At 36.1% G+C, this 110,061-nt stretch overlaps 2 protein-coding genes, 2 long non-coding RNA genes and 1 pseudogene across 11 annotated transcripts; 2 read left to right on the top strand and 3 right to left on the bottom strand.

Annotated features, from left to right (window-relative positions):
• Positions 1 to 13,507: 13,507 nt before the first annotated feature.
• LOC117402226 (cell division cycle 7-related protein kinase-like) lies at positions 13,508 to 30,848 on the bottom strand (annotated as a pseudogene).
• A 1,066-nt stretch (positions 30,849 to 31,914) lies between these two features.
• On the bottom strand, positions 31,915 to 34,872 carry LOC117411297 (probable ATP-dependent DNA helicase HFM1). Its single transcript, XM_059031565.1, has 5 exons — positions 33,932 to 34,872; positions 33,636 to 33,679; positions 33,452 to 33,552; positions 32,290 to 32,396; positions 31,915 to 32,189 (listed from the first exon to the last, which is right to left on the bottom strand). Exons 1-5 carry the CDS (start codon positions 33,997 to 33,999, stop codon positions 32,096 to 32,098), a joined length of 414 nt encoding a protein of 137 aa, XP_058887548.1. The 5' UTR covers positions 34,000 to 34,872; the 3' UTR covers positions 31,915 to 32,095.
• A 127-nt stretch (positions 34,873 to 34,999) lies between these two features.
• LOC131738122 (uncharacterized) lies at positions 35,000 to 41,537 on the bottom strand. Its single transcript, XR_009329646.1, has 7 exons — positions 41,211 to 41,537; positions 39,469 to 39,547; positions 38,690 to 38,960; positions 37,432 to 37,462; positions 35,585 to 37,278; positions 35,328 to 35,403; positions 35,000 to 35,194 (listed from the first exon to the last, which is right to left on the bottom strand). It is a non-coding gene; the product is annotated as an uncharacterized LOC131738122 (long non-coding RNA).
• Positions 41,538 to 44,998: 3,461 nt separating this feature from the next.
• Positions 44,999 to 69,627, top strand: LOC117412369 (zinc finger protein 644-like). Of its 7 annotated transcripts, XM_059031564.1 has the most exons (10): positions 44,999 to 45,161; positions 50,958 to 51,008; positions 53,180 to 53,297; positions 55,967 to 56,051; positions 56,526 to 56,572; positions 60,697 to 63,717; positions 64,187 to 64,765; positions 66,239 to 66,364; positions 66,956 to 67,058; positions 67,943 to 69,627. In XM_059031564.1, exons 6-10 carry the CDS (start codon positions 60,711 to 60,713, stop codon positions 68,130 to 68,132), a joined length of 4,005 nt encoding a protein of 1,334 aa, XP_058887547.1. In that variant the 5' UTR covers positions 44,999 to 45,161; positions 50,958 to 51,008; positions 53,180 to 53,297; positions 55,967 to 56,051; positions 56,526 to 56,572; positions 60,697 to 60,710; the 3' UTR covers positions 68,133 to 69,627. The 7 variants fall into 7 exon arrangements, with proteins under 7 accessions (XP_058887547.1, XP_033876606.2, XP_058887546.1 ...); XM_034020715.3 differs by lacking the exon at positions 53,180 to 53,297; XM_059031563.1 differs by lacking the exon at positions 56,526 to 56,572.
• Positions 69,628 to 75,081: 5,454 nt separating this feature from the next.
• LOC131738121 (uncharacterized) lies at positions 75,082 to 105,589 on the top strand. Of its 2 annotated transcripts, none has more exons than XR_009329644.1 (3): positions 75,082 to 75,160; positions 87,224 to 87,366; positions 100,937 to 105,589. It is a non-coding gene; the product is annotated as an uncharacterized LOC131738121 (long non-coding RNA). The 2 variants fall into 2 exon arrangements; XR_009329645.1 differs by lacking the exon at positions 75,082 to 75,160 and adding an exon at positions 76,799 to 76,910.
• Positions 105,590 to 110,061: the final 4,472 nt, after the last annotated feature.

Raw genomic sequence — 110,061 nt, 5'->3', positions numbered from 1 at the left:
TTGAAGAAGAGAAGCTCATATACAAGTTGGTGGGTTGCAAGACCTTTTTAGAGGCCCCCTCCATTTCCAGATGTGACTATTTACTTCTGCCCTTATGTATCTAATACAGTCGCCCAACCACCCTTGTTTAAGAAATATGAGGCTTCTCTGTATCCAGTCCATTCTAAACTTCCTAATCTGGAATATTAAACGTACAATATATACACACATTCTAAACCATTTAAAAAGACGGAGGGAATTTTAACATGAATCTAAACTGGACTAACTTTGCGAGCATGCAAACTGAACCGACAGTTATCTAAAGTGTTAAGTGATGGTTCACTGCAATAAATTCTATTCTTGGTCAAGTTCCCACAAAATGACTTTGCCAACAACGTCAATGCTGTCTTCCTCCCTTACTAGCAGCGATTTACTCAGGATGATAAAGAGAAAATACACCCTTAGACTGACTAATAGAAAGATCGACCCACTCAAAGATTTCCACAGCTTAAAATAAAAAAAATAAAAAAATAAACACAGATAAAGGATGAAACTATATTGTCGTATTAGATTTGCTTTTTATTCCAAGACATCAAATTATACAATTGCAGTGTTCAGCGTGGTTCTTTGAACCCTTTCAAAGGGCCCCATTTGAGTTCTGTTTGGTGCACGACATAAAACTGGATACAGCAGCGTTTCATTTTTCTGCTGGAATTATAACCCCTCTCACCAATAAATTGCTAATACAGCTGGTAATGTAACAGTGCAGGAGGACAGTCTGTACACAACATTCAAGACAGGACTTTGCACAAACAAGCCTGATCATTGACTCTTTTTTCTTTCAGAAATGACACCCACACTTCCTCATAAAATAAAGGAAGTCATGCTAGTCAAATTTTCTGAAAGTGTCAGAGCAAACTAATTAGTGTTTGATTTCCATTAACTGAATCAACAGTGCATAATAGAACAATCTGGTGATGGATTAGCTCACAGATTTGAACTGAGACAAGGCCTTGGAATGCCAAGAAAAACAAAGCTGTGTCAGAAATCAACAGCAGGGACAACAACAACATCAATACAGCAGATGCTTTTTAATGTGTTGCTGTTCGGAGAATATTTTAGCACCAGACGAATTGAAAACCTGCAGATAGAAATCACTTAAATAAATACACCCTGAGCTGTTTAATGCTGGTTTTGAAACATTAAGTACTTTTATTCCACTTGTGAAAAAAGTGAGGAAAACAACCCAAGGAAAAAAGTACTACAGTATTAAGAATATCCTTATAGATTCTTTCATAGCAAACAGGACTTTTATTTAAAAACCCCATTGCATTATAGGTCAAAGAAAATAAGGACGTTTAAAGAACCCAGAGGATCCTCAAATGATCCATATTCTCAAAGGTCTGTGGATGCTGAACAGTTTAGGGTCCCTTAACAAAAAAAAATTAAGAGGAAGGAAATCAATTGCTTTAGAAGCCCAGATAAAGTAGCTGGAATGGGCTTCTCAGACTTAAAAACTTAAGTTCTCTTCAACACGGCTTCTAATTATTATTATTATTATTATTATTATTATTATTATTATTATTATTATCAGAAGCAGTGTTTAAGATCACTTTAAACTAAACACAATATGCTTATGTATATTTAATAATAATAATAATAATAATAATAATAATAATAATAATAATAATCAGTTCAACTTTAATAAAAGATGGTAGAACAACAAGTAGAGTGGTATCCGTGATGTAAATTGGGTTAAATAAAAATGCATGTGCAGTAAAACACAATTCCTACAAAGAGAAGTCTGCTCTTAAAACACTCCAGGTACAGTTTAAAAAAAGGTAACCCATACATTTCAAAAGAAATAGAACACACCAACTGCAGTAAGGGTTTTCAGTTGTTGTGTGCTGCAGGTAAATATCATGTGTAATTACAGGTTACCACTGCGAAACTCCAACAACAAGGCCAAAGCAGGAACATGCATCCAAGCAGCCTGTTTTCATCCATTTGAAATCCCATTTATCAGGAATAATCACTGAGGAGACCGTTTAAGAAGAAATTAAAAGCAAATGTTCACTCTTAAACAAAAGCCATTGCATGTTCAGCCAGTATCAGCGATAGCATCAGAATGATTTCAGAGGTCCCAATGTGTTTCAGATGTTCCCTGATGTATGCTTTACCACCTACGGCCATGCTTTGCTTTAACTTCTCTGGGGCTAAAAGTGCACTTTCAGATTGGGGTAAACCAAAAAAATAAATACATAACTAAAAACACTGCACAAGATTTCAGACCGAATGTTTTGCCCTTTAGTTTGATTGTGTTTTGTTGTGAAAACCCTGAGAAACAGCTGCACTTAGCTGATTTAGTGCGGTTGTACGCCTGTAAATGTGGTTTCTACATCCAAATCTAAAAAAACAAAAAGTTCTGAGGAGAGTGCCTTCACTTCCTTTATGATTATACTTTAAATTGATAATGGCCCTTGTTGTGCAGTTATGTCATCTGTGTTACATGGATTGAGTATACAGTGCAATTCATTAAATTCACTTTAACTCTTTAGTTATTCCAGCAAACCAACGTCAGAAGGTGGTAAAAATGTAATGACTTTTGACCTCATTTTTATGCGTGTTGCCAGGGTGACATGGACCTGTTTTTTCTTGTACCTGTAAAGCCTATATAATGTATCATGAAGCCAGGTTCAGTAAGCTCAATGGAACACAAACTCTAATTAAAAATAGCATTCTAGACAATGTTGAGAAGTTCAAGGTCAGCGCTCGGTCTCCCAGATCGTGTTATAATCAACCCTCGTAAAGTTGGTAGTTTATCCATCTTCAAAGGTAAGTCTGCTCCAGTGTTTGTCGTTTTCTTTTTCCATTAACAGGCCACGAAGGTTTCAGCAACAAAACGTAATTAAAATGACGTTATGCAATTGAACGCAGCAAAGTTTAGAAAGCGTCTTCAAGGGCCCATACATTCTTCAATTAAGTAAACCCAAAGCCTCCGCTTTCATTACTTAAACACAACCAGATGTTTTGCACCAAACCTACAATCGGATTAAATTTACACACACTCCTTGCAAACAGTAGACATATATTCCCAGATGATTACCTGAATAGCAAAAGACAGATGTGAAATCTCTGACTTCACTTCATGCGTCAAAATGGATTTTGCAGCCTGGGGCAAATTAAAAAAATTGGAAGTTGCAAGTCTCAAAAATCTTGAAAATAAAAAAAAAATAGCCTTCAGTTGCTGTCTGGAAAGTAGATAGTAGTCAACCAAAACAGTTGATGTATCTTCCCAGAAACAGCTTAGTCTGTATCCTTGATAACTTGTTGAGATGACAGATAGCTCACAGTAAGTAGGCTAAGTAACTCACTGTACTTTGGAAAAAATACAGGAAATTAATAATGATGGTTCACTGCATCTAGCTACACCAGTTTGATCATCGGTCTGCATTGCAGTACAGAGAGGGATACACAAATGTGTTTGCTTTAAAAAAAATATTTTTGTATTTTTTTGTTCCCTATGGAAGCAGAATTGTTTTGGCAGTGGTCTTTTGGAAGACCTTCAATGCCATTTAAAAAGAAAAAAAATCATGGAAAAATAAAGTTAGAGCAACATACTGCAGTGGATTGATTTTTTTTTTTCAAGCAGAACTAATTTCAGGGGGTTGAGCTGATAAAAAGTGAGCTTTTTTCTGTGGGGCTATGACCCAGCAATCCAAGGATTCCATGCTCTTTTTCCTGACCATTGCAAGCTTGATCCAAGGTTCACAGATTAGAGGAGACTATGGAAGTTGCTTGAGGAACGCTATTGTGGCTCAAACACAGATTCAGAACCACAGAGCACATGGAGCCGAGATGAAGAACACAAGTAATCTTTTGAATTATCAGGATATAGTTTCCCCTCCTTCACTATTCTATAAATGACGGATCTTCATGTTAAAGATTGGGTTCCATTTCAATCACACTACTGGTGCAGTGCGGGAGTATACAGGCCTGAGAGAAGGAAAGGATCTCTGCCAAGAGTGTGAAAAAAACAATAGCTACCTACTTTATGATTTCAGTTACAACTGACCGATTTTCTATCAAGTGGAGTTGGCTACTGCAGAAATCCCTAACTCTAGGATGTTATGGGTTCCAGATTTTGGCCAGTTAAAGAGGCCATCTGTATCAAGAAATGAATTAATCAAATGACATCCTTAAAGGAGTACATCATATAACTGTCTAAAAGTAAAAAAAAAGTGTCAAAGGGTCTCAATAAAATTGCCATGTCCACCTGTATAACCTCTTCTGTTGGGTATGGGTTTTGGCAGCACTGTATAGATATTCCTGTACACCAATTATAGGATTCCAATCTGCACGTTACTGTCATTTTTTTGCATAGTAATTAATGAAAATATGCTGCCTGTTAGATTAATCTGTCTTCCTGTAAAATAGAAAAATGCATATCTATAAAATTGATATATAATGTTGGAATATCAACAATCTTTTTTTCAAAGCCAAACGACGAAGAAAAAAGGGGCTTGCCGTCAATAAAGTGAATTTATGAAGAGGCTTACCCAATTAATTTCCAGTTTAGTTTTGGCAAATTGTTAGTGTGCACCCCTCCCTCGTTCTAGTCTAACTGAGCCTCAGGAGAGCCTGTCTCGCCCACCCAATGTCATTACCAGACTCTTCCACCTTCCATGTCTGTCTTTCTCCATCATTTAATGATGTTTTTCTTTTATAATCACTCTTTTTAGACTTGCAGTTCATACTGGGAAATAATTTGCCTTGGTTTCCTTAAAATGATTCACTTATGGTTGGGTCACATTATGGTCCGAGGGTCCATTATTAACATGTTATTAAATGATTACTAACTAAGAGATAATTTATAGATGTTTTGTATTCCAATATCTTAGGCTTTAACTCTTTTTGAACTAGATAACTTGGACATGGATATTACAGTAGTCTGATTGTGTGTTATGCTGAAAAATGTACACCAGTGGGCATATATAGAAGAAGATCCATCCTAAACCTGTATACTGGTCAGCAGCATTGAAAGTGCTAATGTTGCACCTGAACAAATAGACCCAACCTCAATCAGAGACTTAAATGTAATGCTGATGAACTGCGAGGGCACTGACTAGCCAGGCACCATTCTAACAGGCACCATACAAGCTTTTCCTGAAAGCCCTGCAATTCAATCCTGACCTGAACATCCCTTGCCATTCAGTCCTCTCATACAGAGAGCTGACAGTCTTGTTGTATAATGCCAAATTGTGTGGTGGTTTTGTGAGGTAGTTTAATCTCCATTTAGAGCTAAGTTGGGGCCCATCGAACATATTGCACTTGTGAACCAAGAAGGATTTGAACCCATGTCTCCAGAGATGAACAGCATGAGAAGATATGGATGAGAAGAGTTTTCAAAAGATAAAAACATACGGCTACAATGCTGGTTCTCAAGCAAATGAGAGGTAATGTGAAATATGGACTTGGCCAGGAGGAACACTTTCCGTCTCAACACTGTATCTCACAAGTTTCCAGACATGAACAATAGCCCCTGTGGTTTTTCTTTTGTATGATCTTTATTTTAACTAGGAGTCTCCCCAGAGCTTTCCTTATCTGAGCCATTGATGTTCCAGAGAGGCATCTCATTCTAGGCCTTTTTCTAAAGATGAGAATTGTCTAGACAGCTCCAGATCTAGGGAATTCTGTTTATTTTATTGTTTTAAAGAGAGAAAAAAAGATTTGCACACCGAAGTAGAAGAAATGCGCTCCAAAGTATTTTTAATTCATATGAATTCATAAAAACATGTCACCAATGTTTCGACACAGAAGTGCCTTTGTCAGGGTTTTATCTAATATATAGTACCAGTACACTGAACTAACAAGGTGTGTTACAGTGCATGCTCATTTACTTGCTTTGGGATCTCGCAGACTCTGCTGTCTGTCTGGAACACCATGCTTTAAATAAACCATAAATAAAATGTATTTTGGGACCTTTTCAATCTTGCTCAGAATTTTCTTTTCATGTCCAGCCTTTTCAATTATATTTCTTATACTCTACCATTGCACGTTCTGCTTTGTTAAATTTAAGACACAGTTTCCTCTTTCTGGTTAAAATTTATACTCCAGTCCCTCTTGAGGTTCAATTGGTTCTGCTGCTTTTTATATTTTATATTTGGTAGGGAGGCACCACTGCAGGGCAAGGGTGGAGAAGAAGCGGGCTCTGGAGGCAGGGGAGCGTAGAGGAGGTACAGCCAGACTTCTAGTGCAGGCAGAGCGGAGAGGTCGGGTGGGGGTGTAGGGAGAGATGAGGGTCTGGAGGTAGCTGGGTGCAGTCTGGTCAAGGCATCAGTAGGTGAGTACAAGAGTCTTGAACTGAATGAGAGCAGTGATCGGGAGCCAGTGGAGTGAGCGGAGCAGTGGAGTAGTGTGGGAGAAGCAAGGCAGAGAGAACACCAGGCGAGCAGCAGAGTTCTGGATAAGCTGGAGTGTACGCAGGGAGGCCGGCCAGGAGGGAGTTGCAGTAGTCTAGGCGGGAGAGTACCAGGGCCTGGACGAGGAGTTGCGTGGAGTAGTTGGTGAGGAAGGGTCGGATTGTTCTTATGTTGCTCAGGAAGAATCGGCAGGTGAGTGCTAGAGTGGAGATGTGCTGGGAGTAGGAGAGGCAGGGGTCCAGGGTTACTCCGAGGTTCTTGGCTGAGAAGGAGGGAGAGAGCATGGTAGATTCCAGAGGAATGGAGATAGAGAGATCAGAAGAGGGGGAAGATGAGGAGGGGAAGAAAAGGAGGCCAGATTTAGAGAGGTTGAGTTTGAGGTGATGTGAGTGCATCCAGGAGGAGATAGCAGACAGACAAGTAGAGATACGGGAGTGGATGGTGGGGTCAGAGGGGGGGAAGGAGAGGAAGATCTGAGCATCATCAGCATGGAAATGGTATGAGAAACCATAGGATGTGATGAGGGGGCCCAGGGAGCGGGTGTAGAGAGAGAACAGGAGAGGACCCAAGACTGATCCTTGGGGGACTCCTGTTGAGAGAGGGTGAGGTGTGGAGGTTGAGCCGCACTGGAGAGGAAGGAGGAGAACCAGGCCAGAGCAGTGCCAGAGATTCCCAGGTCAGTGAGAGAGAGAATAGGAGAATAGAGTGATCGACCGTGTCAAAGTCAGCAGAGAGATCAAGGAGAATTAGGACAGAGGAGAGAGAGGAGTTATTCATCAATCAATATACATTACATCATAGTTTGACCAGCGTATAGGGGCGGCTATTGAGTTCCAAAGGACAAGGCCATGGGCCAAATTATATTACGTTTCATTATGGGCATGGGCATTTGTCAAAATGCAATAAACAATGGTTCATTTCAAATGGTGTGGATGTCTCCTTTCTGAATTAGAGCATGGAAAGTGCTGTACTCTTGGCTAGCACTAACAGACTGCTCTACTTTACTCCTGTCTGACACTGTCTAGAACTGGCATCCAACAGTCACAGTGCGTTTTCTAGCTGTTGTTATTTATTATGTTTTTATTCTTTTATTCCTTGTCATCGTTATCCCATACTGAAACCTTAGACAACACGATGAAAGTGGAGGAGGAATCGCTGTTGCAAGAGATATTGTCAGACAGTGTTGCTTGCCAATTTGGGCCTCAGTTCTTCTAGATAAATAACTTCTTAGTGACGTGCTGCACCTAAATTACATAAACAGCAGAATTCGCTAAGACCTGGGCCCCAGGGTGCTATGCCTTTCCAAATTGTGTGCAATTAATACACAGACATCTGCAAACATTTTTGTTAGGCAACTGATGCCAGAAACAAAAAGAGATTAATGTCATTTTAAAAGATCCTGCAATGATTTTGAATCCAATCGGCTTGATTGCATTAAAATAAACAGCACTTTCCAAACTGCTGGGCTTGTAGAGGTCTGTTATACCCAAGATGGATTCCTCACCTTATATGGGCAGGTTTAATAAAAACATTAGGGTTACAACCCGGGAGAATTTATTAGAAGCGACTCTTGTTTATGTTAACAGCCCTTTCTTAGTATTCTTAAAATGTTTATATGGAACTCTATGTTCCTGAATCTGTAATCCGTTACAACGTGAACGTTTTTACACCTATGATTTATTAACACAGGAAAGTGTAAAATAAACCTCAAGAGTGCCTGTCTTGTATTATGTGTTTAGAGAATCATATTAATTTGTGTTAAGATGTGCTTCTGCTTTTTACGGTAACCCAGAAACTTCTCCCCAGTGAAAGAGCAACAATGGTTTCAAATTCTAGATACAATGTATTAGAACTGCTTAAAACACACACACACACACACACACATTATGTGTGTGTATATATATATATACTTTTGTGGATTAGGAACAAACGTTACAAGAAATCGATGTCTACAATTATTTATTTCAGCATTTTTTTTTTTGCAAAACTCCAAAAATGTCATTCTTCAATGCAAAATTGTTCCAGTTCATTCAAATTCTGAGGCCTTCTTTCTTCAACTCATACCAAAGATTCTCAATCGGATTTAGATCGGGTGTTTGACTAGGCCATTCCAGAACCTGGATTTTATTCTTCTTTAACCATTCTGAAGTAAATTTTGATCTGTGCTTTGGATCGTAGTTGTGTTGGAACATCCAAGTTTTGTAGAGGAGGGTTTCAGATGATTGGCCAATATCTTTTGGTACGCTATGGAATCCATTTTACCATGTATTGGAACTACATTTCCTGTGCAATTATAGGAAAAACAGCCCCATAGAAGGATATTACCATATACTATATATATATATATATATATTTAGCAGACGCCTTTATCCAAGGCGACTTACAGAGACTAGGGTGTGTGAACTATGCATCAGCTGCAGAGTCACTTACAATTACGTCTCAACCGAAAGACAGAGAACAAGGAGGTTAAGTGACTTGCTCAGGGTTACACAATGAGTCAGGGCTGATTTGGGATTTGAACCGGGGACCTCCTGGTTACTAGCCCTTTTCTATATATATATTTATATAGTAGACCCTGATATTGATGTGATCAGAAATGTATTTGTAAAAGATAGTTTATCAAATGGAAATGACATCACACTGAGATTACTATATATTATATTATAATAAAGTATAAGATGCTGTGAAACATATACTGTAAGCAGGTTTTGACCCACTTAAGGTCAAAGCTAGAGCCCACATCTGGGTAGCTGCTCTGACCTCTGACATGTGGAGAGGATATTCGCTCGTATCACACTACACCCTATACAATATTCTATATATATTATTTCATGCATATTTAAAAAAAAGGTTGCAAGCAGATGTTAACTTGCTGAATGTGGAATACTCAGCAAGTGTGTCCGCCAAGTCTTTATATTAAATAAATCCACACAACATTATTCAATTATATCTGCCACCAGATGTACCTCACTTTTGGCAAATTGTCTAAAATCCTGTTACTTTATAGTACTGGTCTACGAGTGTAGAGGCTTATTAAGGCAAGAGAATATGCAGCAGTCCTCCGTCACGTTGCCCTCCGAGAAGCATCTGGCAATCTGTTACACAGCTGCATGAACCGACTTTGCATTTTTGTAAAAATTTCTGTAAAAGGTATTCCAGAATTGAAACTCTTTTTTCCTTCAGGGAATTAGCCCCAAAACAAAAAAACAAAAAAACAAAACAAAAGGAAAAGCCTGGACTGACATTTTTTTTCATGTTAAAAAAAATAAACATAAGCAGATAAATACTCAAGCTAAACTTTGTCACTCTGAATTATGTCTGAGAACAAAAGCTGTTTTTTGAATGCTCGAGGCTTTACTAGACTGCTAGTAGCATGAGAGACCATTGTTGAGATACAGAGGTATAATTATTGTACCAAAATAAAAAGCACAACTGTTGGTTGGCTAGTAAAACTGATCACGTTTGTATATTCAGTAAAGTCATATATACTGGTCAATTTTACTAGGCCAAACAGAGTTTTTGTTATTGCACAGAGCATATAAATACATATTAGGTGTAAGTAGGTATTTTAATTGTAATACCCACACTTAGAAGTAAAAGATTAATTAAGGTTCTTGGCATTGCCACTGTGGAGTCAAGTCTCTCATATGAACCTTTATGGACAAGAGAACACACCCTTTAGTACATGTAAAGAATGCAGTACCAGCGCATAAGGTAAGATAGTTTGAACTGTACTAAACTAGAGAAGATGGAATATGGTACCACCATTTATATACAGCCAGGCAATAAAAACCGTGCTGCACCCTCAGATCACAGATCGCATGCCCTACAACATGTTTCTAGTTAGAAACAGTTTCTTTCATTTTATTAAACACCTGAATATTCTTATCATTGAACCGCAAGAAATCAGCATTGCAGTAAACGTTACACACAGTTGTGTGCTTGTGAAGACATGGATGAACTTTCAACTAAAACCTTTACAAACAAAACAAACACTCCATTGTAAATGATAAGCCGTAGTATCTTCCCCAGAAGCACCTGAACAGCTTTACCTGCCAAACCTGACCACAATGTTTTATTGTGCAGAGGCATGTCCCACCTGTATCATGAGAGCCAAGAAAATCTGTCATCTCTGCTTGATTGTAATTTTGCCTTAATTCTTTCTTTGTTCAAAATGCCAAGCGCATTTGCAGGTGAATAACTCTTCATTCTTCAGTACAGTATAGCAATCGTACTTTTGTTGTATCCATTAGTCATTTTATGTCTGGATTCCCTGTCTTTCACCTGAAAAGGAATTCCAGCTAACACTAACCTGCTCACACACATACTGCACCATGCTCTGCTTAGTGTGAGAAACCCATGTCCCAATTGTTTAATATGTGTCACCTGCATTTTCAGCATCTGTATGCACTACTCTAAACTAGGGAGTCAAATAAACTCTTCACCTATCAAGCTATTTTGTAATCAGTTACTTTAGGGAGGCACCTCATTAAAATAATCTGAACGATTCAAAGGAGAAACACAGAGCAGAAATTACTTTATAACACTCTCCAACAATAAGCACGAAATCAGGAACTACTTTTGAAATTCGATTTACTTTCATCTTCACTGCCTCCTTTTTTCAAACGTAATACATCAAAGGTAAAGTCTCTTTAGAAAAAGCAGCTACAATAGTATTGTAGTATAATGGAGTATTTGGGGCACGGTAACTTTTCAATGCAGTAGTAAAGCATAAATATAACAAGTAATTTGCAATATGAACTGCAAATAAAATGCAGTAGCATTAGTACTGCAGTACTATAGGGGAGTGCCTTTTCAGGGAGAGAATTTTCTGAAACGGTCATTTACCTGTACTGCAGCTTCAGTATGGCAGGATGGCACAGAATGTGTTCAATGGAAAAGGAAATCTAAGATTACAATGTAAAAGGGTACAATAATAATGGAAATTCTATGGGAGCCAATAAAAGGTAGGGAAGAGAGAGAGAGAGAGAGAGAGAGAGAGAGAGAGAGAGAGAGAGAGAGAGAGAGAGAGAGAGAGAGAGAGAGAGAGAGAGAGAGAGAGAGAGAGAGAATAATAGATGGGCTTCCGTGAGTTACAGAAAAATAATTCCATCTAGGGTTTCTGTGACGTCATAAATTAAGAGACCGAAGATCGAGTAATTTATAAACTGTCACAGAAACCCGAGATGGGATTGTTTTCCTGTAACTCACTGATGAGACCCATATATTATTTTTTCTATAATACATGGATACCCTTGTGATACTAATATTAAAGAAGACGAGGTTCAGCAGTACAGTTGAGTTCTTCGGTGCTGTACAGACGTTCTATGTCGTTATCTGTCAGTGCTTTAGCTTTATTTAGATGACTGCCTTTACCTTGTTTTAATTTAATTTAACATATTATTTATCATTTCTGTATTGTGGGTGTTGTCGAGTGATTGAAAATGAGACATTTTGTGTTTGAATCGAGGAGTTGAATAGATCAAAGTTCAAGTATATTTTCCTACTGTGGTAGTATGCCTTTTTTTCCGAATGGTTCAGGATGCAAATATAGCCTTCATCTATATATATATATATATATATATATATATACATAAACATCAGCGAGCATAAATAAACTTTAGTGACTTCTGTTATTCATCCCTGCCCATGGTTTTGCCCACGAAACGTAGGCATTTTGTTGTGCAGCTTCTCATGGGCCAAGTTGTTTTTTCTTTTTTTCTCTCTCTCAATTCTCCAAGGGTGCTTTCTAGTACTGCAGTTCCTTCATTTAGCCTGCTCCTACACTGGAAGCATACGGAAGTACACAGTGAGGCCCTCTTTCCAACATGGGGCACAGCTGCCATCATCTTTCATAACCTGCTGCTGCAAACAGTACAGCTGGCAAGAGAGTGGGATGAAACAAAAAAAAAAATCATTTCATTCTTTCAAAAACTTGCACCTCCACATACTCTGATAGCAAAAGGCCTCTTCACAGTCCACACTGCCCCTTGCTCTCCTCCCTTTTACCTTCATCTTTTGCTCTTAATGAAATCTCTCTATTCTGGCTTTGATGTTGCTGCACAGCACTGTCTCACAGAACCCCTTAAACCCTTACTTTCATCTGCAAATCAAAAATCATCTTTCATCTTTCTGCTGCCCCCTCCGTCTTATTTGTTGGCTACTTTCAGCCTGTCCCAATGCTACTGTTATCTTAAATCTACCCTCTGCCTTAGACTCTTGCCTGCAGCCATACCAGCATGGTTTTCTTTTACAAGTAATAACCGATTACAGTATGTGTTGTAAAAGGCTCACATGTACTGTATATAGGGTTGCTCAGGGTAAACTTGTGTCTCATTCTCAAGTAGTAGAGAGAGCACTCTTGAAAAATGCTATATATTTTTTTTTTTTGCTCAGCATCAAGTCCTGTACAAATCAAACCTTGACCTGCTGTCATTCTCGTTCCTTGATGGTACGAGCTTTGCTATATGTACTTGATCCTGATCTCAGAAGCACTACTGTATCTGCCTGTACAGCTGGGGCGCTGATCTGCTTGTTTTGGTTTTTGGAAGGGCAAGCTCCTTTTTCTGCCATTTTTAATTGTTCATGTGACAAAGAACAAACAAAAAAAAGAAAAAAAGGTTTCAGATGCCAAAAACACCTTGGGGATTGTGATTTAGTCAGCTCTTTAAAATAAGCTGGCCAGGCCTGTCCAATACTGTATAAATAAGGCGTTACTGGCTCACTATGGGTACTTTTCCCACAACGATTAATTTTGACATTTAAAATTAAAACAAATACTAATCCGTTCCTTGTTTACAACCAGCATTCAGCAGTTGTTTCAGGAATATTTGATGCATTTTATATCTTTTTTCACTTGGCACAAGACCTGTAGAACATCATGCCTTCTTTATTGCCTTCAGGACTGCTGCCAACACCGGCTTCCATGGATTAAACCGGACCTCTGGATCATGTATCATTCTTAGGCTTGCTTATTCCCCTTAAAAGATGATTTACAGGGCTCTTCACTTTCTGTTTTGAACTTTTAACCCCAAAAACTTGTGTCAATTTATGCCAGCTTTCTTATGAAGCCTTCAACACTTCTAATTAAATAGGCACCAACAGACACTGCCAACTTTGTACCAGAAAATAGCATTTTTATTGAACATTAATTCTGCAGTTACCCTACCAATATAAACTTTATTAAAAAATAATTACAATAAAAAAGTGACACCACTTTCCAACACAATAAAAAAACACATGTATAACGGGTTATTATCTGTAAACACCAGATAAAAAGTATATAAGGAAAAAACTACAATACAAGGAAATCCCTTACTGCCCTTCCTGCCACGTGCCTTGTAATGGATTGTTGCAATGACAATTTATAGCCGAATAGTCTTGATTATTGTTGGATTATTTTCCATGCCTTCTTTCAGGTGTTGTTTCCATTATACAATCTGTAATAACCTGTCCTTGAAGTTCTCTGTCCACAGAGAAAATAGAAACAAGGCACTTTGGAGAAGCTTGGCTCCTTGTCAGAAAAGCAGAGTTCACCCACTGCTCCAGCAGTGGGGTCAAAATCACAAGCCTTGAAAGAAAGGGTGCAGCAAAGCCTGGCTAGCCTGTATCCTTGTAGCAGGATTCAGATCTAACAGTTTGTGAAGAAGATCATATGCCATGTCAGGAACTCTGTCCCACCCCTTTATATCTGATGACATGTTGCTGTCTTTGAAGTCTGAGTCGCTTTGACTGTCCTGCTGGGCCTCTTCTTCAAGACTATATTGCTGGGCTTGTTGGCACCTTGTGAAAGAAATCTCCGCCTTTATAGGAGCAGTGCAAGCATCAGGTGTAACCAGAAGATCATCCGAGACTGTGTTTGTTTCAGAGACACTGCTCCCCTTCTGAGAATGTGTTCCTCTTAGCCTTTCACACAGAGTCTTTAAATCCTGAGCTGGAATGTCCTTGCTGCACAGCACTGATTTACCTGCAGAACAACAACACATATAAAACAAATATTGCAATGCTACTGAGCAATGCACACGTAAGCATTTCAAAAGACATTACTGATGATGTCCACATGCACAAAAATGAAATAGATAACTAGTCTATGCTCATATGGCTGTCAATTTGAGGGAAAAATGTATTACATTTTTTTTTTTAAACAGTGTATAACAGGCACATGCATTTATCACATGTCACAATGTAAAAAAGTGACAGATTTTAAATTTCATAAGGGATAGCAGATACTTAAAAAAAATAATAAATTAATAATTGCAAGCGTTTAAAAATGCACATACCAAAAATTTTAGCAGCACGGACAGTTTCTTTGGATCCACGGATGGTCATAATTTGTGCTAAAGCAATTAAGTCATCACTTGCTTTGAAAAAAGGATATCTACCACTGAGCAGGGAGAGGAAAATGACTCCTGCAGACCACATGTCAATCGCTGCAAAATAAAACACATTGTAAACTAATGTCAAAGAAACAACAATACTATGCATGTCTTGCTCCCCAACTACAAAATATCATTTAAAACATCTAAATTCAGTCTCTTCAAGCAGCTGACTGCAATTTTGAAAACATTAAAAAATCTAGCATGCAATTAAAACAGCTATGGCCAAAAGTTTTTAAATCACCTAGAATGGCTTGAGACAACTACAACTACATAATTTAGATGGATTACTTTATTATTTAGAAGACATTTTGGATAATTTCACAACATGTAATCAAATAAACTACAAAATGATATTGCAAAAGTCTACCGGAAGCCACAATAGTAGTACAGTATTTCATGTCAGTTTTTCATTAAGTATATGGAAAACTACAAAGCGGCACGTAATTCAATATGTTAACGTAACATTATTCAGCAGGTTTCATTCGACTTTACGAAGCACAATTTGTTAATTCTATAGGGTGATGGAAAACCTTTGGCCACAGTTGTCCATACTGGACTTCAGAGATGGCCATTCATTTTATGTAACTTATGCCAGGCCTTTAAATCTACTGTACAGATAATTAAGGAATGAATAACATAACAATATAAATGGAAAAGCACACTATACATGGGCAATTATTAGAATAAAACTTAAATCAGTATCTTGCTTCAGTTCTTCAAGTAATACTAACACATGTGCTTCTAATGTGTTACATTATTTATTTATTTATGTTTTGTGTAAGGCCTGGTAAATTACATTTCGAAAGCAGCGTTGAGATTTAGATTTTAAATATATAAATCTGTTTTGCATGGCAAACATTTTGGGGCCCCACTTTGGACTTTTACTATATTTTAACCACATGACTTGCAACACATTGGCATGGTATAGAAACCCTACTCACAGAACGCAATTTCCCACAAGCTGAAATAATTACACTGCTGTCAACTGTTATTATTTGCATCTGTTTTGCAATGATCAAACACATGATCACATGATTCATATACAAAATTCTTTCCCATTTTCTTTTTGATTTTAAAAAGTATATTGTGTTCGTTAACAAAGCACAACAGCCCAATTACTATGGGTCTAGAGTGTGCATTTCCAGTCTAGAACAAACCTGATGTTTTGCCATTTTTGTGTATTTCCTATAATACAGACACTGCTGAAATCAATATACTGTAAAGCAGAGGCGTCAAACTCCTGTCCTCGAGGGCCGCAGGGTCTTCTGGTTTTCATTCCAACTTAAGCTCTCACTTAATTTAATTGATCTAATTATTTGTTCAATTGGACAGGTTTAATATTTTTCAAGGTCTTTTACAGTTGATGAGTTAACAAATGTAAAAGCAAAGTTGGAATTGTATACACGTTTCCCTTAGATTAGGGGAAAGAGACAAGAAAGTTACGAGTGTTTTAAATCATGAATTTAGGCAGAAGAGATTTGAAATGAGGCAAACAGATGTTTTGGTTATAGCGTTGGCTGCTTGAAGGTAGGCAATTGTTTAACAAATTGAAAAACTGAAGTCTTGGTTACATAAGAAATAATGAAAAGCATACAGCTAGCATTTTATTTGCAGAAATGGAGGAACATGCTCTGTACTAATTAGGCGTGCCTTTCAGTTATAACACAAAACAGGAAATGGCCTAATGGTGTTAGAATTCATTGTAAAATGAATTCCCTATGTAATTGAAAAATATGATAACACTTAAATACAACATACGCAATTGAGAAGTTTGATGAAGGAATTATTGGTTGTTTAGTTATTAGATTTAATTTAGCAGCTATGGTCACTCAAAACGTTAAAGAACCATTGAAAAGTTAACAAGTAAACCGTCTGTAGAAACAGAAGTACTGTACCTGTGGTTTGATTGGGACACTTTGTAAGGACTTCAGGTGCTCTGAAACCAGGAGTACCTGCCCTTGGGGCGACTTGTTGCCATCTTTAAAACAAAACCAAAAACAAAATACAGCATATTTATTTATAGATGGTAGCTAAACCTGCACAATCAAAATCTACTTAACATCCATATTTAAAATACGATTTCATGTCTGAGATATGTGCAGGTCAGTTGGTACACAGCAGGTACCTATCACTGCAAACCTGGACCATTACTGAATGCTAAACAAAAACAATTCTCTGGTTTTGTTAGTTTTTTTGGCTAAGCTTCTTTACCTCCCGCCCTATGACTTTCTTTGAATCAGACATTCAAGGTTTCCAAGACAAATGAAATGTCACTTCAGATTCTTTCCGTTTTGTAAAAACTATGCTGGTCTTTGTTTATTGTTTGTTTTCAGATTTTGTTTTGGAAGATATGTGCACAATTCAACGACCATCTGGAACCATTTATTTGGCTGGTGGGAGGCAGAGATGCTTTTGTTAGCCATGGAAACCTTGTACTATAGAATAGGAATTAATGTGGGAGATGTTAAGCACTGTACAAAAGCACACAACAAGATTTAAAAAAAAAAAAAAACCCATCAACCATTCTATATGTGAATAAAGCAGTGGAGTACGTGCTTACTTTCAGGAATAAATGGAAACACATGCCCTTTACATTCCGGTCAATACCCAAAAGTTCTTGTCATAAACCTCTACCCAAAATTAACTAAAAGTAATTTCCGAAATATTCATTACATTAGCATTAACATCCATTCTTTTCATAGTCCCCTTCTCAGTTTTGAGCACTCTCCAATTTAAGGTCCCGTAGGCGATAAAAAGAGCAGAATCAGCAATTAAAAACTCTTAAGGTTCAACAATTTGAAGAACAGTGAATTATGTGTTCAGCGTTACCTTGAAAGGCACACGTTGCAAACTCTATCCGTCATGTAGCAGTCACATGTCAGGGTTGCAGGGCACTGGGCGGTTGGTTTTCGGCTGTGGTTGCTGGCTGCACCTTTAGCTAGCACTGGCTTGTGTTTTGTTACTGCCATTTTCCTGGATGTAAGATCTACAGCCTTGGATGGTTTCACTGGCTAAAATAAAATACAAATTAAAAGCATATAAAATCAACAGCATATTCATCATTTATGTTGTATCGGCTTGTCTGGTCAAATTGCTTTTTTCTGTTTCTAAATTTGATTATGTTCTTGGACCCAAACGTCAGCCACATTTAAATTTCTTTACAAACTGTTGGTATTTTTATACAGCCAGTAACACACTTTAATGCACTATGACGAATATATTCTGCCTCAAACAAAAGTAAGCCACAACTATGTGCGATAACTATTATCAACATAAACCACTGATAAAGTACAACAATGAAAAGGGATGCTGCTCCAATTACCTTGAGTATAGCTCCTTCGTGCGGCTTAAGACTATTTAAATTTCTTTCACCAAACACAGAACGGTGCGAGTTGATCAACAGTGATTCCTGTAAGAACATCAAAATTAGGTTAACAATTTTGACACGGCCATTTCAGCACCATGTTATAAAAAAAAAAAAAGACCTATGGTCTTGGTCAAATAAATAAAGCAGGTGCTTGTTAATCTTTCAGACACCTTGATATCTCCAGAGTGTTAACCCAATAGCAATGTCTAGACAGAGCCATAAACACCCTCACAAGTGCAACATGCCATGCCATGCAAAAGTCGAGAATACAATGTACCAGAAGGTGCAATAAGCGGTTTGTTATTTAACAGCAAAACTAGACCCTACAACTGGAAAAGTTCTAAATCAGTCAAGCGATTACGTTATTTAAGCATACCTAAGGTGAGATTGTCTTTTAACTACATTAATAACTATTTTCCCAACACTTTTGCAAAAACATATAACTGGCAAGGGCTTTAGTAGAGCCGCTATAGCTCCCCCTTCTGGTCAAATGCTTTTATTACACCAAAAGTTTTCAAACACTGCAGTACTGACCATTGTAAACTTTGACCTAAAAAAACTGCTAAAAGTTTAAACCTACAAGCACAATTCTGTAATTTAATTCTGAATTCTCTCCTTGTTTGTTTTGTATCAAGGGTGATAAGTTACTAAAATGTACAAAAAACACCAATTAATTAAACTTCTTTTCTGTTTGGATTTTTAATTCAGATTTATAAACAAAAACAAAAAAATTCAGCTTTGTGGTCATATAACAAAACTGTTTTTATAAATGTATTTTGAAAAACAAAAGAAATCTGATGCAGAACCTTTCCTTGCTTAGCCTGTGCAAGAGACCAGGATCGTTTAACAGGTGGTTTTGCAGAGGAGTTCTGAGTGATGTCTTTAGCGGCTGTACTACTGTGAGGTGTCTTATTCCCCGTGGTGATGTGAGATTTATTTTTCGAGCAACTCCACTGCTGGCCCTCGCCCTTTACAACCTTCAGGAGCTCGACATGGGTATCAGCAGTACCCTGTGCTAGGCCAAAATCCACTAATGCATACCTGCAATTAGAAAAGAAAAACCACACACACACTTTAAAATAATGGTTGCAAATTCCTATTGATTCCAACGCATGAGCTGCATGCAATGTTCCACTTGAATTCATTATGTGTTGCAGAAAAAAGTTATAAAAGAATGTCAGTTAAATGCACAGAAGTTAATACTAGTTGTGCATAAATCCTCAAAGCCCTACAATTATACATTTAAGTTCAAATGGACCTTATTTATTTCTTAGCAGATTATTATTATTATTTATTTCTTAGCAGATGCCCTTATCCAGGGCAACTTCCAATTGTTATAACATATCACATTATTTTTACATTCTGTTATGAAATCAGCTGTACTATTACTATTAGTACTATTATTACTGAATAATAAAAAGGAAGCATGAATTGAGTTGTTTCTGTTTTGACAAGGCCCGTATTGCAATAAAAAACCTTGAATTCTCCAATTACTGGCTGTGTCCAGGATTTGTTTAATAACTAAAGATCTTCAAAACTTAACGTTACAAGCAACTACCTCCAAGGTTTCTTTGTTTGGACCCGATGTTGCACATGCATTTTCCCATTTGTGCCAAAAAGAACACATTTCTGATCATGAATCCAAAGCAATTATTTCTATTGTTAGTGTGCCAGATCTGTGTGATGTTAAGACCGTTTCAATATTTTTATTCTTTGTGGATAAACTAGTGACGTATCCACACTATTTATATTGGCTTAATTTGGTCTTAAAGCAACATTCTAAGTAGATATCATATTACGGTGGCACCATGTCTCTGTAACATGACCTCTTAACTACAGTCTCATCCCCAAGGTGCACCAGTAATCCTAATTCAACATGGACTAATTCATTATTTACTTAAATTTAATATATATTTAAATACACTCAACGGAGGATAAAAGAACACTTTCACATTCTGTTTTTTTTTTTACATTTTAATCATCAAAGCACAAATTATAAAGCACATGTTCAAAATATGGCCAGTGTCCATTGTCTGGTTGCTTGAGTCAGAACCATAAAAAGAAAAAATAAATCAGTTGTTCAACCCTTCAGTAGTTCTAGCACCCCCCTCCCCTCTCTCAAAAGGATTGCAAGTTACAGTGAATAAATAATGTAGTACATTTTGAATGCAGTACTCTGCACTATCGACAAACACCACGAAATGAGAACGTGCATCTGAAAGGGGGTAGATATACAGGTCACTGAAATACTTGAAATAAAACAATTAATATTTTACTGTGAAAATGAACTCTAATAAACTGGAATATGAACTTCTGTGTTATAGATTACACAAATGGAAAAAAAGCAGACTACATTTACTGTGTTTTGCCAGAGTCTGCATTCCATAAATGCATAATAAAGTTAGTAAGGTAAACATACTTTTTCTGCTGCCTGTTGTACAGGAAGTTACTTGGCTTGATGTCACGGTGAATGATGCCAAAGTGATGAACGTGCGTTAGAGCTTTCAGCATGTGGAACATATACTCCCGTACTTCTGCAAAACTGATGCAACCTAAAATTTCCTGAAAGAATGTGGCAGCATATAATCTTTTATTTCATTTGGCCATTTTTCTGTATTAGGGCGGTCAGTTAAGCCTCAAAATAGCAATCGATTAATTGGGCACACAAAATCGAATCGTTCGAATAAATATCGATGATTGTACTGCCCACAAAGTTTCGCTCCATTCCCCTCCCCGACATGATTATTTTAATATCATTGCAGTTTGTGCACAACAACTGAACGCGAGGGGTAATTACGCCTTGGTAGCATCAGGAGAAAAAAAACCCCACAACATTCACCTAAAGCAAGTTTAACACACTACAGGAGTGTTACTAAAATATTTATTCCAAACAGATTACAGTACTTTGGAATGTAATCTATATAAACTAGACACGAGTTTATGAAAACTGTCTTTTTTTATTTAGTGACAGCTGCAGCATCACTATCCACACAATGCGGAAATCCCTGCCTAAAACATAATAATAATAATAATAATAATAATAATAATAATAATAATAATAATAATAATAATAATAATAATAATAATAAATTGATTTACTTATCACAACATGCGGACACGCTATAGGTCAAGCTGATCGTTGCTCCAAAATTGCGTTTAACATCACTGGTCGTTTTATTATTACTATTATTATTATGTTTAACATTATTGAATATTGTTAAGTAGTCATTATATAACAGTTTTTTTTTAAACTCAAACTATATACAGTCGGTTTTCTTCAATGTGCACAATTTATTTAAATGCTATTTGCCAGGAATACAAGCCTATCATCCTGCTCTGGATACAAGGTGGCGTGCTTTTCACACAGAGGGACGTATTTACAAAGCATTTTCAAAACTGATTCTCTGGTAGGACGGAACCAGCAAATCAGATGCTAGTTAACACAAGCAGGAGAAGAAGAGCACGTCCACTGCTTGTCTGGCAGAAATACTGTAAATAGCAAGGCAGGGCGTTCGGTGCAACATAATGTTATTAACTATGCGCGTTACAAAAATGTAATGATTGAATCGGTTACCAGGTACTTATATCAATGTATATAATGAGGAATGGAATCGATCGAAAAATCGATTTTCAATTTAATCGTAGCAGCCCTATTCTGTATTCACGTTTGTGAATATTATAAAACAACAAACTTACCACAAAAGATTAATGTTCCAGATAAGGCATAACAATAACCACATGGTCATCCTTCCTTAGGCATGATGTCACTCCCATGACATTTTCCTTTCCTCTAGAAGTAAAATAAAAAAAGGTTCTCATTTTAACATTTCTTTCAGCTACCACAAAAATGTACTGTTGAAATTTGTTAGCGATAAAAAATAAAATAATAATATTGAGATCAGATGCTCTGTGTGACTCTCAAACATTAAAATGTAGTGGTTGTTTGATTCATTGTTTAATCCACAAGATCATGAACCCTGGTTATTACACTTTTAGAAATTTATATTTTACAAAAAAAAACACAAAAAAACAACACACGTACAGTATATGTCCCCCAAAACGATACCGCAAATATATTTAACAGCAAGTAACAATAGGGTAAAAAAAAATAATAATCATTGCAAGCATACAACATACAAAAAGATTATACATTTGTGTTTACCACTATATAAAAATATTTTAATCAAGGCACTTCAGTTTATAAACTTAAACTAAGCCTAAAAAGTACAGCTTTTCACCCCAGTTCAGATTGTTTTGTTGCCCTTTCTCTCACAACGCCGTTGTATTTAATACTCTTAACATAACATTAGGCCCCTACATGAAATACAAAACAGTACTGTGCAGTACAGGCCTCTCTTTATAGAGATGAAGCAGACCAAAAACTTTTTTACTGACATAACAAAATGCATATACAACGTTATATCTACACATCATAAGATTTTTCTTCTTGCTTTTATAAGAGAACAAACAGTCACCTGATATTTAAAATACAGTAAATATTTGTTTTTCTTCTCATGAACTTCTTAAGGGTCATTCATATTGTCATCATTTTCTTGAAATATGTTTGTTCCATAGTAAAAACTGGAAAACATGTGGAAATGGCAGTAAAACAACCAGACATGTATAAACAGCCACTTAAAGCATGCATGATAAAGACTGTCAAAATTCTGTTTTGGTTTGGTTTAAACCCAATGAGACAGTACAAGTTTAAAGAAATGATTGCAAAGCCACAGGATCCAAAAATCTCAATGCAAGCTTGATCCAAAGGCTTCCAATAGGCTTTGCATAACTAGTCTTATCACTGTCTCTTCCCCAATCTGTCATTAACTTGTATTTGAAAAAAAAAAAAAAAAACTGTTCTGGGGTTCATCTGCTGGTAAAAGATGGTGACGGTTTAGTTTAAGTGACCATTAGTGCAGCTTTTACCATGATAGACAGGAACTTTCACAAAAGGAATTGCCAAAGAACACTCACCCAGCCACTGTTAAGCACTGAAGTTCTGCAGCGATTCGTATTGGATGGCTGGTAGGAATTAAATGCTTTAAAGCAAACTTCTCCTGAACTCCAGATTTCAGCTGTGCTGTTGCCAAGTAAACCGAGCTAAATGTACCTGTCAAAAGTAAAATACGTAACATTTTATATTTACACACACACTGTACAAGTCCTGGCTAGAGACCAAGCAGCAAGAACAAAATTAAAGAGTAAAAAAAAAGAAAAACAAAACACTGCAAGTAGCAGGCAGTTTCCACTGGTTATAAAAATAATGCAAGTACTGTACACACCTTCTCCAATTTTATCCTTGATCTGGAAGACTTTGGAAAGCTGTGGTACCGTCTCATACAAGCTTTCAATATCTGCTCTTACTTCACCTAAAGAAAAACAAGAAACGTCAATTGGAAAAAATAATAATAAACTTAAACCCTTTGATAAGTAGGAGTATAAAAACACTGTGGAGTTTAATGTAATGATCTGAATATAATCTAATACAAATACAGTGGTCCTCTAACTATATTCATCTCATTGGACTTTTCCCCCCAGCCTGGGTGCTTTGTTAACCACCCCCCCCTTTTTTTACATGAAGTAAAAATAGAAGTAAATGTCAGCATTAGAGATTGTTAAGGAATTAAAGGTTATGTCTTTGTTATATTAAACCCACAACTCTGTGTTACTTGTACAAAAAGCCAGATGTCTTCTGCTTGCTGTTTCACACTTTCTTGATGTCAAAATGGATTAGGTTTATTTTATTTTTTTTAAACGTATTTCTTTTTCTACTATACCATAAAAGTAGCAGGCTTTAGGAAACTGAACATGGTGATGTCGCGAAGACTTCTTCAATAAGTTTATTTCTACTCAGTGCTACAGAGCCATGGCATGTAAATACCAAATGTAGTTTGTTTTAAAAGCACGGTAAGACAGATGGCACAGTGAAGTAACAAGTTAGTGATAGGGTTATTATAAACATTAACAAAACAATCTGTACTAAATATTACATTCTAGAGAGGGAGGGGATCCCAACAAACACATTTAAACCAACTAACTGGTCAATATATATAACAACCCCCCCCCCCCCCCCAAAAAAAAAAACACATTTATTTATACTTACTTGAAAGTTTATATCTTCCATCATGTTTGTCATCTTTTGACTGAACACACAAAAGGTCACTTTTCTTCTGCAAAGTTTGTAGGGCAACTTCCATTATATGAATACCTATTAATGTGAATTAAGAAAAAAAAAAACAAAGAAGCTATAAAATGGAATCTTAATGTTATGATCGCTGTAAGAATCTTCTAGAAATTAAGGAAAAATAAAAAAATAAAAAAATTTTGATTCTGCTCCTTGGCTTAGTGCTACTCTTGGTAACCCACCTGGACTCTCAATAAGGTCTGCATTCTGACCTAAGTAGGGTGCCAAGGTGAATAACATTAGAAGACTGTGGTAAACAGATCCATTCAAATTGTAATGTTTATTTGAATATGATTGTTGTGTTTTATTAGCACACTTGTTGGCAGCTTACTAAAATATGCTACATGTTCATAGTATGATTTTATAACAAGTGTATGGCAATTGAGATCAAGCAGGTCCTCTATATTCACAACCTGTGGTGATGTGGCTTCCTGACAAATATTTACACAAGCCAAGTAGACCTTTAATTTACTCTGTATAACTCGGTGACATTTAGATTTTAAACGTATAGAATATCCATATTGCAATTATATTAATATCTGTAAAATGAAATACTGTTATTACAATGGTTAATGGTTTCAAACGAGGAAATGACCTGTCTGTGTGTGCTAACAGGAGTACGATAGAACAAACTTTTTACAAATCTTGGAGTGGAAATTGAGATCAATAAGTACGGTCAAACTTTTCCTGAAAATGATCCAAAAAAAAAAAATCACAATTAAAATGACTGTGTTGTTGGAGAAAGTACAGAACCTGTTTATAACATGGGAATTCAAACATTATTACAACAGATAAGTTGCGGTAAAAAATGCGTATAATAGCATGCAATAATAACATAATCAATACATAACAGACGAATCTCATGCGGTTAGCGAGTATCTCTCAAACCACGTTAAATTCGTCACATTTATTATAGACACCCCAACAACAATGTGCCTTATTTGTGAATTTAGTAACTGAAAGAAAATTAAATACCTTTTAACTTCTTAATTCTACAGTAAAGCGTCCACTACTACTGTTTCCTTCTCTTCCGTGGTTTCTTTTTCCGCCAACAAACTCCCCGCTCAAAGTGACGTAGACTGGGATGTTCCTTACCCGGAATCTGAATACAGTACTAATATTAAAGTACTATCAGTGCGTCACTTGGTTTCCATGGGTACATGTAACAGAAGGCGGTACAATGTAGCTCGTCCATATTTGACTATAATCCAATCCCTGCAACAACAAATTATTTCCCTATGAATCATACGAAAGCATCAGCGGAAGTGATAGAAAACAGATGTACGGAACGGTAAAATAAATAAATAAATAAATAAATAAATAAAATAGAATAAAATAAAAACATGGTAAATGCACGTATCCCGTACTAGTGTCCTGTTACTGTATAAATAATGTGTCAACTTGCAAATTTATCATGAAAATAGAGGCTATGGTAAATATATATACACAGGGGGAAACAGTTTTAACAAATCTTTAACATGTTGCAATTAAGCTCTTTTTTGCCTCTTCAGATAATCCACAGCTTGCTGCACGTGTTGAAAAATGGGCAAAGTGCTAACGCAATAAATCTCGAGGCAAAAAAAAACAACCTCTAAAGTAACAATGTAGTTGCTATAGTTGTGTTAAAATGGTTTTATTCCTCAGGCATTTTAAGTTTAACTTTTTGGGGGTTGTAAAGTCAAATGTATGCATTTATTCTGCTCTGTGAAGAGTGCAGTACAAGCTTAAGAGGATGAATATTGAAATATGTGCTTATCTGTACTTTGCCAATATACTTTCAAGCCAGCAGAGGTATATCATATACAGCATTAATGTCACAAATTAGTATGTATAGGTTAAGTGTAGTTAAGTGGACAAACAACATCTGCCCCCCCCCACCAAAAAACACAAAAACAATATGACTTTGAAATAAAATAATGTTTTAACTGTTGCTTTTATACAGGAGCAGAACATCCACTTTATTTATTGATTTGGATTACTACATTGTATACATTTAGCTTTTAAATATATTTCAGATACAGTAGAAGGATGTGAGATCATTAGCTAAACAATCTTAACAAATATGCTAATTCTACTTAAAAAGCAAAAACAACAACACATCGGCGCTCTCACATTATACAGATATCACATTATTTTTTTTTACATACAATTACCCATTCATACAGTTGGGCTTTTACCGGAGCAATCTAGGTAAAGTACCTTGCTCAAGGATACAGCAGCAGTGTCCTCCACCTGGGATTAAACCCACAGCCCTCTGGTCAAGAGTCCAGAGCCCTAACCACTACTCCACACTGCTGCCCACAAAATATGGACTGGAGAAGAGGGCTATAGTGGAAAATTACTGACCCAAGGGAAGACTATTGTTACCGACAGGGCTATAATGCCCGAAGCCGCAGACTGAGGCCATTGTACCCTGGGGATAAAAATAGTCTTCCTGAGGGGCATTTAATTTTCCACTATGAGCTGAGTCTGCAGTAAATATTTTGGTCGCAAATATTTATGGCTTTACAGTATTTTGTTTAAATATAGATGATACAGCATATGTAAATAACTAAATAACATAAATAAATAACCGAAAATATTTTTGAAGTTCATACTGCAAGTTTTATTTATTTATTTATTTTGTAGTATGTTTTGTAATTCATTTTCTGTTAAGTCACAGAATCGGGGTTCAGCAGTTTTTTCATTCAGCCATTTTATCTTGTTGTTAGCAGTGGAGGTGGAGGGCATTCCTTTGAAAAGGGGCATGACTGACAGTGATGTGAACCAATCACGTGGCAGAGGGAGACTACTGCCCAGTGGTATAAGGATGTTATGGCAGTAGTTCAATCTATTTTTCCTCCTATAATAAGGTTTTAACCAATCACAGGCCAGAATTTACAAGCACTGAATTTACAAGCATACTGTATATATATGCTGTATAAAAAAGTCATGAACTTAAAGTAATTTAGAGTAGAACAGCATAACCAAAAATATATTATTTATTAGTTAACTGCTCCAAATTTACTAGGTGTACGAACCACAGATGTTTCAGCACTCTGTGCTGTGATCTGTAAATGTTCTGATTGTGGTTTCTCCCACGTGTTGGCATGAGTTTCAAATCTCTTTGGCCCAGAGTAAAAGGCACTGTACTCCTGCTGAATGTCAAGTCCCAACTTAAACAATAGTATGAAAAAAGAAAAATGTAAATGCATTTCAGTGTTTATTAAGTATATAAATAAAATAATGCTTTATTTGTGACAGATGATAACACACGGCTGTTTCTGCAAAAAAGTAACAGGTTTCAGGCATAAAAACATACCAAGAAAACAACATTCTTAGTCCTTTTTAGGTAAAGTTTAATTGTAGTTACAACACAAAAACTATTTGTATAGTGTTTTTTTGTATATATATTATGTGGCTTTCAAAAATCATCTGTTAAAATAAAACAGATACCACATTAATCATCTGTAGAATGCCAAATTCTTATTTTTTTTTCCAAGAAACCAGAATGCTTTTTTTTTTATCTGCATGATTGATTTCCTAATTAACCTAGCTATTTTATTATTTTGAATCTTTTATTCAGTTCTGGAAACACCAGAGTCTATCTTCTATTCAAGTGTGTATAAACTTAGAGGATGAGGGAACAATTCCATCCAAGTCTTATGCTCTCTTTTTTGAGGTCGCCAGCTCAGACCTATTGTTGATGCATTGTGTTGAAATGTGTGGGAGTGTTGTAATGTGGTCTACTACTGTCAACTGAGGGATTTATTGGTTGGGACGACAAACTCCTTTCACTTGTGTACTAGGCCTCCAGATTTTAAATGTACTGTACACACTGAATTAAGAAACAACATTTTAACACACCATATTCTGAACTAATAAGATTCACACTAAGTTCCTCGCCTTTGAGTTCTCTTGTGACTTCAATTTTCTTAGACCAGCTCCCAGATTTCAGTGGAAGTGAATCACTTAAATAGAGTATAATAATAATAATAATAATAATAATAATAATAATAATAATAATAATAATAATAGTGTGAGACATTTTATTACGCACACTGTTATAAATTTTAATTAAATATACAGTACATTTTCACTTTCATTCAAAGTACATTCAAATAAAAAAGGATATGAAACAGTAAAAAAGGTAAAAAAATATATATATGTGAGTTTTTGCTGAAAAACCACTTCATTATCACAATCTCCTATAAGCAAGGTAACGTAATGATTGTCTGGTGCAGTTCTCTTTATCCTAAGCTGCTCGTAATTTGTTAAATTGACTGTGACAATGATCTCTGCAATTGATGCGTTGTACCTTGCAATCTGAAAAACAGTGTTTCCAACATTTAAATATTGTTTGCAGCTATATCTTTGTTGTACACCATGCAGATGTTTGATAAGATCACATTTGTTTATTACTCCATTGTTCTGTGGTGCAGTGAATTCTTTCATCTATGTAAACATTAAAATACATCTATATCTATCTATCTATCTATCGATATATATATACAGTGCCTTGCGAAAGTATTCGGCCCCCTTGAACTTTGCGACCTTTTGCCACATTTCAGGCTTCAAACATAAAGATATGAAACTGTAATTTTTTGTGAAGAATCAACAACAAGTGGGACACAATCATGAAGTGGAACGAAATTTATTGGATATTTCAAACTTTTTTAACAAATAAAAAACTGAAAAATTGGGCGTGCAAAATTATTCAGCCCCTTTACTTTCAGTGCAGCAAACTCTCTCCAGAAGTTCAGTGAGGATCTCTGAATGATCCAATGTTGACCTAAATGACTAATGATGATAAATAGAATCCACCTGTGTGTAATCAAGTCTCCGTATAAATGCACCTGCACTGTGATAGTCTCAGAGGTCCATTTAAAGCGCAGAGAGCATCATGAAGAACAAGGAACACACCAGGCAGGTCCGAGATACTGTTGTGGAGAAGTTTAAAGCCGGATTTGGATACAAAAAGATTTCCCAAGCTTTAAACATCTCAAGGAGCACTGTGCAAGCGATAATATTGAAATGGAAGGAGTATCAGACCACTGCAAATCTACCAAGACCTGGCCGTCCCTCTAAACTTTCAGCTCATACAAGGAGAAGACTGATCAGAGATGCAGCCAAGAGGCCCATGATCACTCTGGATGAACTGCAGAGATCTACAGCTGAGGTGGGAGACTCTGTCCATAGGACAACAATCAGTCGTATACTGCACAAATCTGGCCTTTATGGAAGAGTGGCAAGAAGAAAGCCATTTCTTAAAGATATCCATAAAAAGTGTCGTTTACAGTTTGCCACAAGCCACCTGGGAGACACACCAAACATGTGGAAGAAGGTGCTCTGGTCAGATGAAACCAAAATCGAACTTTTTGGCAACAATGCAAAACGTTATGTTTGGCGTAAAAGCAACACAGTTCATCACCCTGAACACACCATCCCCACTGTCAAACATGGTGGTGGCAGCATCATGGTTTGGGCCTGCTTTTCTTCAGCAGGGACAGGGAAGATGGTTAAAATTGATGGGAAGATGGATGGAGCCAAATACAGAACCATTCTGGAAGAAAACCTGATGGAGTCTGCAAAAGACCTGAGACTGGGACGGAGATTTGTCTTCCAACAAGACAATGATCCAAAACATAAAGCAAAATCTACAATGGAATGGTTCACAAATAAACATATCCAGGTGTTAGAATGGCCAAGTCAAAGTCCAGACCTGAATCCAATCGAGAATCTGTGGAAAGAACTGAAAACTGCTGTTCACAAATGCTCTCCATCCAACCTCACTGAGCTTGAGCTGTTTTGCAAGGAGGAATGGGCAAAAATTTCAGTCTCTCGATGTGCAAAACTGATAGAGACATACCCCAAGAGACTTACAGCTGTAATCGCAGCAAAAGGTGGCGCTACAAAGTATTAACTTAAGGGGGCTGAATAATTTTGCACGTCCAATTTTTCAGTTTTTTATTTGTTAAAAAAGTTTGAAATATCCAATAAATTTCGTTCCACTTCATGATTGTGTCCCACTTGTTGTTGATTCTTCACAAAAAATTACAGTTTCATATCTTTATGTTTGAAGCCTGAAATGTGGCAAAAGGTCGCAAAGTTCAAGGGGGCCGAATACTTTCGCAAGGCACTGTATATAGTCGATATGTTTCAATATAATTTTTTTTTTTTTAATGTAATTTGGATGTCATAACAGAACCAATAAGTCACCTGATTTACACTGACCTCATACTTTGGAAGATGTATGATAGCTTCTCTTACTTGGCTTCCAAAAGGAGGGTGTCTGTTCACAATATGTAAAACACATTAATCATAATTATTTGGGAGAGAAATTATAGGTCGTTACAGGTCAAGTACAGTAACTTAAAATGGTGTCTGAATTTCTAATGTAGTGCTATTTTTTTCAAAGGCATCTATGGGTTAACTTCTATCTTAATTTTATATTGGGAGAAAGTGATAAAAAGAAACTCACAATTGATTGCCAAAAATGTGAAACCACCCCTGCCCAACAATACCATCTCCAGTTCCCGTGAATCAGTTTCTTGGTGGTTGCCCTGCATTTACCATTGTAGTTAATAGTGTTACAACCTGTAAATTGATAACAAACACAAACAAAACCATGAAAGTGTGTCTGAAAGAGGTGCCTGAAAACAAAACATAAACACTTTTAATTAGAGAACATTGTTGAAGAAAGCTGTAAAAATTACTCAGCTGGCAACACTATAAATACAAGGTATTATTATCAGGATTCAAAATGTAGAGTAAGAGTTTATCATAGTTCAACAATGACAGGACAAACCAAGGATAAAGCAACACCACCTTTTTATACTGTGATAGCCTATAGCAATTACTTCTACTTTAACATTAATCACAGTAACTGCCAAAACAGAGTATATTTGACCAGAGAAAGTGTTAAAAACCAATATAACAGCTCATTATGTATGAAGCCCTGACATGACTACCTCCAAGTTGGCCTTACAAAAACTCACTAAACAGCATTTCTAAAAAAATTGCATTCCACATGTTGGCTTTTGGTTTAAGCAAAATATTTACATATTATGCCAAGAATGGATTTTAATTCAGAAGCACTTGCCAACATCAGCAGAAAACATTATTGAAACACAAGTTATTAGTAAAAGGAGGCTGACCAATACATCTCTTAATTACAAAAATATGGTGGCCTTGGTGAAAAGCCTGAACTGCCAGTATAAGTAAAATGTAGAAATGGGCGCCTACTCAAGAATTAAAAACAGTCACACTGCTCTTTATAAAGGCCAGTTTGAAATAATGAGTTAGTTTGGTTTTTTACATGTCACGTTTTTTAAGCCATGCTCTTTCTATTAGTTAGTTAGAATGTTGTAAGGTTGTAGACAATTGCTTCTACTTCTTACTTTTACTAGCAATAAAATACATAACTGGCTATAATGTAGGGCAGCCTCTGCTGTGAATGTTCTGCTATTTAGATTGATCTAAAACCAAAATTATTTAAATGTGTTGTGTTGGGTCTAAAGCTATTATTCTTTAAAATGGTGTGTCTTAAAACTTAAAATTAGTTAGACGGTTGGTCAATGAAATGTTGTCCACCTACCGATCTTCTCAAGTTGCTTTGATACAAAGTCTGGACCTAAAACATTTGGCCAGAATCAATTAGTTGAGCAGAGCTGAAAAGTTTTTCTTTGCATGTTGGGCAAAAAACTCAGACAAACCTAAATTTAAATAAGTATAAAGTCAATGAAACAACATGACTTTTAACTATACTGTAAAACACTGTATTTCCTCAAAACATTAAAAAAAAAATTATAGAAATTACATTTGTCTTTACCTCCCAGTTCACTTTCATTTCATTTTTTATTTTCCCATCAATAGGAATCCTGCACAACAATTACAACAATCACATATTACTTGAGATACATCTTACTATCGCAGTATTTATGTGTTCAGTCAAAACAGATACCAATGGTATTACCATACCTGATGGTTATCCTATTTTTGTCTTTGTTTAAGGTGTTCAATGTTCTCTTCTCCTTTACCCTCAGTTGGACATCTGAAAACTCTTTGCTTTTGGAAATCAGTGTGACCTGTGAAAAAAATGGTTTTGTTACAATATATATATGTATTTGGGAACTTATAAAACTATTTGTGTGACATTTATTCTACCCTGAACAGGGATCTGTCATGAGATATATTGTTTGGAAAAGCAAACCACAACAGTAATATATGTATTTGTAGCAAGTGCTATCTACATCCAAGACTTCATTCATAGTTCTGACCGCATTGTTTGTTAAAGTGCATCTACCACAGGGGAATAATTCTACAAACAAAAGATTTTGTTTAAAGCGAAGTAGCAGCAACAAATGCACCTGTATCAAGTGTATACAGGATGATGATCAAAACAGTGTTTTGATCAACTGAATAGACCTACTGTTTTCATGGAAGAAATAACTGTTCTGTATGCAACTTCGTACTTTTCTACAAAAAATTCAGTTGATACTCATATCACACAGACAGGTATAATTACCAGGTCTGACAATGTCCCGGTTCCAGGAACAAGGGCAAACTGTTTCATTGTATCGTATTAACAATATCCATCTTGCTTGACTGCACCTATCTTGCACAGAGTGCTTTAGAGAAACAGTTCACTCTCCTACCAATTAATTTTACATTATAATTCCCTGTATTTAAACTTAACTTAATTTGTAATAACTACCAGTGATTTCATCACACACAAAGCAATACTCCTAGGACAAAGCAATACCGTCAGTTGGACAGACATTGATGCCTGCATATTTGTCACATCCAGCCGAGAAATCAGAACTGTAGAGACCTGAATGTAAATTGTTTGCATTTTTTGTTTTTCTGCACATCTTGAGACCATTACAACTATGATTGTTATTACAGCCAGTGACAGCATATTTATGATCTTGGTTCTTTAGTAAGGTTCAATAGTTCAAATAAACTGATGGTTAGTAAGGTTAGTAAGGTCCATAATAAAAATTATTATGGATGTGTCTTGCACAGCTGTCTGAATTGAATGGTTTAAATATGTTTTTATTATAAATGCTTAACCTTGGCTTCAAAGGAATAGCAACACTTGGAAATATTAAAGAATAGTATGATCAGGGGATTTACTCACAAAGCACTGGTAAGTCTCCAAGGATAAAAGCACCTTCAATTTTTTTCTGTCAGATACGTCCATACCAGCATAGTGGAATCCAACTCCATACATCACTAAATCTAGTAACAGTAAAACCGAAATATTGTGTTGAATTGGTGAAAATAAACTTAAAATATGAAATAAAAAATAAATAACTACAAACCTCTCAGTTTTGAGTCCTGCAAGGAGTTGGCACACTTTTGTAACCTGTAAAAAATGGTTAAAATGAATATATGAAACTGTAATTACCCTTCAGATTTTTTTTAAACAGCTATAAATCAAACTTTATGACCTACAATATAAGGAATAACAAAGAACATAATTATTATTATTGTAAAGGCAACAGAACAAAATCTACGTTCTTTGAAGTGCAGAAGTCAAGAACCAAACGCCAAAAGTATTGCAGTTCAGCTTTGGATCAAACTTTAAAGCTGGCAAAAGAAGAATACAAAAGATTACCTTTGTTTATATTCAGTGCTCATAATAAACTTGGCATCTTTTGCAAGAACAGATCCAGACTGTTGCATTCCCTTCCTAGTCGCACAAAACTGAGAACATAAAACAGCAATGCATTTTTTTTTGTGTTCACCGAAGTCTATAACTGTTTATTTTATCCAAAACAGACAAAGCAAAACAAATTACAACAAGCGTTGTTTTCTGATTGGAATATGTTTGAATGATGCTTGCCATTTTGTAATTAAGAGATAAGTCAAACTTGAACTCAGTTTGGTTGCCAGAGCAGGGAAATCCAAGGCCTATGAGTTTCATCCAAACATGTAGCTGGCTCAGTACCATCTGACAGCCAATCTGAAATCTAAAACGATCACATAATAACATGTTATTTAAACCAAAAGCAAGCAAGGTACTACAGTTCATTAACGCTTCAATGCCCAAAGTATGTTCTCGGCATGCTCATGTGATACTTTTTGAAAACTTGATTATGCTAGTATGTCCATAACTTATTTTATAATGTAAACTTTTTTACATGCTGTCTCCCATTTATATAGACTGAGGAAATGACACCTAGCTTATTCCATGAGGGACAGTAACTCACACACTCCCAAGCAAACTCAACTTCAAAAGGAACAAATATTTCACATCTCTGTGTACAACAGGTATCTATTGTGTGACATGAGCATGTTCAATTATAAATGTAGACAATTGAGTGTATTAGGCACCAAACAGATAGTACATGTAACAAAGTGGAAGTTCTGCATAGCTGCTTTAACACTTAACTAAGCTTCAACTGTTAAACAATATAGTGCACATAACTCACATCCGTTATATTTGGAATTGTTGCAGAAACAGCCACAAATCTCATAGAGACTTTAGAGTCAGGATTATCTGACCCACATGACAGGGAGGAATGCATGGTTTTCATTCTACTGACCACAACCTCGAGAGTTGCTCCACATGTTGGATCTTTTACAACATGTACATAAAAAAAAAAAGACAGTACTAAGAAAAAATAATTATTGGTATCAATTATTATTTGTTTATTTAGCAGACGCCTTTATCCAAGGCAACTTACAGAGACTAGGGTGGGTGAACTATGCATCAGCTGCAAAGTCAGTTACAATTACGTCTCACCCGAAAGACAGAGCACAAGGAGGTTAAGTGACTTGCTCAGGGTCACACAATGAGTCAGTGGCTGAGGTGAGATTTGAACCGGGGGACCTCCTGGTTACAAGCCCCTTTTCTTTAACCACTGGACCACACAGCCTGCAATAAATAGGAATTTTGAAGGATATTAAAAACGACTAATCTTGTATAAGATAAATATGTGAACCAATTAAACAGCAAGAGCAAAAACAGAGACAATTAAATATTCTCTTTTGTAGTGTTTCCCACTGACCTCGTCAATAAGAATGTCAAACCAACTGGACCAAACAATTATCTCTCCACTTCCTTGTCATGCTGTCCCATTTTTCCTTGAAAGTAAAACAAAATAAATAAATAACAATAATCTTGGTTTACAGCCTATGAAGCAAATAAACCTTAAAGTATTTAATGTGCATTATAACAGCTACGTTTGCATTGCTATACTGCAGCATGCCTTTAGACAAAGGAAATCTGCTGCATTTCCTAAGCTGGATTTAAAGTGTCACTTACTGGTGTAGCCATGATAAGATGAGCATCTTGAATCTCAAAGAAGTCATCCATTTCTGTATCTCCTGTCAGCTCTTTGCAATTCAACCCTAAAGGCCAAAATTCTGGTTTCCAGTTATCATAGCGTTGACTGCACAGGGCCTTAATTGGTGCCACTAAAGACAGAAATCATAAGCTTTTATGTCAAGGTATTTCTTTTAAAGATAACAGACACAGAATTTATAAAATTGTATTAAACGTAAATAAATTAACAATATATTTTTTAAACATCTATTTTAACTGTAAATATTTATATGAACACGATATATTTACCTTTCTCTCTCTCTCTGAAAATTATGAAATGATGCTTGATACAGAGAAGCTGATTTAGCCAGCTAAAAAAAATGAATATGTGCTTCTTAAAATAACATATGTTGTTATTGTGGTTCAATCAAACATCACTAACGTCTTGCTTGAAAAACATTATTCTAAACATATACTACAACATGCATTTAAAGCATAGTAACTTTCAAACTCCGGTCACTTAAGAGTGAAGCAAAAACTTACTGTATACAGCTTTAATGTTGGACCATGGTGGTGGAACTTTCATAATCAAACAAATAATGGCAAGTTCAGAATGTACAGTTTTCCCAGAACCAGCTGGAGCACAAATAACAACATTTCTATTGGTGTAAAAAAGCTACAAAAAAGTTACAAAATATAAATACGTCAATGAAAAATGTAAGATATTTCTTTTAATTTCCGACATCTACTGCAATTAACAATATTCATACTTACTTCATCTAGAGCTCCAGACTGAATATAATTGAAACATGGAAACTCCTTAAAAACAGGTCGGAATTGTGCAGCTATAAAATAGTTAAGGCTAAAATGTGTTATTGTATACAACCTCTACAACAGTTAGTTCCCTTTAAGTGCTGTAACTGTTGCATATGGTGCTTCTGTGTGTGAAATATACCCTGCATTTGTTAATCTACAAAGGAATGCAAGAGATCTGCAATTTGTCTTTAACAGAAACAGTTTTGTTTCTTTCTAGATCTAAAGCATTAGCATGAACGCCCTAGGCATATGCAAAAAACCTTGTGATGTACATACTCTATGCAGCCCAAATGAAATGTGTTAAAACAAACACACATGCAACTCGTTTTAACATTGAGAACAGCATCCAATCAAGGAAAATGTGTATTCTTCAAAAAGTCAGGATGAGAATGGTAAATATCTCTAACTCTCATATTTTATTAGAATTATTTATTTCTTAGCAGACGCCCTTATCCAGGGCGACTTACAATTGTTACAAGATATTATTTTTTACATACAATTACCCATTTATACAGTTGGGTTTTTACTGGAGCAATCTAGGTAAAGTACCTTGCTCAAGGGTACAGCAGCAGCGTCCCCTACCAGGGATTGAACACACGACCCTCCGGTCAAGAGTCCAAAGCCCTAACTTCTACTCCACACTGCTGCCCTATGAAATGCATATTTAAATCCTACATATTCTTAGAACCTATGCTCAATCCACTAATACAATGGGGGTGGTGTGATCACAAGCAGCTTTCCTGGGACTTGAGATTCCATCTGTTATGTTGGTGTTAAAGTCCTGAATGCATTTGCTTAAGGATCCGGAGGGTAGATCGCGTTTCAATATCCTCGGTATAGAAAATGAATATGCATGCAGGAAGAGATACTTAATATACCTTCAAAATAAAAGAAAAAAATATTACAAAAGGCAGTATGGTATGGTTCATAAAAACACTAAAAAACAAGTAATACAAATGTGTATTGACATAACCTGCAGCGTTTTGTTTATTACAGCACAATTAAAAAGGATACAAATTTCAGTAACTGACCTCAGAATTCCTGAACCCTTGCTTGATACACCTAAAGGAAAGAAATATAGCATTTAGAAAAAGTGTAAGATGCAGTACCATTTGGATACATGAATTATAACTAATCACTCGTCTCTATTTCTGCCTCATGCTGTATAAAGTAGTAGCAACATCAAAGAAAATGTTTTTAGAAGTGTTAGTTTAGAAAATGCTAGATTTAATGATGTCAGATCTCTGCATATGCAAAACGAAAACAGCACACAATAAGCTCCAAAGAATATTCATGCATTTACTGTGCCATGTTTACTGAAGTTTAAATTTTAAATTACAGAGAATATTTGCAGAGCTAAATCACATTACATTAAAATAACATTTAGGGTGACATGACAGCAGGTACAAAACGTCACTGCTAAGAAATATTATATTACACACACCAGTGATATTAATAGCTGGTGCATGCCACCTACTGGCATTGGCTCTCATTGCAACTTACAATGGTAGTGGCTATGGTAGTATTGCATTCAGAAATCAAAAAAGTATCTTACTAATTATCTATCTACCATACTTTACTGTTTCCGTATAATCTGTTTCAACTTGGCTGCATACAACAGCAGCACAGTTCAAAATATATGTGACATCAGGCATTGTATTAGTATTTGTATAACTATTTCTATAATTTACAACAGTACTGTATCTACTGGGTTTCAACATGTTTATTTAAAAACACAACCATGCATACAAATAAAACCCAGAACAAACCGACTACCCACAAACATGTTTAATAACAGATAATTCGTTATACAAACAATACATTTGAAAGACGCAAGTCAAGGCAAATACAACCGAAAACACATTACAGTGGGCTCATTTAAGAAGACCTCTTTTATTTCTTAATGCAAATCTCCCCATCTAACCAAATCTCCTCAGGTTTTCAGTATCTTGATTTATAAATTATTATTTACTTTTCTGTCATGTTCCAGCATTGAGACTCCAGGAAGGCACTTAGCCTTGAGTATACAGGATCAGAATAAAAAGAAAATGAGCGTGTGAAAATGGAGAAACATGGCCGGCAGTATCTGAAGGAATGAAATAAATGACAGATGATAAAAAAAAACCAGAAGACACAGCATTATACATTCTGGGAGATCTCATATTCTTTTGGGAGACTGAAAATCAAATGTGGGTACCCAATGTCATCTGATTTCTCACCAGCAATGATGTATTCTACAATAAATATATGCATTTTGGTGAAAATTTTAAACGGTTAGTCAGATCTCACCTTGTACGTTAAGTGGTTGTGGTGTTAAAGGAAGGACATGAGCTGTTTTTGTGGTTTGTCGGTATTTCGCAGTGGCAGAATCACATGTGCTGAACAGTTCAAGACCCAAGCCATGCAAGGGGCTCTGAATGTTCTCAGCGTTTTTCAGAAATTCATCGCCTTAAACATAGACAATGTGACATTATAACTGTCACTCTGCTCGCTAGTTTCTAAACCTGGTGATGTGTTGTCAGAACTCCTCAGAATCTTTGGCTGTGGAGTTTTAAACAAGCTGTAATAAAAATAGACAAATACAGCTTTAATGTACGGTGCATTGAAAAGTTTTTTGGTTTTTTTTATGACTTACTTTATAAATATAAATATGAAAAGGTCACAAATACATCCACACATGCTTGCTATTAAAGAACTTTGATCACTGTCATTTCAATGTTTTAAAGAGCAAGAGTCTGGTAATTCCCTGTTGGGTGTAGTAGTTCCCCTTTACGTACAGTACATCCCCATAGAATATCACAATGCCATTATTACTCAACTATAAACCAGTCTTTGTACTTACTTACCTTTATACACATGACCCAAGGATAATACTTTATTAATACAATAACTAATACGTAAATACTGGCTACCATGCTCTTATCTTGTATCATCTACACAGTATATGGATACAGCATTATGTACCCCCTTATCCACAACAGATAATGCACAAAACTAAACAAAAAGGTGTGTGTGTGTATATATATATATATGTATATATACACAAGTAATATAATTCTGATGATTACATTTTTGTTGAAAGGAATTCTCTCTTTCTGTTGTTTTTTTCAATGGGGGGGATGAATATTTTTGGTCTCTCGGTAGAACCTGCGGAGATTTAGAAAATGCTGAAAGACTACCATAGCACAGACACAAATAACCAATAGTTGTTGATAAACACTGCACTCTACATTGAGTTATTTTAACAAAAAAAAGGTAGGTGCTTCTGCTTCCTCTCTGAGTCAAACTACAACCAAACTAGTCATGTCATATAATTACTTGAGTCACTTGGTAACTATAACATGTGCCTGTCATCTCTGGTATCTTAATCTATTTTATTTCAATTAAAAGCTGCTGTGTCCCCCAATCCTGTTAATTGTTTACACTTAAATATAATTAATACATTTGTAGTATCTGTTTACAATATTCTTTCATAGTTTAGTCTGTACTCTGTTTGAAAACAGGCCTTGTTTGTTTGCATTCGCCAAAATACATTTTAACAGTAGGCAAACAAGCCCCTCCCCTTTCCCTGTGAAACACTGGACTCATTAATCAAAAAGAAAGGATAAACTTAATTTTAACCTGAATGGAAACCTACAACAGCAAATAACCTTCATGAATGTGATACATTAACATTTTACAACTCATTGAGGCAATAATTAAAGCATAAATGCACATTTAAGCTACTGACGAGTTTTCCAAGAGCATTTTGACCTACGTGAGGGCGGAAAAGAAAGAGGATATAGCATCAATTTTCTAAGCATTAAGGCTATTATTGTTCATTTTGGAATCTATAGAAGGCATTATTTAACTATAATGGGAGCGCTGTCAGCATTATGAACTTATAAAATCTCAGCGGTGCTACAACATCAGCAAGAAAATAAGAAACAAAGGTAATATTGCATTGCTAATGTTATGGTTTATTAACTTGTGTTCTTACAGTTTAGGATGCAAAGCTGTCCCATGACACCACATTGCGAGTTATCCCAATTAAATAATTTTAAAATATATTTTGAATTGCTATTTTCCCTCAACCAAAGGCACACAATTTTACATCAGATTTTTAATGATCTTTTTCATAGTGAAAAATGGGTCAACCGAGCAAAATAAACAAAACTTGCTACCAACGTAATAAGATTATTATTTTGGGGGGATTTCATTTTACTTTTTTTCATAAAAGGTATTAGATTAATGCATAAGGGCCACAGTCCAAGAAGAAAGTACACTGTTTCTTAGGATTTATTCCCTACAAACTCTGAATCTGAGATCTGATAATTCCAAGAACACCTATGGTGCGAGGGCTTTTAGTTCTCAAACTCCTTCACTTTGGAACTCACTTCCAGGAATTCAGCCTTGCTGATCCAGTCCGAAATACAGTGTACATGGAGACAACAGTCTCTTTTGCTAGCATAAAATCATTGACTCCATCTCGGATTTTATCTATTTATTTTTTTGCTGACGCCCTTATCCAGGGCGACTTACAATTGTTAAAAGATATCACATTATTTTTACATACAATTACCCATTTATACAGTTGGGTTTTTACTGGAGCAATCTAGGTAAAGTACCTTGCTCAAGGGAACAGCAGCAGTGTCCCCACCGGGGATTGAGCCCACGACCCTCCGGTCAAGAGTCCAGAGCCCTAACCACTACTCCACACTGCTACCATGAAGACTGTTATCAGCTCATACACTCAATGCACCCTGTAGTTATTGCTTAAGCACAGCGATTCATGACCGCACAAAGCTCACAGTGGGGGGAAAAAACTTACCTGTAGACCAGAGAGATTTTATTTCATTCTGTAAGTCCTGAGTAGCTGGTATTTCAGAAATTGACGGTGCAGGGAAAAGCTGCCAACTTCCTTGATCATTACATAAGGGAGTTCTATAGAAATATAAATGATATGTCAGTAGAACATCAAAGCATTAATGCCTGGCAGAAAATAATAAAATAATGTAAACTAGCATATTATTTTACATTTTGTGATTGACCTTGGCGTTTGTGAAGCCACGAGGCAATTTTACACTAATGTAATCACAAACACAAACCAAAAGAAAAAGGAAATCTGTGATTTAATAGAATACATTTATCCATGAAAGTTTTGACTTCAAAGTGCTATATGACAAATATCGAGTTACAAGTGAAATGTAGAAATATAAGTGCTTTACGATGCCAAATAGTTAGTCAGATAAAGTGGGATCCTCTGTCCTGTACCCAGAGAACTCCTTCTAGTTGGCTAACATACAGAATTTGCTACAAAGTACTATATGCAAAAATGTAATGATGTTCTAAGGTTACCAAAATAACTGTTGGCATTTATAAACAGCTCTATAAACTTGTACTGAAACTACTACTACTACTACTCACACTTTCTGAACAACTGGTCTTTCAAAAAAAATTATATATATATATATATATATATATATATATATATATATATATATATATATATATATATATATATATAGTGTATATCAAAAGTTCAAAGTCAAGTTCATACATTGCTCATAATGTTCTAGCCACCTTACTGCCATCTGGAAAAAAAAAAAAAAACATAATTAAAAAAAGAATAATTGAACAAGTACAGATTTCAACATAACCATGGTGGGAAATTCCACTGTTATGATCACCTTAATATGGTTGAGATCCTATGTTTTTCAAGTCTCAGTACAATACAATTCCCATTTAAGAATGACATTGATGGTATTAGTTGGCAAATATATTTATCTTACTAGGGCTCACTGAAATAATAAAATACACCTTAGAGTTTACAACTTCTGTTTTCCTTAACACATTAAAACACACACACACACACACACACACACACACACACTTTTGAAGTGGCTTCTTAAACAGAACCCACTAACTACCAAAATCAAACTAGCACCATGCTGTTTTGCATCAATAATTGATTTAGCTTTAAATACTTAAAGCACAATTCTCTACTATCCGTCAATATAAAAAGAAGTATTAGTGCTAAAGGGGCAGGATTATCTCTGGAATAATCTCAAATCCCAAATGAAATGAATCCTCTTGTGTATATCTTGCTTGCTATTGAAGTGATGATGCCTGCATCTTCAACCAAACCTTCCAAGAAAAAAAAACCCGCCGAGGATAAATAACACATAACCTCATAATCAAGTGCTGCACTTAGAATACAAACGATGCCATTCATATAATGCTGTAATAACGCATTACAAAGGGAGCTAAAATAGCGCGAATCGTTCTTCCCCATTTGGCCTGTGTCTACACCAACTCTTCTTCCCCGTTTGTAATGAATTAGGGCCCTTAATGAATACTGTCTTCTTGACCTAATAACCTGGCAATTAATAGGCTATAAACCAAAACCGATAAACATTGGGCAATGTGGCACATTTCTCAAAAATGTCTTTATAGACGATATGTTCCAAATACAGCTGTAGACCTCCCAGCAGATTCAAAAGGGTTGTGAAAAAGCACAAAACATGCCAAATACAATATAGAAATGTGTCCTAGTAGTGTTATACTAGCCTACGCAGCACGCTACTGCTATATCTAGCTAGTGTGTCCCTTTCTTGTTGATTCTGCGTTGCTACGTTATTGTTTTGACATTTATGCAGTGCGTAGTTTCTTTATTTAAGTGAATTAAACGAAGAAATTACAATTACCTTTAGGAACTCAAATAAGTATTACGTTTATAAATTAATATCAATTGTGTTTAGAGTTTCTTTTAATGATATTTACAGCTATAAAGTCATTCTACTCCCTCAGGAAAGGTACCTCCTGTTTCTCTGTTTCTCCTCAGAAGATTGTGCCACGTGACTTACGATATTTCGCGTGCTATTGTGTTGGCCAATACATACAAATAAGCGTTATTTTGCTACTGTATAACCTCCTACATTACCGTAAAAACAAACTCAAATACTCACGTCACATGGAAGAAATGTGAGTAAAACATACTTATATGAAGGACCTGATATGTTGAAATGGATGGCATGTATTTATTTTAACTGATTAGTATTGGTCTTTACCCCATGTATAACCTTACCCTAATTCGAACTGGTTCATACTTTTTCCTCGCCTACTAAAAATGTATGAACATTTTTTATTGAACAAAATAGCAATGCTAATAGTTTAAAGGATTAAGTAAAACAATACATTTCATCAGCATATATATTTTTACTACTATTCATGCTACAGTGGGAAGGTTGGTTTATTTTTAAATATGTAATCCCAGACATGCTGTTGCCCTTTTGGTTATAATTTATATGTGAGACTACAACAAACTACATGGATTTATATTTCAGTCAGATACCTGTAATCTATTTAATGCTCTCGTTTTCGCTGATTGAAAAAAAAATGGTTGTAGGCATATTGCTATCAACGTTGGAGGTTGTACTGCAGACAGTTTGGCGTCTACCCATCATGTGACTTGTGAGCACTGTTGCAGAGCTGCAAACAATGGAAACGCAGGACTCTCCGTGCTGCTTGAACTGTGGGTTCAGGTCTCACATGGAAACCTACTAGGCTGAGCTATGGATGAGTACCTGGTGTCCAATGATGAAGTCCAAGGAATTGAGAATGAGTTTGAGCATTGGCCCCACTTCTTACTCTTGACATGTTAGGTCATGGAAATGTTTTATTTTTATTTTTTTATTTTATTTTTTTTAATCATTACTTGTTTACATGCAGAAAGAAAACATGAAAACCAGCCTGTGTTGTATTTGTTCCATACAGTATGTATAAGTTTATTTAGACACAGAAACCACAGCTTTTTCCTCCAGTCAGGATATGAAAACACATTATTTCAGAAATACTGCTCTCAGGCTACTCATAAACATCACATTTTATGTAGGCTAGAAAAACAGATTTTTAATCAGGAAGCTTTATTTATGTTTACTTTAATTTACAGATGCAGGGCTTCTCAAAATAAATAACATCACATACAGATTATAAAGCCACCATTGGTTTTATTCTGCCACAATGGAAGAGAAAATACCAGGAATCAAACATTCTGAAAGTGAATTAAAACAAGCCCTGTCCCCAGGGTGTTATGACTGCTTAGCATTGAGTTTTAAAAGCAGGGAGTCGATGCCTCTGTGGTTCACCGTTTTGTTAAAAAATATATAAAAATATATTTTGCATAAATCTGTCCAGCCAGCAGCTTGGCACATTTTCTGCTTGACTAAGGCTTGTTCTTTAGGTTCATTCACTTGATTTTAAGCCTAAGTAAAACATTTGCATTAATTAAACCAGCTATATGTTTTGCATATAGATAATGCTTTACTAGCGGTCCGTGAATTGTATATAAAATTCAGTTACAAATCGATGTTTGCTCCATGCTATCCCACCATTTTTCCAATCTTCCAAGCTGCCACTTTTACCAAGAATGTTCCTGCTGCCTGACTGGAGTCTTCCATTCTACGAACTGGGGAGGACATTTTTCTTTGTATCAGGTCAAACTAAACTATTCAAATTGGACAACAATTACAGAAATCAGTAAACTCTGTAAACTGTAAAATTGTATTATAGATGCCTAAAATATACCCAGAAAGTCACATTTTAACCGCTGACCTGTTTCTGTGAGTTAAGCATGGTCACTGAACATCCCTTAAAGATGAATGGGTTAGCCTGCAGAAGAGCAAGCAAAATGGCGGCTGTGAAATGGATGGAGGACGATAGCGAACAATAATCAGGTGTAACGATTAATGTACATACTGTTAACGTTTTCCGAAAGACAAAGGTAGGTCTGTAATTACGCTTGAAAATATTCAGTGGTTTGGTTTGATATTGAAGCGCCCCGCGCTATTTTCAGCATGCCGCGTCTTGTGTTGGTTGGGTCCTTGGTATGGAGCTTATGGTCACGGCTGCACACATAACAGCACGAGAGGTAATGAGCAGAAGAGCCAGACATATTTATCAGGTGTTTGGGCAAATGGATTATGTTTCGATACCATTCTGTACCATGCCAGTTTTCACAATGGCTAAACAAATGGACAGACCCATTCTAAGACGTGTGTGCTGTTATATTATTAAGCATGTCTGCAAACACAAAAGTTTTCAAGAGCTTTTTGTAAGAGAAAAAAAAAAAAAAAAATCCAGCGCCACACGAATTTGTTTTTATTTGAAGATTTTACCCGTTTTAAGTGTAAGGAGTGACTCCTACATTTAAAAACGGGATTATTTCAGTACAAGTAATGGAAAACAATACAGTATTTTGTGCTATTGATACATTTTGAAGCGCATTTCTAGTTAGAATTGACACCTCATGAGTTGCTGCATTCAGTGCTTTGGCAGTCTCCACATCAAACTTCCTAGGTCCAATTGGGCGCATCACAGTACCTGCGCGTATTGCTTCTCATCTTTCTTCAGCATGAACCCAGCCTCTGCAGTTCCTTGTCAGAACAGACGCAAGTCGACTTTGATTTGATTACTTCAAACCCAAATGCGTTTGCATATGTTTCCAGCGCCCTTGGTGTCCAACTTAATTACTTTTTACCATAAGTTATACAAAGTGAGTGAGAAAGGAAATAGTAGCTTTCAAATCTCTTGAGTTCTATGGGCAGTTTTATATTGAACTGTTGTGCTCAATTTATATATATTTACATAATTTTGCGTTCAACAGTGCCAGCTGCTGGAACATTCATGAAGACTATATTATTATTATTATTATTATTATTCCAGTTATTGTGGAGCTTTGTGGTTGAATGTTGTCACTAATTGTTTTGCAATTTACAAATATATATTCTAGATTTTTTTTGTTAGTTTTTTTTTGTTTTTTTAGCAGATATTTTTGTAAACTATTTGAATATGCAAACATATTGCACCTGTTCATTCCACATGGGAAGACGCAAGTGCTTGAAATGGAAGGTTTCCTGTAGGTAAATCTGTGCCCTTTATACTAGTCCAGTAGGTAAGTCCATGCCTTTTGTACTAGTCCAGACATGGCATCTATGTGAGGCTTCCATTGTGAAGTGAAAGTGAAACAACCTCATTTCCATTAATTGCTTGAACCTACTCTCACTGACCTTCTTTTTGCTGACAGGCAACCATTTTGTACTTAAATGTGGTAATCAAACAGCCTAATTGGAATAAATAATAATGGCATGCATTTCAATACTGTGCAGACTCATTTGAATATGTTGTTCGGTTGCAAGGCAAGTATCCAATTTTGGTAGTCATGTTGTTGTACTGCTTGTGTGTGTGTGTGTGTTTATGTTTTATATGAAACCAGTACTGCAAAATAATGAATGCATGGCAGTGATAATGTTTTTCGGCCCATTGATAGGAACACCTACAATCTGAAGACCTGCCTTTGATAATTGTACATATTTTAAAAACCACTTATTAAAATGTTTCTCATCATTTGATAAATCTGGTTATTTACACTGCTTTAACTCTTTCGACACTGATTTACAAACCAGTATAGAAGTCTAGGAAAGATAACTTCGCTGAAAAGCTCTTATTACAGTAACATCACCATTATTATCAAAGTACGAGATGCATATAGTACAGAATATGGATTGAAATGCTATATGATGCCAATCATGAAAAAACAACCGATTTCCTAAAAATCCCTTGCTTGTGATGTGATGCCAGTTGCCATGGTCTCATTCAAGGCAACTATCACTACAGTATAACAGATCTCAAACAATATTGTGTTTTTGGCATTTCTCTCAAGAGTGCTCATTTACAATTCCTTGGTGTCTGTTGCACACGGTTGTTCACATCTTCAAACCTTAGCTGAACATAGTGTGCCCTTTTCCCGTAGGCCCAATGGTAAGCCATGTTGGCTTGTCGGGTTTCAAGCTGAATGGTTCAGTATAAATTCAACAAAGTTTTATTTGTATTGTATTCATATATGGACCTCCAGCCTTTTAACTGGTAAAGTGAAAGAGTAAACTGGTGGCCTACAGCTTTTTCCTGCTGAATATTACTTGCTACTATAGTGCTTTCACCCTTACATGGCATTTCCTCCATCATGTGAACCTGTGCACTTCCTTACAGAGCCAAAAGTACTTTTGAATCATCCACAAAAAAAATCATTTGCATGTGTTCTAAAAATTGAATTTAGGTTAAAATCCTATATTCTGAAAAATAAAATCAGTTTAGGTTAGCATTTGAAGTTTGTTGCTTCAACTCTCAAGGCAGAAGTATGAGTGCAAAATATCACTTCAAGCATGGAGGAAAGGGCACAACAACGTGAGCCTGCAACCCAATGTTATGATATTCTACAGAAAGTCTGAGCTGCTGTAAATAGATCAAACAAACATGTTATCCAGATGAGGTTTGGGGTCAGACGTTTGGATCCAAACACTGATGAAAGCTGAAAAGATTAGAGTATATAGCATAGGACTAAATTACTAAAAAAAATAGTATTTTAACATATTTTCAGTAAAGGCATATTGAAATATTAAGTGTGGTTTAGTGTGTATGTGAAATGTATCTTTGCTGGCAAAACGTTTATATAATTTATAATTACTTGTTTTATAACAGCATTCTATGGGATTTTATCGCGTACTGTATGCATCTTTAGGCTGTAAAAGCTTAGCTGATCTGGCAGACAAGATTTACTCACTTATATGTATTTACTTTGGAGAAGAGTAGTCATTATTAGTTCTTTACTTGTGCTGTAAAGCTGATTGTGATCTAGAAATGCAAATCTTTATAAAAATCCCTCTAGTGATTAAAAGTGGAACTGCACAAAAAAGCTCTTTCAAGCAGACATTTTGTGGAATGACACGTGCAGTATTCAGGAGTTCATTAGTGCATTAGACCATTGTAAAGTGGAGTTAACATTTTCCAACCGTAGAAATACATTGTTGAGAAATGGAGTTGTTTCTTACTAAATGTTAATTGCATTATGTTTGTACAGTAGTTGGTATGGGAGCTGTTATTTGATTGATCAATATGTAGAAACATAGGGACCTGCATTCCAGTTAGGGATGCAACAGTTAAGATTTCCCAAACATTTGCGTGGCTTAAAAACTTTGCCCGGGCCTGAAAATGTACGTGGGTGTTGATAGAAAACGAACCGATCATAACCGACTTAATATGGGTCATTCCACGCCAACTCAACCAGAAAAGGGAAATTTCATTGCCCATCCGTCTCAGATTTTCTTAGAAAAATTCACCTGGGGTTTTTCTGACACGCTGAGTTTAGAAATTATGTTGGTATCCAGGGTTTTTGGATTTTTGTTAGATTTTTGAGTTGCATTTGTCATGTATTCAAGCATTGCTTATGGCCACTCTGGTGAGGCTAAAGTGCCACATAGCACTATCCAAACTGGCTATTTCTTCAACTTTGCATTCTCTGAGGATTGATCTAGAGGAAAAAGTAACAGTATATGCTTCCACTGGCACTAGCTTGGAGCTGAGGGGTTATGAACTTGCATGGGACTTGGGACTTCTTTGTTACGATGACACATTTGAAACTACCAAAACCTTACTTAGTTGGGTTTTAAAAACTAAATTCATGGTTTTTCTTAAAAAAAAAAAAAAAGAAAGAAATCTTTCCTGCTGTACTTTAACCTCACCAAAGTGGCCAAAGCAATGCTCGAATGCATGACAAATGCAACTTCAAAAATCCAAAATCCTCGGATACCAACATATTTTGCTTGATGCTTGTAGATCTCATCAACATCTATCCAAACATATCTTTGGGTGATTTTTTGGCCTAAACAAATAGCAAAAATTCAAAATTCAAGGGGGTTTAATGACCAGTGGTGGGACTTTGGAAGACTGGTTCCTAAGGTTCTTACAGCAATACTTACATTTTAGGACCCACATCCCCTACAGGGTAAAGGGTTAGGCTGAAGATCGAATAAAACTCGTCAGTTACCCCTCGTCTTGCAATTTGCCAGAAGTGAGTAGGGTGCTCCTAGTATTTTTTTCTGAAAAGCCCTATTCATTACACATAGAACGAGGTGCTACACATGATGGTAGCATCTAAATTGCACCCACGGTGATTTTTCTGGTCAAGATCCCTTTCTCACTTTAGGTTGACTTTTGCAAGGTCACAGGTCGAAGGAGATTTAAAAAAAAAAAAAAAAAATGGCTATCATTTCTGAACTCAGCGTGTCTGAAAACCCCCAGGTGAAATTGTCTAGGAAAATCTGAGACGGATGGGTAACGGAGTTGGCATGGAATGACCCATATCTAATTCCAGGTGCACAAGGGCAGAGGCATTTGTAATGACAAAATAAAGGATTTTCTATGAGAAAAATGAAAGATCAGTTTGTCCTCTAGTGGACATTGATCCACATCACAAAAAACACAACACAATTGATCACAACAGGCAGTCTGGGCTAGTGAGACGCCTAAGACCGAATGGATGGTTGTGTTTAGGTCAGGAATCACCATGCTTGGCAGTAGCCAGAACAGAAATAGGATTAGGTGGGTTGGTCAGAAGATGAAGCATAGAGGAAAGAAAGCATTGCTTACTGAGCAGGAGCACATGTTGACTTGGAGTGACAGACTTTCTCTTCAGTGAGCCATGTACTTTATTCTTTCACACTACCTACTCGGTGTAAGTCACATGACTCGTTAAAATCAGATTATTATTATTATTATTATTTATTTCTTAGCAGACGCCCTTATCCAGGGCGACTTACAATCGTAAGCAAAAACATTTCAAGCGTTACAATACAAGTAATACAATAAGAGCAAGAAATACAATAACTTTTGTTCAAGTAAAGTACAAGTTTGACAAACCACAATTCAATAATACAGCAGGTAATAATGATAGTTACATCAGGATATGATTAAATAGTGATAGTTACATCAGGATGTGATTAAATACAAAGTACTACAGGTTAAAAACTTGGCAGATTACAGTATTCTGAAGTACAGGATTAAATGCAGTAAAATAGGGGCTGAGAAGAGCAAAATAAAGCACATTTACATGAAGGGTGATAGTGTCCCAGGATACAAACAGAGGAGTTCTACAGGTGCTCTTTGAAGAGGTGAGTCTTAAGGAGGCGCCGGAATGTGGTCAGGGACTGGGCAGTCCTGACATCTGTAGGAAGGTCATTCCACCACTGGAATAATGTCTTCATTATTTTTACCCTACTGTTCCTAAGCGCTGAGCTGTATTCATTGTTTATAAAGGCTTTGCAGGCAACCCAAAGCAGGCTTGTCATTGATATAGCTACCAGATTTTTTTTATTTTTTATTGTTCACAGGAATATACAGTAGTGGAGGTGGTTGTGTATGTTCTTCCATACTGTAAGTCGTGGCTAAAACTTTTTTTTAGCTTCAGCTTTATCTTGAGAACCACTCCTCTAATTGATTTGAAACTTGGAATCGACATTCTTGAGACAAGCATTGTGGTCATGGTGGGTGACCTACCTGTGCAGAGATCTGGACTGGTGATACATCTTTACATGGTCATTTGCTTTGATGGTGGCCAAGGTAACTTACTTTGTTCTGGTAGTGACTTGACACCTGTAGTGTGTTAAGATAGTGATAAGAAATCATTGAATCTTGACAAAACTGTAATTGTATGCAACAATAACAGTTCTTTCATTTTCTGTTGCAGGTGAGGTTTCAGATGAGAACAAGAAACACATGTGTTTTTGTGAGTGGATTGGTAAGATTGACATTATTCATTCATTCAGATGCTACATTGTGGGATTCTTGCTAATGCTGACACAACATTTGATAGATAAGCAGTCACTACACCAAAATGAGTATTATATTGGGAGCTGAACACCCTTGCAAAAACACAGTCTCTATTTGTAAATGTTGAACACATTGCAAGGAAGGGTGTGGCGCTCCAGCCCGTTGCTTACTTAGCTGGAATGCAGTGGTCACTGTTGTTCATACACATACCATCATAAATGTCTAAAGCGTTGTAACAACATTCTGCTTTAATCTCAGTCAAACCAACACAAATCCATCTATTGTGCTGAACGTGGTCTCTTCATCAGTATCTTGCACAGCCCAGAATATAAGCTGTGTTCTGGCTGAATGATTGACCCCAGACTGATGTGACTCCAGAGTGGTAAAGTAGTGGTAAAATAAAAAATAAATTACACATTTAAAAAAGAAAACTCTTTAGGAGGAAACTAATTTATGCAGCGTGGACTTCTTCATAATCTTATGTTTTCAGCTTTAGTGCCCAAGGTGCTGCACAGGTGGGCTACCTTATAAAAACACTTGCATCCGTTGGCTGTGTTATGTTCAATTTGCAACCTCCATATGAAGTATGATTAAGTAACAGCTTGCATTTTAATTTCCCCAAAAGGTAGTAGTATACAGTACATTTAAAAAAAATGGCATCTCTAAACAAAGGAACGAGGCAAAGCCACGTTGGAAGTATTTTGAGGAACCAGTTGAGAAAACCGTGGTATGTAAATAATTGGCGTACCACAAAAACACAAGTTCAGTGCTTCACCATTTGAAATGAAAACATTCAGAAATTACTGTGGATGGAGCTACTGATGGCAGTAAAACGTAAACATCAATAACATTTCCTGTAGATTGGGCCGAACGGCGTGATCACGTTGTCTCCTACGTGAATGCAGCAGTTTTGAAATTGATGTAAGATTATCCCAGTAATCCTCAATTGCAAAATAAATATGTTATTACAACTTTTTGTCCACTACACGTCTGTCTTAAAATAAGCATGTTTGAGTAGTATTATGTTTACAGAGCTCTAAAGTCAGTACATATCGCAAAAGACAGTGAAACCTGTCATATTAATCGATTTCTCAAAATATTATTCAGATCTCACAAAATATCATTCTTTGGATTGTACAATTCACCTAGATTACATTTGGCACAAAAACAAGTATTTTATTGTATAAGTTTGTTTTTAAGACAAGCAGCCGTTGAATTTCCAGACTGGATTTCGAGATGTGATGAAATTTGTTGAGCCATACTGTGCCGGCCCATAAAACAATAACAGCGAGGCTGGAAAAACTCAAAGAAAATTGTGCTGCAGCTGTTCATACAAAATTTTCAAAGGGAGAAAATTCAAAGATTCCCCAATCTTCCCATAGGCGGAACGCTTTTATCACTTGAAATTGTTCTGTAAGATTTTGGACCGAACGGTCGTTTGTTTAGTACAATTTTTGTTTGTATATTGGAACTACTGCACTAAAGTAAAGGACTTCCTAGACACACTTCAAACAGTATTGGTCACTCTAAAATTAAAAAAAATAATAATAATAAAAATAATTCTGTAGGTTGCCTTGTATTTTGACATGCCTGCAAGCCAAACTGTTAGGCATTTTGTTGTAGTTTTGTTTTTTTGTATAAATGGGAAAGGGCATATTTTGAATGGATTTTTTTTTTTTTTGTACTTGATATGAATTACACTGGTAACTGACCTTTAAGTGGTTTCCACATTTGTCTTTATTCGCAAACAATTTCTATCATTGTCTGTACTTGACTTTAGTACCATTGTATACTTGTTTGTCCTTTCCAATCCATAAGTGAATGAGGTTTACGGTGTTTCAAGTGACACGGTTCAAAGTATTACAAGTTTGATCAATTTAAAAAGTCTGAAAGGTCTGAGATACTGGTAGGCACAATTTTCTAGGACCCAAACAATGATGGTACTTCATTTAGATTTTCTGGTTGTCCAATTCTAAGTGTACCACCGTCTAGAGCGAAGGTTTGCTTCAAATAAAAATAATACTTTACAGAGTACAAACTGCGTGAGATTATTACAACACCAGGTACTGTATTCCTTGTAGTGTCCTAATAGTTTCCCCTGCCATAAGATAATGTATTTTACATTGCAATTAACACCAGTGCATATCAGACCCCCACCTCCCTGTAGGGATGGGGACTCCTGGCGTGCCTGAGGTCCACGCGGGGGAGTTGATGTATCGAACCACGTGCAGCTACAAGAGCTAAGGCAAGGCAAAAGGTGAATTGAGCAATTTGAAATTAAACGAGTCACGCTTGCTATGCAAATATTGGCATTATAGTGCATCAACAGTAAAGTTGTATGGAATAGAATTTTTTTTTAGTTTTTTTTTTTTAAGTGACTTTATAGTATTTTATTAACACTGGTACTTTACAAATTAATTTCTGGTATACTATTTGATTAATATCTGCACATTATTTTTAGATTTCCTGTATGTTTAAAAGTACAGTACTTTTTAAAATGTCATTAACCTGACTCTAAATCCTTACATTGTCACAGTATTACTGGTATTACTGGCATGACTCTGTTCTAGCCACTTGGTGGCAGAGTATGGCCAGTGTATTTAAATTATGGGTTTTTTTTAAAAATCCGGTTGTGTCAGTGTATAATTTAGACACTAGTCTTGCATTACTGTACATTACATTTTTTCCTGTGAACAAAAAATAACTTTCCAATAATATTTATTTACGTTCCCTTCTTATGGTGCATTGTACAATTAATATTAGTCAGAATTCTCAATAGTACAATGATACTATAATTTTTTTGTGGAAAAATATCCATATTACGTTAATAAAGGGACTATATCTAATATTAATATGAAAGTAGAAAAATAAGTAAGTCACAATGTTTGAAGTGGGATCTATGTGGACTCTATTTTCTGTATACTCTGCAACAATAATATAAGTTAGTTGTTTGTTTATATATATGTATTTTTGTACATGGCAGGTTCTACAAGGACACATTAATGATAACTCAGAACAGACTGAGTACTGACAATATAGTGCTTTGCTATCACAATATATAATTGCATTTGTTGGAACCCACAAAATAAGAAAATCGTCCACTTAATAATCAAAAGGTGTCTGAGATGTTTTTGCTGTTCATTGAGAGTCTAAAGACAAGTGTGAAAAGAGACGTTTATTTGTGGGCTGCAAGAGATGCTAGAATCAATATTACCAAGCCCACAAGAATGTTGTATTGATGTGGAAGGTTTTCACACATTGAGCACCAATTAACCAAAATTTAAATTCTGTGCTGCTATGGATTGAAAGGGTAAGGGCAAAAGTTTGCCACTAAATTGGTAGCAAAGCACCTAAACCTTTGGCTTTGCTATCAAAGTTATAGTTTGAGAACACTTTTGCTCATTAATTTTGCAAGAAGCAATCATTTTTTTTTCTCCTGGAGCTTGAAGTGATATTTTAGAAACCTGCTTCTGGAGTGCAGAGGTTAGATGCAATTAAGTCCATACACTGGCTGAGCACACTTGCTGTTAAATGCATGCTGAGTGTACTTTGGCATTCAGAACCACTATTATTGATAGAATTAGTAACACTCTGATTAACCTGTTTTTTTATTTGAATTGCCTAATGAATACTGCTGTATGGGTTTACTAATAATTTGTTAATCAAAGCAAAACCAGAAAACAAACTACAGCATACCTCTGGTCTAATAATAGAAAAAAATAAGTAGGCTACACTGTGTATCTTTTAAAGTGTGACATCATAATTATTGAAATGTATACTAAACGGATGTCTCAGCACCAGTAAATGAAACTCTAAAACTGAGTATATAATAAGCAAAAACTTGTTAGCAGCTTTAATTAGTGTTGAATCACAGCTAGAAGAAACTGCTGGTTATTTGCAACTGCAAAAAAAAATAGTAATTTTTCAACATATTCATGTGTCAAGGACACCTACAAATTTTTATCACACATCACGGAAAATCAAGAAAGTTGAGCCTTCACTGTTTTCACAAACCTTTCTTCTTTTTTTCATCTAAAAGTATGTGTAAATAAATTGTAATTCCTTTTAATGGCCAAGTGTGCTTCCATTTTTCTCCTTTTAATTTTTCAAAAGTTTGAAAAGTTAAAATAGAGTGCCTGATTTTAAGTGTGTTGAATCATTAGATTGAATTACTGTTGCTGCTCTCCAAACCGGATGTAATTTACAATGGCATCCTAACACTACAAATATTTATGTAAGTTTTTGGGCTTTATGATAACGGGCTCTAACAATGTAGGACCGGCAGAAAGAGTCTATCTATAGATACTTACTTTCCAAACCTTTTAATATAATTTTTTTTTTTAACACGCCTGTGAATATCCCTCTGTAAATAAATATTCTGAGAGGCCTGACAACTGAATATAAACCACATTGAATGAGATAACAGCCAGAACTGCTTGAGATTAAATCTCTTGTACAATAAAAGACAAATTCCAAACTAGACATAATAACATGTAAACAAAACAAATTACACAATTCTACATCCAAAAGTATTAAAAGCAACTTAAATATTTGCAAATATTTAGTTAATGTATTAAAAAAAAATTGTCAGAAATGATAAACTTTTTTTTTTTTTTTAATTGCACCACGTTTTTTGCCAGTTAAAATAAGTTTTGGTTTAACAAAACTTTGGAGAATCACCATCTTTTGAATCCATTTAATTGGGAAGGTATTGTTCTAATGCTTCAAAATGTATATCGTTTAATCCCCCTTCACACTACAGTCTGCAAATTAGGCCATGTCAACAGTAAGAAAAGACATAATCTGCTCAACACACTGGAAACCTTCTGCCAGAGAACTGAACAGGGTTCTTTTCTTGTGAACTTGTTGTTTGATGTACTTACCTGCTCTGAACTGTCACTTGTTACCTGTCATCTTTTATCACAGAAAACCTACCTTTTTTATCAGCAAAACTCCCATCAGTGCACCACAGCGTTTTCTGTATTTAAAATGGGACTTCTTGTTTTTGAAGGTTAGTGTGAGTTCATCTAAAAAAGAAAAACACTGACAAAACTTTAAATCAGCAAAGGCTGAAGTATACAGACATGGACATATTTATTTGTAGTTACTTGCAGGATGTATGTCTGTATATTATTATTATTATTATTATTATTATTATTATTATTATTATTATTATTGATGATAACTACTTTATTTTGTGTAAAATTAGTATTTGGAAACTGCCTAATTTCCAAAGCATTCTTCCCGTCTTTTAATCTTGATCGTTCCCTTTATTTTCCTATCCTTCAGTTGTTTTTTGTAGCCAGATTTATATCATCCTGTGGCATCCTGAGAAACTATCTTATCTTTAACATTTGATGTCGCAGGGCATTTGCTTTATAATGAGTTTGCTTTCTGTAAGGACTGCTGTAGAATTATCACTATCAGCCATAAAAAAAATGGGCCATTGTTTCTGTCTTTTCTTTAAATCAAATTACCCCAACAGAGTCCCCTTCAAACAATGCTGGCCATTCTGATCCTGAGGTTTCAAATGTGAGTTTTTCAATCGATCAGCTCTTATTCAACCTCCCAGTAGTAAAATAAAACTGTGTTTTTTGCTGAGCCCTTGGCTGTGATCCAGCATTCACAAGAATTCCTACAAGTCTTGACTTGCATAAAAAAAAAGACTAAACAACTTGTTTCCTTTTTAAATTACGTTCATTCTAAAAGGCATAGCTATTGAATGCAATGCTGTGTGTTTTTTTTTTTACTGTGATAAGTTGTTCCCCTACGAAATATACCCCCTTAAGCTTTGGTGGCGTCTTTCATCTGTTGGGTGCCTGCCACGGGTTTCGTCTTATTTTAATACACTGGAACACACCTTCCTTTATACCGTATCTCTAAAATACATTGAATGGACAACATTCAACAAGGTTTGTTCGGAATTTAAAATAAAAAATAGGGGTCGATTTGGGGATGCCACAGACCTCTATTAGGATTACTTTGAAACCCAGGATATTAGAAAAAAAATAAGGCAGTTTCCAACTACAATGTTCAATTTTACACAAAAATATAATAGAAAAAAAAATACTATGTACAGGAGTGTAGTGAAACACTGAAAATCAATAGGATCTGCTTTTTACATTTGCGGGTTCACACTCCGTTCTTAACAGCTTGCCAAGGCCTGTCCTGTAATCACCCGATGCCTTCTGGGTAATAGAGACCTTGTGCTGCTGCTTGTTACTAGTGGCTTTTAAAGGAACTTGTGTAAGTCATCACTAACTTACATTGTTAAGCAACTTACATAATGGCTTTACAGCAGACAACTGCAGTAAGTACCGTGAAATTATTATATGGTTGCAAAAGCTATTTTCCCTGACGAAAGGCTACAGATAATTTGAGCAGGTGTCATCCACAATAACAGCCCGGTTGCTTCTGCTCATGACACATACAACCCCATTGTATTGAGGAGATGCTATTACTATGAAAATTGGTTTCATTAGGCCTCTCTTTTGCCCTTTTTCTAAACCTAAAACGCCATTGCCATCAGCAAAATAAAAGTAAAGGCGCCCCCACCTCACACACACGTTTCTTTTTTGCACATAAACTGTTGTTAGTAAGTGTTTCTTCTGATTTTAGTTATTTCCTCGTTGCTAACTACAGATTCCTATTGAGTAATACTCTGAGTAGCTCATTTGTTCTCTTTGGGAATCCGGATGTGTCGGCTTCAATAGCTGTCCTGTTTGCACAATGCTTTAAAATGCTTGCTCATGAAAGGTGTTACAAGCTCCCATTGCATTGTATAGTCGATAGCTCCTGTTACCGGTACGTTAAGAAGTTGTTTAATGTCATAAAATTATATATATATATATATATATATATATATATATATATATATATATATATATATATATATTCTGTAGCTCCTTTGTTGTGTGTGTGTGTAGGCGCTCTCGTCATAACAAAGCAGTTCCCTGACTCAGGCGTTTGGACATGGAGGGCTGACTGATCCCAGTGGTACCTCCCCTGCTGTGGCCAGAAAGCTGTCAGTTGTGTAGAAAGTCAACATCGCTGATAGTTTTCCTTTCTTTTGTATGGCATGTTTGGCTTTTTTCTGACACTCTAAATCAACTTATCTCTCCTAAACGGGAACGTTTGGTATGGAAAAAACTAGAAAATACTTGTGTCTGTTAATAGGTAGAAGAAGCCTTCAGTATTATAAGTGCAGATAACTACCACATTCCTATTGTTTTACCCTGCTACCGAAAATCTACTACAAATCGTTTCTATAAATGCTCACAGACCTGCCTGGCACAGAATTGATCAATTTTCATAATTTTATTTAGACCAAGAATACATCTGTTTTAAAAGTCCAGACTGCATGCATTTTCCACTAACTTAACACCTATTAAAATAACAGCATGTGGTGACTTTGATGCAAACCATCCATTTTGATCTCAATGGCATGTGTACCATCCCTCAAGACCTCCAATCAAGGTCATAATTCAACAGAATTATTTATTTTCTCATGTGGATATACCCTAAGGTGTTCACCTAAAACTGTAGGGATACAAACTGTACAGCAGACCGATTTATGTGTGATTGTATTTTTATATAACATCTTATATTTCTTATGACTTGCATTCTCGTGTATTTCGTTTTTCCATCTTGGTTATCGGAATGTTATTGTGATTCTAGATCTTTTTTTCTTGGGGTATTAGCAGAATGGTGTGAGTGTGTAAGGTAAGAATTGTGTAAAATTAATACTTTCTTGTAAATACTGTAATAATTTATTTGAACAAAAAAGTGTGCTGCAAAGGATTGCTGACAGGAAGTTTAATGCTTTTATTAAATGGCCCAAGAAGCCTGCTCTGAGGAATATCAGAATAATTATGATAATATGCAATTATCACCTCTTTTTTTCTGCTGTAATCTCAAGATGTAGTGTAATGTGGGTGTTGCTGCAAGTGCTGATAGTTATACTGACATTTGAGGTTTCCAAGTCAATAAGATTTCTGTGTTTTATGTACTGTAGTAGTGGTCTGTAACTATCTTTACCATATGGGTTGAACAGCAGACTTTCAACTGAAAAATGTGTGTGTATCACAAGGTGGTGCAAAGTCTTTACCAAATTCTAAGAGACCCATGTAAAAATGCTGATTCAGGTCCATGTTTAGAATCGGGCTGATAAACTAGTGGTTTACAACCATTTTAAACAATTGTTACTCAGTATTGTGTTAAAAAAAAAAAAAGGTTTCAGGGTTGTGTTTTCTGTTGTCTATATGTATGTATGTATGTATGTATGTATGTATGTATGTATGTATGTATGTGTATATATATATATATATATATATATATATATATATATATATATATATATATAATGAAAAGGTTAGAAAAAACTCAAATTTATCAATAAAAAGAGATTCATACAAATGTTCAGCGTCAAAACTGTTCCATATGGAATCAGGAAGTAAACTTGTACAGGCTTTTGAAACAGAAAGCCTGTTAATGAGCTTTATAATTTGAGAGCAGACATAATATTCTGATAGCTTGCCACCCTGCTGTTCAGAGGGTACCAATGAAGTTTGCTTTAAATGCGAGGCGTCTGTTCTTTCTCTGAACCCCTAACACCAGAACAGATGGGTAGAATATGGAGCACGGAAGGTTTTACCTCAGAGGTGGTAACAGTGAAGCCACTCATTAACACTGAATTTACCACTTCGTTAGCAACGTTGCTTCCTGTTGCGAAAAGCTAGTATTGAATGTCAAATCACTGAACGTACATTTGTCTAGCTGTATGATTATAACAGGCTTGGACATTTTTAAACACAAACATTGATTTCAACCACCTCCTTTTTTAGGCTTGAGTTAAATTAATGGACTACATTACGTCTCCTTATTTTTACTGCGATTTTTTTTTTTTTTTTAGGTTTTTAAGTACTAAAAGACTTAAAGTGATTTTTTTTTCAGTGTTTCACTACAACCCTGTACATGCTACATATTTTTTCTATTATTTCTTTGTGTAAAATTGAAACTGCCTTCTTTCTAATATCTAGGGTTTCAAAGTTATCCTAGTAGAGGTCTGTGACATCCACATTAAATCTTATTTTAAAAATATCTGTATTTGTTTTTATAGTCGTTAATGTTTTTGCTTCAGATTTTTAACGCCTGTTTGTATGTGCCCACCTCTTAGGTTCTGAGTATTTAACACAAGCTCTTCATGCTGGGGACAGTTTTAGCACCATTTTAGAGTGATAAGATGGGATACCATCTCATTGGAGGTGTGTTTTGTTCCCATGGAAATTGATCAATTTTAGCAACAGCTGAGAGTTTTAAAGGGAGAAGGAGGAAGGTTGTAACCCAAGGTGTGGAATCCTTATTCTCTTCTCAATTAAAGTCCCCGCTAGAGTATTGAAAGCTAACAGCGGGATTTGTTATGCATGGAAATGGGGAAAATTGGTGTTGAATGATAATGGGATTGCCATCTGTAAATCTTATTTTCAGGAATCAAAATACTGCACACAAGGTGGTCGAGAATATTATTAACATGTGTAGTCGACTAGTATTCAGGAGCAAAGAGCATCAATTCCACTGACCAGAGTGTGTGTCATTTACTGATTATGTTATGGTCCAATCCATTTATCTGTTTTTATTAATGTAATTTTTTTTTTCAGAATAAACTGTAAGAATGGCTGATTTGAAGGAGAATGCAGGTGCTAATGAGGAGACCAATTATGACTGTGTTAGTGACCGTCCGAATGCAACACCAACATCATTAAAGAGTCAGGAAGGAAGGAAGAACAATACTTCAAGTCTGCGTGAACAGCTGTCCGGGGACAGTTATGAAAAAGCCTTAAATGGAGCCCAGCCATCACTATTTGTACATAGTGGTGTTCCTGCTGTTTCTATTGAAGACCTCACCTTGCCTAAAGGAACTGTTGTTAATGGACCTGTTTCACACTCCACCTCAAATAAGCTTTGTGTCCTGAAGAAAGGCAGTGTTTCATTAAGTGCTGCCCAAACCTCAGGGCAGCCTGTTAAAGTTTCAAGCCCTGAGGTTTCACAGAGAGTTCATGAGCTTAAGATTCCCACTCTGCCAGCAGCTCAGAAAACAACACATGAACCATTGCTGTTTTTTGTCCCCAACATAGTGCCTGTCCAAACTCTGAGTGGTGCCAGCATACAGCTACCTAGTGCAGCTGCCACCGAGTCTGAGGTGGAAAAGACAAGTGGAGATGAGGAAAAAGCAGAGGAAACACCCGTCAGTGAAACAAAGAAAAGTGAAGAGATTAAAATGAGGAATACCAGAAGAATGGAATGTGCAATGGCATCTTCAGAAAGCTCCTCGGATGAATATGACAGCGACCATGACCTGAACTGGGATCCTCAGAAAGAGTTTATGCAGTTCCTGTTGGACGATAACGATCACGATTTGGAGAAGGAGGTAGATGTAGCCCCCCAACCTACAGGTGAAAGGAGACGAAAGCGCAAGATGGATATAATCGAGATGGAAGACCTTTCTGAAAATGACTATTCTGATGTACATTATCCATCCAAAAAATCTAAAATAGTGGATGTTTTTGAATATGAACCAAGTTCTGCCAACCATGTTTCGATTAACAAAGTACACACCTATAAAAAAAAGCCCGCAGTGCAAACAGCCGTGGATTCTCGAACAAACTTCCCCTGTGAGACAGTGGAGGCGATCAAGCAGCTTATTTTCAGCTCGCCAGCAAAGAAATGGCGTGATAGAAACAGCACCGTTAAGACTGACCAGTTTCCTTTTGTGGGAAACAAGTTTTCAAAGAAAAAGACTGCGCCATCACCAGTCTTTGGTGCTGAACAAGAACCGTCGTTTTACCCGTGCACAAAATGCAATGTTAACTTTAAGGAGAAGAAGCACTTGCACAGACACATGATGTACCATTTAGATGGGAGCACCCAGTTTCGTCATGTGGATGTTCCAAGGCCCTTTATATGCAAAGAATGTGGACGCTCGTTTCGTGATCGCAACTCTCTACTGAAACACATGGTTATCCACCAGGAGCGGCGAGAGAAGCTGATGGAGGAAATCAAAGGTCTAAAAGAACTGCAGGATGAAGGCAGGAATGCAAGATTACAGTGCCCACAGTGTGTATTTGGAACCAATTGCCCCAAAACATTTGTTCAGCACGCTAAAACACATCAAAAAGATAAAAGGTACTACTGCTGTGAGGAGTGTAACTTCATGGCAGTAACCGAACATGAACTGGAGTGTCATCACGTTGATGCCCATGGTGCTACAGTGAAGCCCACATACATAATTATACAGAATCCGCAGACCAAAGGTGAGAAAAATGTAACAGTGAAGTACGATTTGCACAGTTCTCTTAAAAAATCAACAACGTATACTTGTAAAATATGCCCTTTCAACACATCAAGAGAAAATGTCCTTAAAAAACATGTTGAATATACACATCAGCAGCAAAACTGTGAAACGTCTACGGCTGCCATTGAACAGCAGAAATCCATAAGTGAATTCAAGAAAGCAAGTACCTACAGACTGCAGATGAATTCGAAATACGGTTTGGAGAAAGACATTTTCAGAAAAGTGCCCGAAAAGCCATCTTCGTCTGGTAGTTTTTCAGGACTCCTTAGAAATAATTTAAATAGACAGAAAGCAAGGAAAGGGGCAATAAACTCATTGTCAGCTAAATGGAGTCAAAGCAGTTCTACCAATAAATCATCTTATTTACAAAGGACTGACAAGCAAAACAAGCTATTCCTTCATCAGCAAGCTGGAGAAATTGATGTGACAACAGGGTGTCTTTACAGAGATGCAGAAGAGAACTACAATGAGAGAGAGAGAGAGCGACAATATGGAAACTTGTTTCCATTAAACCATAAAAAGCGAAATGCTAACCCAAGCTACGCTAAGCTTCTTGTTTCAAACGAAGAAGAATCCAGTAGTTTCTTTCCCGGTTTTGATTCTGATCAGAGTGTGGAGCAAAGTAAGGACTTGGTCGGCAGGAATTTAGAAGAAGAAAGTTATATAGGAGAAGATGTTTTGAATTCAGACAGCATCCTTGATGATCAGTATCCAGATGTTCTTCAGAAAAAGACTGCTGTGGTTTTACAGAAACTAAACCCACATGTGAAGGAGGAGGAGAGTGATGATTATTATTATGATGATCCTGCAGAAGACAGCTTTGAAGACACGTATGACTTCAGTGACTATACAAGCGAAGCTACAGCCAATTTTCTAGACTGCAGTGAAAATGAGCAAAACCCTTACGCTAGGAACTACTTTATCCGTAGGCAGAGGAGTCCAGTAAAAGGGGATAGGGGTTTGGATAACCGCTCCATCAGTAATACCTATGAGAGTGATAGCGGAGCAATACACACATTTAAAGTGAAGGAGGAATGCATTGAAACAGAAGTTTGCTCAGAAACTCAAGAATCTGGTATGGTGCCGCACAATGATTCCTGTTCAGATTTGGATTTGACACCGTTTTCTGTTGAGAGTAAATCCTGCCCTTACTGCCCTGCTATTTTTGAGTCTGGTGTTGGCTTGTCCAATCACGTCCGAGGGCATCTTCACAGAGTGGGTCTGAACTATAACGCACGGCATGCTGTTTCACCTGAGCAGGTAGCATCGCAAGACAGAAAGCCACGCATACGAAGAAAACTTGGCACTATAAGGCGAATTAAAAAAGGTAATTTTTTTTCTGTTTTTTGTTTCCCTTGTTTTTGTTTTCTTTTATACTCATGGGCCTAACTATACATTGTTTTAGGGGGTAATTCAATGAAATCAAAGAGGGAGAGTTAGCACACAGTAGTAAATTAAGTGGGGTATAGTGGATTATTGGATCTAGGTTAAAAGAATGATAAGACATGCTTTAATATCCACACAAAATCCTGCCACTTATAAGTACTAGCAACGTTATTACTGTTATTAAATAAAATAAAAAATGAAAATAAAAACAACTTTAACTGTGCATAATTCAGATTAAAAATGGTTCTTGGTTATGTGTACTTAATTCCTTTTCTGTGCTATGTGACAAATGTGGTCCAATTGTCTTGCATTAACTTATTTCTTGAATTAAATTGGCTGGTTTTTTTTTTGTTGTTTTTTTTTTTTGCCCGAATGGGTTCAAGAGAGTTAATGTTGTTTTGTTTTGATAGCGGAGAAGTCCGAATCACAAACTGAGCACACATGTCCTTTATGTGGAGGATGGTTTGACACAAAGACTGGACTGTCCAATCATATCCGAGGTCATTTAAGAAGGATCGGTCAACCAAAACAAAGTGCGAGTAAATCCCCTGTATGTATTTTAAATGAGATTATGCAAGACAAAGAAGAATATAAAAACATAGTCAAGATTCTGAACAAAAAACAGTTCTTATCGAGACCATACGTTTCTCAAAAGTTTGCCACCAGTGACGGCCTGTTCCTGTCACCCACTGGAATACCAGTTAAAATTCAGCACGCCAGTCAGGAAACAAAACCATGGGGCACATCTGCATCTCAGCTTGAAGAGCAGAGTCTGGAAAACAAACCAAATGAGGCAAAACCAGTCAAAAGCCCTCCTTCAAGTTCACTGATTGAGCTTCTGAAGAAGAAGAAGAAGAAAATGGAAGAGGAAAGGGACATGAACCAGAACCTCTCCCACACAGCGAGAAAGCGACTTGCTGGGTCTCCTTCCAAAGAGAATGTTGTAGCCCATCATCATCCAGTGAAGGTGGATCTAAGCTGGCAACCAGGTAAGGGTTTTTAGAACAGTAACAGGTCAGATTTACTAAGCTTTTGTAAAAAACCTGATAGCACAAGTACAACTCGGGATGTTAATTTGAGGGCTCAGGCATAACTTCTGAAATAGGGCTGTTTTGTCACCACGAAAATCTTGGAGAGTGTACCAAATGTACGATATTCATGGAATGTATCTGGAGCGAGAGCAAACTCAGTAAATCTGGCCTCGTAATATTTTCTTAATTATAGTCTCAAAGTTCCCTACGGCCCTTTTTTTTTGGGCAGTGTGTTGGTGGTTTTTGTTTGTTTCCTTGTAAGACATTTGAAAAAGACTTTTGGTCAAAACATCTGTCACTTTTTTTTTTTTTCTTCACTGTACTGAATTTCAAGAAATGTTTTAGCGAAACACGTAGGATACAAGTTAGACGTGTTACATCTCAAGTAGCTGGTAATGATTCTCCCTATGATCTTTAATTTAACACAAAGACACAAGAAGCAGAACAGAACAAACTAATCTGCATTACTCTGTGCACATTTAAATGTAATGAATGTACAAGCGCCTTAAACAAAGTGTTTTGTTTTGCAGCTGTTTTGTAAATTTTAACACCTCTACAGTCTTCATCATTTAGGTAATGTTAAAAGTGCTCTGCTTCATTCTTGGAATGGATTGGAAGAGTTAAAAGAATTACAGTTTTTAAAAAAGTGTTTTTATTTTAGAGGTACTGTTACTGTTGTCTCTTGGGTTCCCCCACCTCCAACGTCTCGGGGTTTAAACAAATAAAGTCAAATAAGAGAGCAGGCAATCACAATATAATTATTGTAATGTTCATCTATCTTTTGAAATTCAAATTAAGTAATTGCATTGTTCGATGCAGATTATGTGATGTATCTGTTATGCTTGCTTATCATTTTTTTATGCTTGTCGAAATAAAGGGGAACACAATTGCATGCTGTCTTATTTACAGCAATGAAAATGTCATCCAATTATATACAACACCTGATTGAGCTGTTAATCCTACTATTTTGGCAATATCCTTTGAATCGCTTGTCTGATTTTGAGAAAAGTTTGCATGTAGTATAAAACAATGTTCTGCAACCGGTAGAGGTACTGACATTTAAAACTACTTAGCCTATAAGGTAAATTGGGTTTAACAGTGTCTAAAACAATTAATGAAAAAACAATACTATCATTTTCCAGACAGATGTCTGTCTTCCTATGGTGTAAAACTTAAGGAAGCTGTTGTTTTCTAGCAGTCTTCGATATATGTCACAGTCATTGGTTACTGTTGCTAAAACACTTTATATTTTACTGCTAAAACTGTTTTTTCTTTTTAAGGAATCATTTGAATCTCCTACAAGTGCCATATTAAAATCAAACATAAATATAGATTTAGTTAAAATGATTTGCATGAAAGCATTTCCTACACAGCATTAAATACATAACCTTAAGTGTTTTGCCAATTTTTTTTTATTTTTTTTTTATACAGAAAAAGGTGAACTTAATAAGAAAATCTGCGTGCATTGCAACACAACGTTTCCTAGTGCAGTTAGTCTGTCAAACCACGTGCGAGCCTATGCACGGAGGAAAAGGGCCGCACTTCTGGATGGAACAAGTAAGACTTTTATAAATCAATCTTATCAAGTAAACCTGTATTAAAAGACCAGCTGATTTCATGATGATCCCAACTGGACATTGAGCAACCCTTCAAATTGCAACTTCGTTCTCTCTAAATGTTGCTGCTATGTCAAGCCCACCCAGAACATGAAACAGTGAATAAGTCAAGAATAAACCACATTGAATTAACCTGGTTGCAGGTTCTGGTTGCTTTTCTTTATTCATCCATAACTAAATTACATTTTCAAGTAACAGGTGATATCATATACTGTAGAATGGTCGCCATCTGATTACAAAAGTCTGAGCCATCTGATTACAACAGTCAGTTGAAATTTGTAATTGTAAGTACAGTTGATCTGTTGTTGAATCGGTGCCCGATTTAGTTTAGTGATAGAATTTCATTTTTTATTTTTTAATCAGTCCCTTTTGCAGAAACTGGCATGTGGTAAAGGAATGTAAGAACATTATCACTATGGATGAAAATGGAATTGACAACACTTTCGATCTAGAAGACTGTGTAAAGCATATCTATTACTTGAAACATTGTTTTATTGTTTTTTTTATTGTTTTTTTTATTGTTTTTTTTTAGCTTATGACTGCAAACAGAGGAAGCCCAGATCAAGGCCTGGAACAAAGAAAAAGATGTTTCCATTACCTCACACAGCTGATGAAACCTACAGACTAACTTGCAGGTATAATACTTTTTATTTCTGAGTTATTTCTGAATGTTCAGTTTTATAATGAAGAAGGTGTAGTTGCTGCTAGAAGTAAAATAAATAAATAATTCACTGGTTAGGCTTCAGGCCTGTAGAGATTTGTACATTTGTCCCTGGAATAAAGATCTATTCAGACCTCAGGACATTTGGTAAAGACTCCTTACAGATCCTTCTCAAGTGTTACTTAGAATTGGAGAAGTGCATTACAGGGTGTTGCTGGAGACCTCAAGGATGGGCCTGCAGCCGGAAATGTACTGTACGAATGTGCACTGTAGGAGGGAACTGTAGGGCCCAGTCTTCAGTTTGAGCACCAAGGGAGATCAATCGGATTAAAGCTGTTCAGCAGGGGCTGGTCAGACTATTAGAAACACCTGCTGACAGATCCCTCTCAATGGGGGGTAGGCCCATGTTTCCAGGCAGGGTGGCACTGGATTTCACATGCCCAGGCTGCAAGGTGTAAGTTGTTCTGGAGTGAATGTTTCTTGATAATTGCTGCCTCTCAGTTGGGATGAAAATCTACAAGTTCTCCAGAAAGAGTGACCCATAAAGGGCCTTAACTTTTGAGAGTGCACTATTCACCTGACAGTTGAAACATACTATTGTATTTTACATGACAAATGAATCAACCATGTATATAATATATGTGGCAGTTTTTTTTTTGGGGGGGGGAGGGTTGTTTTGTCTAACCTCTGTAACTAGTTAGTTTTACAACCTCGGTATTCCTTTAGTATATTTTGGTGTGTTCCGAATTGTCAACCTTTACGCTACCTATTATATGTATTGTACATAAAAAATAAAAAAAAGTTTTTTTGTAACACATGGTACATATTATAATGGTCTGTTTTACAAATGTTGTTTAGGTTCTGTGACCTAGTCTTCCAAGGTCCACTGTCTGTCCAGGAGGATTGGATCAAACACTTACAACGGCACATAATGAACGCAAATGTCCCAAGAACTGGTGCTGGCATGGTGGAGGTGGTGCCACCCAAAGAGGTGTCTTCAGTAACTGAACAGGCAGTTCCTTTAATGGTGCCGCAGGCAGTCCTGTGATTTAAAGCAAAGCTTAAAAACAATGTTCTGATCCAAAAGATACCGAATATATGTTTTATAATGCATACCCACTGTACCACCCACTTTTTTTATATCAACATCTTGCTATCATTCATAAAAAACATTTTAAAAAAAAGTGTCAAATTTATCCAGAGATTAAATAAAATAAAAACTTGTTCTTGAGTCTAAACCCTCACATCACTTCTGTATTGCTGGTCATTTGGGGTATTTTTCACTGAATTTTTGCAGGGTTCGAAACACAATTTAAGGATAGTCATTGATATGATGTTTTTATTTCCAATGGTACATGTAATTCACCGTGTGAATCCACTACCAAAAGAAACAACCCATACCTCAAATCATATTCTGTGCGTAGCCAGTTATAGAAAATACTGTTTGTGTGTAGTAGGTCAGTTTTGCATGTACTGTAAACAGCCTTACACTAAAACAGTTTTAGGTAGAATGATAGTATTTTCATACCAGGCTAACAGTATTAAACATTATCTGTAGAGATCATTGTAAATGCTTTAAAATATTTTCAGAAAATAATCTTTACAATAATTTGAGATGGGTGCCACACCCACCAGAACCAGGGTGACTCTTATTGGTTATCTCAACTTAACTATCTAACACAAACAACCAATGTGAACATTTCAGTCGTTTGTCTAGTTAACTGGTTTCCAGTAGTGTTTTATGCAACGAAAAATCAGTTAAAAATGTAAATTCAATTTTACACGTGAGATCCTTTTGTAAATATAAAACTCGAGAGGACTGTTTTTTCCCCCAAAAAATACTAATAATAAAAAATATATATATAAAACAAAAACAAAAAAAAACCTGGAATTAAAACTGAGACCTTTTCTGAAAATTTCAGTTGATAAAAATAAAATATTCATGCCTATTAATAATTGATACAAATAAGCTTGCTGGTGAAATTGTATTCTGTCTTATTACATTGTTCAATAACGTAGTTGTTATTATTAAGAGCCCTGATGTAAAACTACCTTATTTAAACTGATTAACTGTGTCAGGGTGTGTGCTGATAAAGATATGCTGAGAATCTTCTGCATTTTTATTTTTATTATTATTATTATTATTATTATTATTATTATTATTATTATTATTATTGCAAACACGTGCTAATGGTGCTGACAATTATTTTATGTTACATTTGCTAAAGAATGTTTTTAGTTTTAATAATCTAAAAAGTTGTGAGTTTCTCAGTATTGAATGTAATGGAAGCAAAGGTAAACACATTTGTTTGTGTTTTCATTTCTGGATGTAATGGGATGCGAGTATGTACTGTGTAATCATTCAGCTTGTCGCTGTAGATAATAGCTATCTTCTGCTGAATAAAAATGTGAATTGGGGAAATTGTTTTCGTTTTTTGCCTCCTGCCAAGGGTGTAACTTGATGTAGTGAAATACTAATTGTACTATATTTTTAGAACAAATCATTAGTTTCTTGTTGTTAATAAAACAATTGATTTAAAGAATATATTTATTTTTTGATAAACCTAAATGCGTATGTTCACAATGTAATTCTTCAGTTGCTCCTGAAATCAGTCTTGTCAGATACATGCCATATCTATATAACTTGTATCATGCTAATGTTTATAGTGTATCTGTTTTCCCTGTATATTCTAACCATGCAAAATGGGGGCCAGATTCTTCTACTGTATTTGTTCTGTTCTTTGGAGCAGGACTGAGTTGCAGGGGCTGTTCATATCAGGATTAAGTTGCACTCACAGAGCTGTGAGGGGAAGCTGTTACAATGCCAGCCTGCAGCCACAATCCAGAATCACCAAAGGAAACAAATAAGTACATTTTGAACAGTGGTAACTACAATTAGTTAATTGCGTTTCATTTGCGTTGCGCTCGACTTTTAATAATTTGGCATGAAACGCTCTCTCCTGTGCTGCTTGTCCTATATCTGGCCTTTCCCATACTTAAGAATAGGTTCTCTATTGTAAAAAGATATTTAGGTGAAAGTGAGGTACACCTTAAATAAAACGTGATCTCTGCAGCTTTCTAAAAGTCCATAAACACCTTTTGACGATAGAAATGCCCCTGATTTCTGTCAGAGGACTGAGGGGTATGCCATTTTGTGGGACAAGCTGCTGCTTGGTGCAGCTGCAATTTGATACATGTTCATAATAGGTTTGCTAAAGATCAATGGCAAAGGGCTAATCCTGCAGTTCACCATTTCATCCCGGGCAGTATTTAAACCAGTGATCAAAGCTGTACAAACCAATTGCCATCATAGCGGTCTAAAGGGAATCGGAGTACATTAATGCCTTTTTCTTTGGGGATAATTGTGAGGCTTGGTGGCTTCATTAGCTCCCATGGCTGTATCAAAAGATGTACTCCATCGAGGTTGGAAGTCGCATTGTGGGCAGACATCCTCGCAAGGGGGTTAATAAATAAAAAGGTTATAATGGGATTGTAGTACCATGACCAAGTTTTGTTCCCTGGCAGTATTATGGACGAGAAAAGAACATAAAAAAAACATGTTCCTGGTATAGAACCTGCAATTGCCATCTGGTCTACCCAGGCAAGCAAAACCGGTATTCATTAGGCTATATAATGCAGTGTAACCCCAAAGGGATTGCTTTTTAATTTACAACTGTATATAAAAGTAATCCTGGGGGGGGGTGTCTATATGACTACTGACTTGTGTAACATGTAGACAAAGTTTAGTAGGAACCACTAAAAATAAGAACTTAGCTGTCTATTCAATTGATGTGTTCTGTACATTAATGCTGCCACTGTTGTGAACATTAAAATAGTGCCTTACGTTTAACAATGTTGTGTTTAGCTCTGCCGCCATTTAGATCCATTGAAAAGGCCACATGTATTTTCTAATAAAAATGTTATATAAGAATTCCTCTTTATTATTTTGTTCTGGTACATCACAAAACAGCTAATTAGTAAAGGCTAAAGGTACAATGTACTGTCAACATTCCCTTATAATGTGTGACATCAATTGTGAAATAAAAAATAACAATAAATTAATGGGAGCACATATTTATATGTATCGCAACCTATTGTTTTTATTAAAATGTACACTTTAAGGCAATATACTCTTGAGTAGTCAAATTGTATTGCTGCATGCAGTGGCCCTAGGTGGTACTTAGATGCCCTGGAGTGTGTGTATAATGTCTTTAATATATTGTTTGAAAAGCATTTTTTGTTTTTATACATTAAACACAACAAACACACTACTTAGTACAGTACAAAACATTTACTTGATAGTGTAAAAGTGCAACTTTGTGCTAATCGTTTGTTATATGTGTGTGTGTGTGTGTGTATTATTCAGGGGCATCAGTGTGGAGTACTGGTTAGGGCTCTGGACTCTTGACTGGATGGTCGTGGGTTCAATTCCAGGTGGGGGACACTGCTGCTGTACCTTTGAGCAAGGTACTTTAGCTAGATTGCTCCGGTAAAAACCCAACTGTATAAATGGGTAATTGTATGTAAAAAATAATGTAATTGTATGTAAAAAATAATGTAATTGTATGTAAAAATTAATGTGATATCTTGTAACAATTGTAAGTCGCCCTGGATAAGGGCGTCTGCTAAGAAATAAATAATAATAATAATTCAAAGATCAAGACAATTGATCAAACCTTGTCGGTTGGTCAATTTAAAGTGCCGAGACCCAGGAAAATCAATAGGCTTCCATTACCATGTCCGGCTGGGTCACTAGTCTGTCAATGACCTGTCATAGTTGCTGTACAAGGGTGAGACTGGCCAGTCAATCGCTGCTGACAAGAGGAAAACATGCTGACAGCCACACACAAGTCAGAACATAGATTTGCACTTCAACTGGCTGTCCAAGGACTGGAGCACGGCCATTTACAAGCTACAGGCCATGCTCAGTGGGAGGTATGCACGGGGCATCCAGCTTCAGACTTGCTTCATTGCACTGTGTAGACTTACGCTTTTGTCCTCAAATCAATTATTTATTTTTGGACACAACAAAAATCCAGGCGCTCAGATTTGAGGCCAAACGTTACACGTTATATTCTTCACTCCAGTACATCTGTCTCATGCATTTTTAAACAAAACTACACCTATACCCCCACCTTCCCAAAATAATTTTACATCGCTCCGTCATTTGCGTGTTAAATTGCCACAGTGTAAATAAAAGCTCGCAATGCTTTTATTACACATTTGTAACATCATGTATGTTTAATGTTTTATTTTTCCAGCTACTGCAAGTAGTGGTTTTGTGTTCGAACTATTTTTTTTAGAGACATAGGCTATAATTAAAACATAAAAATAAAAACGTTACTTGGCAGTATGCTTCTTGTGATTGTACCACAACATTTTCTGAACACTATAAACCTGGAAACCTTGTTTTTCCAACTGCTTGTTACCGAAGGCAATTATGAAGAAGTATGTCAAAAGGCTAATGACTAATAAGTCTACTTGCTTTTTTTACGTGCCAACATCAACTCAAAAATGTTATCAAGACTTAAAGCTCGGGGCCACTTTTGGCATGCTGTTACTTAGAGGCATTAATTAAAGGTACATTTCTCAGATAATATAAAATGCCAACTGCTTTTCAATTTTGTTCTGCTTTTTTTGTAATGCACCAATACTGATCACGAGGACTGGGGAATTCGGGTTAATGTGTTGACAAGACTTAACGATGCAGGGTCATGTTGCACAACACGCTTGACTGGTTTGGTTCAGTGCAAAACTGACAGGTTCTAATCATGTGGTGCCCGTAAGGCAGAGGGGCAGCAGATACAGATTTTAATTCAAGGATTATAGACAAGTTTGCCAGCATTAAATTGAGCCATAATTAGGCCTCGAATTTTAATAATGGTCTTAGCTAATTGGGCAGACAAGTATGTTATATACAGTGAGGCGAGACTAGATCATTAGTATTAAAATAATTACAAAAAAAAAAAAAAGTGCTTTTGATTATAAATTAGTTGCAATAATTAACCTATACATTTTACGAGTGTAAACTTATTATAATAAAAAAAAGGTAATGTGTGCAGTATAGCCGGGTTAGGGTAGTTATCATTGGGCTTGTTATTCTTATAATTTGTGTACTTAACAACCACGCAGCAGAGCAGATCAACTCACTGATCCTGGAATATGATCATACAAAATGTTTGAAATAACAGACACGCAGGGTAGGTTCTTCACTTTAAGCATTAATCAAACTGGGCCATCACAAGATGCCGTTTTGATTGCTTTATTACAATTGATGACTTAACTTTTCCCCACATCACTCCGTTTTTTTGTTTATAAGATGCTTTGCGTGCATCTAAAAATAGGATACTAGAATAACAACAATTTCATACAATACGCTGTGTTTTTATTTTTTTCTCCGTGTATAGTGTTAACTGTCTTGTATTATGAAGCAGGAAAGCGTGGCTGATGTCAATTCCAATAGCAAGTTCCATTATTTATGTGTCATTTTAAATAATACAAATAATAATAATGTTGTGAAAAGTCCTGGTTAGACTGTGACATGCTCTAGACTGATGTGGCGCCTCTGGCGATGCCATTATTTCCTATTAATTACTCGCTAAAGAATGACTTCAGAAAGCAAGGTAGGTGTGACAGATAGCTGGTCAGTAAACAGCTGCCCCTCATCCCTCTAGGCACAACCTGACCTCCTTTTTTACTTCAATAAACTGGAGTTTTGTCAAGCCACAATACGAAAGATTTGATGTGGATACAGAAGGAAACGGTAAGCATGTGCCAAAATGAAATGTGTGAGATTAAGAACAGACAACAACAACAGCGCCAACACAATTTGTGTCAAATGTAACACAAACGGTTCTTCGTTAATTATTTAACACAGAATGTCTGTTTTTACTTAATCAAAGCAGATGCAAAGGAACCTTTTCTGAGACGAATAAAAAGGTTAATACTAGATAAATACTAAAAGCATACTTCTACCTGCAACTGAGTGACAGGCTAATTAGGGTTATACCGTTGATGTTTGTTAATCCCAGAAACCGTCCTCTGTGTTAATTTAACGCACATTATTTGAAGTGTATAAAACCATGGAATTCCTAATTTGACACCGCGCTACAATTAATAAAATGAAATACCTCTTATCTCTGCTGTAAGGTGCATCAAAATCAGGCGGGATAGAATATCACATTAAATATCACTATACTGGCTTTACTGTGTTACATAGAATGATTTTTATAAAACCATTGCCAAACTTTATTATTATTATTATTATTATTATTATTATTATTATTATTATTATTATTATTATTATTATTATACCAGACATTTTACTTTTTAATAATAACCACGCATATCTATATTCAACTCGCATTTACATAATGTAATAATATCATATAATTTTTTTGTGGTCTCCCTTTCTTAGCAGCCGAGTTCGCATGTTATCAAAAATAAATAAATAAATAAATAAAAACTTGATGCGCAATTCTTCAGAAATGTGGAAAAAGTCTCATAGCTTAGTAGCCGTACTTAGTAGTTTTGCCATAGTGATACATGGTTATTTTCATCCAATATACATTAACATCTTCTCAGGAATAGTGGCTACACATATTGTGTGCTTATTTTAAGTTAAACACTTAATGTGGAGTCTGGTTCTCAGTCCTTGGAACTGCATGTCGAGTTGTGCGTGTATAGCCTCAGTGCCATGTCTGCTCTGTATTTTTTTGTAAAATCACGTTTACAGTTGCTCAACACCTATCTTAAAATGATTGCTGAACATAAACCCTATAAACGTATGATAACCACTCTGTAATAAATAGCGTGACAATCTACTTCTCAGCGCGTTTCTGGGGTGTTAATTGATCGTTTCAATCCAAGGACAATTTGGAATAAATTAAACCAATCAAAAGGACATCATAGATTTTTGTCAGTACTTGGCCGTGTGCCGCTTCTTGTTTGCTTTCAAGTCATAGTACTGCGCAGCTCTTTATTATAATATTCATCACCAGGCGTGCATATCTGCTGTTGAACACCAGGGGCCACTCTGGTTTAGAGCGCGAGCAAGAGGCACCTTCAATACAAGCGGTAGGTAGGCTACAGAGTCTTACACTGCAATCTTTGTGCAGTAGCTATATGCAAGCCTATGATTACTTTTATCGTATATATTTTAATAGCTGCATTTTTTCATTTCTTAGCATAACCGCGTTTATGCAAATGCATTTAAATATATACATTTCCTGTTATTATTATTATTATTATTATTATTATTATTATTATTATTATTATTATTATTATTATTATTATATAAATACATTAATAGGCTAGACATTTCTATAGTATAATGTTTTTTTTTATTTAAAGATAATTATGTATATTAGTCTGGTCCTGATGTGTAATAGATGTACAGTATTTTATGACAAACAGATAACAGTCGTTCTTTACAATGAATGTATTGCACGGTGCTGATACTAAACAGAAGGGTTATGTCCTTTAATTTAACACCGGAGTTTTTTTTATAGGCCTAAACAACATACACACAAACCATTTCATTTAATTAACATTTAAAAGGCAAGTAAAGCGTCACCGTCAATACAATTGTCAACCGTAAAAAGTTTTGTTCTGATCAGCGCATTGAATGACAAAAGTTTAAGCAGCTCAGTCAGGCTCAACGTTTTAAAGCCGCTTTTGGTGAAAAGTTGCAATTCTGTAAACGTCTGTGAAACACAATATGCTCTCATCGTTCCCGTAGTAATACATGCAAATAAGTATTTGTAATTTATGATATTATATTGAATGTGCATATAGGCTAACGATGTGAAGCATGTTTAATGGATACAGATGACAAATCCTCTTAGCATTAGACCACAGTGTCGTTTACACGGACACACTCATTAGATCATATATATATATATATTCTGTTGTAGGCCACTGTCTCCAAATCTTCATTTTTTTAGACAAAGGAGGTTGAGATGAGAAAATTATGGCTCAGGATGAAATAAATACACACCAAATACTGATTATGAATGACTTGGAATATTTTTATGCTATTTTTCTCCATATAAAACATAGAAATAAGTTTGCAATTTTGTGTTTTTTTTAATACTGTTACAATTATTATGTTCTTGTATAAAATAGAGGGATTTAAATTTTACACCTGCTATTATTTACAAAATAATTATAATAATAAAAAATAAAACAACGCACGTTGTCAGAAATGTTACTTTCAATATGAACCTGCATCTGTATCCCAGTGCTCTATAAATGAAATGATATGAACAACATGGACAAATTCAGAAATTATTCGTGTTCCGTTTTTATTTTTAAGACTAATAATGTATGAAGCATGAAAATCATAACACCTTTAATTCATATCGTTGACATAAATGCAGAGTGCAGTACATTTTAATAATATTATAATTGGCTGTGGGCATACTGTAATTATATTAAGCTATTCCAATGCAGGACGCATAATATTTCAGCTTGATGTTCAAATAGAAACATAAACTGTTTTTTTTAATGTATTTATTTATTATTATTATTATTATTATTATTATTATTATTATTATTATTATTATTATTATTATTATTATTATTATTGTTGTTGTTGTTGTTGTTGTTGTTTTGAACTCGTTTCCTTTGTGTGTAACATAGTGTTATTTGCTGTCACTATAGCTTTGCTCATGCTTTCTGACTCTAATTTATGTGAATACAATGAGGCACACAATCTTTTATGGTTTAACCCCCCCGGAGGTCACACGCAGAACCTCAAGAGTCCGGAGTAAACGTCTGGTGTCTACGGCTAGGCCTCTCGGTAGCAGGCCTTTGGGATTTTCTGGTGAGAATATTTCCTATTAATTAAACTGATTTAAAATAATGCCCCTCTGGATTGTGCAGACTGTTTTTGCACCTAGGTTATCACTGGGAAACGATACCATAGTGCCCCTCTCTCACAACATTAAAGAGACACACAAACAAAAATAATAACTAAGATGACGTCGCGAATTTTCCAATTTCAAGAATCTAACCCCAAACAGTATGCATTCCCTTTTGCTTTTCAGTATTAAATACATTATCACTCTCCAGTCAATAAAAATAACTAATGTAAATTTATATACGAATATTTATTTCTGTGAGCAATCATGTATTTTAATTTAGACTATCAAATATATTGACAAAGAGCCAGTCTACTAATACTAGATTAAGATTGATACTGTAATTTTAAGGTGATTGTTTTAAACATTATGGATCTGAAGTACTTTAATGTGAGTGTGAACGTACATTACAACAAGATGTATTGTCAACGCACAGCAATTGCGTTGTAGCTACCTTGACGTATTTGTAATTTTTTAACACTGAAAAACTATGATAATAAACATGAAATATATTCTTTTTTTTTTTTTATAGGTGTCTGATTTTTCTTGCTGAAACAATTTAAACGTGGAATAACTCCACGATGTGTTTTTCTTTGCTTTTGCTTTTTGTTTTGTTGGTAAATTTAATTGCGACCCAACTGCATTGTACTTGAAAAAAAAAAGTGTCAGGCGACAAGTGAATATATAGAACAGATGACAAAACAGAAAATAAATAACTGACAGATTAAAAGGCAGTCAGTGTGCAGCTAACAGGCAAGCGTATGAGAACAAAGTCACACATACCTTTTGAGAATACAGTTTGTTTTATTGCAGATCTCCCAGGCTGTATATCCTGTCGATTTGATAGAAAAAAAGAAGCTAACATGCCCTGTTTAAGAGACAAACATGCAGATTAGATCACATTTGTGACAGCAGACCCTGCTTGGAGTCCCATAGCTCTGCGAGAAGCGTATGAAACCCACATATATTAATGATTAAAAAAAAAATAAAAAATACCATCGACCTGGAACAATAAGCATATTGTTGACCTTATATTAAAAACAAACTATTGGTTTATTTACCATGCGTTGACCTGCCGTGCTTTGTATATATTCGTATTGTACATTTTGTGGAAAAATGCATTGTACCCACTGGAGCGCACACATCTGAAGCAAATTGTACAGTACATTTGGCTATATGTTAAATACAGCTTAATCTACCATTTTCGCGTTTTTTATGAAAAAAGTACTTTGTAATAACGTAATATGATCTTTTAGATACCACAATAAATCCTACCACAATAAATTAAAAAATCCTTTTTTAATTGGCTATAAACTGCAGAAATGAACACGCTGATGTTCTTAGATTTTAATTACGTATTCATTACCTTTGTTAACACTGTTCAATTTGGAGTTGTTTGTAAACGTCACTGCTTGCAAAACCAACGTTTTGCACATTGGCTTATCGACTGCGACAGTTAATGACGGATAAGAAAAGTGTTGAAACCCATGACACCTCAAGCTTAATGATTTATTTTTTACTGAGGTCCTGTCTAAGGCTTGGAAAACTCTAAGCTGACAACGCGGTTGTAACATTCCCTGATCGTCCTGGGACTTGTCACCTGTTAGATATAATACTACCTGTCACGAGGTCTTACAGCTTCTCTTCACGCGCTCACCTTCTAATAATCACGTGCGAGATTCACTTTTTTTAAGTAGAGACAACTTCTTCGAGACTCAAATGGTTGGGTACTTTCATTTTTAATGCAGAAAATTATATATATATATATATATATATATATATATATATATATATATATATATATATATATATATATATATATATATATATCTTTAGAAAGCTACAAATTGCAGGCATTTATTGTTTTCTAGTGCTACATTTTAAACCACCTCCCATAATACTTACACCAATCTCTCGTCATGTTTATAATTCTCAAACAGGTGCTTGGATGAAAAACGGCTCTGTGTATTAGTCTAGTAGTCTCGTATTTGTTCTTCCACTGGTACATTTTCCTACCCAGTTCTATGCAAAGTAGAGTCTATTGACAATGCAAAGCAGAAAAAACAGAGATCACACTTCCCATCTGCCTCCTGGCGAGCGGTTGATTCGACAAATCTAAAACTTATTAAGACAGGACTACAAAAGGGCACCTTTTACAGTGCTCAATTAAAAAAAAAGTGTGATCCCATTTTCAAGGAAAGCTGTTATAAATTTGCTTGCTAAATTATTGGTATTAAAAGAGGTATTGGTCAAGGTTTGGGTGACTAACAGCTTTATGTCAGGCAACATAAAGAAGAAATGACCTGCCACTGCAGCCCCACATTGAGCGACTGGCCACTCTTGGGGTTCGGACAGAGAGTGGTTAATAGCCATGCCTTCCCTTTTGAATTAGTGTTGTATTCGGATCTGTTACACATTCTGGAGCTCATTTCTTGCTGCTACTGCCAGCCTGGGGTTGATATAATCACCAGCACAACAACTGAAATCTGTAAGAGTACAGATAATGGAGATGAAATAGACAAAAGATTAGCATGCCGTGAAAAGTACAAGAAGTTTCTTATTTAGCATTTAGATAACTGTCTATCCTTGGGAGCAAGCTTCAAAGTTGAACCGAGTTTAAACCAAGAGGATTAATTCTTTCTCCAGCATGCTTCATTGAATCTCTCATTACCAGACTTTGTCTGTACTGATGTAAGATTTGATTGAAGATTAGAGCATTTAGCAAATGTTGCTTTTCTGCATGTATCAGGCCTTTTCAAGCGCAGAGCACAGTGCCCACTGGTCAATACCCCTACTTTTATCCAGTGTCTGCTTCATTTAAACTTAATCAACTCCATCAATGAACTGGAACAGGGAAGCGTCCCTGTGGTAGAATGTTGTTCTTTTGTTAGGTAATTCTTTGCTCTCTTTTCCAATATGTTGGCGTTAAATCTAAAATTACACTATGATGAACCATTTCAATCAATATGGTAATGAACATTGGTTTCGAATGTCTGTTTGCAGGGCTTAAGTAAGTGAGATGGCATAGCTGTCATTACAAAAACATATTTTCTCCTATGCCTCTTGCGATAGTCAACCTTCTTTTTTTTTCGTAGCCACTTCTTTTCATTGACACTGAATATTGCTCATGGTGGAAAATGATGTATCCTTGCAGGGGAGGCCTGTATGTCATTCTGGAAGCTGAAGCAGACAGATAGGTTGCATGCCTTTTTGTGATGAGTTATTTGCACTGTATCCTCTGCAAGCCAACAAGTTTCCCATAGTATTGTGCAGATCAATCAAGAAAGTGACAGAGCGGATGTGATGTTTTTATACTGTGCATATCTGGACCTCTTGTCCTTGTATTGCACGGCTAAGGTGCCTGTACAGTACATCATTTTTATACTGCTACCAAAAGAGCAATTTCCAAAGTATTTGCAAGGAAAATGCATGTCCCCATCTGTTCCTAGCTCAATAAATATGCCACCTTCCGAGGAGCGCCAATGGTAATCATATCTTTAATGATCAACAGACTTGTGATATATAACTTTCCATAAAAAAGGAATTCAGATTTTCTTTTTGTGATTGGTTGTGTACACAGCTTTTCCATATGTTTCAACAGCAAAGCACAATGTCCTAGAGCTCATTTGTTTAGGTTGTAAAGACATCAGGCAAGGCAATATATCATAACAATGACACTCTCGATTCCTTTTGTGTTAGCAGGAGAAAATAAACAAGTGAAGGAAGTTTGTAGAGGTTTAAAACATATTTTACAAGTGCACTTTATTAAATAAAGGCTTTGATTTGTCTTTGGAACTGTTTCACTCACTCTGAATTAATAAGTCATTGTGCTCCACGAAAGGCCTTTTCATTGCACCCAATATATATATATATATATATATATATATATATATATATATATATATATATATATATATATATATCCATGTTGCTGTTTTTTTTATGTAGGCAGTGCCACTCTATAACTCTTGAAGTTAATCTGATTTCCAGAATGAGACCATCCTTTCAGAATGTTTGGTTTATATTATAAATATTAATTTTAATAACTTAAAATAACTTTCGGCTTTATAACCTGTTTATACTAAGGATTACCCTTTTTATTACTTGAAAACCTCTGGGTATCAAATTACCATATTTCTTATTTTGATTACTTATATCAAAGGTATTTTTTTAAGTATCTAGTACCAATTCCCAAAATGTAGCTATGCTACAATGGCAAACAATAGAATTGATAACTTTAAATTGAAAAAATAAATAAATAATAATATGTATTTTATTTAACAGTATCGTTCATTTCTTAATATTAAAAAAAATCCAATGTAACATTTGGCATGATGTGAAATTATTTTACCTTCGCTGTTGGATGGCGTTGAGCTAATACAGATTGTACCTGCAAGGTTTTATTACCTTTGAAAATAGAAAATCTGTTTTATTAAGATACGTTAGTACAGTACAGTACCTCCAAAAAGCAACTCGGAGAGGTCAATATGTTATGCCCAATGTAAGAGACATCTTGGCTGTGCTTGCATTTGGACGAATGCCCACAAAGGGGTGGGGATTACAGCCTGTGATGTAAAGTGGTGGATGATACCTCTCTAGCACTAAACACTCCAGCAAATACTATAGAAAAACAATGCTATTAGCACTGTACAAAACAGCTTACAAGTAAATGATAAAATATCTATGTATATGTAACATAATAATAATTATGTATTTATATATTCCGGTTTCAAATAATATATGTTCACGCTGAATATTTGTTCTCCCAGGAACGAATATTCGTTCCCCCTAGAAACCAATATTCGGGAATATTAGTTCCCTTTCCAAATATTTGTAGCCCCTGATTTTTTGTAACAAAGTAACCTTTCTTTGCATATAAGTCTATATGCATGCATTTTCAAATAAAACCTTCATTTTAAGACCACTTTCCCTAAACCTAACACTAAACTTGTACCATCCAGTCCCCTATGACAGGTCCAGTCTAACCTACAATAATACACAATGACAGCCTGCAAACATTGCTTCCATTTACTAGCATTATTCATGCACCATTTACATAAAACTAGGATAAATAACAAACATGCATGTGGGGGGGAATAAAAATTGGTTTACACCGGTACCATTAAGTTACAGTATTTGCTCTGGTGTAATTCAGTGCTCTTGAACAGTCTTATTCCCAGGATGTTCAGATGCGTACTGTGCTTTTCACTGTGCCATTTCTCAGTAAACATTAAACACATCAAATTTTCAATTTTTTCTCATTATTGTCAGAGAAAATAACAGCACATATTCAAAAGTGTGATTTCTGGCGATAAAAATATAAGTAATGCGCCTTATCTAATCTAGCTGTCACAGTATGGGGTCCTGCTCACAGCAGAATGAAACACTTAGAAAACCATTCAGTCTGTTCGGCTTGCTCAGTTGTTCTCTATAGATGCATTATTTACATATACAGGATTGAGGACTAAACTTTGCTTTTTTGGTGTGATATGGAGAAACAGACCAAGAAAAATGTGTTTTTTTAATATAAATGTAATGGATGGTTTATATGACTGTATTAATTGAAAATGATTCAAACAGAAGCACGCACACACATTTTGTAATACTGCTTTATTTTCCCAAGCATTGCCTGTTACAGATACGTGCATTGATAGATGAACGCATATGTACCAGACCTTTAATGTTAAATGCAATAAACCTGCTTCTAATCTCTGACAAATATCTACAGTATAGTAGCAATATACTGGCATTTACAGGAGATGTACTTTGAGAAAGGGCTCATACTGTAGTAGTATTTGCTTGGTTGGCTGGTGCTTCCATATGTGTGTCTCGTCATAACAGTGGCTTGTCAGTGCCGTACTGCCTGTGTGATAATGACCCTACACTCAATTGACAGTGTTGTGGTAAGTATTTCTCATTTCCTGTCCAACCCCTTTAAGTGTGTTTTTTTTTTCAGTTTCTTTCAGGTTCGAGGTCAAAACAAAAGTGATAGGGAAAACTACATTTAGTTACGCAGATGAGATGTAGAGGCCTCAGGATGAGTCTGATCAAGCGTTATGTTCAGATTGTGCTCTTGATATTTTTGCTCTGCTTGATTCTGTGATTTTCCCCTAAACGGACAATGGGAACTTCTCGGTACACAATCAGCCAAGGTGATTTGTTATGATGGCAGGGATTGGCTCTGTGCTGTTCAGTGTCAGACACTCTTTAGTGTCCAGCCCAGGGTCTCAAGAGAACGGTTTCTAGATTACAGAGGAAGAGTTAAACATTTGCAGGTTTCATTTTTCCATTTCCATAGGAGGGCAGCTTTGACCACATATTGTAACTAGGTATGACTGTCCTGCTTCCGAAAACCACACACACGCACGCACACACCACACATACACGCACCACACACACACACACACACACACACACACACACACACACTGATATACACACACACACACACACGCATGCACGCACACGCACGCACACACACACACACACACACACACTGTCCACTGAACAATAATAATAATAATAATAATAATAATAATAATAATAATAATAATAATAATAATAATAAAGGGTTTCATCATTTTATTTGGTATACTACAAAACAATATAAAGTAAACTCTAAATACAAAAAAAGCATCACTTTCATCAAACTTCAATTTAAAAATGATTTTAATATGTAAGTTGTTAGTTTACTGTATGTTTTAGGGTTGACCACTACTACAATTTCATGTCATACAAGACTTGTAATGTGTGTAATTAATTAATTATGCCTAATAATAATAATAATAATATTATTATTATTATTATTATTATTATTATTATTATTATTATTATTATTATTATTATTATTATTAATAATAATAATAACAATCTTGCAGGGTATTGTATTAATTTTTTTTTTTTTTTCCAGTAAAACTGCATGGTCCCCCAATAACATAGATGCTTGAGGTGGCTTAAGGATACAGATGTATGGTTTCATTTAAATTATTATTGCTACCCTTTCATAGCTTCTTCTCCCCACATGTAGAAAACACTGGGCACTGCAGAAAAGGTGTAGTAAACTGGTCCCAACAACAATACTGTGCAGACTGCAATGTTTCTGTATAGTGAGTTGCCTTTTTACACCCAGCAAGCTAAAGCACTGAGTGTTGCTAAGATACTGACCCTTCAGCCTGGAGGTCTCTGTGGTGCCTGACCAGTAGAGATTGCTGTAGTTTAGACAATGAGGTGAACCAACCCCAGCCGAGTTCCCCTCCCTAGCCTGGAAATGCTGTGCTCTCTTTGGCCCCCAGTCACAACCATGCTTTTATTACCCCATTTTAATATGTTATTCTTGCAGCACTGCCTCGCTTTTTGTAGCCCTATTAAGGCTTAAAAAAACTCTTGATGAGCCTAGTGGTAGCACTGACTGTTTATTTCATGTCACTGGATTGGTGGATACCAGGGCTAGGTAATGAATCTCCTTTGTTGGCATCATGGGATTACCTGGCTCGTGCTTGATGGAGCAATTTGAGGAACTGGGAGAACTAGCAGACAGAGCCATGTGACCGGTATGTGTCACCTGGGTATGCCATCATATGTTTTTTTTTTCTTTTTCCACCAGGAACCCATTAAGTAGTGTATGGTGCAGAATAACTAAGTCAGCAAGATAAATACCTTACCTGATCCCAATCCTGAAGCTTTCACATTTAAAAAAAAATTATTACAACCTGCAACTGTTTCAGAGGAGTGATCATCTTCAAGCCCCAGTCCAGTGATGGAACACTCATATACTTTGGGTGGTAATTAAAAAAATAAATAAATACTGGTAGTATTTAAAGAAAGTCAGTACCATCGCTATGTGCTGATGTAAGTGCTTGAAATCTTGCTGTTTTGACTGGTATCATTTCTGCAATAGATCATTTTTTCCATAGATCTAAGTTCCATTAGTAACAAGGTAATTACATAGTAACCAAACCTCAGAAGAATTTATCAAGAACAGACATGGCGATGGTAATATGAATAATTAATGTTTGTGTTATATGGATCTAATATGCTATCTATGTGTAGTAGAAACAATGGTTTACAGTTGTAATAATGGAATTAAAAAATCATTTTGGCCAGTCGATGCTGTCTTGCCAGGTTAAATAAAGTTTAACAAAAAGAAGCTATAAATCAAATGAAACAGATGAAGACAATGCAGTTAGTCTTTTTTTTACTGGGTAACCATTCATGTACACATGCAAACAAACACAACAGAAACCAAAATGGGCAGATTCCAAGGCTGATGCTGGCCAAAAAGGAGCTATGCCACCTCTTCAGATCCCAGGCCAGTGCGCTGTACTCGTTCGAGTGCTCGATGAATCTCAGAGAGAAGCTAGCTCCTCTTTTGTTATCCTGCCGAGGGTTCTCAGTGCTGCAAAGTAATGACCTGAGGGGGTACTTTGTGACAGCGAGGGTATAATAATGCCTCAAGTCACGGGTGAAGCAGACCCATGGGGTCAATTTTTAAATACTTTTTACTAAAGGGAAGAGTAATGCATTGATTTTTTAGAAAAAAAACAACCTCTTTTTACAGCACCGGTACAACAAACCACAATTTTTTTTTTTTTTTTTTTTGTGAGAGATTTCAAGTATGTTTTGTTTCGAGTTCAAGTAGCACTTTAGAGGTCAAAGTGAACTATAAAAATCATTTTCTTCTCAAGTTGTTATTGTCTGTGCCTGTGTGGCAGCTGTGTGTGTGTGTGTGTGTGTGTGTGTGTGTGTGTATGTGTGTGTGTGTTGGGGGAGGGTTGCCTTTCTGTAGCTAATACAATAATAATCTTCAAGCAGTCCCTGTTATGTGGCGGAGCCCTCATTATACTCACTCAGAAACGTCTGCTGGATACTTCTGTAAATGAAGGCTTCACACTTAACCATGAAGGAAGGCGGTTCCTTTAGGAATTTAATCATTCTTTAGGGTTGCAAGGTTTTTAAAATGTGTTACTGGTATAGATGCTTGGTTTTGGACTTTTGGAATTTGACGCATTGACAAAAAAAAAAAAAAAAAAAAAAACATTGTAGGTTTTTATAAAAAACAAATTACGGTGACGCTACAATATAGATAGAAATAAGGGTTTTCACATTTATTAAAAATATCTTATTACACAGTAGTAGAAAATATTGTACTGAATTTGTAATTATGTCATTCCAAGCCAAGTGGACTCTACACTATAGGTTTCCCTTGTTAGGAACACAATTCTGCAGATAATTAGAACTCATATTTGGCATTGAGTAACACAATTACATACTAATTCCCTCTACCTCTTGTACTGTGATCTATTAATTTGTATGCATTTGAGGGCAATAACATTAAGGACATCATACATCATTTAATTCAATTACTGGTACTTTTGCTATACAAAGTTTCAAAAGGACAGAATACAGAAATTCATTGTAGACTTAAAATAAACAATACTCTGAGCTTGGCATAAGTATTTATACATGCCACATATGCCTTTTAAGCCAAAAGTCAGCTACAAAAAAAAGGAAGCACTGTCAAGATATTTGCTGTTTTGTCCTGTAGTCAATCAGTCAGTTAGCGGTTTCATATTTACTCAAACCCCCGACCCCTGGGATCAATTCAGAGTCATTCTGCGTCAGGCTGGCTCAGTGCTGGCACAGATCTTTTTTAGTTTGGCTCGATTCTGTATGCAGATGTGTTAGGCAAAATGTAACAATGTTCCAAGCTGCTGAGGGATCCATAGGTATAAAAGATATTTGCTTGGTGAAAGATGCACAGTCTATCGTTGTTATGGTGGGCTTGATATTAAGCGTGGAACAATTAAGAGGAGTTAATATGGTAATTGTCTGTCTTTATCTCTGGTACTGTTGATGAGGTTAAGGATAGGGCTGAGACTTGGGTTAGCGTAATACAGTAATGATACAAAATTATTTTACAAGAACTTAGTCTTTTTTTATTTCTATAACTGGGCACGATATGTGCAGACTATAACTTGTGCACTGTAGGCCTTTTTTCCCCTAATTCTACACATAAAGCTGAACAGACATTGGTAGTGGGCCACAGCTGGCTGTCCTGTCTTGTCTCCAGCCATGTCGTCATTCATCAGTGGTTAAACAAGGCATTCACAGTCAGAAACAACTCAACAGGATTTAAGAGAGACCATAAACATTTATTGTTAGGGTCCAAAGGAATCATGAGCAGAAAACATAACAGCAATTTGAAAGCTCATATGCTTCAAATAAACACACCCCTCGGGACTCAACCCTCCCGGCTCTTTGTGCTTTACCTCCACAGCTGCTGGGCTGAGTGGGCGACCTGGTCCGAGGTCAAAAGAGCTTCAAGTTTGCTGGAGAGGAGTGTGTGAACCACCGGCCAGGCCTATTGAAGGGAAGACCCCCACCCCAACTATAAAGGGGTAGTCTGGGGAGGAGGAGGAGGTAAATTGGAATGAAAGAATACATATATTGTGACCTGAAAAATAAAACCCATATAGACAACATTGACCTTTTGGTTGATTTATACAAGTAATGCTTCAAAGTCTGTGTTTTCAGTTGGTGCTGCAGAGTACAGAAGGCTAGGACACAGGTTGGATCATTATTAGTGCAGCAGAAGATTCCACTGGTGATCACTGGCACATGCAATGAGGTGTTATTTAGCTTTATTTAATGACTGCCCATATGGAATCGGCTGTATCTTTAATATATGCCAATAAATAAATTTTAAAGTAGGCGAGCAAGCACATATACATCCATATAAAGCGTGGCATACGATATTATAATTTTATAAGAAAGTAGACATAATCATACATTTGGCATCTGGAAAGATTTGCATTATTTGTTTTTATTTCCATATGGGTTAACAGATTGGGAATGTGAATACATTGTGCTTTTCATGTATAATATGATATATACATATACAGTATAATAATGTAATATCATTGACAGCTTGGAATGCAATGCATATGTAATAATTATTCGATTAGAAATAGTTTCCCTCTGCAAAACATATGCAAGTCAGAATTTCCACATTTATGTTAAAGCAAGTAATACTAATATTAGAAAGAGCAATTCATCTGAGCTATAGGTGGTTGTTATGACATGCTAACAGCCACAATGGGGATACTTATTGCTGAAATGTAATGCTGCATAATACAAAACAACAAAAAAAACCCCAGTATAATTTGCAATTGATGAAAACTGTGAGTAATGATAATATTCAGGGCTTGGAACAGACAGTTGACACTGTTAATATTTCCTATTTTTTATACCCTGGCTAGAAAGGGTTGTTGTTTCATTATATAACATTGTTTATGCTTATCATTACATCTCATTCTTCAAACAAGAACAGAAAAATAAATAAATAAAATAAACCAGATAAATAACCCCCCCCCCAGCATCTTGGTTTCCTTTGCAGGGATATTGAAGTGTATACTATTTTAATGTGACCTTTTGAGAGTTGTTTCAATAGGAGAATAAAACAGCAGCGCATCAATCACAGCCATTATTATTACACTCTTATTGCTCTGTGTAGCTCAGGCACTGAGAGGAAAGGTTGTCTCGGAGCTGGGACTTCCTGATCTGCTGGAGCGGAAAGGTTTTATTAAGTGAAAGCAGTTAATGAAATTCTCAATCAAGCACAGGGAGATCATCAATAATGTTTAATTATTGCAATCAGTGGCAGTGCATTGTGGGTCGTCCAAGCGGAACATTTTTTTTTTTTTTTTAGAACAATAGTTTTGTAGAGTGGTGGATCCTGCCTGTGCTCTGCCTGCCCTGCCTGGATTTCGATGGGTATTATCCTCTTCCTTTGGCAGCTTGTAAAACCAGGGGATTTGAGCTGGCTATTTAGTATCAGATAGGGAATAAATAAGACTTCTTGTCACCTCTAGTTCTTCTTCCTCTAGTCCATATGAGTAATTTTCAAACTGTATTTTTCTTTTTTTTTATCACTTTCCTAAGTTGCCTCATCCCTGGTCTCTCTTGTTTCATTACAACAAAAATCCCAAAGAAACCACCAGGCAGGATCAATCAGCCACAGGCAGCCAGGCCGTTTTCTTGTACTTTATTAAAGTGTAATCAAACATCGGTTAAGTGGAAAATAAATATCCAGATCTAATAAGCTGCTCAGTCAGATCGTGTAAATGCAAATTACAAGCTGGTTCCCATCTCCCGCCAGGGGACTGAACAAGCCACAGCAATTGCCTCATTCACTGCGATTGTAAATCAACTAAAATAATGGCTGGATAATGACCAGTTTGCGGTTTCAAGCAGATTGAATGATAACAAACGGCGTGTGTCTCACCAGCTTTTCATTTAGCATCTCATCATGGCAAGAGCAGGCTGACTAACAGCTTGGCTGCCTCATTATGTTGTTGTCTGCAGCTTGTAAATTCAAAAAGCAGGAAGAATATCACCCGACAAACTTGCTGATAGGAAAAACAGACAATTTAATCCCACCCATCAGTCCCCTAATGTGAACGAAGCGTCTCAGATCGGGGGTGCGAGTATGCAGTAAATTGATGGCAATCCAATGTATTCTGATGTAAAAAGAACATAAGGCATACACAGAATAATAGACATATAGATCGCGTCGTTTTCTTGTTTTTGGTGATGTTGATTTAGCTGCTAATTGGTGACAGAAACTGTCAAATAGGTGGCAGATAGCAATAGCAGTACCTTCTGTCATGATTAGGTGAGGAGATGATTTTTTATTTATTTTTTTTTCGTGGAAACTGTTAGGTAAAAAGGAAAGATAGCAAACTCCTCTCCTTCTGATATTTACAGAAATGTATTAAAAGACAAAGCATGGAGAGCAAAAGAGACTATAATCTTGGTATTATGGACGCCCTTTGTGTTTTCTCTCTTTTCCCCGAGACTGATCAGCGTGTTTGTTTGTAGAATTGTGTTTGTTTGCTTTCAGGATAGTCTAACACACCAGCACTCACCCTATTTAAACAGAGAAAGACAGATAAAGACTGACTGGAGGATCTCTCGGGGGTGTCTCCAGAAACCCTGCCTTGACTTTCCCTTTCCTCAGGAGCATAAAATGAACAGTAATTAGGCTTTGATACTCTGGCAAATGAACAGTAATTAGAATCTGCTACCACCAGTCCTTAACTCCACTCCTCATAGAATATTCACACCATTATTGAACATTAAGATTAGCTGCTTCTATGCGTACAAACAGCAAGGCTCGCCACAGCCCACAGATGGTCTCGGGGAAGCGCAGGGAGACAATTCGTTGGAGCCTTTGGGCCCACAGAGGGGATTTTCTGGTTATTAGAACCCTGCCAGATCAGAGCCAATTATAAAGGAAACTGTCAGTCAAAGGAAAATTGCTACATGATTAGTGAAAAAAGGACAAAATCAGGTGAATGGTGTGAATCATTCAGGCAGCTTTGATTTGCTAATCAGGGGAAGGAAAGGAACAGGAGAAGTCCCCAGCTGTATCCCTGGTTTACTCTTTTCATTTTATCATGACCTTCTTAGCAGTTACTGATATAATCTCTGTGAAAATAAAAACCCGAAAGAAGCAGCTCTTCTAAGCACAGAGCCTCGGCTCCCAGTGAGCCATTGGGGTGAGACAGTGTAAATGAGATGAGCAGACCCTGATAACAATGACTGGAACATGAATAATCAAAGCTAAGGTCTCTGTACCTACAAGGGCAAAAGATTCCTAATTATGTTAATAGTTTTAAACAGCTTAATTCCCGCAGAAAAGCCTTTTTTTTATGAAGAAGACACTGCTTACTCTGGAGAGCGCTATCTCAGAGAACGTCAGACATGGTCTTACATTTTTAACTACGATTCTGTCTCCCTAATTTACTGCTTTGTGGCCCAGGTTGACATTGAAGGGTGTGGTAGACCCTTTTGTCAGTGCTGTACTTTTTAGTCTAGTGAAGAGACAGGTAGCAACCGAGAGGTATATAATGAAGAACAGAGGACAGCTCTTCTGACAGCTCTGGCAGGTGATGCATTGGGCCCATGCTAATTCTGCACAGAGGCATTGATGGATCCCGAAATCTTGACCACACATCCCATTAGCCCCTGTCTGTGACAGGAGAATGAAGATATTAAAAACCAGAGGAAATGTGGTGAGGTAAAAAAATCTGAGTGAAAGGTGGAGAGCAGTCAAAGATGTATGATAAAAACCTGAAGTCTTTCACAATATCTTCCCCTGCAAAGTTATTGATGACTTAACCTTATGTCTGTGGGTCGCCGGTGATGGATACATTTACAATTTAAAACAACAACACAATGGGATACAAAGAAAATGTGTAATTTGCTATTCTACCCAAGTAAAATGGGTTAATGTCAGCATGCTACATTTTGGATGGCTTTGTATTCAAAATGCATGAGGCAGAGCTGGTGTCGTATTTAAATCATTATTAATAAATGCAAGAAAGCGAGAATGAAAACCCTTTATCTTACCAAGCAAAACAATAGGGGAAAAAAATATACACATTGGAAATGTTAATGAATCACGGGTTAGGATGTAACCAGTTTAAAGGGTCTACAATTACTCTGTTGATTTTCTCCCTGAGATTCATTAGGTATGCTCCTCTGCACTTATTTAATTGTATGCGAAATTCATGTACGGTGTGTACTGTATAGTGTTTAGTACTTGGGGTAATAGAAACATCTCCCTGTTGTAAGAATGTATTACATTAAAAACGCATAGTGCAGAGTGCCGGTACACAAAACACTAAGTTACCAGGAATCCAGGTGTATGTTTACTATGAATCTTTTGTCTTGTTGTACAGATCAGGCTAAAATTTTTGACACGTTATTTCTAAAATATAAATGACCTACGCTTCGGACAAATAGGAAAACTAGTAGCAAGCAGCTACATAACAGTCAAGGCTGTGTCTACAGTCCAGAGTTGACAAATAGCACTGCAGAAGGTAGGGAAACTGAGAGGTTACCCTGACAGACAAGAAGTACAATTATCACACTATGATGAAAGAGCTTCCATGAGTATGTATTGCACCGTTAATTACTGTCCTTTTTCTACAGGCTTCTAATGTGAAGAAAAACACGCAATGACAAGTGTGGAAAAGAGCAAGCACTAAATTACTGTCAGAAAAATAAACGGAGTAGCGCACTGCTGCACAGTGATTTACGGGGGCAATTAGTCACCACCCCACGGAGCTGCTGAGGACAGCACTGCTGCTCCAAGTGTCAGAAAAAGAGGGAGAGGAGGCTGTGCTTCCCTTTCTTCACCTGACTTCAAAAGAAAAGTAAGCGGGACTTTGAGTACATAACAAGTACCACCTCTTCATTTAGTTTATATGACCTTCGAATCAGGGCCGAGAGTAGCAGCAGCAGGCTGGCGCGCACAGCACTCTGGCTGATGCTGATCAAACGGTTCTTAGCCCTGTAGTACCCGCTTCCTTCACAGCTGCTATCGGCCCTATCATTATATCAATCACTTAGCCCAGGCCTCTCTCTCGGAGATGGGGTGTTTTCTTGTTTTAGGAGAACTGACAGCTATTTTTTTCTGTCTGTCGCAGTCGTCTGTGTTCCTTTCACAGTGCGTCCTGTTCTGGATTCATTAAATCCAACTCGACTGCACCTTCTCTTGGGAGGTGACATGTGCCTCAAAACATTGAGACAACTATTATTAGGATACCCTTAGAAATTCTCCACAATTTGAATGAGTAACCTTTTCTGTTTAAATCACTAGTTTTTAAACATACTAATTGCCTTGCTTAATGAAATGTTAGTCTAACTTTTTCAATTCAGAAATTAGTGTTGCCATATTTTAGACTTGCGGTGTGATCCTCGCTGTACAGTAAATTGCTATTCTTCAGGGCCTATGTGAGGGGAACGCTGACATCTGAAATGGATGGGAAGATGAGAGTAGAAGAACGGAGAAGCTAGCACCACAAAATATGAGCGGACACAAAAGTCATCCAAATGCAGTTTTGAGTTTCTGTCACATACTGTCATTTACGATCATATCCAGTCATCTTTATATATATATATATATATATATATATATATATATATATATATATATATATATATATAATGTATTTCATTGTATTAAATACCTTATTGTCTGATTTAAAAACATTAAAAAATAATTCTGCTAACATCTTAACCACATCTTCAACAAATAATATTTTCCGTAATATTGTTTTATGTGGGGTTTTACATGCAAACAGTGATAATGACTGTGGTACATACATACCTGCATACATATACACATACACACTTTTACACCTTTGTAAGTAAGCTGGTTGTCTCAGAGGATTGGCAATGCATTATGAAGCTTTTCTTCTCTAGGTTGCCAGTTTGAATCCACTCAAGGTCAGTCGTGATTAAAAGTCTTATCGATCTGGTGGCCGTTGGGGGCGTATGTGAAATGAATGCTGTTGATCTCCACCCCTAGCAGTGAATCGTCCTTGTCAGAATAAAACCTCACTGAAACCTGAACCTCACAGAATAAAACCTCAGGTGACTGAACTATTGTCACTCTTTTATCAGGGTAACCACTGGTTTGAATCGTGGCTCTGACGATTTGCCGATCTTGCCTGGGGGCCCCACAGGGAGTACTGTGTTGACCTGTCAATAACATTTTCTGTACAGGCTGTTAACTTGTCTTGTTGTGTAAAAGTGCGCAGTAAGACTGAAGACAGAAGGAAGCGGGTAGAACAGCATTTAAACGTTAAAAAAATTCACTGATGAAAGCAGATTACAAATTACACATGGCATCAAAAGTTGGAGCAATAAAAACGTGCACAGTTAAGCAAGAAAGTTGGTATGTAATGTTTTAAGTTTTGTAGGAGAATACTGTCAGTCATGCCTCACCCTTCTTAGTAATGACGTTCTGTGCATTTCCTTGTTCAAGGAATGTTTAAGACACTATGCTTAGAATTTTATAAAAACTGCTCTCTGATTGGCTTAGGCTCCTCTTATCCATACACCATGCAATTGCGTTGCCAGTGTTGTTAGTAAACACCAGGATGCCACATTTCCTTGAGTCGTCATGTGCTGTTTTTCTGTTGCCAGAAAATCTTTTGTAACATTTTTGGGGAAATTGAGTTGCAACATTTTGAATTTATTTTAACAGTGGTATCAATAATGCACGCCTATTGTATAATGTAATTATATTGGACTATGATAATGTGATTCTATTTTACATTCCTTAGTACAGTATCTCATAGATATGGTCAAAAGGTTTATATCCAACAGCATTGCCATCACAGTAATAATTTACAAGATGTATGCACAAGTTAAACACTGCTATACTCTTTCTGCCTGTCCACTAATTCATGTTTGTCTCTATTACTTGCATACATACGTACCATCTAGCACCATAAGGCAACATTGTGTTCTTTGTTATAATTCATATAATACATATGCATTGCTGTTATCTTAAAAATATGGCTATTACAGCAGTAAGAAATCCTCATATACTTTTTTTTTTTTTTTTTTTGCAGTTCCTAATAGGAATATTACAGTACATATCTGCAGTAGCATTATCTACTAGATAATTGCCCTTGTCTTCCATTAAGCTCCCTCACCTCACAGGTAATGCCCGCTGTGCTGGCGATTATTGCTGAAATATAATTTTGATCAGTGATTTGGATTCTAAGAGATGAAATCTGGGGACTATGATGAAATCTGAAGTGGAATATCCTGAATAAAGAGCCTGCATTACATATTAATACAGTCCTGTATGCAATATTCAGCCTCATCTACCCCTATATTGTGAAAAAAGCAAGTGTGTTGTATTCCCCCAGAATAAATGTGTGTGTGTCTATATATATATATATATATATATATATATATATATATATATATATATATATATATATATATATATCATCAAATACTTCTGTATAGAATCGGTAGAAAAACTACATTATTTATAACTGAACTGAAATTATTCTCATATACTTATATTAAATAAGTTGTTCTCAGTACTTAGTAATCTGTTATTCAGGAATTATGCTATTCAGGAATAGTATAATTCCTGAATTCCTATATTATAGTTATTCAGGAATAGTCCCCAGATTTCATCTCTTATATATATAAACCTTTACTGCTAAAATTCATTTTTATGTGACATTTACTTAAAAAGTGAGTGACAGTTGCCAATATAAAAATACAACTATCTGTCTGTCTATCCATCTATCTGTCTATTTAGCCAGTTGATCTTGAAGTATTCACATCAAATACAAAAAGAAAACATTTACTTAATTAAATGTTATACGTAATGAAAAAAAAGAATAGTTTCTTTGTTGTAAGTATATATAAGTATCTATTGAACATGCAATGTGCAACATATATTAATATTCCTTTCACAAAATTGCATTACATTAATATTAATCTCTCATATAGTGACTGCTGTCTTCTGTTCATCACAGTGGAGCTTTGCAATGATGTTGCCAACATGGTTTCTCAAGAAGATTAGATGCAGCGCTTTCACCATAAATGACCATTTTTAAGAGACAATGTTTTCAGCAGGTCAGTGACTTAACCTGTCCAAGGCACAATTACGCTTTGCCATTTTCAGAGATACTTCCTTTGAATGTGAATTTGAATAAGCCCTAGTCTTATGAGGGAATATGACATGGCTTATTAAAAGAAAATAAAGCATCTGTGGCTATTTCTATAGGAGCTGAAAAAGGTACCAGTCAGAAATTAGTTTTTCTTAGGGTTGCTGAGATGAAGAGATATAAAAGCTCATGAATCAATTTAGATAATGGGCAAGGCCGAATGTAATAAATAATACAGTAACAACCCTAACTAATGAGCTGTTGCTGGTACATTTCACAGGCTCATTCTCTATATAAAAAACACTAATAATCCCTTGGTGTAATCAGATGATAAAGCTTTGCCATAAGGCAACACCTGCACAATTAAAACTGCAGATTCTTTTGCACGTTTCATTAATTTCAGGATTTTGTAAAGGCCCAATGAGTACACTAATAATCTAGTCTACTTGACTCCATGTCTACTAGAAACAGGGTGTCTAATTAGATAAAGGTAATTAATTAGAGATAAATGGAGCTAATCAGACTCAGTTAACACTCTTTTATTCTCTGAATTAAGACATTTAGGACACCTATGATTTCATTGGTTGTGAGAGTCTCTTTGTTAACGTTTAAAAAACAAGTAAAAAGCAACAAATGCAAACGAAGTGTAGCATTGCATTTCTACCGCAATGTAAATGAGAAAAATAACTTTACGGAATGACACAGTGTCGATGTCCGAAGGAGCGAGTAAGAAGCAGAAATGCTTTCCCCATTCAGAGATTCAGAGGAATTTAAAATGCATGGATAAGGACATGCACAAACCACTTAGTGTGCAGATTGAAGCACAGTTATTTAAATAAGCATTTTTGCTGAAGATGTATTTAGTATTTGTGTTAAGAAGGATAAAATGAATCTGCAAGACTGGGAATACTTTGAAAATATTAAATGTATGCACTCTGTAATTGAAAAGTCAACTTGTAATACATTATAAATGCAGAATGTGGAATATCTGATGTGCAGCATTTTGTTTTTGTAAATGGCAAACATTTAGTAATCACAAAATGTCATATCTTTCACTCTTAAAAAAAACAAAAAACAAAATATTTAGCTTTATATATATATATATATATATATATATATATATATATATATATATATATTTAAATTGCCAATACCAATTTCTGCAGGTTCACACATTTTTTCTGTACCATTAATTGGAAAATTTGTACTTGATTGTGCTGATGGTGATGTACGTGGTGTGATATCTAACACAGCATCAAATTAGCAAAGTCTGTATATGCATTCCTCACACCAAATCAATTCATTAACAAGAGATAGCGAAACCAGAGCTGGAATGCAGATGGACTACTTTAGATGATAAAAGTAAACTCCACCAAAAATGTATTGTCTCCCAATTTACAAAATACCTGAGACAAAAACTAATTGTGAATATGAAACTAAATATAGGATTTATTGTGCTACTATATATATATATATATATATATATATATATATATATATATATATATAATACATTTTATGATCAATAGACTGTGGCTTAGGCATGCACGAAACACATATTATTGTCATTTATAAATATTTAGACCTCTGTGAAAAATAGCAAGCCTTTTGAAACAACTGTTTTAATGGTTATTGTAATGAATGTTGACTTTGGATAAAAAAAATGAAGAAAAAAAAAACCCCAAACCTTTGTGCTGTTCTTTTGGAATGATGGCATCTCTGTTGTGTGTAAAATATTTTAGGAATCAGACAAGCAAGCAATTTGGCTGTCATTGGGATTGTTTGAAGAGAATGTGTTTATCCTTGCGATTCTCAAGGGGAAGGGTATCAAAAACAGGATCACCCATGAGCAGCTGACATTGCTGTTATGCATTTGTCAATATTACATTTAATAAATGGGTCTGCCGCAATACATTCTGATCAGGATATTTTGCCATCCCAACGTGATGTAATCTATGACCCCTGCTTGTCTTATTTCGCATGGCCTGCATTTGTTTCTTGCTGTTCCACTAATTAAAGCGGCTCTGTTTAGAAATACTTGCACAAATCCTTTTTACTCAGGGATGTCATATTTATGATGGTTTTGCTTTGACAACATTAAAAGTTTGCATGCCTTTTTTATTTATTTTTCTTTATCATCAGGCTTTTTTTTCAAAATGAAAAAAAAGCGTTTAAAACTTTTTTTTTCTTATGTAATATTAATAACAGTGGTATTATTTACTGGCTGGGAAAAAAAATGAAATCACTTGTCATAGCACTGTTAATAGTGTGGCGGGGCACAGTCAGCAGCGACTGATTCAATGTGAGTCAGAAAGATGTTTAAAATGATTCAAAAGGGACCTGTGGAAATTGGCTGGGAAGTGTGTTCTGCAGAATGCCCCATCAAATCAGAATGTTTGAGTTTTTCGTAAAACATCACCGGCCACGTGAGCATCTACTGTCTTAGACCTATCTGTCAGTCTTCTGTCTCGCCCATTGTGACTGACATGCAACAAGGAGATGCAGCTCTTATGCCTTCTAAAATACACATCAGGGATTCTATTTTGCCTAACAAAGGAATTGGGCATGTGAAGGACAGTCTGTTTACACAAGTGTGTGCTGCAGATGGAAGGTGTCTAGCCTCTGTCTATAGCATTTTTCATGCACTGAAACATCTGAAAGAGCTTAACAAAGCTTAACATGGTCATGTATTGACCATGTGAAACATCAATACAGATGTGTCATGGTACTGTGTAAGAATGGTCAAACATATTTCTGTTAGTTGACAAAAAAACAACTATCTTTGGTAAAGGCGTCGATGAAGAGTTTAAATTGAACCCATTTTACTAAACTCAAGACGCCTTCCTTGAACTTGAACCTCTCCTGTTTGTTTACTTGTATGCCGTTCCTAAAAAATACATTGTGTACCCAATTTAAGCAATCATTGTAAGGGAAATACAGGGTTTCAGGTAACATTGGTCACTTCAAATTTGCCATGTCTCACTGCATGTGCATCTGTTTCAGTAATGACACTGAAGTTCCTGCTGGCTCTGTTTAGTTTGAATACACCCGCCTCCCTCAGAGATGGGACCGGCAGGTGAAGATAGAAGTGTTCAGTTCATCATTTTGTAGAATTCCAGATACCCTTTATTGTTACTAAAACATTTCAGAATACTTGATGTAATGCGGTTCTAATTACATTGTAAATACTCTGTAACTACTCAGCATCAGGTGTAATTACAGTGTTATAAAAATGTGGGTCAATTTTGTAAATTATACATGAGGGGAAATAATAACAATACTAACAAAATGCATAATAATAATAATAATAGAACTATACATTTAAAGACACTTGTATTTGTAATGATACATGTTGTTTAATAGTGCATACACTGACTGTGCATCTCACCACACAGTAACATAAACTCTGTAAATGCAAAATTAGAGCTATGTGTAACATCAAAGATCTACTGTATGCGCATGCATGACAGACAGACAGCCTCCGTAGTCCCCCGGATTAGGATACTATGAAAAAGAACGCGTAACATAAGAACATGCGTGAGTTTGCTTCCACTATATATCTGTAGCAGATAATAAGTTAAAAGAAGAGGCTGAGACAGGTGAAGAGCCTTGATTCGTACAGTCTGCAGCATTCAGACTGAGAAAGTGAGACTTGTGCGTGAAACAACATTGCTTTCTGACAATAAAAATAAAACCGCCCATCAGGACCTTGCTTATCCAAGATTCATTAGAGGAAGAAAAAATATGACCTGTATGAAAAGCTATGCCACAGCCAATGCCACATACATCTCTATTAAACAGATAGTTAAGCATTCATTTAGCCGGGTGTGAAAAAACATGCCTCAATGAGTGGCTTTCATATCAAATCGATGATGAATGTATTTTTTCTTGAAAAAAGGATCCTGTTTGCATTGAAGCAGTTAGCTTTCCTGTGCATGGGCATTTTGTATTCAATTCAGCAATACACCTCAGAGGCTTAGGTAACGTGGAAGTGGCAAGAGTTGACAGGGGGCTAACAGCCAAAAAGCCCAAAACAGTTCTGCTTGAAGATCCTCCCATTCAATTTAATTATATTTGATATTGTCAATGTCATACAGTGAAATATTTGGTTAAGGACAGTACCAATGTAAGCCATGCATCATTTTATGTGATCCTGACAGTCTGTGCGTTATCATCGTTTTCATTAGAGATGAATGCAGCCCTGGGGTGTCCTAAGAAAATGGTAAATAGGATTATAACAGTGTTAGAAAGTTGCCCAGAAGACAAGAATGACTGATTATTAGCTTAACATTTCCTGCACAATGCAGAGGATTTTAATGTGAACATTTATTGTTAGTGCCAGGAACTTTCAGTTAGTATTTCATCACATGTAACTTTAGCCCTATGAAATCTGTTGTAATTGTATGAACAGTCACTACGTTTGGTGTATTATCACGTATCTGCTGTGAAATATGGAATCGTAAACAGCGTTTTCCTGACTGTAATCTTATATGTTTTAGACCCGAAGGCATGAAAATGGAATTTTACATGAACCTTCGACACTTAAATGCTAAAATGCTACTGATTTGGGATGATAATCGGTGCACTAATGGAAGCTGATCCCTAGCATAGCTGGGAGACCTATCCCACTGTTCAAATGAAATGTGAGCAGACAGTTTAAAAAGCTCTCTATACCTAACGATAACCCAATAGAGCTCTGCTGAGCAGCTCAAGATGAGTGTCCTTCCAGCATGCCCTGCCTGTTTTCCTAAAGCATGGGACATGACCTCCTGCTCAGCAGAGGAAACATGTATAACACTTAAGTGAAAATGTGGTGAACTCACCTTTACTGCTTTAGAAAGCAGTCACCACACAATTCGGAACGTATGACAAAACGTCGGATTATGCTTGTAATATAATCAAGAATATAACTTAAACATATGTTGTTAATGCATGGAGTTCCGTCTGATCACATAATTGTGTGCTAAGTGCATGTAATAAATATTACTGAACGATAACGATAGTGTAACAACAGCTATGGCCATGTTCTGCATCAACTAGAATTTTAGGATTGAAGCATAATTAAAAGAAAAAAATTAACATAATTTAGAGCTTTTATTTAACATTGTGTAACCAAAGACACTACAAAATGATATTGCAAAAGTCTACCGGAAGCCATAATAGTAGTACAGTATTTCATGTTAGATTTTGGTCAGTTTTTTGTTAGGTATATGGAAAACTACAAAGCGGTATGTTATTCAATATGGGTATGAAGCAAAATGTGTTAATTCTATAGGGTGATGCAAAACGTTTTGCCATAGCTGTACGTGTATGGAATGTACCTGTGTTTTGAAGTGTATCCAAAAATACTATGAAATTATGGTTATGCGTGTCTTTGTGTTGAAGGAGCTAATATACAATGACACTATATTAGCAAACTAAACAAATATATTTAAGTAAAGTACAAGGGCTTGTCCCATCTCATTTACAGCATTGTCTTTCTTTTGCTTGTGTTTCAGCCACAGGACTGAAGCACTGGGAATGTGTAAGGTACTGCCTAACCTGTGCTTCTGAGCCGGAATCTCCTGGCATTGCAATATTTTACGTACGAGGAGAGATCAGTGCAGAGTGGTAATGGGGGTGTGCCGGTATGTAAACTATAAAGTAGGAAGCTTTCACCTTGTTTGTCTCTGTCAGATTGACCTTGATAGAATGAAACGATGCACTCCCAGCTAGCTATTACCCACTCTATCCAAATACAATATTTGCTCCCATTGACTGACATTTGAATGCTATATTCTTTTTAAATGATAGTGTATGTACAATATATGTACAGTTATAGTCAACAGTTTTGCATCACCCTATAGAATTAACACATTTTGCTTCATGAAGTTGAATGAAACCTGCTAAATAATGTTACATTAACACATTGAATTACATGCTACTTTGTAGTTTTTCATATACATAATGAAAAACTGACAAAAATTGAACAATGTGACATTTTGAAATCTAACATGAAATACACTACTATTATGGCTTCCGGTAGACTTTTGCAATATCATTTTGTGGTTACTTTGATTACATGAGGTTAAGTAAATGATCAAAATTATGTTGATATACTTTAAAATGATGTCTCAATCCTAAAATTCTAGGTAAAACATTTGGCCATGGTTATATGTGTAAGAAAACATATTATAAAGATAAAAACTGCATTTCCGAATATTAACAAGAACAGTTAGGTAGCACTGTTAGACGCTGACAAAGTGTTTGTTAAAAACTTTAATTAGTACAAGCCTATCCCAGAGGCCTGCGATGGCAGGGAGTGTAAATGGAGAAGCTGTCCCAGCTTGCTGGCTCCACAGTGGGCCACATCTCACGCACAGATGGGCTGCTGAAGAAACTGTGAATGGACAAATGATAACAGAATATGCCGAGATTCCAACAACAGCTCATTAGCAATCTGTCAGAGGTTTTTTTAATTTGTGCACTGGTGTACATAATGCAGTGAAACAACATAATCATACGATATAATCTATGCAATGCATAATTTAATTGAAAAGGGGCATTCTTTTTTTTGTGTGTCTCTTGGAAAAATGACGAAAATAGTTGCCAACTAAACCACTTTTGTTGTATCAATTGTTTTTCTGCTGAGGGCTATACTGTTTTAAAGTCATATTTTCTAATTCATTTGCATATAATTTATGAAATTATGCACAGTCTGACTGGTTACTTTGGCAACCCTACAAGCTGTATAACCTTTTATTATTATTATTATTATTATTATTATTATTATTATTATTATTATTATTATTATTATTATTATTATTTCTATTGCATGTAATATACCATTTATTTATTTATTTATTTATTTTAGCTTTGAAGATCTACTTGAGGGAATATTAACTGTAAGTTTTTTTTCTGGTCTGCATTCCTAAGACAGTTGGATCTGAGTTAATTAGCTGTATACCTGTAGGCATTCTACTATTATCTTTTGTTTTAAATTATTTCATTCGGATGGGATTTTAGCCGTGTTTGTAATTGAAATGTTCTCCTGCTACCCTTTTTATTTATTTATTTATTTATTTATTTATTTATTTATTTATTTGCATGTGAATTGTGATGTGAGCTTTAAAAGTCTCCGGTCTATTAGCCAGTGCTGCTCATCAAGGTTCAGACAGCGTTCACCAGCCCATTTGACTTACCAGGTGTATTTATGCTGAACTGTCATAAGCTACAATAGGAAGATCTCTCATGTTTCCTTGGGGTGCTTTTAACTCAGTCCAATCAAGCCTGATCCCCCACATTGAGGCTTTCACCGCTAAAGAGCACCCCTTCCCATCTTCAAGGGTACAGTAGCAGTGTCCCCCACCTGGGATTGAACCCATGACCCTCCAGTCAAGAGTCCAGAGTCCTAACCACTACTCCACACTGCTACCATCTCCACTCTTGGAAAATAAATATTGAATATTATTTGCAGATGCAGTTGTTTTATTTTCTGTTGATACATTTGACCAAAATACTGTACGTCAGTCATACAAGTAAACCATGTATTCCCACACTCCAAAGCTAGAAAGAATTGTATGCAAGTCAATGTCCTTTAAGGTTTTTATTGAGGTATAAAAGTGTATGTAAAGTAAGACAGTAAACTTCAGCCAATCGTTGATCATTATCATTTTTTAAAAATCTTATTAAAAAGTTTTTGAAACAAAGTTTCCACCTGTCAGATATGATACCTCCAAACCTGTGGATTTCCAGATGAAAAGTGTGGTTTCCAAGAAAACATCAAGCTTACAGATCTACAAACAACTTTGCTTAAAGGATTATGTATCTTACAAAGCAAATACTGGTCAAATTTAGCCTGGGGCAGTTTTATAAAAGGAGATGTACTGAGAATCTTTCACACAGATGTACAAAGAGGCTTAGAGAGTACTTGAGTTATAAAAAGAGGTATACACCTAAAATTCAAGATAATACAAAACTGTTCAATGTTTAGTTGCCCTTATGAAGTTCTTCATAAATGTCATCCTGTTACAGAGATAATAAAGGTCTATCATTTGTAAGATATAAAACATTAATAAATGTGCTTAGCTACAGAGTACAGTGATCACTAAAATGTATAATGTTTGTGCAAGATTATGAAGTACAGAATGAATATAGATATGAGTTCTGTACGTTTTGTTGCTGTTCTACAAAGTAGTGCGAATGTAAAGAAGTGGTTCATTTTCTCAATTGCTTTCAATGAGTTCCTTCAAGAAGATCCTTCAAGAAGCTGCTTGATGAGATTCTGGGATCAATAAGCTACTAACAACCAAACGAGCAAGATGGGCCGAATGGCCTCCTCTTGTTTGTAAACTTTCTTATGTTCTTATGTTCTTATTAGGATTGTTTGTGTATGGAGCATGGGGCTGTGAGAGGGGAGGCCATGGGAAATGGAGTACCACAGAGCAAAGACTGCTGGGAAATGTAGTTTATTTAGGCAGGCAAGGTGAAACACTGCTATTGAGTCAGCTATAAGCTCTCATTGAAGAACCAGGTTGTGCATTGGTGAGGAGGTTTGAGGGGAGGAGTTAACCCCCTTTATAAGCAGTTATGCAGCAGCAGGAAAGGAAAAGACAGGAGGGATGACAACAGGGCAGACCGGAGAAGGAGAGACGCAACTGGGAGACAGATGAAATACAGGTTGGAAGCAGAGTGCAGGAGGAAGCATTGTGGGAAATCCTTTTCCATGTGGACTTGGACTTGGACTGGGCTGTAGACGCAAGAGGCACTGGAACTACCCTGGATAAAGAGGAAATCTGCGGTTCATAAAGGGAAGTGTCCATCGTGTGCATGCACAGCCATTTTATTCCCAGTTGTATTTTTGCACCTTGTTTTTATGCTAGTTTAGCCTGTTTTATCCCAACTGTTTTATTAGTATTTTAACAGGTTAGTGTCTCTAGAGAGAGAGAGAGCGCTTTTATTGGGATTTTAGCACAGGTTTTAAATGAAGCATTTTAACCGAGTGTGTTTTAGATGGCTCAATTTGGCAAAGAGGGAAGAAGAGGTGGCGAGGGACTTACCGTTTTTAAAGCTTTTTACCAGCGTGGTTGTTTCTCTGCCCCTCCCTGATAGGTACAGTGGAGGAGCCTCAGGGGCTGCTGGATCCAACCATTGCGCTGACGCTACACACCCAGGAGGATTGGACTCAACAGCGGACAGCTCGGCCGGAGTCTAGTGGGCGGGGCCTCTGCATCATCAGTTGTATTTTCCCTCTTGTTGTTTTGATACTTTGTGCCGTAGCCCAGTGGTGGGCGCTCTTTTGATTTTTATACTTTCCCACGCTAGCCAATTAGTGGGTGGTGGCCATTTTGCTGAAGTTTTAACTTTTTTTGCCATTTTTTTTATAATTAATAAATCTTGTTTTAATTATGTTGCTGGTGTTGTCTGTCCCTGGGCGGGTTGGTCTCCATTCTCCTACCTATGTTGCAAATTAAACGAACCTGTGCAAATTGACGCTTTTATTGTTGTATACTGGGTCCTGGTGCCCACTACCACCAGGTGGCGTAGTCGGACTACATATATATATTTTTACTGCCTTGCCACCGTGAATCGCGACACCAGCACATGTACCGCTGTCAAGGTTCATTTTCCAGTAGGTTAAAAAGAATAAATATTGGTTGTTAAATCATAAACTAGGCCCATGTTCATTGAATAGGTGTGTGTTTGTGTGACCTCAAAACAACAATGTACAAAACACGAGGAATCAGAAATCTTAAGCTGTTGAAACAGGCTACCAGGACACAGTAGATGACAAAACAAATGCAGACACACACACACACACATACACATGCACGTACGATTTCCTTGTACAGCATCATGCCGGACAAGGTGTCAGAAGGCCACGGTACCTTTTCATAGTGGTTGACCTTGAGAGATATAGATTTATAAACTGTCAAACGTTTCTTAGATGATGAACACAAAAAATTATAAGGGATAACAGACTAGCTGCATTAAGTAGGTTTTGGTTGTCTTATTGGCATAATTCAGAAATATCTATATATATTGTTTATTCATGTATTTTTTATATAAGGCTCGTTTGTTATCCTCTATAGCAGGGGTAGGGAGTTCTGGTCTTGGAGTGCTGTTCCAGTCCAGGTTTAGAAGGTATAATTTAAAAAAGTCCTTTAGAACCACATCAGGTGTTTAATTGGTGAAATTATTATTTATTTATTTCTTAGCAGACGCCCTTATCCAGGGCGACTTACAATTGTTACAAGATATCACATTATACATTATACAGATATCACAGGTATTTTTACATACAATTACCCATTTATACAGTTGGGTTTTTAATGGAGCAATCTAGGTAAAGTACCTTGCTCAAGGGTACAACAGCAGTGTCCCCCACTGGGGATTGAACCCACAACCCTCCGGTCAAGAGTCCAGAGCCCTAACCACTACTCCACACTGCTGCCCTTGAATGATTAAACATGGCTAGAAAGGAATAACTTTGCCCACTCCAACCAACTGGCCCTCGGTGAAATGTATCCAGACAGGCAAGCCAAGTGGCAGGTCAGTGGAACTCAAAGTGAACACGTTCTGTAAAAAAAAATAAAGATGTTCTTCACATGGCGCTGTGTATTTGAATCATCCATAACTACATATATATATATATATACATAACCAATATACCTTGCATATGTCATTTTTATAAAGAAGACTGTATTTATGCTAAAGTGAGAAAACTACTACCATATATCAACTACACTCCTTCATGAATATAACATTATTGAATAATAATCATAATGATAATAATAATAAACCATAAGCAGCAACATTGCATTTGTCAGAATTTTTTTTTTTTGTTGAGTTACATTAGTTTGAGCTTGTTTGTGTAATTCAACAATGATATTGTTATATTGTCAAAGGAAGCACAATTAGGATCTACTGTTACTTGCAAGCTCATTTAAAACTGTTTAGTAGGCTGAACATCCATTTTATTAAATAAATTTGACTTTGTGACCAAAAAAAAAAAAAAAAACCATGATTTGTCATCTTTAATTGTTGTATTTGGCAGAGCGGTGCTTTCAAATTAAACAAGGACACTGAGGTAACATCTTTATTTCTGTGCAAATAAACAAGCATTGGAAAAGAACCACAAGTTGTTAATTATTATCTTAACATGAAGCTGTTACACAATACAAATGTAATCAAATTGAATTCCCAGAAGAGGCCTCTAAACAAATTGTGCATGTACAGGTACAGAGCGACATCCAATTCAGAGTGTCTCTGTTCAAGCGGCATGCACACTAATGAGGTGCTTGCAGTCCTTTGGTACACAGTGACAACTACCTTTGACCCTTCTCTGTATCATCAGGGGAATTCTGAACAAAAAAACCTGGCGAGACACAGTTTATATTGGGAAAGGGTTATCACTGCAGCCCTACCAAATATTTATTATGAGTGCACTCAAAAGTATTACAGTTTAACAACCACTAATTAATATTCTATAAACATAGCCCTTTAGTACTGTCTATATTTTATTTGTTTGCACTGTATTTTTATATTTTGGAGTCTGACTTAAAATATAATAGTAACTAATATTTTGAGAACAAAACTATTTTGCTTTTTGTCATCATATACATGGTAAGGGGAAGCAGGATCAAGGATATAGTTGTTTATTCTGATTTACATCCCATCATTAATGATTTTTTCAATCTTTTTGTTTCTATGTGTTGACAGTAAAAATCAATTTTCTGCTTTTAAAACTGAATAATGTTAGTATTGGGACAAACATATTTTTAAACATTTTTCTGGTATATATATATATATATATATATATATATATATATATATATATATATATATATATATATATATACCTTTATAAACCTTTATAAACCTAAGACTAAAATAAGAAAATGAATAAAAATAACTTCTTCCAAGGAAAGAAATAGTTAAGTAACGTTTTAGAATAATATTGAACGGTATAAAAGTGAAGCAGGTCTGCTGTCATCACTCATAAGTAGTTTTTCATTTGACGTGAAGGTTATATTTACTGATTGGATGTTTTCCATGCTTTTGTTACAGTTGCTCACTGTCTATAAGACTCAAACAGCTGCAAAAAATCCACATATGCTTTGGATGATATACCAGTGGTATACATTTTACCCTGCCATGCCCGCTGATAGTAAAAACCCATCTAATTAACCCTGGTGCTGCGGTGTCATGTGATTAAACAAGACAGAGCTGCTCCTTGGGGTTTCTGCTACTGAAAATATTCACAATAATCATTTCTTTTGCTTTTCTATTTAAACCCATCACATCGCTTGGCACGGAGATAATTACTGGTCTTCATCTCCTGTGCTTTTATCAAATGTTCATTAATAACAATAAAGGTGCAAGGTTAAAAACTCATTTAATTGCCTTTATGTTAATGACATTATGAATAGCCTTAGCTACAAGATTCTAATTCTGTCCAGTATCCTGTTTCTCAGTAGAGCCTCTGGAGGACTGCTCGTTTTACCAGCATTACTGATTCAGAGCTTTTCCCTTGGAGGTGGGTTTTGTACATAATCAGAATTAATGTGCAGCACATTTTACAAGGGACAGTGAACGCGCTCTCTGAATAAGTAATTATCTCAAGTGCCTTAGGATGAAGAACGGCACACACACACACGCACGCATGCACGCACAGACACACTCACACACACACACGCACACATGCACGCACGCACAGACACACGCACGAACGCACGCACGCACAGACACACACACACACGCGCACACATGCACACACACACGCACACCTGCACGGACGCACACATGCACGCACGCACGCATGCACGCACACACACACGTATTTGCAAATTCCGAATACATACGAACTCATTAAAAGCAATTTACTGTTTCTTAGTCCTTTAAATGTTATTTACAGCTTGACAGTCTTTTATAAGTAAATTCACTTCCACCTCTGAAATGTATAAACCAATAGGAGTGTTGTGATGACTAAATAAGCGCATGCTAAAAACACTGAGAATGAAAAAGCTTTTCAGCTAAGCTATTTTAGCCATGAATATTGCAGAGGTTGATTTCAAAGGAGCTGAGACCTTATTCAGATCCCTGTTAGCTAAGAAGCAATTCAGGAAAATATGATGTAGACTAGCAAAGCAGCCGTGTCTTAGAATTATATATATATATATATATATATATATATATATATATATATATATATATATATATATATATATATATATATATATATATCTGTGTCAGCTGGCCTACAACTTATTGCAGCTTAAAAATTACCATGACAAAAAAATAATGTCGAATGCATCACCTTAGGGAATATCTCATTGCAATCCTTTTCATATACAAAGTATTACTTTTATTCAAGTATGTTTCCTTAATCTACATGATGGTAGCCTGCTTTTGAAAACCAAGAAACACAGTATGTAGCGTGGAATGCATTTTGAATGTATAAACATAGAAATCTTACAGGACTCTGCAAGGTAGTAAAGCAGCAGTTTTCCTGGGCAAGATGGATGAAGCACTACATAAATATTTTTGATATGCCAACAATATGTGCTATAATGAAAAACACTATAAACCATGAGGAGTTGTTAGTGTACAACAATTGCCAAAACAGAAATGAGGCCAAGGGGATGATAAATGCGCTCATCTCCCTCAGCTGAAGAATGACCTGGATACACCTTACATCTGAGCACCAAGTGGGCCAACATTTTTCACAGCAGCACTTAGCAGTGGACAGTATCTGGGCCTCCTTCGATAGGGCTGACCCTCTGCCTACCCTCAGTGGTTCTCCAAACTGTAATCACTTCCTCAGACTGTAATTTCATCAAATAGCATGCACCTTTCCCTGCCACTTATTGGCCAATTAAGTCAAGTTCTCACGGAGGGGGTCCAGCTGGCTTCAAGTTATCCTGGATGAATTGATTGAAGCCATTCCGCAATCTATGAACCCGGTTTAATGATCTAGGTGATAATACTTGTAATTCTTCTCAGTCAGGGGAATTCGCTGCAGCTGTTGTCTGCAAATCCGTGTTCTGAAACACTAGCAAAGCATTAATCTGCACTCAGAGTTTTCATAACCATGACTACATTTGCGAAATGTGACATTTAAGATGGGCAAAAAACAGGGGCTTCCTAAAAAAAACAACATTGCATTTGCTTTCATGAACTTCAGCCGTGTTCTTTAAATTCAACTAAATAAAACAACATCTGATGATTATGAATAATTGAGGGCTCACAAAACTATGCCTACAGTCATAGAGCTAAAATACTACATTAGCATAATTACATCTAAATGCATATAAATGTTGGGCATTTAAAAAACTGAGGGAATAAATGATATAAATACTGTACAATACAAAGTATATTACTGAAATGAGTTAGCATACCAACAGAATGTTTCTATCTAGTTTATTTTGAATTGACATATTGTTCTTAAATGTAGAGTTTACCATTTGAATTTTTTTTTAAATGTCATCCTGCCTCTCGTATATGAACATTTAAATTTTTTAAGATGAAATAAATTATGTACAAGATACTGCACTAGAATTGTAATTGTATTTCCCCAAAGCAAGGGCACTGTTTTCTAAGACTATGAGAATTTTCTTTTAAAGTTTACATTGGAGAATATGGT

This window comes from Acipenser ruthenus, chromosome 10 (assembly GCF_902713425.1).
Source record: "Acipenser ruthenus chromosome 10, fAciRut3.2 maternal haplotype, whole genome shotgun sequence".
Taxonomy (NCBI): domain Eukaryota; kingdom Metazoa; phylum Chordata; class Actinopteri; order Acipenseriformes; family Acipenseridae; genus Acipenser; species Acipenser ruthenus.
Note: the sequence above shows the minus strand (reverse complement) of the source record. Positions and strands in the feature narration are given on the sequence as shown.

Bases quoted from the DNA above. Each gene is read 5' to 3' on its own strand.
- LOC117412369 (XM_034020733.3), top strand. From the start codon at position 60,711: ATGGCTGATTTGAAGGAGAATGCAGGTGCTAATGAGGAGACCAATTAT. The intron at 63,718-64,186 runs GTAATTTTTTTT...TTGTTTTGATAG, and splicing joins TATAAGGCGAATTAAAAAAG to CGGAGAAGTCCGAATCACAA. The intron at 67,059-67,942 runs GTATAATACTTT...AATGTTGTTTAG, and splicing joins ACCTACAGACTAACTTGCAG to GTTCTGTGACCTAGTCTTCC.
- LOC117411297 (XM_059031565.1), bottom strand. From the start codon at position 33,999: ATGCAACAGTCTGGATCTGTTCTTGCAAAAGATGCCAAGTTTATTATG. The intron at 33,553-33,635 runs GTTTGTAGTTAT...TACTGTTACTAG, and splicing joins GCAGGACTCAAAACTGAGAG to ATTTAGTGATGTATGGAGTT. The intron at 32,190-32,289 runs GTATGGTAATAC...ATTGTTGTGCAG, and splicing joins AAAAATAGGATAACCATCAG to GATTCCTATTGATGGGAAAA.